The sequence below is a fragment of the Chiloscyllium punctatum genome, chromosome 24 (genome assembly GCF_047496795.1).
Source record: "Chiloscyllium punctatum isolate Juve2018m chromosome 24, sChiPun1.3, whole genome shotgun sequence".
In the NCBI taxonomy this organism is placed as follows: Eukaryota; Metazoa; Chordata; class Chondrichthyes; order Orectolobiformes; family Hemiscylliidae; genus Chiloscyllium; species Chiloscyllium punctatum.
This window is the reverse complement of record NC_092762.1, coordinates 84,398,975-84,505,476: the sequence shown is the minus strand read 5'-3', so window position 1 is coordinate 84,505,476 and position 106,502 is coordinate 84,398,975. Positions and strand designations below refer to the sequence as shown.

General features: G+C 41.7%; 3 protein-coding genes and 1 long non-coding RNA gene across 9 annotated transcripts; 2 read left to right on the top strand and 2 right to left on the bottom strand.

The window, feature by feature from the left end:
* The first annotated feature begins 759 nt into the window (after positions 1-759).
* On the top strand, positions 760-39,095 carry armc6 (armadillo repeat containing 6). 4 transcript variants are annotated; one of them, XM_072594358.1, is made up of 8 exons: positions 760-773; positions 14,392-14,537; positions 15,134-15,213; positions 16,617-17,187; positions 26,897-27,042; positions 32,833-32,964; positions 33,791-33,928; positions 36,671-39,095. In XM_072594358.1, the coding sequence occupies exons 2-8, from the start codon at positions 14,417-14,419 to the stop codon at positions 36,881-36,883; spliced, it is 1,401 nt and encodes a 466-aa protein (XP_072450459.1). In that variant the 5' UTR covers positions 760-773; positions 14,392-14,416; the 3' UTR covers positions 36,884-39,095. The 4 variants fall into 4 exon arrangements, with proteins under 4 accessions (XP_072450459.1, XP_072450455.1, XP_072450456.1 ...); XM_072594354.1 differs by lacking the exon at positions 760-773 and adding an exon at positions 13,460-13,550; XM_072594355.1 differs by lacking the exon at positions 760-773 and adding an exon at positions 13,550-13,567.
* Positions 6,575-7,387, bottom strand: LOC140494775 (testis-specific serine/threonine-protein kinase 6-like). Its single transcript, XM_072594359.1, has one exon. It carries the CDS (start codon positions 7,385-7,387, stop codon positions 6,575-6,577), a length of 813 nt encoding a protein of 270 aa, XP_072450460.1.
* LOC140494777 (uncharacterized) lies at positions 32,958-52,557 on the bottom strand. The gene is made up of 3 exons (XR_011964043.1): positions 51,016-52,557; positions 45,109-46,965; positions 32,958-33,030 (listed from the first exon to the last, which is right to left on the bottom strand). It is a non-coding gene; the product is annotated as an uncharacterized lncRNA (long non-coding RNA).
* A 1,082-nt stretch (positions 52,558-53,639) lies between these two features.
* Positions 53,640-96,550, top strand: slc25a42 (solute carrier family 25 member 42). Of its 3 annotated transcripts, none has more exons than XM_072594351.1 (8): positions 53,640-54,430; positions 80,790-80,875; positions 82,985-83,096; positions 83,366-83,391; positions 88,819-88,985; positions 91,016-91,132; positions 93,169-93,320; positions 95,990-96,550. In XM_072594351.1, exons 2-8 carry the CDS (start codon positions 80,831-80,833, stop codon positions 96,313-96,315), a joined length of 945 nt encoding a protein of 314 aa, XP_072450452.1. In that variant the 5' UTR covers positions 53,640-54,430; positions 80,790-80,830; the 3' UTR covers positions 96,316-96,550. The 3 variants fall into 3 exon arrangements, with proteins under 3 accessions (XP_072450452.1, XP_072450453.1, XP_072450454.1); XM_072594352.1 differs by lacking the exon at positions 53,640-54,430 and adding an exon at positions 57,034-57,127; XM_072594353.1 differs by lacking the exon at positions 53,640-54,430 and adding an exon at positions 79,987-80,005.
* The last annotated feature ends 9,952 nt before the right edge of the window (positions 96,551-106,502 follow it).

The window sequence follows — 106,502 nt, the reverse complement described above, 5'->3', positions numbered from 1 at the left end:
GCTCTTACATTAGTTGTCTTTGATAGGCCAATGTGATATTAATTATTATTAATCAGCCTCTTCAGACATGAGAAGACACAATTCTGTATGTGTGTGTGAGACAATATTGTCAGCTAACACACTTTTGAGTTTGGATCCTTGGAAATGAATGTTTATAATTTACAATGTGCAGTGGTGTAATTACTAATTCACCCTATTATCAGTGGTATGTAGGTGTGTAATGATGTATATGACCTAAATCTGATCACTGTGTCTTTACCATGTACAATTCTTCAATCTTTGCTACGACAGATCAAATTAATATTCCAGGAGACTTGTTTAGAATTGGTCTCTTGTTTTATTAATAATAACATGCAGAGCAATAGTCACAATCGCGTTCACTTGCTTTAAATAATACAATTTATCTCTTGCACGTGAACAGTGGCTAGATGGTCCTTATGGGCTCTAAAATGTATTGAGACGTTCCTAAATCATGAAAGGCACTATACAAATGCAAGTTCTTTCTTTGTTGCCATTTGACAGAAAAGTAATGGAGCTGTTATGCTGCCTCAGTTGGCCATTTTGATTTGTTAACAATGGATTCCTCTGTGCATGGCCCAGAGCAGAAGTTCTTCCTGATCACTGTCCCTGTCTGTTCTGAGCCTGTCACTGATCCAATAGCTGTAGAAAGTCCTGTTTGCAAAAGTCAGACTTGCCAGATGTTTCTGTGGTTCTTAAGTAACAGCTTCACAGAGAGACTGGGATCAAGGAGTTTCCATTGCTATAGGTAACAGGTATGTTTCTGATTATCCAGACTAACATGTATTTGTCTCCATGTGCTGCTTCTGTGCTAAACTCAGAATGAAATCACGCATGCTTTTTGGAGTGCAGCCCTTTCGTCAGGTGCAGTGGGCTTGTGTGATTTCAAATAAACCTGTTGGACTATAACCTGGTGTTGTGTGACTTCTAATTTTGTCCATCCCAGTCCAACACCAGCACCTCTCAGAATGAAATACACATTGCCCTTTAAATCCCAGGCTTTCTTTTACAGGAAATAATTTCAATTGTTTACTTTGGAAAGTGATTCAAAAGAAAATCCCCAAATTATGGCCTATCTCCTCTGCCTTCAAAAAATAAGTCACCATAGGACAGCTCTCTCATTTGGGGGTTTTAACCTGAGGGTCAGCACGCCTCAGGTGAGGGGTGAGGTTGCAAAGAAGATTCCTTCATGGTAATCTCAGCCAGAGTGGGAACTGAACCCACACTGTTGGCATCACTCTGTGCTGTAAACCAGCTGAATAAAAAAACAAAAGAACTGCAGATACTGTAAATCAGAAACAAAAACAGAAATTGCTGGAAAAGCTCAGCAGGTCTGGCAGCAATCTGCGAAGAGAAATCAGAGTTAACATTTCAGGTCCAGTGACCCGTTCTGAGAGGAGGGGGTCTCCTTGTGGATGAGCTTGCTAGCAAAGCTTAGGCATTCCGGTTCACAGTCAATTTACTAATATTGGCATAACTTACAAGCTCATATTGCCATTATGCCGTTCACTCCCTTGTAATCTGAGTTGCTCCTTGTCTCAATTTTCTCCAGTTGTCATCATTCAGATTCTGGTGGAGAAGTGTGGAATTGGAGGGGGGTGGGGGGGTGGGTAGCCTTAGGAATGTCCAGATGCAGCTTAGCGCAGAAAGGGCCCCTGGAACTCTCTACTGTAAACTACCCGTTGAGACAGGAATTCAATTCAAAAACTTGAAAGTGATGGTACATTTTTTGTTCAGTAAAGGTTCCAGAGCCAAGGGGAACAGAAACAGTCAGATCAGAAAACAGGCCAAGCTAACGGGCTGAATGGCCACTTCCTGTTCTTCCATCCTGAGTTTTCAATTAATTCTTTTCCCCTCTAAATTGTCTGCTTCCCCATTGGCTGCCAAATGAAAGCATAACAAACTCTGATTTGAGTAATGTTCATCATTGTCATTTCTATTAAATTTATTGTTACATTAAAAGCTTTTCAAATCACTCTAATCTCAAGAATATTACATATCCCTGGAATATTGTATATGGTTTTGTTCCTCCTGCATAAGGAAGAATGTACTTGCCTTAGAGATGGTGCAATGGAGGCTCACTAAACCTGATTTGGGGATAAAAGGATTGCACTATAAGGAGAGATTAAGTAGAATTCAAATTTATTTGAATTTTGGAGAATGAGAGGTGTTAGAGTCATAGAGATGTACAGCATGGAAACAGACCCTTCGGTCCAACCCGTCCATGCCGACCAGATATCCCAACTCAATCTAGTCCCACCTGCCAGTACCCAGCCCATATCCCTCCAAACCCTTCATATTCATATACCCATCCAAATGCCTCTTAAATGTTGCAATTGTACCAGTCTCCACCACATCCTCTGGCAGCTCATTCCATACACGTACCACCCTCTGTGTGAAAAAGTTGCCCCTTAGGTCTCTTTTATATCTTTCCCCTCTCACCCTAAACCTATGCCCTCCAGTTCTGGACTCCCCGACCCCAGGGAAAAGACTTTGTCTATTTATCCTATCCATGCCCCTCAATTTTGTAAACCTCTATACGGTCACCCCTCAGCCTCCGATGCTCCAGGGAAAACAGCCCCAGCCTGTTCAGCCTCTCCCTATAGCTCAAATCCTCCAACCCTGGCAATATCTTTGTAAATCGTTTCTGAACCCTTTCAAATTTCACAACATCTTTCCGATAGGAAGGAGACCAGAATTGTATGCAATATTCCAAAAGTAGCCTAACCAATGTCCTGTACAGCTGCAACATGACCTCCCAATTCTCCTTGAAATGTACAAAATTAGCAGAGGACTTGATATGATAGACACTGGGAGATTGTTTCTCCCTGGGGCTGGAGAATCTGTTTCAATACTGATACAAAATAAATCCCTTCACTCCCAGGGTTTGTGAATGTCAACGTCAAGGAACTATGGATGGTTTATCATGAAGTGTTTTCCAGATAGTATTTTAGTTCATGCTTGGGATGTGGGCATCACTGTCAGACCCAGCATTTATTAGAATCAAAGAGTACCTACAGTGTGAAGCAGGCCATTAGACCCATTGAGCTCTCACAGATTCTCTGAAGAGCATCTCATCCTGAAACATCCCATTACCCTGTCTCTGTAACCCTGCATTTCCCATGGCTACTCCACCTAACCTACACATGTCTAGACATTATGGGGCAATTTAGCATAGTCAATCCACCCTAACCTGGGCAATGGGAGGAAACTGGAGCACCCAGAGAAAACCCACGCGGTGGGGGGGGAGGGAAATGTGCAAACTCCACATGGACAGTCCCTGGCTCTGTGAGGCAACAGTGCTCACCACTGAGCCACTGTGTTGCCCAATTTATTACCCCTCCCTAATTCTTTTTGAGAAGCTGATGGGGAATTGCCCTCTTGAACCACTGCAGTCGATGTGCTGTAGGGACCCACACAATGATCTGATGGAGAACGCTCCAGAAACAAAACCAGAAATTGCTGAAAAAGCCCAGTAGGTCTGGCAGCATCTATGGAGAGAAATCAGAGTTAACATTTCTGCTGCAGTGACCCTTCCTCAGAACTGATGGTAACTAGGAAAACATTGTTTTTTATGTAGAAGACAGGGTGGAGACAGAGATAAGATTCCAGGATTTTGACACAGCAGCATTGAAGGAACAGCAGAACAGGGGAAGTGGTGGCATTTTGGTAATGTCACTGGACTTATCCAGATCCCTAGGTTCTGAGTAAAAAAAACAAACAGATTGCTGGAAAAGCTCAGCAGGTCTGGCAGCATCTATGGAGAGAAATCAGAGTTAACATTTTGGTTCCACTGACCCTTCCTTGGAAGGGCCAATTCTATTTTAGGCTCTGATTTACAGCATCAGCAGTTCTTTCAGTTTTTATTTAATGTTCTGAATACATTGGTTCAAATTCCACCTTGGCAGATGGTAACATTTTAACTCGATTAAAAATCCAACTCTATGTTAACCTTGTAATGAGTATCAACTGTTGTAAAAATCTATCAGGTTAACTAATGTTCTTTAGGGCGAAACATCTGGCATCCTTACTTGGTCTGGGCCTATATGTGACTCAACTCTTAACTGCCCTCTGGGCAATTAGAGATGGCAATAAATGCTGGCTTGGCTGGTTGGATGCCCACATTCCACAATTCAAATTTAAGAAAAATTATTTCTATATCAGTATAATGTGTGTTTTGCAGGGGGTGGTGTTCCCATGCATCTGCTGCCCTTGTCCGCCTAGATGGAAGTGGTTTTGGGTTTGGAAGGTACTGTCTAAGGATCTTCAGTGAACTTCTGCAATGCATCTTGTAGATGGTACACACTGTTGCTACTGAGAATTGGTGGTGGAGGGAGTAGGTGTTTTTGCATGTTGTGCTTATCAAGCAGGTTGCTTTGTTGTCCAGCTTCTTGGGTGTTGTTGGAGCTGTAATGATCAATAGATTTTTTAAACAAAAGGGAAGTTAAGGGATTTGTGGATCAGGTGGAAATCAAGCATTAGTACAGAATATCAGTCATGGTTGTACTGAATGGCAGGAGAGATTTGAGTTGCAAAATGACCAGCTCCTAATCTTTTTCTTTTATGATCTTATGTATTTCAGTGCTGCATAGTGCATTTACCAACTTCCAAGTCTATATTCTTGGGTTCATTTTAATCTGCTGCACTCCCCACTCAGTGGGAACCGTTCACAGGTATTTTATGAGAATTAATTTATTTCTCCACATACAGACTGAGTTAACACAAAATGAAGAGAGGAGCCTGGCTTTAATTTTTAAACTTAGTTCTAGTTATCTGTGTAACAACAGAAAAAAACAACAATGATGTGCTACTGCACATTGGCATTTCACAAGAAAGAAATTCACCTTCACTACATTCTGACATACCATCAAGATCAGGACCATACTCTCTGCAGATTCCTATTTTTCAAAATGCTTTTTTGGCTTTTCTGTGTCAGCAGAGTTTTCTCATTGCAAACTCCAGGAAACTGTATCTCTTAGAATTATCACAGGCTTCACAAGGAAAGGATTTTCAAACCCAGTTGGTGAACGATGGCTTTCTGGTGACCTAGACTACATGAATGAGATTGTCTGGTTTAATGAATTTTAGAGGAAGGCTTCAGGAGTTGAATGGCCAATATCTGTTACTATGCTTTTGCTTATGTTAGTTAAATTGTCTATGAATTAGTTGTTGGCAAAATCAGTTTGTATTTGACATATCTCTTGTGCTCCTGTTACATTTAAATGAAAGTTGTGACTATACAAATACCAACAAAAAAAAATTCTGAAATCTTTTCAGAAGAAAGATGGTACAATCCAAAGGTGTACAGGTTAGGGTGGAATGGCCATGCTAAATTGCCCATAGTGTTCAGGGATGTGTAGGTTAGGTGCATTAGTCAGGGGAAATGTAGGATAATAGGGTAGGGGAATGGGTCTGCGTGGGTTAATCTTTGGAGGGTCGGTGTGGACTTGCTGGATCAATGGGCCTGTTTCCACGCTGTAGGGATTCTATGAAAGCATCTTGGGTGTTGCCTTTAGGTTATTGGATTGTCAATTCCTAATGGAGGTGAGAGATTGTCAGGACCATTTTATTTGATACACTTTGATCAGCAAATACATAGCCATTTAATTCAGGGCAAGTTTTAATTTTCAGTTCTTCCAATATGAAATTAAGGATAGAGTTAACAGTCTATCCATCACCTTCAATATTCAGTCCTTCTGCCATTGGCACACATTAGCAGCAATGTGTACCTTCTACAAGATGTATTGAGTAACTTGTTAAGACTCCTTCAACAGTACTTTCCAAATCCACAACTTGTACCATCTCAAAGGGCAAGGCCTGCATATAAGAAGTCCAAGATATTCACCATTTTGGACCCATACCGCTATTGCTTCATTGCCAGTGAAGTCTTGCAACTCCCTTTCTGACAGCATTGTGGGTATTTCTACACTGCAGCCATTCAAGAAGGCAACTTGTCACCACCTTCTCAGGCACAACAAGGGGTGGTCAATAAATATTAGCCAATTATACTCAACACTCCCAAGTTTCATCTGTTTTTAAAGATCCTTTTCTCCCTTTCTCTCTCAGCTTTGTCGAGATTCTCTTGAAATATATCTAAACTATTCACTTCAAGCACTCCCTGCAGTGGTGGGTTCTCCTTTCACACCACTGTCTGGGTAAACAGGTCTCTCCTGAACTCTAGATTAGATTTGTTAATATATTTATGACCCCTAATTCTGGACTCACTCAAAAATGGAAAGTCATCTGCACTGTCAAATTCCTTTATAATCTTCCGGTACAGATTTCTAATCACTAATAAGTTTGCTTTTTCAAAGCTGCCAAGTACCTCAGTGATGATGGCAGTAATATGTATGTGACAACAGCCAAACTGGTTTCCCTTCGGCTACGGTTCACTGGGTAGAATCTCCTTCCACTCAAAAGCTCCGACAGTGACTGAAAAAGAAAGCTTGTGCATTTTCAAAGCTTTAATTGCAAGTGGTTTTAGAAACGTCGTTACACTCATTATGGTAACACTATGAAGAAACTAATGTTCATGCCCATAGGGTTTTGGGTCACACTACTTGTTGTCTCTAAGCCATACGTGCTTGACAATCTGGTTGGCAGCTGGTCGTCCTGAAGGGCAAAACTGTAACAGCTCCCTAATCAAAGTTTGGCATTTGTCCTCCAGTTGGATGCTATCTGGGTAGACCACTCCTTTCTGCTGGCTCTTGGGTAACTTGCTGATGTTCGAATCATCAAAAGGCATGCACCCAGTCACTATCACATAAAGAATGATGCCCAGGCTCCAAATGTCGTACTTTTTGGGGTCATAGGGGACCCCCATGAGGACTTCAGGAGGGGCATAGGCAGCAGAACCGCAGTAGGTGCTGCTGAGGTCAGGATAGCCATGAATCTTCTTGCCAAATCCAAAGTCGGTGATCTTTACCTGCATTTCTTCGGTCAACAGGATGTTTTCACATTTGAGGTCTCGGTGGACAATGTCGTGCTCGTGAAGGTACTTGACAGCGCAGGCGATCTGGGTAAAGAAATGACGGGCTTCATTGCATGGGATGTGGCCCCTGTGCTGTATCAACTGAAGGAGATCTGTTGCTGCCTGTTCCATAACAATGTAAAGTTTCCCATTGCAAACCTCAATGAATTCATACACCTGAACAATGTGAGGGTGTTTGATTCCTCTCAAGATGGCCAACTCCCTTGGCAGAAACTTATTGACAAAGTCTGGTGGAGCCTTCTTCCTGTCTACTACCTTTATGGCAACATTCTCCCTGTATTTCTTGGAACTCCCTACTTTCACTTTAGAATAACTGCCTTCACCGATTGTTTTCCCTAGTTTATAACCTAACTCTGTAAGAAATGTGTCTCCGGACATGGTGCATGGCCATGTTTTTTTTAAGCCAATTTTTTTGAGGTATTAGCCTTATGAGTAAACCAGTTCACACTTGTGCTGTAATAATTTGCAATTATGAAGTTTCTGCAGGCATCATGTACCTGGTGGCCATTTATAGACATGGCCTTGGAAGAAATGTTTGAAAATGTTGGCAAAAGTCCTGCCTTTTTGATTCTGTGAATGCCCCCAAAAAGATTGGAGTGCAGGAGAACAGCACTACAGTGATGGGGAATTACACAGTAAAGAGTTGAGTGGTATTGCAAAGTTTTATGGCTACATCATCTTGCGAGTCCAGGTCCACCCCAGGTTCAGTAACATTTCCATATTCAGCTTGGAGATCTATCTCAGTCTTGGAGATCATTCCATGTGCAAATTAGCGCCTAATTTCCACATAATTTGTGTTTTTACAATCCAGTTTGCTTGATTGTAGTCTATTTGCTTTTGGACAGAGTGGTGATCCACTGTAACGAGGTCGAACAACATTATCTTGATCGTGCCATGGATGACAGCAGGTGACCTTTGAACTTGCTTGTCGAGGGGAGAGGTCAAACATACACTCTGACTTCTATGACATCACAAGTTAGACAAGCAAAGGAGGATTGAGTGACCTCATCAGCACAGCAGGCTAATGATGGGCTAAAGGCAACTCCATTCACTGAGATGCGAATGCCATTTTGATGAGGAAACATGGGGTAGAGAGATGTAGGCCTGGCCCATGAGGAAGCCACATCTCCTGATTGCTTACCTTATAGCACAGGTAACTCTGGTACATTCAATAAATGAAAAGAAACCTTTCTGCTTTCTCTGACATGAACTGCAAAGAGGGGTCCTGGGGTGTACATATTATTTTTGTGGAATAATCATTCACATTTACAGGGCTCTGGGGAAAGAGCAGGGGAGTTAGATCAGTCAGATGGCTTGACAAAGAACCAGCACTAGATGAGTGGGACAAGTAGTCACTTCCTGGGCTTTATCATTTCACGGTTGTATGAGATGTGCAAACTAAGTTGTATGACTTAATAACTATAAAACCAACTGGAGAAATGTTTGCAATGAAAATTAACATGAGAAATGTATCATAGAATCATAATGGTCAGAAGGATTATATAGAGCGAGGAGTATAGTGCATGGAACTGTGTAAATGTTTGACAAGGAAGGCAATTAGTCAAGGAATTATAATAGAGGATATAATGTTGGGCCAATGATTTGAATATTTTGCTTGATGTCACCTGGAGGTTTAAATGGAAACCTTTCAGAACTCTGTTTGAGGGAACTCTGGATAAGATAGAATTCAGCCTATTGTTCATTGGTTTTAAAAGACTGGAAGTTGATTGAATGAACAGATTTTTTAAAAACTCTTTCTCACGTTTTAATGTCCTTTGGGAAGCTCTTGCTTCTAAGGTTGAAGGTAGTGGCTTTATGCCATTTTCCTCAGTTGTGCACAGAGTCCAGTCAGCAGTGATAACTGAGTGGAATATAATGGGGACAGCGGAGTCTTGGACAATTTGAAATCGATCAAAGGTGAAGGGGGATGTGGACCATTGGAATATCAGACCAACAGGGACCAAAGTCATCAATCAGAGATTCAGTTGATGACCTGAAGCAGAGAGTGGAGAAAGATATATAACAGAGATGGGACTGGGGGTCCTTTATAAAGGAGGTGAGAATATGAGGTTGAAAGTTCAAGGTCAGCATGAACAAACAGTCTCATTTGGCCTGAGGAAGTGGCGAAGGAAGAGGAATGGAATTGTTGAAGAGAGTAAGGAGTTTGGCAGGGACCAAAGACAACATCCTCCCCCCTGCTCCAATATTGATTATAATCAGCTGCTTTCCCTGCTTCCCCCGCCCCCCCTTTTCCCTGCTTCCCCCCCTTTTCCCTGCTTCCCCCCCTTTTCCCCGCTTCCCCCCCTTTCCCTGCTTTCCCCCCTTTTCCCTGCTTTCCCTCCTTTCCCCCCTTTTCCCTGCTTTCTCCCCATATTCATTCTTTCATTTAGCTCCAAGTGCTATATCCACCTCCTTGAAATCACAGAATGTCTTGGCCTTCACTGTTTTCTGTGGTCATGAATTCCACAGGCTCACTCCCCTCTGAGTGAAGAAGCTTCTCCTTATCTCCATCCTAAATAGTTTATGTTGTATCCTTAGACTGACCCCTAGTTCTGGGTTCCCCCACAATCAGCAATATCTTTCCTGCTAGGCAAAAGTGAGTACTTCAGGTAGAGTCATAGAGATGTACAGCATGGAAACAGACCCTTCAGTCCAACCTGTCCATGCCGACCAGATATCCCAACCAATCTAGTCCCACCTGCCAGCACTCGGCCCATATCCCTCCAAACCCTTCCTATTCATATACCCACCAGATGCCTTTTAAATGTTGCAATTGTACCAGCCTCCACCACATCCCCTGGCAGCTCATTCCATACACGTACCACCCTCTGTGTGAAAAAGTTGCCCCATAGGTCTCTTTTATATCTTTCCCCTCTCACCCTAAACCTATGCCCTCTAGTTCTGGACTCCCTGACCCCAAGGAACCAGAGTCTAGATTAAGGTGGTGCTGGAAAAGCACAGCAGGTCAGGCAGCATCCAAGAAGCAGGAAAATTGATGTTTCAGGCAAAAGCCCTTCAGGAATGGATGCACTTTAATCTAATATCTTTCCTGCATCTATCCTATGTGGTCCTGTTAGAATTTTATAGGTTTATTTGAGATTCCCTTCCTTCTGAACTCTGACATATATAAAGGTCTAATTGATTCAGCCTCTCTTCATGTCAGCCTTTCCATCCTGGAATCAGTCTGGTCAACTTTTGCTGCATTCCGTCAGCCGTAAGAACATCCTCCCTCCGATAAGGAGACCAAAACTGCACACAATATTCCAGGGGTTGTCTCACCAAAGCATTGTGTAATTGCAGCAAGACGTTTTTGCTCCAGTACTCGAATCCTCTTGTTATGAAGGCTAAAGGTGATTTGCTGCCTTGACTGTCTCCTGCATGTGCATGCTAACATTGAGCAACTGGTGTCTGAGGACACTCTGGACTCATCGCACGTTCCCTTCTCTCAATTTGTAGCCATTCAGAAAATTTCCTGCCTTGTTTTGACTATTTATGCAAATTAGACTGCATCTGCCATGTATTTACCCACTCACTCAGCCTGTTCAAATCACACTGAAGCATCTGTGCAACCTCCCCACAGCTCATCCTTCCACTTGTAGATTTGAAGACATTACATTGAGGTACCTGACATACCTCTTGGGTTAGTAAATTTGTGGATGACACTAAGGTCGGTACAGTTGTGGATGATGCTGTAGGTTACAGAGGAACATAGTAAAAACAATGACTGCAGATGCTGAAAACCAAATACTGGATTAGTGATGCTGGAAGAGCACAGCAGTTCAGGCAGCAGCTGCTCGTTGGATGCTGCCTGAACTGCTGTGCTCCTCCAGCACCACTAATCCAGTACAGAGGAACATAGATAAGCTGCTGGGTTGAGAGGTGGCAAATGGAGTTTAATGCAGAAAAGTGTGAGATGATTCACTTTGGAAGGAGTAATAGGAATGCAGAGTACTGGGCAAATGGTAAGATTCTTGGTAGTGTAGATGATCAGAGAGATCTTGGTGTCCATGTGCATAGATCCCTCAAAATTGCCACCTACGTTGATAGGGTTGTTAAGAAGGCATATGATGTGTTAGCTTTTATTAGAGGGATCAGTTTTCGAAACCATGAAGTCGTGCTGCAGCTGTACAAAACTCTGCGTGCAGTTCTGGTCACCGCTTTATAGGAAGGATGTGGAAGCTTTGGAATAGGTTCTAGCAAATCTCCTGATTTACTCGAATGTTGCCTGGTATGGCAGGAAAGTCTTACGAGGAAAGGTTGTGGGACTTGAGGCTGTTTTTGTTAGACAGAAGGTTGAGAAGTGACTTAATTAAGACACGTAAGATAATCAGAGGGTTAGATTGGGTGGACAGGTTAGCCTTTTTCCTCTGATGATGACAGCTAGCTTAACGGGGCATAGTTTCAAATTGAGGGGTGATCGATGTAGAACAGATGTCAGACATGGTTTCTTTACTCAGAGTAGTAGGGGCATGGAATGCACTGTTTGCAACAGTTGTAGACTTGCCAACTTCACAGGCATTTAAATAGTCATTAGATAGACATATGGACAAGAATGAAATAGTGTCAGTTAGTTGGGCTTCGGATTGGATTCACAGGGCAGTACAACATCAAGGGCCTGTACTGCGCTGTATTGTTTTATGTCACTTGCCTTTGTCACTCAGACCATTTAGTTGAGGAGTTGGGATGTCATGTTGTGATTGTACAGGACACTAATGAGACTTTTTCTGGAGTATTGTGGGCAGTTTCCGGTTGCCTGTTATAGGAAGGATATTATTAAATTTGAGAGGGTTCAGAAAAGATTTACCAGGATGTTGCCAGGAGTGGAAGATTTGAGTTATAAAGAGAGGCTGGATTGACTGGGACGTTTTTCACTGGAATGTAGGAGGTTGAAGGATAATTTTATTGGGATGCTTGGTCAGCACAGAGGAATTAGACTGAAGGATCTGTTTCCATGCTATACAACTTTGAATTCTCCAGTCCCTGCTTCTATGGAATCATAAAGTTGGAGATTTCTCCAGCAGTAGAAAGTTGCAACTGATGTGTTCATTCTTTCTTCCAGTTCTCATCCAGCTCTCAAAACCTATACTGTTTCAGCTGCACATCTATTTTGACTCTGGAATTTTTTTTGTACAGTGATGGGTAGGAGGGGCTTCCACTCATCAAGTCATAGAGTCATACAGCCGGAAATAGACCTTTCGGCCCAATGCATCCATGCAGGCCAGGTTTCCTAAACTGAACTAGTCCCCCTTTGCCAATGTTTGAGCCATATCCCTCTTAACATTTCCTATCCATGTCCTTGTCCTCATTATACTCAGGGCTGGGTCAGATTACCCTGCACAATTACATTCTTTCAAGATCATTAAAAATCCATCACAGTAAAACTTCAAATTCTATGGAAATTCTGCCACTGGCTGGGACTTCCCAGCAGCCAATATCTTGGTGCCATATTTAAAAGACATTGGAGAGTAATCAATCCCTGCAACCCAAAAGTGTCATTCAATGGCCTACATGTGACTCCAGACTCACAGCAATGTGGTTCACTCTGAACTGCTCTCTGGGTAATTAGGGATGGGCTATAAATGCTGCCTAGCCAGTGATGCCCTCATCCTGTGAATGAATAAAGAAAAAAAGTTTCTGAACACACAAGTTTCCCAGCTTTTGACGAACAAAATTGCACCTGTGAACATAACCCCAGCAGGCTGAGGTTTAGAGAGCACTCATGACGTAAAGATCATATTCCTGATCAATCTGTGATTTACATTCCAGTAACAGTACCATCATGCTAATCTCATCATGCATTAAGGCAGTAGGCCTTGTGTGAACTCTTCCCTGTGAATATTCAAAACATTCACCCACCTTGTGACTCAGTTGAAAGGTTCTGGGAACTAAATTGCAGAACTATAATCGATCATTGGATGGTGATAAAAATTCAATTGCCCAATTAACCTTCCCCTACCTGTGCTTCTAAAAACTTCAGGCCGTAACTTTAATGGGTTCTGTGTCTAAACAAAAAAACTACATTTGAGGACATGTTGCAAAACATGTAGGATTGACCCCCCAATAGAAAAAACAGTGAAACTTGTGACTGATCCACACTGGTCTGACTTGTATACCTCAGAACAGAGCTCCAGCATGTTCATTTCCGAATATTACTGGTCTTTTTATTGTATTTCTTTCCCTCTGAGGATGCAAATACTTATAATCTACAGTTATAAATTTGTTTTACAGGAGTTTCTGCACAACTTACGTTTATTTAATAAAAATGAAAAGAATAGTTGGTGGGTATTTAAAGGAAAACCAGGTTACTTGCTGTGTCGCCAACAATTACGTTTGACAAGCGTTTAAATGAAATAAAATGTAAACCCTCCCTTCCTCTTCATCGTAGAGGGAAAGAAATTCATAAAACAGAAGATTAACTGGAATGTGCGCGGGTAAAACTCTTCCGTCTCTGTTTCCATGTGGATAGGAACGAATCCTCTCCGCTGCCATAGTAACGGGGGATTTATCATGGTGTGAGACACCGAGGAACTGCAGGGTCGAGGTAGGCGGGAGGGGAGAGTAAGCTTGATATTTATGATTATAATTATACTTAAATGTAGATGCTGTTAGCACGCCAATTTGATTTTTAAAATCGTTAACTGCATGAGCAATCTGTTAAATAATTTAATGTGTTGGTTATAAGAGATCCCTTTTTGTTTTGGTTTAAAAGGTGGGTATCTAAGGATGTTCCTGCTGTTCCACCCAGACACCAGGCAGGGCTTTCCCTTCTTGGCCCGATTTTACTGGGTGTGGCAACGTGTGATACTCTATTCAGTTACCTTTTGTCAGGGAGCAGGCTAACTTCAAACATAGAGAAGGAAGAGCAGCAATTGTCAAATTGGGACAATCCTTCCATTAGGGGGGCTCAGCCTCCTGAATCACATATACTCTTGGGAGAGGCAAGAAATAAGATTTGGGCTGAATTTATCAATTGTTAGAATAGTTTAAAACCATTATGCCCCCAGGGTGACCATGCAGCACACAAACATTCCTTGCTTTATTTCATCACATCAGCATAATCCTTCTTTATCAGGCTTTCCCTAAAATACTACAATATTTGTTTCAAACAGCTCCATATTCTTCTGCCAGAGGGCAGAATGTTCTACCTGAATTACCTGTTTGTTTTATGAGTGTCTATCATATATTCAGTTTCAACCACAAGAGGAAACATCTCAATGTTAACCCTAGTGTAATTTTAAATATCTCTATCACATCACACATCAGCTTCTCTTTTCTGGAGAAAACCAATCAAAAATCTAATTTTTCTGAACACTCTAACCTTTGAGAGACAAGAATAGCCCCAAGTCCATGTAATTCAAGTTAACCTGCAACTTATTTCTTAGAAAGAGAAGTTAAGTTTACAGAAGAATGGCGAGCAGGCGGATTACTCAGGAGACTTTTGATTCTGTGGTGCAAGAAAATATAACTGAGTTTCAAATGGACCCAGAAGAGGCTCTGAGTGAAGCGATACAACAGTTTGAGTCACAAGGTGGGTGAAGTTTTGAATATTCACAGGGAAGAGTTCACACAAGGCATACTGCATTAATGCATGATGAGATTAGCATGATGGTACTGTTACTGGAATGTAAATCACAGATTTGATCAGGGACATATGTTCAAATCCTACCTTAAAATCTGACAGAACTTAAATCCAATAACTCTGAACTAAAATGCTGATTTATTTTGCAAACATGAATCTGCTGGATTGTTGTAAAAATCCACATTTCTATACCCACTAATGTCCTTCAGGGAGGAAATCTGTCAGTCTGGCCTGCATGTGATTAGAGATGTACAACAATGCTGTTGACCCTTAACTTGTAGATGACTTAGTAAGACTTTCAATTGTATTAAGCTAGTACAGAAAGTGTTGTGTGTGTACTTGCACCAAGTGGATAGCAGAAGGTTTGCCATCACCTTGCCAAGGGCAATTAGGAATGGGCAACATGCTCTTGCCTGAAATGCTCATGTCCCAAGAATGGCTAAAAAGAAGCGTTGGGTCCTGTTGCACTAACATGATTGAGTAAAGCAACTAACAGAACTGGAAATGTTTAATTTCCATTTGGATCTGTTTCACTTTCTCTGTAGGTGTTGATCTCATCAACATAGTGAAGGCTGTCCGGAATGCAACTACAGAAGCCAGTGATCAGAAGCACATTGTTCTGCAGGTGATAGCAATGTATGGGAGGCTGTATGGCTGTGATGTAGTTTTTCAAAATCTCTGTTTGTAATTCTTCTTAAAATGAAGCGCTCAATTAGTAAACATGTTTCTGTGATGTCTATCTTTTAAGACTTAATTACACTTGTTTGGAAACTTCACCTCATCAGATGATGCATCTATGTTCTTAGTCCCCTTTAAACTAAAGATCTGACCACCAGCCAATATCTTTTGCTGAAATTATCGGCAACTCCATTCCCACAGATACTATTTACCTCCCCTCCAAAAATGATGTTTTCACCCCACCTAAAAGCTCCACCTTTAGCACTTCCTAATTACTGCTTTATCTCTAATTTTTGCTTCTTGAGTCCTTGACAACTCCCCTCTTTCTCCAGTTTATGGACAAGTCTTTTTAGGTCTACTTCTACTCTGGTCATTGCTCTAAGACTGTTGTGTTCCAAGTCACCAATGCCATTCTTGTGACAGTGACTGGGTACCTAATTCCTCCTTGTCCTCCATGATGTTCCATGTATTCTTTAGCACATTTCATTTTCTTTCACTGCTTGTTTTCTGTTACACTGACCTTGTTTACTTCTACTTCCACACTATCACATTGTAATCAGTGATCTGCTATATTTTCTGTTTTCCTCCCTGCATCAATTTCTTGGGCATGCTCATAGGTTCCTCTCCTATTTCTCATCCATATATTGTCCACTTGACAACAACTTTCTCAGCCTGCTGTCCATATACGAACAAACCAAATTTGCCAGTCAAATGTTTATCTAGCATCAACTTGCATTTCTATGAATTTTCAATCATAATCCTGTCTTGCTGGAAGCAGACAATAGGAAATTCTGTACAGTATGTCTGCTCCTTTGCCTTAATACTGTCCCACGCCCAGTTACATTGTGATACAAAGTCTAGTTCAAGTTGTCACTTTTTTGGTTGGCTGGTGATATTTTGATACATGTCCCCCAGAGGGGGAGGGAGACATAAGATGGGAGTAGCAAAATAATTCATACCTTGAATCCCATCAGTCCACCAAGTTGCTTAATTTCCTGTACTTTTGACATGGATTTTCAGCAACAGCCATCCAAAGAGGCTGAGACATTGAGCGAAATATTTTTGAAATGTAATTTGAAATGTCAGGGTGGACATAGCTCTCATTGAGCCTCATTCATGTGTCTGTCCTGTACTCGCTATGTGCACATCAACTTTAGCTCACAGTTGAACAATACCTTAATCATGGTTTTAAGATTTTTTTACTATCCTTGGCCTTGTATATTGCCGTAATCCCCTACAACTCCACAACTGTTTGAGATCTCTGCCCCTGCAAAGCATTTTTGGATGGTTTACCACCCACTATGTAAACACAAGTTATTGGCACAGCAAATGATTTACTTATCTTTTTAGGCCCTTGATGAGCTTCGTAGCGCCCTGGATCTCATGGCTGTGGATGAAATGGGGGATCACCTGACTAACTTCAGTGAGCAATGCAGCCTCGACTTTGCTCACCGTCATCTGGCAGCTGAAAAGTCGGCCTATCCCACAGTCCTTTCTTCCTGTAGACAGCTGATGTCCAATGTACCCTATCTGCTGAAGGGAGTCCAGGCCTTGGGCAATCTGTTGGACGGACAACCGGACCTCCTCGACCAGGAGGGCCAGCAGCTCCTCCTAGAGATCTTGCGGCAGCACCGGGACCATGCAGCCCTGAACGCAATGACCATTCGCACCATCCGTCACAGCTGTCTGAAACATGAGCAGAATCGCCAAGACCTGGTGCAACTTGGGGTCTTGACATTGCTGACTGGTGCTATTGTGAACCATGGTAATCAGGCAGATGTGATCAGAGAGGCGGGGAGAGCCCTGAGGGTCATGACCTATGATGACGATATCCGAGTGCCCTTTGGGCGTGCTCACGATCACGCCAAACTGATAGTTATGGAGAACGATGGACTTCGGATAATCATTGAAGCTGCAAAAGGTAAGGGACAGAACTGTGTTGGGGAGTTCTATCCTAATGTGGTAATATTGTTGATGACACATGCAAAAGTTGAAAGATTACAACCATCAGCAAAGGTTGAACTGACTGGGGCTTTTTTCCCAAAGAAAGCAAAGTTTGAGTGGTGGCCTCATACATGTCTTTAAAATGATGGAAGGAGATTATGGGATAAGATCATGATAGGTTGTTTCCAGTTGTTGGGGAGACCAGAATTGGTGTACTGTAATTAAATACAAACAGAACTTTGGGAGAAAAGTCTTTATCTAGAGAGTGGTAAGGTTTTTTTAGATTAGATTACTTAGATTACTTACAGTGTGGAAACAGGCCCTTCAGCCCAACAAGTCCACACCGCCCCGCCGAAGCGTACCCACCCATACCCCTACATCTACCCCTTACCTGACACTACGGGCAATTTAGCATAGCCAATTCACCTGACCTGCACATCTTTGGACTGTGGGAGGAAACCGGAGCACCCGGAGGAAACCCACGCAGACACGGGGAGAACATGCAAACTCCACACAGTCAGTCGCCTGAGGCGGGAATTGAACCCGGGTCTCCGGCGCTGTGAGGCAACAGTGCTAACCACTGTGCCACCGTGCCGCCCAAACTTATACAGTCATAATGTCATAATGGGGAACTTATACAGTCATAATGTCATAGAGATGTACAGCATGGAAACAGACCCTTCGGTCCAACCTGTCCATGCCGACCATATATCATAACCCAATCTAGTCCCACCTGCCAGCACCCGGCCCATATCCCTCCAAACCCTTCCTATTCATATACCCATCCAAATGCCTCTTAAAAGTTGAAATTGTACCAGCCTCCACCACTTCCTCTGGCAGCTTATTCCATACATGTACCACCCTCTGTGTGAAAAAGTTGCCCCTTAGGTCTCTTTTATATCTTTTCCCTCTCACCCTAAACCTATGCCCTCTAGTTCTGGACTCCCCGACCCCAGGGAAGAGACCTTGCTTATTTATCCTATCCATGCCCCTCATAATTTTGTAAACCTTTTATAAGGTCACCCCTCAGAATCCGACGCTTCAGGGAAAACAGCCCCAGCCTGTTCAGCCTCTCCCTGTAGCTCAAATCCTCCAACCCTGGCAACATCCTTGTAAATCTTTTTTGAACCCTTTCAAGTTTCACAACATCCTTCCGATAGGTAGGAGACCAGAATTGCACGCAATATTCCAACAGTGGCCTAACCAATGTCCTGTACAGTCGCAACATGACCTCCCAACTCCTGCGCTCAATACGCTGACGAATGCAGGAAAGCATACCAAATGCCTCCTTCACTATCCTATCTACCTTCGACTCCACTTTCAAGGAGCTATGAAACTGCACTCTAAGGTCTGTTTGTTCAGCAACGCTCCCTAAGACCTTACCATTAAGTGTATAAGTCCTGCTAAGATTTGCCTTCCCAAAATGCAGCACCTTGCATTTATCTGAATTAAACTCCATCTGCCACTTCTCAGCCCATTGGCCCATCTGGTCTAGATCCTGTTGTAATCTGAGGTAACCCTCTTCGCTGTCCACTACACCTCCAATTTTGGTTTCATCTGCAAACTTACTAACTGTACCTCTTATGCTCGCATCCAAATCATTTATGTAAATGACAAAAAGTAGAGGACCCAGCACCGATCCTTGTGGCACTCCACTGGTCACAGGCCTCCAGTCTGAAAAACAACCCTCCACCACCACCCTCTGTCTTCTACCTTTGAGCCAGTTCTGTTTCCAAATGGCTAGTTCTCCCTGTATTCCATGAGATCTAACCTTGCTAATCAGTCTCCAATGGGGAACATTGTCGAATGCCTTACTGAAGTCCATATAGATCACATCTACTGCTCTGCCCTCATCAATCTTCTTTGTTATTTCTTCAAAAAACTCAACCAAGTTTGTGAGACATGATTTCCCACGCACAAAGCCATGTTGACTATCCGCAATCAGACCTTGCCTTTCCGAATACATGTACATCCTGTCCCTCAGGATTCCCTTCAACAACTTGCCCACCACTGAGGTCAGGCTCACCGGTCTATAGTTCCCTGGCTTGTCTTTACTGCCCTTCTTAAAAAGTGGCACCACGTTTGCCAACTTCCAGTCTTCCGGCACCTCACCTATGACTATCGATGAATCAAATATCTCAGCAAGAGCCCCAGCAATCACTTCTCTAACTTCCCACAGAGTTCTTGGGTACACCTGATCAGGTCCTGGGGATTTATCCACCTTTAACCATTTCAAGACATCCAGCACTTCCTCCTCTACTATCTAGACATTTTGCAAGATGTCACCATCTATTTCCCTACAGTCTACATCTTCCATATCCTTTTCCACAGTAAATACTGATGCAAAATATTCATTTAGTATCTCCCCCATTTTCTGTGGCTCCAGATAAAGGCCGCCTTGCTAATCTTTGAGGGGCCCGATTCTCTCCCTAGTGACCCTTTTGTCCTTAATATATTTGTAAAAATCCTTTGGATTCTCCTTAATCTATTTGCCAACGCTATCTCATGTCCCCATTTTGCCCTCCTGATTTCCTCTTAAGTATACTCCTACTTCCTTTATACCCTTCTAAGGATTCACTCTATCTATCCTGTCTGTACCTGACATATGCTTCCCTCTTTTTCTTAACCAAACCCTCAATTTCTTTAGTCATCCAGTATTCCCTATACCTACCAGCCTTCCCTTTCACCCTGACAGGAATATACTTTCTCTGGATTCTTGTTGGCTCATTTCTGAAGGCTTCCCATTTTCCAGCCGTCCCTTTACCTGCGAACATCTGCCTCCACTCAGCTTTTGAAAGTTCTTGCCTAATACCGTCAAAATTGGCCTTTCTCCAATTTAGAACTTCAATTTTTGATCTGGTTTACCCTTTTCCATCACTATTTTAAAATGAATAGAATTATGGTCGCTAGCCTCAAAGTGCTCCCCCACTGACACCTCAGTCACCTGCCCTGCCTTATTTCCCAAGAGTAGGTCAGGTTTTGCACCTTCTCTAGTAGGTACATCCACATTCTGAATCAGAAAATTGTCTGGTACACACTTAAGACATACCTCTCCATCTAAACCTTTAACACTATGGCAGTGCCAGTCAATGTTTGGAAAGTTAAAATCCCATACCATAACTACCCTATTATTCTTACAGATAGCTGAGATCTCCTTACAAGTTTATTTCTCAATTTCCCTCTGACTATTGGGGGGGGTCTATATAATACAATCCTAATAAGGTGATCATCCCTTTCTTATTTCTCAGTTTCACCCAACTAACTTCCCTGGATGTATTTCCGGGAATAATCTCCCTCAGCACAGCTGTAATGCTATCCCTTATCAAAAATGCCACTCCTCCTCCTCTCTTGCCTCCCTTTCTATCCTTCCTGTAAGCATTTATATCCTGGAACATTAAGCTGCCAGTCCTGTCTATCCCTGAGCCATGTTTCTGTAATTGCTATGATATCCCAGTCCCATGTTCCTAACCATGCCCTGAGTTCATCTGCCTTCCCTGTTAGGCCCCTTGCATTGAAATAAATGCAGTTTAGTTTATTAGTCCTACATTGTCCCTGCCTGCCCTGACTGTTTGACTCACTTCTGTTCTCAGCTGTACCCGTCTCCGATTGATCTCTTTCCTCACTATCTCCCTGGGTCCCACCCCCCCACCTTACGAGTTTAAATCCTCCCAAGCAGTTCTCGCAAATTTCCCTGCCAGTATATTAGTCCCCTTCCAATTTAGGTGCAATCCGTCCTTCTTGTACAGGTCACTTCTACCCCAAAAGAGTTGCTACAGATTAGAGTGTGGCAGGGAATAACTTTAATAATTTTTAAATAACTTTCTTTTTAATAACTTTTTAATTCTTTAATAACTTTAATAATTTAATAACTTTAATGCATTTCAGAAAAAGCTTGATAAACACAGAAAGGAAATCAAGACTATGCTGTAAGGGTTATGTAAAGTAGCACAAAAAAAAGACTCAAATGGAACATAAATGGACCAGTTGGGCTGAAGGGCCTGTTTCCTATCTGTAATTTCTATATGATTTTAACATTACAATCATATTGTCATTTTATGGAGATTGGACAGGTTGGCTTTATTAAGGTTGGAGAATTGAATCTGTATCCACGTTTTGCTCTGAATATTTGTGAAATAGAAAAACTGTATACTACATAGAGCTCCAGTAGTGCCTTGTTAAGAGTCCTCCTCAGTTTGGTTATTGTACCTAGGGAATGTTTCTTGGATAGGCTGGACGTTTTTCACTGGAGTGTAGGAGATTGAGAGGTGAGTTTATGTCTTGGATCATGGGGGGAGAGCAGCCCAAGTCGTTGTCCACATAGGCACCAACGATGTAGGTAGGAATTGGGCTGGGGATTTAAGACAGAACTTCAGGGAACTAGAGTGGAAGTTTAGTCAGAGAACAAACAGACTTGTTATCTCTGGTTTGTTGCCTGTGCCATATGCTAGCATGGCAATGAATAGAGAGTAGTTGAACATGTGGCTACAGGGATGGTGCAGGAGGGAAGGTTTCCGATACCTGCATAATTGGGGCTCATTCTGGTGTAGGTAAGGTTTCTACAAACAGGATGGTCTCCACCTGAACCAGAGGAGTACCAATATCCTGTGGGGGAGATTTGCTAATGCTCATCGGGAGGGTTTAAACTCATTCGGCAGTTGGATGGGGAACTTAAATTGTAGTTCCACTGTCTGGGAGGTTTAGAGTTGTGAGGTCAGAAGTGAGGTTTCGAGGTTGCAAGAGTTCACCAGCAAGCAGCAAGGTGGTTTGAAGTGTGTTTACTTCAAGGGCAGGAGCATCTGGAATAAGGTGGCTGATCTTGCAGCATGGGTTGGTACCTGGGATTTCGGCATTGTGGCCATTTCGGTGACATGGATAGAACAGGGACAGGAATGTTTGTTGCAGGTTCCAGGGTTTAGTTGGTTTAGTAAGAACAGAGAAGATGGTAAAGTTGGGGGGGGGGGGCGCAGGTTGGCATTGTTAGTCAAGAACAGTCTTACGGTGGCAGAAAGGACATTTGAGGACTCTCCTACTGAGGTTAGAAACAGGAAAGGAGAGGTCACCCTGTTGGGAGTTTTCTCTAGGCCTCTGAATAGTTCCAGAGAAGTAGAGGAAAGAATTCTCGTTCGGAGCAGGAGTAACAGGGGAGTTGATATGGGGGACTTTAACTTTCCAAATACTGACTGGAAATACTCTAGTTTGAGTACTTTAGATGGGTCAGTTTTTATCCAATGTGGGCTGGATGGTTTCCTGACACTATATGTAGACAAGCCAAAAAGCTACATTAGATTTAGTACTGGGTAATGAACCTGGCCAGGCATAAGATTTGGAGGTAGGTGAGCACTTTGGTAATAGTGACCACAATTCGGTTATGTTTACTTTAGCAATGGAAAAGGATACATTTATACCACAGGGCAAGAGTTATTGCTGGGGGAAAGGCAATTATGATGCGATTAGGCAAGATTTAGGATGCATAGGATGGGGAAGGAAACTGCAGGTGATGGGCACAATTGAAACGTGGAGCTTATTCAAGGAACTGCTGCTGCGTTGATAAGTATGTACCTGTTCAGGCAGGGAGGAAGTGGTTGAGTGAGGGAGACATGGTTTACTACAGAAGTTGAATCTCTTCTCAAGAGGAAGGAGGTGGCTTATGTTAAGATGAGACATGAAGTTGGGGCGCTTGAGAGTTACAAGTTAGCTAGGAAAGACCTAAAGAGAGAGCTAAGAAGAGCCAAGAGGGTATATGAGAAGTTGTTGGCAGATAGAATCAAGGAGACCCCCAAAGCTTTCTACAGGTATATCAAGAATAAAGAATGACAAGAGAAAGATTAGGGCCAATCAAGGATAATAGTGGGAAGTTGTGTGTGGAGTCTGAGGAGATAGGAAAAGCGCTAACTGAATTTTTTTTTGTCCATATTCCCACTGGAAAAAGACAATGTTGTTGAGGAGAATACTGAGATACAGGCTACCAGACTGTACAGGATTGAGATTCACAACGAGGAGGTATTAGCAATTCTGCAAAGTGTGAAAATAGTTAAGTCCCCTGGGCTGCATGGGATTTATCCTAGGATTCTCTGGGAAGCCAGGGAGGAGATTGCAGAGCTTTTGGCTTTGATCTTTGTTGTCATTGTCTCCAGGAATAGTGCCAGAAATCTGGAGGATAGCAAATGTTCCCTCGTTCAAGAAGGGGAGTAGAGACAGCCCTGGTAATTATAGACCTGTGTACCTTACTTCAGTTGTGGTTAAAGTGTCTGAAAAGGTTGTAAGAGATGGAATTTATCATCATCTAGAGAGGAATAAGTTGATTAGGGATAGTCATCATGGTTTTGTGAAGGGTAGGTTGTACCTCCCAAACCTTATTGAGTCCTTTGAGAAGGTGACCAAACGGGTGGAAAAGGGTAAAGCTGTTGATGTGTATATGGATTTCAGTAAGGCATTTGATAAGGTTCCCCACGGTAGGCTATTGCACAAAATACAGAGGCCTGGGCTTAAGGTTGATTTAGTGGTTAGGATCAGAAATTGGCTAGCTGAAAGAAGACAGGGTGGTGGTTGATGGGAAATATTCATCCTGGAGTTCAGTTACGAGTGGTGTACCGCAAGGATCTGTTTTGGTCCACTGTTGTTTGTCATTTTTAGTTTGGGATTATGTTCAGCAGAGACTGGTTAGACGAAAAGCTCTGTTTCTGTGCCGTATGATTCTATGTGCAAAGCCTGCCCTGGGAAACTTTGTGATCTGTGTGTGTGTGTGTGTGTGTGTCATTGCTTGAATATGTGCATATGTTAGATTGTCATCTATATTTGGAATATATCTTATTTAAGATTTGTGTCTGTGTCAGATTTGTCTCCTTCTGACTATACCTGTTGTCTTTCAGACAAATGGCTATTCAAGAATCAGTATAAGTAGTGAGATCTAGCAAATCTTCTGCATTGAGAAACAGGTGCTGTTTCAATCCTGACCTTGTCTGAGACCAGTTGTAGGCAGCCCAACCATCACACCCCTCCCATAATCAGCATAATCTAAGGCTTGCTCATTGATAATGGAATCACTGCCTGAGCCTTCATAACAGTCTGTAGAGAGTTTTAAGCTACAGGACAAGATGTGAATGAAGGAAATTATTCTTTTTCCACTCTCATGATAGAATAACATCTTTCCAACCAGTTGAATGCAGAGCTAGATTTATATGCCACAAACTGAACAAGTATTTAACAATGTTTGGATTTACTGCTTTTGCCTTGTCTCTTTCAGCTGAATAGGTATACCTCTCCTGAATCAGAACATTGTGGGCTTAAAGACTTGAGTTCAAAATCTATGTTCATGCTCAAAGTGTTGTACATCAGAGGTGCCTTTTTTCATGTGAGGCAATGGCCTAGTGGTATTATCGTTGGACTGTTAATACAGACTGTTATAGGTCAGACCAAACTACCTCAAAACATATTAAGAAGATAGTCTAGACCCTAACATTTTCTTGTTTTAAAGGTAAGTTTAAGGCGTTGTGCTCCAGATGCAATTTGATTGGTCAAACTATCAGGCTTGAAACAAAACACACTTTATTCAGATATTATAATTAAAATACAAACAAAATGAAATTAAAAGAATTAACTAACTCTATCAAAATGCTTAAGATCGTAAGACATAGCAGAAATTAGGCCTTTCTCCCATATCCCTTAATCCCCTTGACAATGAAGAACCAATCTATCTTTGTCTTAAAATATACTCAATGACCTGGCCTCCATAGCCTTCTGTAGCAATGAATTCCATAGATTCCCCACGCTCTGGCTGAAGAATTTTCTCCTTCTGTCTGTTCAAAAAGGTCTTCCCTTTACTCTGAGGCTGTGTCCTCAGGCCCTAATCTCTCCTACCAATGGAAACATCTTCCCAACATCCCCTCTGTCCAAACCACTCCGTGTTCTGTATGTTTCAGTTAGATCCCCCCAATCCTTCTAAACTCCATTGGGTATAGTTCCCAGAGTCCTCAAATGTTCCTGATATGTTAAGCTTTTCAGTCCTGGGACCATTCTTGTGAAACTCCTCTGAATCCACATCCTTCCTGACATATGGGGCCCAAACCTGTGCATAAAATTTCAAACGTGGGCTGACCAGAACCTTACAGAGCTTCAGAAGTACATCCCTGCTTTTATATTCAAGTCCTCTTAAAATAAATGCCAAAATTGCATTTGCCTTCCTAACAAAAAGCAAAATAATACACATATTAACTGCTAGTAATTAACTGTTCCAATAAAGTAACGTCCCATAAACTCAACCTTGGCAAAGGCAAATGCAGTAGAATAAATCTTCTGATTTGCAATTCTCGCATCAGGAAGAGAACCCCAGCTTTTAGCTATAACAGAGAGAGAAATAAGAGCTTCCACATTCCAGTTTCAAGATCCCTGCAACTGCTGCTGAAGGCTAAAACTAAAAAAAACCTGGTTCTGTGGGAGCTAAACTCCTTCTATTCCAACCTTATAAAACCAAAACTACTAGGCCTCAAAAGCTGCTTACTTTATTGACTTTGAAGCAGACTGCTCAGCATCTCTGTCCCAACCTTTCTTCATTAAACAAACAGGACAAAATACAACTGTTAGAGCCATAGTATTGTCACAAGTGACTCAGGAAATATTCTGGATACCCAGGTTTGAATCCTGCCACAGATGATGATGGAAATTGAGTTCAACAAAAATCTGGAATTAAGATCACCAATCTATTGTTAATTGTCAGAACAACCCATCTGGCTCTCTGTCCTTTAGAGAGGGAATCTGCCATTCTTATCTGGTAGGGCCGACATGTGACTTCAGACCCTTAGCAATATGGTTAACTCTTGACTGCCCTCTGGGCAATTAGGGATTGGCAGTAAACGGTGGTCTCACTAGCGATGTCCTCATGAATGAATTTTAAAAATTAGGTTGTCTACCCTCTCCAGTGACGATAAAACATTTCACAGTCACCATATTGGAGAAGAGAAAATGAGTTCTCACTATTGACCTGCTTAATATTTATTCCTCAACTAACATATTAAAACAGACTGCCTAGCCATTTATCTAATTATGGTGTACAATTTGGTTGCCACATTGCAACAGTGACTACAACTTCGATAGTGCTTATTTGACTGTAAAGTACCATAGAGTCATACAGCATGGAAACAGACCCTTCTATTCTACTAGTACATGCTGACCAAAGTAAACTAGTCCAGTCTGCCTATAATTGGCCATATCCCTCCAAACATTTCCTATTTGTGTACTTATCCAAATGTTGTAGCTGTATATGCATCCACCACTTCCTCTGGCTGTATGTTCCACACACAAATCATTCTCTGGGTAAAAAAAAAGTTGCCCCTCAATCCTTTTTAAAATTTTGTGTCTCACCTTCTTAAAAAAAAAGCCCCCTCTAGTTTTGAACTCATTCACCCCCACACCAGGGAAAAGACCCTTGCTATTCATCCTATCTATGCCCCTTCATGATTTTATAAACTTCTTAGGTCACCCCTCAATCTCATACACTCCAGTGAAAAAAGTCCCAGCCTATCCAGTGTATTTTTATTAATCAAACTCTGCATTCCTGGCAATATCCTTCCTATAGCGGTTTGACCAGAACTGCACACTGTACTCTGGATGAGGCCTCACCAACATCCTGTACAACTGTCATCTTCTTGAAAAACTCTGTTTAAATGTAAATTCTTTCCTTTCTCATTCAGCTTTCACAGACAACCCATCAGTACTGAGTGAACTGTGCTCCACACTGTCTCGTCTTGCTGTTAGGAATGAGTTCTGCCAGGACATCGTGGATCTAGGAGGTCTCACCTTCATGGTAGCCCTGTTGGCAGACTGCATTGAACATCAGGTGCAAAACAGATCCTTTCATTTTCTCTAGAAAAAAGGTTGAGGGGTGATCTGATGTAAATCATTAGAATTATAAAGAAATTCACGAGGGTAAGTGTGGAGAAGATGTCTTTAGTTGTAGAAAAAACCAACATCAAGGGCCAAAGATGTAAGATAATCACTGATATATCCAACAGAGAATTTAGGAGAAATTTCTTTCCCCTGGAGAGTGGTGAGAACTACCACGTGGAGTAATTGAGGAGAAGAGTTTGATCATACTTAGAGTCATAGAGATGTACAGCATGGAAACAGACCCTTCGGTCCAACCTGTCCACGCTGACCAGATATCCCAACCCAATCTTGTCCCACTTGCCAGCAACTGGCCCATATCCCTCCAAATCCTTCCTATTCATATACCCATCCAAATGCCTCTTAAATGTTGCAATTGTACCAGCCTCCACCACGTCCTCTTGCAGCTCATTCCATACACATACCACCCTCTGCGTGAAAATGTTGCCCCTTAGGTCTCTTTTATATCTTTCCCCTCTCATCCTAAACCTATGCCCTCTAGTTCTGGACTCCCTGATCCCAGGGAAAAGATTTTGTCTATTTACCCTATCCATGCCCCTCATAATTCTGTAAACCTCTATAAGGTCATCCCTCAGCTTCCAACGCTCCAGGGAAAACAGCCCCAGCCTGTTCAGCCTCTCCCTATAGCTCAAATCCTCCAACCCTGGCAACATCCTTGTAAATCTTTTCTGAACCCTTTCAAGTTTCACAACATCTTTCTGACAGGAAGGAGACCAGAATTGCACACAATATTCCAACAGTGGCCGAACCAATGTCCTGTACAGTCGCAACATCAACTCCAAACTCCTGTACTCAATACTCTGGCCATAAAGGAAAGCATACCAAATGTCTTCACTATCCTATCTACCTGCGACTCCACTTTCAAGGAGCTATGAACCTGCACTCCAAGGTATCTTTGTTCAGCAATACTCCCTAGGACTTTACCATTAAGTGTATAAATCCTGCTATGATTTACTTTCCCAAAATGCAGCACTTTGCATTTATCGGAATTAAACTCCATCTGCCACTTCTCAGCCCATTGGCTCATCTGGTCCAGATCCTCTTCGCTGTCCACTACACCTCCAATTTTGGTGTCATCTGCAAACTTACTAAATGTATCTCCTTTGCTTGCATCCAAATCATTTACGTAAATGACAGAGGACCCAGCTCCGATCCTTGTGGCATTGCACTGGTCACAGACCTCCAGTCTGAAAAAGAACCCTCCTCCACCACCCTCTGTCTTCTACCTTTGAGCCATTTCTGTATCCAAATTGCTAGTTCTCCCTGTATTCCATGAGATCTAACCTTGCTAATCAGTCTCCCATGGGGAACCTTGTCAAACACCTTACTGAAATCCATATAGATCACATCGTCTGCTCTGCCCTCATCAATCCTCTTTGTTACATCTTCAAAAAACTCAATCAAGTTTGTGAGACATGATTTCCCACACACAAAGCCATGTTGACTATCCGTAATCAGTCCTTGCCTTTCCAAAAACATGTACATCCTGTCCCTCAGGATTCCCTCCAACAACTTGCCCACCACGGAGGTCAGGCTGACCGGTCTATAGTTCCCTGGCTTGTCTTCACCGCCCTTCTTAAACAGTGGCACCACATTTGCCAATCTCCAGTCTTCCGGCACCTCACCTATGACTATCGATGACACAAATATCTCGGCAAGAGCCCCAGCAATCACTTCTCTAACTTCCCACAGAGTTCTTGGGTACACCTGATCAGGTCCTGGGAATTTATCCACCTTTAACCATTTCAAGACATCCAGCACTTCCTCCTCTGTAATCTGGACATTTCACAAGATGTCACCATCTATTTCCCTACAGTCTACATCTTCCATATCCTTTTCCACAGTAAATATTGATGCAAAATATTCATTTAGTATCTCCCCCATTTTCTGTGGCTCCACACAAAGGCCGCCTTGCTGATCTTTGAGGGGCCCTATTCTCTCCCTAGTGACCCTTTTGTCCTTAATATATTTGTCAAAACCCTTTGGATTCTCCTTAATTCTATTTGCCAACGCTATCTCATGTCCCCTTTTTGCCCTCCTGCTTTCCCTGTTAAGTATACTCCTACTTCCTTTATACCCTTCTAAGGATTCACTCGATCTATCCTGTCTGTACCTTACATATGCTTCCTTCTTTTTCTTAACCAAACCCTCAATTTCTTTAGTCATCCAGCATTCCCTACACCTAGTGAAAGCAATAGAAGGATACTTTGTTGGATATCAATTAAGGCACAAAAACGTTGTGTTGAAGATTAACAGTTTCTATGACGTAAATATTAAGTAATTCCTTTTAAAAGATTTTTTCTTTAGCTCTGCTACTTATAACTTCACTCTACTTTCCTTTGTGTTAATTTAGTATCTTGACATCTTATGTAGGAGTAGGAAGCCCATAACCATTATACATTACCCGTAAAATTGTGTTAGTTTATGCAAAGAGCTGACTTTTCTACTTAACTGAAAACCTTGTATTTACAATTATATTTTCACCCAATGCGTACCTTGAATGTGTAGCAGAGAGGTCTTCGAGAGTTACTGAAAGGTTGATTTGTACGTACAACATTACAGTTCAGTACAGGCCCTTCAGCCCTTGATGTTGCGCCAACCTGTGAAATCAATCTGAAGCCTGTCTCACCTACACTATTCCATTCTCGTCCCTACTACCGCTCTGACTAGAGAAACTACCTCTAACTTCTGTCCTATATCTATCACCCCTCAATTTAAAATTATGTCCCCCGTGCTAGCCATTGTCATCCAAGGAAAAGGTCTCTCACTGTCCACCCTATCTAACCCTCTGATTTATCTTATATGACTCAATTAAGGCACCTCCCAACCTCTTCCTCTCTAACAAAAACAGTCTCAATTTCCTTAGCCTTTCCTCATAAGACCTTCCCTCCATAACAGTCAACATTCTAGTAAATCTCTTCTGAACCCTTTCCAAAGCTTTAACATCCTTCCTATAATGCAGTGACCAGAACTGTACGCAATACTCCAAATGTGGCCGTACCAGAGTTTAGTACAGCTGCAGCATGACCTCATGACACACCGTATGCTGCCTTAACAACCCTATCAACCTGGGTGGCAACTTTCAGAGATCTGTGTGCATAGACACCTAGATCTTTCTGCTCATCTACACTTCCAAGAATCTTACCATTAGCCCAGTACTCTGCATTCCTGTTACTCCTTCCAAAAACGATTCACCTCATACTTTCCATTAAACTCCATTTGCCACCTCTCAGCCGAATTCTGCAGCTTATCAATATCACTTTGTAACATGAAGATCAAAGCAAAATGCTCTGCAATCTCTTCCTTGGTTTCCCAGAAAATCCTAGGATAAATCCCATCTGGGCTGGGGACTTATCTAACCTTATATTTTTCAAAATTTTCAGCACATCTTCCTAACATCAACCTGTTTGAGCATATCAGCTTGTTTCACGCTATCCACAGAAATGTCAAGGTCCCTGTCAATTGTGAATACTGAAGCAATATATTCATTAAGGATCTCCACTACCTACCTCTGACTCCAGGCACAAGTTCCCTCCACTGTCCCTAATCGGCCCTATCCTCACTCTAGCCATCCTTTTGTTCCTCATGTAAGTGTAGAATACCTTTGGGTTTTCCTTAATCCTACCTGCTAAAGCTTCTTAATGCCCCCTTCTGGCTCCCTAAGTCCATTCTTCAGTTCCTTCCTGGCTACCTTGTAACCCTCTAAAGCCCTGTCTGATACTTGCCTCCTCAACTTTAAGTAAGCTTCTTCTTCCTCTTGACTAGATGTTCCACATCCCTTGTCACCCAAGGTTCTTTCACCCTACCATCCGTCAGTGGGACAACACTATCAGCAAGTGCTTCCTAAACAACCACATTTATGATGTGCATTTCCCTGAGAACATCTGTTCCCAATTTAGGCACCCCAGTTCCTGCCTAATAGCATTGTAATTCCCCCTTCCCCCATTAAATACTTCCCCATACTGTCTGCTCCTATCCCTCTCCATGACTGTAGCAAAGGTTGTGATCACTGTCACTGAAATGCCCTCCCACCGAGAGATCGGACACCTGCCCTGGTTCATTGTCAAGCACCAAATCCAATATGGCCTCCCTTCTAGTCGGCCTATCTATATATTGATTCATGAATCCTTCCTGGAGACCCTTGACAAAAACAGCTCCATCCAAACTATTGGATCTAAGGCGATTCCAATTAATAGTTAAAGTCACCCAGGACAACCTTATTACTTCTGCACCTTTCCAAAATCTGCCTCCTAATCTGCTCCTCTGTATCGTTGTTGCTATTGGGGGGGGGCTGTAGAATACTCCCAAAAAAGTGACTTTTCCTTTCCTGTTTCTGACTTTTACCCGTACTGACTCTGTAGGCAAACCCTCCTCGACAACCTTACCCTCCTCGACAACCTTCCCCTCCTCAACAACCTCCCTTTCTGCAGCTGTGATACTATCCTTGATTAGCAATGCCACTCCCTCACCTCTTTCACCTCTTCCCCTACGCCTTTTGAACTATCTAAACCCTGGATCATCTAACAACAATGAATGCTAGGCTGAAGATTATTATAAAAGATTTTGAAGATGAACGCTTCTAAGGTGTGTTGGATGAGCTGTTAGCAGTGGGCTAACTGAATGCAGTTGGTATGATAGTCTTTTTGTGGGGCAAGATCTGGCTCCATGTTCAGAGTCAAGAGGCTGACTGAGTTCCGGGATAGGAGTCAGTGACACCATGGATAATTATCTGAATTGGTGCACATTAATTGTGGTTGCAACTTGATCACATGGTCTCTCACTGCAAGTGGCAATGTACTTTATGACTGACCAATACAGCCCCGTAACTTCACTTACACCACCGTATACAGGAGATGCTGTGCTGTGGTGTTGATATCACTGGACTAGTAATTCAGATTCTTATTATCACTGGGCTTCTGGATTTGAATCAGATAGTGAAATTGAATTCAATATTACAAGATCTGGAAAGTTAAAAAAAATCCTGGTAATGTGGTGACAACGTAATCATTGTTTGTCGTAAAAACCCATCTGTTCATTAATAGCCTTGTGGTGCAGTGGTAGTGCCCATACCCCTAAATCCAGAGACCTGCGTTCAAGTCCCACCTGCACCAAAGATGTGTAATAACATCTTTGAACAGGTTGATTAGAAAAGTAGGAAATTTGTCATCCTTACCTGATCTGACTTACAGGTCTGAGGGTGGCAAGGTAGCTCAGTGGTTAGCACTGCTGCCTCACGTGGGTTCGATTCCTGCCTTGGGTGACTGTGTGGAGTTTGCACATTCTCCCCTGTCTGTGCTGGTTTCCACCGGGTGCTCCGGTTTCCTCCCACAATCTAAAGATGTGCAGGTCAGATGAATTGGCCATGCTAAATTGCCTGTAATGTTAGGTGCATTAGTCAGGGGCAAACTATAGGGTAGGGGAATAGATGTGAGAGGGTTACTTTTCAGAGGGTCGGCGTGGACTTGTTGGGCCGAAGGACCTGTTTCCATACTGTAGGGAATCTATTCTAACATGTTGTTCCATTTCCACAGTAATGTGGTTGACTGCCTTCAAAAATGGCCAAGCAAGCCATTCATTTCAAGGGTACTTAAGAATCAGCAGTAAATGCTGGTCTAGCCAATGATGCCCACTCCCATGAAAGACTTTTTAAAAAAACTGTCGATATACCAATGTTGAGGAAGTACTTAACGCCTAATTTTTTTCTTGTCCTGTTAAATTACAGGAAGTGGTGAAGCAGGTACTGGGTGCCTTCCGAGCAATCGCAGGTAATGATGAAGTAAAGGACGCAATCATCAATGCTGGTGGAACAGACCTGATTGTATTAGCCATGAACCGACACTTGGGAACACCACAGGTACACAGCTTTGAAACCTACAAGAGTCATTGGAAGTGGAATAACAACAGGAAGTGCCAAGTAGATCTGTGAAGAACAAAAACAAAGTTAATGTTTTATGTTAACACTGTGGGTGGCAAGGTGGCTTAGCATTAATGCCTTGCAGCTCCAGGGACCAGGTTCAATCCCAGCCTTGGGTGACTGACTGACTGTGTGATGTTTGAACCGCCCCCCCCTGCCCAACCGTGTCTACATGGATTTCCTGCAGTCCAGAGATGTACAGGTCAGATGGATTAGCCATGGTAAACGTGGGGTCTTGGAGATAGAGTGGGGACGCTGGGGCTGGGTGGGAGACTCTTTGGAAAGTTGGTTCAGACTTGATGGGCCAAATGGCCTCTCTTGACTTGATGGGCCAAAAGGCCTCTCTTTCTGCAGTACACAGATTTTGATTCCCTACATTATGAAAACGAGCCCTTCAGCTCAACAAGTCTGCACTGACTCTCTAAAGAGTAACCCAACCAGACCCATTCCTCTACCCTATATTTACCCCTGACTAGTGCACCTATTACTATGGGCAATTTAGCATGGAGACTCACGCAGACACTGGGAGAATATGCAAACTCCACACAGATGGTTGCCCGAGGTGGGAATCAAACCAGTAATTAATCTGTAGTTTCCAGCTTATTCTTATAGTTCTTTTAGAAGTCCAAAATCCTTCAAAATGAATAGTGAAGATTTTTGTCAAAGTCATAGTAAGACCAGTTTTGCTTGTTCCTACAATGTTCCATAATTGTCCCAGAGGCTGATTCTGGGATTTCACCACTGACTCTGTTATCTGTTGGTTCAGATCTGTGAACAGGGATGTGCTGCCTTGGGGATGTTTGCCTTACGGAAACCGGAAAACTGTCGTGTGATCATGGAGGGTGGCGGAGCACTGATTGCGCTGCAGGCAATGAAGGCACATCCAGCTGAGGTGAACGTACAGGTGAGATGGATGGGTTAAAAGTAAGTGGGGATGGGATTTGAGAAAATTAATGAGGGAGTTAGTAAGGAAGTGGAGAGTGTGGAAACATGGGATAGTTGAAGAAGGCGATGGGGACTTGTGGAAGTGGCAGGACAATGAGGAAGATATAAGGGAGAGGAAATGCATGTACGAGGATGGGGGTGTAGGCATGTATTAAAGAGCATACTACCAGTTCATTGTCAAAGAACTAAATACTATTTCCACACTTAGGAGCTTTTACTCACAGTATGATGTATTACAAGTATGCAAATCTAAAACCCAACAAATATAGCTTCAGTTTGCTCCTATTTATATCTCTTTTGTGAACCCAACTGCCCCATTTGAAAATAAAACTGAGTAAATTGTGTCCGCAGATTCCAAATTAGTTGGTGAGATTGAAACAAAACATGCACATCTTTTGTGAAGTGATTTTATTAACTTTCTCAGTCTTACCCTGAACCATGTGACAGCTGCTCCCTATTTATGTGCTCAGACAATTAACAGCTGTCACCTGTTTCTCTTAGTCTTGAATAAAGATTTAACAAATTTTAATGTCATTAACCAGACACTAACAAATTGGACTTATTGTAAAGGAATGGGAGGTAATCTCATTGAGATATACAAGATTCTGAAGAGGCTTGATAGAGCAAAGAATCTCATAGGATCTGCTCTATTTGGGGGGGGGATCTAAAACATGGGGGCACATATGTTGAGGTAAGGGGCTGATTATATAGGAATGGTACGAGGAGCAATGACCTCACTCAAAGGATTGTGTCTCTTTGAAATTCTCTACTGAGAGAATTGTGGATTTTTCATTGCTGAATACATTTAAGACTGTCACAGAAAATAGTAGAAGGTGTAAGCCATTCAGCCCTTCAAGCCTGCTCTGCCAATATAATGATACTCGATCATCCAACTCATAACCCTTTGATCCTCTAGTCCTAACAAATATCTAATTCTTCCTTGAAAACATTCAGTGTTTTGGTCTCAACCACTTTCTGTGACAGAATTCCACCGGCTCACCACCTTTTGGATGAAGAAGTTTCTTCTCACCTCAGTTCGAAATGGCCTTTTATTTATCCTTGGACAATACCCCCTCCCGTTTCTGGACTGTCCAGTTATCGGGACCATCCTTCCTATGTTTACCTTAAGGCTGAGATGCACAGAATTGTGGTCTTTCAGGAAATTGAACAATATGGGGAATGATGTGAAGTCCTTGCTCAGCCTTGGTTGTATTGAATGGTGGAACAAGGTTGGTGAGCCATACCATCAACTCCTCTTATTTCCTGTGTTGTTGTGAGAGGCACCACTAATCCAGAAACAAATCAAAACTTTAAAAGGAAACAATAACTGAACCTTAAAAGTCTAATATTGAGTTTCTGCTCCTAGATGTGGAAGAATGAATGAATCCTCAGTAAATACCTACGACCTGAATAGTATTAAACACTCTACTAATATACAGCCACCACTTCAACTAGTGTAGTGGTACTGACTCTTACCTGTGGACCAAGAGGCCCACGTTATCTCCTACCAGCTCCACAAGGTGTAATAGCATCTCTGAACAAGTTGATTAGAAAAATAGATTAAAATTTTAAATAAATACAGCTAGCACTTTGGTTGTTGTGGTGCATTGAGGCATGAGGTCAAGACCCACCTGTCCCAGAGATGTGCCGCAATGTCTTTGAACAGCTTGACTAGAAAATATCTCAATTCATGCACTAAAAAAAATACATAGCTTACACTTGGGCTCTTGTGGTAGTATTCCTACCTCTAAGCCAGGAAGCTTGGGTTCATGAGTATGTTGCTGGGAAAGCCCAGCAGGTCAGGCAGCATCCAAGGAGCAGGAGAATCAACATTCCAGGCATAAGCCCTCAATCAGGAATGAGGCTTGTGGCCAGGGGCTGAGAGATAAATTGGAGGGGCGTGGGTTTGGGGGAAGGTAGCTAAGAAAGTGTTAGGTGGATGACGGTGAGGGAGGTGATAGGTCAAAGGGGGGAGTGATAGCCAGGTCAGGAGGGCAGTGCCGAGTTGGAGGCTTGGGACTGAGATAATGTTGGAGGAGTGGAAATGAGGAAGCTGTCAAAATTCACATTAATCCCGTGTGGTTGCAGGGTTACAAGGCGGAATAGGAGGCTTTGTTCCTCCAGGTATCGGGTGGTAATGGCTTGATGGTGGAGTTGAAGTGTTCGGCTTCCTCGTTTCCCCTCCCCAAGCCTCCAACTCGGCACTGCCCTCCTGATCTGTCCATCACTCCCTGCCACCCTCCACCCTCCATCTCCTTCTCCCTCCCCTTCATCCATCTATCGCTTTCTCAGCTACCTTCCCACCCCCCTTCCCATTTATCTCTCAGCCCCTGGCCCACAAGCCTCATTTCCTGATGAAGGGCTTATGCCCGAAACATCAAATCTCCTGCTCCTCAGATGTTGCCTGACCTACTGTGCTTTCTCAGCAATACACTCCAGACTCTGATCTCCAGCATCTGCTGTCCTCACTTTCTCCAAGCCTCGGTTCAAGTCCCCTCTGCTCAGGGTGTGTCCTAATGTCTCGGAATAGCTTAATTTTTAAAAAAGCTAAGACTCTGAGGTTTTTGTGGTGCAGTGAAAGTGACCCTGCCCTTGAGTCAGCAGGTCCAGGTCCAATTCCCACCTGCCCCAGAGATGTTATGACACCTTTGAATGGATTGATTTCGAAATAGATATGAAGCTAACACTGTTCTCATTACAGAAGCAGGCCTGCATGTTACTTCGTAACCTGGTGGCCCGCAATCCTGACTTCTCCCAGCTGATCCTGGAGATGGGAGCAGAGGTGCTCATCCTGCAGGCAAAGACTACACACCAAGACTGTGAGGACTTGGCAAAAGCTGCCCTGCGGGATCTTGGCTGCAAAGTGGAGCTTCAGGAGCTCTGGACAGGGCAGAAAGCTGGAATTTCCCATTAACTGCCATCTTGCGACAAGACTAGGAGATGGACCTCGAAAGCACACGTCATGTTTGGTTGCACATTTCTGGATTGTTCTCATATTTAACCCCTCTGTGATCATCTGAGACGTTGTAAAAGCGACCAGAGAACCTCTGAGGTGTCTGATTCAGCTGCAGTGAGTTGAGGATCTACAAGATGCCACCACTCTCACCTCCACTTCAATAAATGGGACTTCCCACAATGCACATTGGTACAGGGAGCAGGCTGTTGATTGATGATCACTACCAAACTCACAAGGATCCTTCCACTAAGAATGGCCATCTCTGAACTTTCTTGCACTTTGACAGGTAATTGGCTTCTGGAAATTCCATTGTTATGTTACCCAGAGTTATTTTTCTTGCCAAAATATCAGCAGCAGAATGGAAAGTGTTTTTTAGACAAGCGGTTTGAATATTGTTCTGTCACATTACTCATAACGTGCCACAAGAGGATATTAAAGTGTTTAACACCAAACTTGATAGATTTTGTATCTTGAAGCAGGTTGTGAATCTGAAATTAAACATGCCCCATCCCATCCCATCAGTTAATAATTTAATCACCACCTCATGACACAATACAGGCTGTGTATTTTCCTTTTTGTCTGTTTCATCTTTTTTAAAAAAAACCTGTTTTACAGTGCCATAGCACTCACAGGGTCTGTAAATGAAATGAAGCATGCATTACAAACAATTAATTTTAGATGCAGTGATTTCTTCTGAGTTGATGACACACAGAATATTACAAAATATCCAAAAGGACATTTGTCTGATCAATAGGAATGACACCATTGTTTCAATATTCCCACAATGAGATCTTTATTAGCAATGAAGAGGAGATTCTCCCCATCCTTGTTTGATGATAGAATTGATGCTGAAAAAGAGCCTATCCAACACTACTTTACAACCCAACAACTAGAGTTTCCTCTCATCACCTTTTAAAACAATATTTTACACATTTTATTCAGTGCACGTGCACAAGCAAACACCTCCCCATGCACCTAAGGCTCAAACAACTGAGGAAATCCTTATGTGTAATAGAGATCACAGCTAGATAGTTGAGATTTGGTTGTGACTCTGCGTTAGTCATGTCCTGTGCAAATCATGAAAGCATGTCAGCAGATCTGGCAAATCATGAAAGCATGTCAGCAGATCTGGCAAATCCCCTGCGCTTCTGTTAGACTATTGGACCCTGGATTTGAAATTCAATCAATATTATTGTCTTGCATTGGAAGCAATGTCTGTCTCGAGTGAGGTTGTCCCTCCTGTTCTGCTGCAGTGAGTCAGAGGTTGACTGTTATAGTCCCACTGTACACATCAGCAATGTTATGTAACCCTAAAATGCATCACTCTGAAAGCACTGACATGAACATTACTCTGAGGTCATAAACCTATTGTATATTTCCATAAATGTATTGTTTTATCTTGTCAGTCAAGCCCAGATGTTTTTGATGTATTAAAAGTGTTGTGTGCATGCAATTCTTTTAAAATGGAAACGTTTATGTAAGAATACCACATGGTAATTACAATCTTCCAGCAAGGGGGCCACTGTAGTGCCACCTGCAAACTGGGGCAGAGGTTTCCCATTTTCACTTTACTGGTGAAATTTATTTTCCTGAAGAGACCTTCCATTAGAAGATGGGGGGAGGAAGGTTTCTTGATGCCACATCTCAGCAAGAATTAGTTAGTCTTGTAGAGTTCCAGAACAGATTGACCAGAATAGTATAGAAGCTAAAGGGTTAAATTATGAGGACAATATTATAGATCAGGTTGCATTATCCTAACAATGCAAAATTAAGGGGGGGATCAAGTTGAGGTGTTTAAGATGGTTAAAGGAGTTGATATGGTTAAGAGAGATGGGGGGAGGGGAAGGAAGGTGGCGAGTGTAGTACAAGGGAGGGAAAAACAAAATTCGAGCCAATTCACTTGGGGTTGATGTTAAGAAGCACTTCCTCATACAAAGGGATATAGAAATCCTGGGACTCTCCAAAAAGGTTGTTTAGGTTAAGCATAATTTCACAATTTAATAAGAGAATTAAGGGCAACTGTTATACAGCAAAACATTTTCAGACAGCAACTGGTTCAGATCCGGAATGCACAGCCGAGAGTGAGATGGAGACAGGTTCAATGGAGATATTCAAAAGGGAAGTCAGTTGTTACTTGAAAAGGAAAAATGTGAAAAATTTCAAGAGAAGACTATGATTTGCACTCATTCAAAGAGCTGGTGCAGACAAGATAGGCAGAAATGTCTCCTTGGTCTTCTGTGATTCACAGATGGGATATAAATAAAGATCTTTCCATGACAAAGGGGCTGAAAGGCCTCCTGTTCCAATACCAATAATTTCTGCACTACACCTGCCTCTCTTGGTCAATACTGAAGGATGGAGTGTTATAACAGGAGATGTAATATGACTAAAAATAGAAACAGAAGGTGTTTCACTGCAGTGCTGGGAAGAACTGGAAGCATTAACTCTGAACCAAACATTAGTGCGTTGTCAACATGACCAGCAAAAATAACTAAGGAGCAAAGTCTTATCTATCTCTGTTAACTGAGGTGGGTGGAGTGGGCAAATGTTAGACTTGCAGATAATGTAATAGCTGGTAAATATTATTTTCTTTTGCAGTAACATTGTCATTCTGATCCATGAGCTACAGCAAGACTGGATCAACTGTAAAATTAGAGAGAGACTGTTCAGGAGTGGTATCGCAAAGTAGTTGTTCACTCAAAGGGGAATAAAGATCTGGAACTCTCTTCCCCCAACAACTGTTGAGGCTGGAAATAAAATGCAAAATTTCATAACTAATTTGGTAGATGTTTGGTTAGTCAGGTTTACAGGACTAAGGCAGGCAATGGAGTTCAGGTCTGATTAACGGCTCCATTTCGAAATGGCAGGCAGTGACCAGTGGGGTACCGCAGGGATCCGTGCTGGGACCGCAGCTTTTTACAATATATGTAAATGATATAGAAGATGGTATCAGCAATAACATTAGCAAATTTGCTGATGACACAAAGCTAGGTGGTAGGGTGAAATGTGATGAGGATGTTAGGGGATTACAGGGTGACCTGGACAAGTTAGGTGAGTGGGCAGATGCATGGCAGATGCAGTTTAATGTGGATAAATGTCTGGTTATCCACTTTGGTGGCAAGAACAGGAAGGCAGATTACTACCTCAATGGTATCAAATTAGGTAAAGGGGCTGTTCAGAGAGATCTGGGTGTTCTTGTCCACCAGTCAATGAAGGCAAGCATGCAGGTACAGCAGGTCGTGAAGAAGGCTAATAGCATGCTGGCCTTCATAACAAGAGGGATTGAGTATAGAAGCAAAGAGGTGCTTCTGCAGCTGTACAGGGCCCTGGTGAGACCACACCTGGAGTACTGTGTACAGTTCTGGTCTCCAAATTTGAGGAAAGACATTCTGGCTATTGAGGGAGTGCAGCGTAGGTTCACGAGGTCAATTCCTGGAATGGCAGGATTGCCTTACACGGAAAGACTGAAGCGACTGGGCTTGTATACCCTTGAGTTTAGAAGACTGAGAGGGGATCTGATTGAAACATATAGGCTTATGAAAGGACTGGACACTCTGGCAGGAGGGAACATATTTCCGTTGATGGGGGAGTGCCGAACCAGAGGACACAACTTAAAAATACGGGGTAGACCATTTAGGACAGAGATGAGGAGAAACTACTTCACCCAGAGAGTGGTGGCTGTGTGGAATGCTCTGCCCCAGAGGGCAGTGGAGGCCCAGTCTCTGGATTCTTTTAAGAAAGAATTGGATAGAGCTCTTAAAGATAGTGGAGTCAAGGGGTATGGAGATAAGGCTGGAACAGGATACTGATTAGGAATGATCAGCCATGATCATATTGAATGGCGGTGCAGGCTCGAAGGGCAGAATGGCCTACTCCTGCATCTATTGTCTATTGAATGGTTGCCTTCTATTGCATACAGAAAACAAAGACAGGATATTAAAGGCAAAGAGTAGAAGTGCAATTAATGCTGTTCTTGAACAGCTTCAGTTCTCCAGTTTTCAAAAGAAGTCTTCCAATCTGCAAAACAGTTTCAGATTTTGATTGTACTTGTAACTGCCTCTGACCCTACACTGCTACACACCTATCCGGCTTTCACAGAAAAATATGCATCAGCATCCATCAGGGAATTCCACTGTAGCGAGAGAGAGTCAGGGTATGACAGGACGTAAGCCCCGTTTTTACAGCACTAGCTGACATGTGGTAGGTTTAAAGGTCTACTTCGAATGTTAGTGAATGCATGGATGAGTGAACGGGCGATGTGGGCCAACTAGTCAGGGGTTCGTTGGGAAAGTAATAGGATTGGAGGGATAGTCAACTATAGGGTGGGTAGTTGGATTGTCAGGTTGTGTGGGGATTCACGTCAAGAGGATGGTTTAATCTGACCAGGGGTTATATTAAAGTCGGATTAGTCGGCAGCAGTAGTCTGGGTCGGGGAGTTAGGTTTTGGAGGTAAGTTGTGTCGTTACCTAGATGTTGAACTAGTTTTCACAATATTTCATGGATGACTACCCAGCTATTCACAATGTATATATTAATGATTACTGATGAAGGTACAGAATGTAATATTTCCAAATTTGCAGATGACACAAAGCTGGTAGGTGAGCTGTGAGGAAATTGCAGATTCTTAAGAGTGATTTGGACAAGCTGAATGAGTGGGCAAGTGCATGGCAGATGTCGTATAATGTAGGTAAATGTGAGGTTTTCCACTTTAGGACCAGGGGTATCAGTCTGAAGATAAGGGGCAGACTATTTTGTAGAATTTTGTTTTCACAGAGAGTGGTGAACTCGTAGAATTAGCCACCATAGAAAACAGTCCAGGCCAAAGTATGATTTCAAGAGGGAGTTGGATACAGCAACTGGGGCTAAAGGGATCAAAGGATAGGAGGGAAATGCAGGCTCAGGAGTTGAATGCTCAGCTGTGACCATAATGAATGGCCTACTTCTGCTTACATTTTGTGTGTTTTTATGTTTTACCTAAATAAAACTCAAACTATTTGAAGTCTCCAATTATCAGGATTTCTTCATGAGACTATTATTATCTTCTCTTACCCACGCCAAAAATTTTGAAAATTTATCAATTTGACTTGCACAATGTATTTTTATTCAGCGGCAGTATTAGGAAAGTTGAGTACTTCGAGTTGAACTGTTGAGATACACCTCTGAGTGTAAAGTTTCTAACCCTCCTAGATTTGGATGATCATAATGAATGGTGGTGCTGGCTCAAAGGGCAGAATGGCCTACTCCTGCACCTATTGTCTACTGTTATCTAGGTGTGTCTCACACTGAAGCGGCAGCATCATTCTGGCCTCTTGGTGTATTCTGTTTAGATGCCAAGAATCTGATTGGAGTAATAGATACATGGAAAACAGGGGTAGGAGGCAGCCATTCGGCCCCTCAAATCTGTTTCGCCATTCACCATCATCAAGTAACAGTGGGAGTGATTGACAGTGTCAGTTCCAGGAAGCCAGTTTGTTATTGGGAACGACTTAGCAGGGTCCACTATATAGAGTCATAGAGATGTACAGCATGGAAACAGACCCTTTGGTCCAACCCGTCCATGCCAAACAGATATCCTAACCCAATCCAGTCCCACCTGCCAGCACCCAGCCCAGATCCCTCCAAACCCTTCCTATTAATATACCCATCCAAATGCCTCAATGTTGCAATTGTACCAGCCTCCACCACATCCTCTGGCAGCTCATTCCGTACACGTACCACCCTCTGCATGAAAATGTTGCTCCTTTGGTCTCTTTTATATCTTTCCCCTTTCACCCTAAACCTATGCCCTCTAGTTCTGGACTCCCTGAACCCAGAGAAAAGACTTTGCCTATTTATCCGATCCATGCCCCTCATAATTTTGTAAACCTCTATAAGGTCACCCCTCAGCCTCCAACGCTCCAAAGAAAACAGCCCCAGCCTGTTCAGCCTCTCCCTGTAGCTCAGATCCTCCAACCCTGGCAACATCCTTGTAAATCTTTTCTGAACCCTTTCAAGTTTCACAACATCTTTCCGATAGGAAGAAGAGCAGAATTGCACGCAATATTCCAACAGTGGCCTAACCAATGCCCTGTACAGCTGCAACATGACCTCCCAACTCGTGTACTCAATACTCTGACCAATAAAGGAAAGCATACCAAACGCCTTCTTCACTATCCTATCTATCTGCGATTCCACTTTCAAGGAGTTATGAACCTGCACTCCAATGCTTGGGAGCCTCCTGTGAAGCACTTCTGTGATGTTTCCTCTAGCATTTAGAGTGGTTTACCTCTGCTGCTTCTGGTTGTCAGTTCCAGCTGTCTGCTGCAGTGGCCTGGTATATTGGGTCCAGGTCGATGTGTTTGTTGATAGAATCTGTGGATGAGTGCCCAAACTCTGGGTAGATGACACCTTTGTAATCATTAAAAACACAGAAATAGAAAACACACACCGGATCATAAACGCCACACTCACAGGAATCCGATTCACTAGAGAGGAAGAAAAGGACAACCAACTCCCATTCCTAGATGTGATGGTACAGAGAACACCGAACGGAGAATTCACCACAAAGGTATACAGGAAAACCACACACACAGACCAAGTCCTGAACTACGAAAGCAACCACTCCAACACACACACACGAAGTTGCATCAAGACACTGTTCAAAAGGGCCACAACACACTGCAGCACACCAGAACTGCAAAAAAAAAAAAAAAGAGGAAGGAGAACACCTCTACAATGTATTCGCCAAAAATGGATACCCCCACAATTTCATCAACAAATGCCTAAGGGAAAGACAACAGAATGAGGACATGCCACAACCCAAAGGACTAGCCACGTTACCATACATTAAGAACATTTCTGAACTGACAGCCAGACTACTACGATGAGAGCACACAAACCAACAGCAACTCTCAGACCACTCACCAGGACAAAGGACCCGATACCCAGCATGAGCAAAACCAATGTAGTGTACAAAATCCCATGCAAGGACTGCACAAAACACTACGTAGGACAAACAGGAAGACAGCTAATGATCCATATCCACGAACACCAACTAGCCACGAAACGACACGACCAGCTATCCTTAGTAGCCACACACACAGATGACAAGCAACATGAGTTCGACTGGGACAACACTACTATTATAGGACAAGCCAAACAGAGAACAGCCAGGGGAATTCCTAGAGGCATAGCACTCATCCACAGATTCTATCAACAAACACATCGACCTGGTCCCAATATACCGGCCAATGCAGCAGACAGCTGGAACTGACAAGCGAAAGCAGCAGAGACAAACCACTATAAATGCCGGAGGAAACATCACAGAAGCGCTTCACAGGAGGCTCCCAAGCACTGAGGATGTCACAGAGACAGGGGACGAAACATCTGCAACACAAATTCCCAGCTCGGCGAACAGAACCACAACAATGAGCACCCGAGCTACAAATCTTCTCACAAACTCTGCACTCCAAGGTCTCTTTGTTCAGCAACACTCCCTAGGAACTTACCATTAAGTGTATAAGTCCTGCTAAGATTTGCTTTCCCAAAATGCAGCACCTCGCATTTATCTGAATTATACTCCATCTGCCACATCTCAGCCCATTGGCCCATCTGGTCCAGATCCTGAGGGAAAGATTGAATAGGCTAATTTTGTTTTTAGGGAATTTTTTTTCCCCTGGAGTGTTGGAAGCTGAGGGTGACCTTATAGAGGTTTATAAAACCATGAGAGGCATGGATAGGATAAATAGACAAAGTCTTTTCCCTGGGGTGGGGGAATCCAGAACTAGGGAGCACAGCTTTCAGGTGAGAGAGGAAAGAAATAAAAGCGATGTAAGGGGCAACTTTTTCACGAAGAGGGTGGTACGTGTATGGAATGAGCTACCAGAGGAAGTTTTGGAGGCTGGTACAATTACAACATTTAAAAGGCATCGAGATGGGTATATGAATAGGAAGGGTTTGGAGGGACATGGGCCAGGTGCTGGCAGGTGGGACTAGATTGGGTTGGGATATCTGGTCAGCATGAACAAGTTGGACCGAAGGGTCTGTTTCCGTGCTGTACATCTCTATGACTCTAATGATTAGCTCAGTCAGAAACAATTATTCAAGGTGCCAAGCAGCAGTGCAATCACTCATCAGAAACTAAAATTTACCAAGCAATCTCACATAGCTTTGTGCATTAGGACATCCACAAGGTCCTGACTTACATTTTCAGTTCTATGTTCAGTGTCTGATGATGTGGAGACTGGAGGATTTGGTCCATTTTCTATTGCAATTATTCCATGGTTCAAATCATCCGCTTTTAAAGAAGTCAACCTCTTGGTGGTAATGTTACTGCTAGTTTGCTGCCTACATTTAAAACATGAAAAGGACAACCAGTGACTAGAGAGTTTTAAACCAGATTTAGGGAATTTTCCCATATTAAAGTGTGGAGACAAAAGAAAAGGACATCTAGAGGTTGAAAATATAATATCCCTCTTCTCTGTTTCTGCCAATGCAGTAAGGTTTAGAAGAGTATATTGTGACAAGTTGGCTGTGTTCACTGAGTACAAGATAAAGGGATGATCTGATTGAGATGATTAAAACAATTGTATAGCGTAACTTATTTTATATCTGTTCTTGAGATGTGGCTCGGTCATAGTTTCTTGCCTATCCCTGATTACTCTGAGGACAAATTTGGTCTATGTTGGATTAGTTTTCTTGCTTCTTACACATTTGATGCAACTGCAATATGCCAACTTCTATGAACAGTCAAAATTTATTAAGGAACGGGTTTTGAGAAGATTTGTAACTGAGGATGAGGTTCTGGATGTGGGTTTGAAACCAAAACTTACAGCTTAGTGAACAAACCTACATCCATTTATTAAGCAAGTACAAGCATTGGAGAGACCCTTAACACTCTTCACAATGCTTGCAAAGCTGTGTCGAGGGATTTCCCTGAACAAAGGAACCAGTTCTTCCTTCATACAAAATCTCACATCACAGTCAGTAATGCCCACAAGACAACTCCCAGCCACTCCCTCAAAGACACAATGCAGTGACCTGATCATCTCCAGAAACAATGTAATGTAAATCATCCCTTAATGGCAAGATCTGATGTAAACCATTTTTTAACTACAGATGTAGTTAGAATTTTAACTGCAATGTTCTTGTTAATTCTCTGAATAGGAGATGATAATGTAAATGTTTTTACTCTGAATAATAGATGATGAAGATGTAGGTTTTTTTACATTGTACCTGCACAACAGAGAAACATACCACCCTAACCCAAAGCATCCAATGTCTTACAGGTCAGCAGAGCAAATTAACCCCTTAACATCTCATTCCCTCTTTTTATCATTCCATGATAACCACCTAAAAGGCACTACCAGCTTATTCATAAGAATCTGACAGCCAGTATTTAAGCAAGCTATTGACACACAGCATGCAATGATTATAACAATAATAATTTCTCGCCTATGCAGTAGATAGGTCTTTCCATGTAGGAAAAAAGTGTTCACCAGTAAAGTTCTTAAATCCACAGTCCTTAATGACCACTTCATCCTCTCCAATTTGAGTGGAAACGAGCCAGTTATCCAAAATCTCCTTCAGTAAACTCCAACCTAAAAGCAAAATCTTGTCTGTCCTTGCACTTCACTCCATGGAAAGATCTGAATTCTTGGATAAGGGCAATTATATACTTAACAAAACTGACGAGACTTCCATCCTTGCGGATATGCTTCAGATGGAGGATACTTGTGCATCTGTAGCAGCAGGTAGAGGAACGTAGCATTCTTTGCTGCTCCCACTCTGGTATCAAATGTAACAAAGCCAACTAGCTGTTTTAATGTTAGCTTGATCAATGAACCTTCATATCCCTTAAACGATCAAAAGAGAAGGTAAAGCTCATTTGGTTTAATATCCATAGGAAGGTCATTGACAAAAAGCGTACGGACCTCTCTTCACCATTGTTAGCTTCTTCATTTTTCGTGCTCATGACTGAGGAGCTGATTTGAATCCATTGGATTAGGTTGTGGAGGGGCAGGTGGTGGTCCGAAGGTGTGCTTTACCTGTGAATGGAGAAACTGTAGATACGGTGTTTCACTACTTATGTCATTACCAAGTTTTAGACCATCCATAAACTTCTAAATTGTACTGCCTAAACAATTCAGTCAGTTATAAACAACAATCAGTGGTCCTAAATTCAAACCCTTGGGGGACCCCATTCAGATTATTCAAAATTAATTTCCTTTGACTTGGCTAACATGAAAGCTGTCACGAAAAGTATTTCAAAAACCTGGAACAGCAAGATAACAATAAAATGTTTTCCTGTGCTTTCGCCACTGAAAAGGCAGAACCAGTTCAGATTTAAACCTCAAATATTCGTGGGAAACAAATGCAGAATATATTAATATATATTTTCCAAACGAAAACTCTCTAATTTCTGTTAAAGCAAACAATAACCCACTGCTACGTACGTACGTACATATTAAATCTAACTTCAGACATAGATTTAGGCCTGACATTAATGACAAAAAAAGTCCTTTTTTTGCCATAATCAGTGTTTTTAATTAGAATGTGTGATTGCTGACAAACTGATATCGTAAATTTAACTTCCCAAATAAAACAGTCGGAATTACAGTGGTTACAGACCAGTAACTATACAACTTTGGTGTAGATCAACAATCTTTGATTTTGCAATATGAAGGGGACCTATGACGTCTTAACAATAATTAACAGAACTTAAACAGCTCAGCCGCAAGTTCTAATGTTCTCTAAAATCTTAACAAAATATCAAAATTAAAATGCAGTCTTCTTTTTGTGAACACACTGCATTAAAAAGCAATGATATTTTGATACAATACTCTGATCTGGCTAAAATATTACCACTGACACAATTGTTGTTTGAAACCGGCATTGTAGAATTTCAAACAAATCAGAGGCTCAACGCCCTCAATTTGTTTTAAGGTTGCATGTTTGATCATTTTAAATGGACGTAATGTTGTATAATATGTAAAATCAAAATCTACACTTACATAGCCCACAAAACATATTGAATTGAGATCCTAATTCAGGTAAGGCAAAATAGTTAAAGGGATTTTGGGTTTCACTCCCACACTCCCTACAAATAAAACCAGTTACCAGTAATTACAAATATTGTCCCAATTCACTCCTTATTCCCTGAATAAAGACAATGCTTTATTGTATCAGATAATCATTCTTCTTGGGTTTTAAAAAGTACTGGAAGTCATTAGCATGGCTTTCCCTTACATTTTTCAATAGTTTCAACCCTTGCAAGTTTGACTGGTGTTATAAGCATCTTCAAGTTTTGACCATACACAATGAACACAGACAACTAAACTTAAGCCAGCAAAGAGGTATCACTTAGTACTTCAGGAACAAATCTGGGTCTTGATTGACCCATTATGATTTAATCATCAACCTTTTCCATGTGAATTTCCTAACTACTGTCACATACCAATAGTTTATTGTTTAAGCTACAATAACAAAGTTCATCAAGAGTTCTGACTAGACTTATGCAAATAAAAGACTGTTGCATTTAAAACCTGTAATAGGAATGCTTGTCCCACTTTTAAAGTCTCAACTTCCTAACTTATCTCTATATACTAATTCAGTGTATTCAGTCTCCACATCCACTTCAGGATCCTGATATTTGTGTGGGGAATTTTCCCCTCTTACCAACTGTCTAAGGCAAGGTGATTGAGACAGACAGTACAGTAGTTATCTTTTTTTCTTATGCACTGTGCTATGGAGCCTTAAACCTTACTATTAGAGGACTCTAACCTCCCTTCCCAGTGAACTTATGATTCCAAGGACTCAAACCTCCCTTTGCAGTGAACTTACGGTTGTGGAAGTGAACTCACTGGTGTACAAGTGCATCATTTACCTCAGATTCCGTCACCACAGAATCCCAGGGGATGAGGGGTCAACTGAGTGAGAGGTTAAGGAGAGAGATCAAGGTAAATCTTACCATCAGTTTCATGCAACCAATACTCAGATGATCACTTATTCAGTCCACCTAGAAGCCCCATATATATTGAATCCCACCACTGCCACCAAATGTTGGGTTCTTTTTCTTAAGATTCTTACTTTTTATGCAACTGCAATATGCCAACTTATGTGAACAGTCAGTCAAAATTTATTAAGCAAGTACAAGCTTTGGAGGGACCCTTAACACCCTTCACAGTGCTTGCAAAGCTGTGTCAAGGGATCTCCCTGAACAAAGAAACCAGTTCTTCCTTTATACAAAATCTCACATCACAGTCCATAATGCCCACAAGACAGCCCCCAGCCACTCTCCCAATGTCACATGCCATCCAAGACACAATGCAATGACCTGATCATCTCCAGAAACACTAATGTAAATCATCCCTTAATGGCAAGAGCTGATGTAAATCATTTTTTTAACTACAGGATGTGGTCAGAGTTTTAATTGCAATGTTCTTATTGATTCTGAACAGGAGATGATAATGTAATTTTTTTTACTTTGAATAATAGGAGATGATGTAATTTTTTTTTGCTTTGTACCTGCACAACAGAGAAACATACCAACCTACCCCCAGAGCATCCAATTTCTTACAGGCCAGCAGAGCAAATTAACCCCTTAACATCTCATCTGGAGTTATTCCTGGTAAGGACAACAACTGCCTTGCTTAAACGGCTTTAGTGAAACAGGTTTACACAAGTCAACAGGGGTTATGTGAGAGTCAAACTCTAGTCCCCAGGATGTGAGCCTACAGTTCTGGATTACTAGTCCAGTGACGTTATCACTATGACACCACGACCTTAAAAAAAGAAACAGTTTTCTTTGATGGGAATTATAATAACATAAAATCATCTTAAACCATTCCATTCAGTAGTACAATTAGGAAACATCCCTTCACAGAGTAATAGTCACAGAGTTGTACATCATGGAAACAGACCTTCGATCCAACTCATCCATGCCAACCAGATATCCTAAATTAATCTAGTTCCACTTGCCAGCATTTGGCCCAAATCCCTTTAAACCCTTCCTATTCATGTACCCGTCCAGATGCCTGTTAAATGCTCTATTTGTATCAGCAGCCACCACTTCCTCTAGAAGTTCATTCAATATATGCACCAGCCTCTTCGTGAAAAGGTTACTCCTTAGGTCCCTTTTAAATCATTTTCCCCTCACCTTAAATTTATACCCTCTAGACTTCCCTACTCGGGAGAAAAGACCTTGACTATTCACCCTCTTCATACCCCTAATAATTTTATAAACCTTTAAAAATCACCCCTCAGCCTCCGATGCTCCAGGGAAAACAGCCCCAGCCTCTCCCTATAGCTCAAACCCTCCAATCACATGGCAATATCTTTGTAAATCTTTTCTACACCCTTTCAAGTTTAACACCACCTTTTCTATGGCAGGGAGACCAAAACTGAATGCAGTATTCCAAAAGCAGCCTAACCAATGTTCTGTACAGCCACAATATGACCTCCCAACCCCTATACTCAACGCACTGACCAATAAAAGCAAGCTTCCCAAATGCCTTCTTCATTTTCCCATCTACCTGTGACTCTACCTTCAAGGAGCTATGAACCCTGCATCCCAAGTTCTCTCTGTTTGACAACATACTCCAGGTAGAGGAAATTAAGAATTCTCCCCCAAATAAGTTGGGAACATTGACTGTTAGTTTTGAGATGAGTAGATTGGTGTTAAGCAAAGATATATAGTGATTTGCAGCAAAGGGTGTAGCTGGATTTGAGTCACAGATCAATTGTGATCTGTGGAGCATTAACTCTAACTTATCATGCTAGTTCTTTGTTCATGGAGTTAATATACCTAATGCAGACTTGTTCAAGCTTTGTCTCCATTGGTGAATGAACTTCAGGCCTCCTTGGCAAGTTCCTGTTATTACGTTTAAATGTTGAATTATACAACTTTGACCAACCTTCCCTCAGCCAAAAACTTAAAATAGGTCTGATGCAATTGCATTGAAAAATGTGGAATATGGGTAAAAACAAATTATCCATGACTGCATGATGTAATAATACTTACACCCAAGGTGCATTTTATCCCTTATCCTAAAGAATATTTATTGAAATTGAATTACTGTAATGTTGGCAAATACAGTAACAATTTTACCCACCTCAAAGTCCAACATACCACAGTTGCATAACTGACCAGCTCATCTATTTATGGTGAATACTTGCAGTGATATTTCAGTCAGATCTGAAAGCAGATTTTCCTCCTCTTCAAATCATGCTAGAAAACTTTTGTAATCACCTGTATCAGCAGGACATCCTTGTACACCTTTAATTTAGCACCTCAGCTGAAGGATAAAACGTTCAACAATATAGGGATTCCTAACAACTGATCAACCAATATTGCCTGTTTCACCTGAACATATGAATGAGGAAGAGAATAACCACTCTAGCCTGCTCCAACATTTAGTGAGATCATAGCTAATCTGAATCTGACTTCAACTTCACATTCCTGCCTACCCTGATAACAAGTGAGTCAAAAGTTAAGAATTTATCGATCTCCACCTGAAAAGTAATCTGACCAGATTGCTACAACTATATGGGGAAAAAAAAAGAGTTCCAGACTCAAGTTTTGGAGGAAAAAAAAGTCCTCATCTCAGTCACAAATGGGAGACTTTTTATTTTTAAACTGTGACCCGTAGTTCTAGTCTTCCCAACAAGGAGAAACATCCTTTCAGAATCCACCTTATCAAGCTCCCTCGCCCTTTGTTTCAATAAAATAACCTCTCATTCTTCTGAACTCCAACGGGCAGAAGTTGACCCTTTCCAACATTTCCAAATGATATTCACCCCTGCACCCCCAAACGCAGGTTTAGTGGAGTGAACATTCTCATATTATGAGATTATGTGGCCATGACCTTTTGTCATGAAAACAAAACTTTTTTTGTTTTTCCTAGTTAAAAAATGTTGAATATTTACAGATTAATGGAAAGAGTGCATGAAATGACTGGTATGGAACTGAGCCACAGCAGGATTATTACAAATGGTCTGATTGTCAACTATGGCTCAGTATTGGTACCTTGAAATCCTATTCCAAAGGATCAGGTCTGTAATCCAGGCTGACATTGCTCATGAAGTCTGAGAAATGCCAGCCTGTGATAGATTTTCTAAGTAGCTTGTTGGGGGATGCTACGACTCACCTCTGGAGCAAGTGGGACTTGAAGCTGGGTTTTTCTGGCTCAGAGGTAAGGACACTACCACTGAGCCACAAGAGTGTGAGAATGGAGTTGAATACTTTGTTGTGAAGCCGCTGCAGTCGAATAGCTTGGGGGTGGGAGAGGTGTTTGGCACACCGCCTTCAGCGGCTAACACTCGGAGTAAGAGTGGGGCACTGAGGAGGACAATAACATTAACATCCACTCACTTCAAAGTCTGTGGCCGTTCTGAAGCCACTGCTGGACCTCGTGCCAACCAAACCGCCCCGTGGCCCAACATTTCAACTCCCCCTCCCACTCTGCCGAGGACGTGGAGGTCCTGGGCCTCCTTCACCGCCGCTCCCTCACCACCAGACGCCTGGAGGAAGAACGCCTCATCTTCCGCCTCGGAACACTTCAACCCCAGGGCATCAATGTGGACTTCACCAGCTTCCTCATTTCCCCTTCCCCCACCTCATCCTAGTTCCAAGCTTCCAGCTCAGTAACTGTCCCCATGACTTGTCCGACCTGCCTATCTCCTTTTCCACCTATCCACTCCACCCTCTCCTCCTTGACCTACCACCTTCATCTCCTCCCCCACTCACCCATTGTACTCTATGCTACTCTCTCCCCACCCCCACCCCCACCCTCCTCTAGCTTATCTCTCCATGCTTCAGGCTCACTGCCTTTATTCCTGATGAAGGGCTTTTGCCCGAAACGTCGATTTCGAAGCTCCTTGGATGCTGCCTGAACTGCTGTGCTCTTCCAGCACCACTAATCCAGAACCTCGTGCCCATCTCCCCCACCCCCCACCAATCCAGAACCAATCTCCTATTGGTAACTCCCGCTGTCAATCAGGCCAGGGCATCGACCCGCCCCTAACGGCAGGACTGATAGCCTGAGGTAAAATGACTGAAATTTACTCTGCATCGGAGTCAAAGTCAAAACATTTAAAACATTTTCTTATATATTTCTGTCATAACCTTTTCTGTCACTTTGTTTGACGTGAATGAAATTACTCACAAATGGTGAACAGTCTCCTAAAACGGCATTCGCACCAATAATCCCACCCTAAGCCTTCCTTGATTGGTCTAGTTTATATCCCGGATATATTGAGCGCTGATTGGGTTTAAGACGCGTCCATCATACTGCCAACACAAACGGCATTAAGCCATACCGGTAATGTTCCATTGGTGGAGGATTGTGCCAATCACCTTGACATCACCAGCGATTGTGGGTAAAACGACGGCGTCAGCTGCACGCCCTACTCGCACGATTAGCCAATCGGATCCAGGTCGATGGGCGGGGCTTGGTCTCGCGCTGTCGGTTGTCCGTCTGCGGGGCGCGAGGTTTACCAGCGGCGGTGGTGGCGGTTCCTCCAGTATCCCGGCATTCTCTTCCCCAGCAGCACCACCACACACACCCCCTTCCCACCGGCTCAAAGTTTACAGTCACTGGAGAGGACAGCTGATGAGGAGAGGGTCAGTGTTAGGGAGGATAGGGGCTGAGGGTGCTGAGGGAGGGGCAGGTGCTGAGGGAGGGGAAGGCAGGTGCTTGGGGGAGGTGAGGTGAGGCGAGGCAAGGCAGGGTGGGGAAGGGCAGGGTCTGAGGGGGAGGAACGAAAGGTCAATACTGAGGAACGAAGGGAGAGGGAAGATAGGAGCTGAGGAACGGGAGCTAGGACTGAGGGAGGAGAGACAACGGCTGAAGGAAGGGGAGGTTAGGAGCTCAGAGGAGGCAGGAGCTGAAGGAGGGGCGGTAGGGCTAAGAGGAGGGAGGGGACATCGGGCAGAAGGACAAGAGCCAGGTCTGTGAGGAGACGAGCTGAGGGAAGGGAGACAGGGCAGGACTAAGGGAGCCTGGACTTCAGGTTAGATCAAGGTAGAGAGGATGAGGGAGTCTGTGTTAAGCAGCCAACGAAGGCAACACTGAAAGTGGGCCAGGCAGTCGGGACTCAGAGGGAATGAGGGGGGGAGGGCCAGGCAACTCATGGACAGAGTAATTGAGGCAGTGCCACAACGGGGTAAAATGGAGGGACCCTTGGTCAGTTCACCCTGAAGGAAGGAGTGGCCAGGCTAAGGGTTTTCTCGAATAAAACAGGCAGAGACAGTGAGGGTAAGTGCAGTACAAAGCACAGAGTGAGGGGCAAAGTGACAGATAAGAGTAGACTGCAGAGAGTAAGAGGCAAGGGTTGAGGGATAAGTAGCAGGCCAGAGTTATTGAAGGAGCTTGGTAGAACAGAACGCTGGGCATGCAAGTGTTGAGGATCAGAATGGTAGACTGAGCCAGGAAAGCTGAGATATATACTGGCACAAGCAGGGCTGAACGGGGACAGCAGAGAGTCTGGTTTGCAAAAAAAAGACTGCCAGAGATCACGTAGACCAAGGTAATTACAGTGAAAGTCTGTCCACTATAATCTGTAGTCTGTTTAAAAATGTCATACTATATCCTCTGCATTCAGCTTAATATTTAATGGTTTGAATAAATATATTTAATGAGTGGAGGACATTCTCTTGGAGGGGTTGCTGTGGAAGATTACTGAAAAGCCTTTAATTTTTTTCTTCCAGTTGACGAATCTATACAGGTTACAGTATTTTCTGCAGCTGGGGGATTTTGTTTGATTAAGATATGTTGCAAAATATTGCCCTTTTACAGGCAACATCTAGCTTGTAGCTGTCATTCAGATTTTCTTTGAGAATATTTTAAAATAGTTGAAATTAAATAAATTGCCTTTTAAAATTTCATTTGGTTTCAAAGACTAGACAATAAAATAAGAAAAGGCTATATTTAACAAACATATGAAATCATAATGAACATCTGAAAAGATGGCGTGATTTCCTGAAATTTTGATTAGGCCTGTTAGTAGTCCTTTTCAGATTTCAGTATTGGTTGTTTTCGTAATTGTAGGCATTTGCTTTCCTTTCAAAGTAGCAATCATGATCTCTCCTTTTTGGAGGTATGGTGCTTTTTGATTAGACACAGCAAACCATACAGCACAGAAACAGGCCCTTTGGTCCAACTGGTCTGTGATGACCAGACAACCCAATCTGACCTTATTGTATTTGCCAGCATTTGGCCCTCATCCCTTTAAAACCCTTCCTATTCGTGTACCCATCTTGTTACCTTAAAATGTTGTAATTATACCAGCCTCCACTATTTCTTCTGTCAGTTCATTCCATATATACACCAAGCTCTGTGAAAACGTTACCCCTCAAGTCCTTTTTAAATCTTTCCCCTCACACCTTAAACCTATGCCCTTTTTTAGACTCTCACACTCTAGGAAAAAGGCCGTGGTTGTTCACCTTATCTATGCCACTCATAATTTTATAAACTTCTATAAAGTCACCATTCGAGGGAAAATAGCCCCAGCTTATTCAGTCTCCCTGTATAGCTCAAACCCTCCAATCCTAGCAATATCCTCATTAATCTTTTCTGCACCCTTTTAAGTTTAACAGCATCTTTCCTATAGCAGGGAGACCAGAATTGAACACAGTATTCCAAAAGTGGCCTATCCGATGTTCTGTAATGCTGCAATAAGACCTCCCAACTCCAATACCCAGTGTACTGATCAGCAAAGGCAAGCTAACCGAATGCCTTCCTGTCTACCTGTGACTCTATCTTCAAGAAATCGTGAACCTGCACCCCAAGGTCTCTTTGTTTAGCAATATTCTCAGGACCAAACCATTAAGTATGTAAGTTCTAATTTATCTTATCAAAATGCAGCATTTCATAGATATCTAAATTAAACTCCATCTGCCACTCCTCAGCCAATCGGCTCATCTGATCAAGGTCCTGACGTAACCTTTTTCATTATCTACTACACCACCAACTTTGGTGTAGTCTACAAACTTACTAAGCATTCCTCCTACATTCACATCCAAATAATTAAATGATGAAAAACAGTGGACCCAGCACTGAACCTTATGACACACTGCTGGCCACAGCCCTCCAGTCTGAAAAGCAATTCTCCTCCATCACCACCCTCTGTCCCTACATTCAAGTCAATTTTCTACCCAAATGGCTAGCTGTCCATGTATTTCATGTGATCTAACCTTGCTAACTAGTCTACCATGTGGAACCAAATTGAACACCTTACTGAAGTCCATATGGATAATGTCCACCACTCTGCCTTCTTCAATCTTCTTTGTCACTTCTCAAAAAATTCAGAGCTGAAAATGTGTTGCTGGAAAAGCGCAGCAGGTCAGGCAGCAGCCAAGGAACAGGAGAATCGACGTTTTAGGCATAAGCCCAAAGAAGGGCTTATGCCCAAAGAAGGGCTTATGCCCAAAACGTTGATTCTCCTGTTCCTTGGATGCTGCCTGACCTGCTGCACTTTTCCAGCAACACATTTTCAGCTCTGATCTCCAGCATCTGCAGTCCTCACTTTCTTCTCTCAAAAAATTCAATCAAGTTAGAGAGAGAGAGACAATGTCCTGTGCACAAAGACATGTTGACCATCCCTAATCAGTCCTTGCCTTTCCAAATACAGGTAAATCCTGTCCCTCAGAATCTCCTCCAACAATTTGCCCACAACTTTGTTATTTTCTCCATATAAGATCCTCGAAAGAAGGCTTCCTGTTGTGGGACAATCTGGATCTAGAAGTCACTGGTTAAAAATAATGGATCGCCAATTTGAAACATGAGGCAATTATTTTTTCTGACATTCTTGACTCTTTGGTACTTTTACAAAGGGGGTGGAATCAAAGTCTGTGAATATTTTTAAAACAGTAGATTCTTGAGAACCAAAGAGGTAAAAGGTTTCAGGAGTAGACGTGAATGTGGTGAAATCAGATAAGTCTGATCTTATTCAACGGAGGAGCCAGTTCCAAGAGCTGCTCCTAATTTGTTTGTTTGTATGAAGGGGGTGGGGTAAAGTTTGGCTTGTGACAGAATATGATAATTTTAAAAATGCTTAGGCTGCAAAAGAGTCTGAACTGAAATAAAATCAACAATTGAGACTTGAACGTTGAGCAGTGAAGTCCATTTTAAATAAGTGTATTGTCTTTGCTGAGCTTCCATGTAAGGAGAATCCTGTAGATTTTAGCTATCCTGCTCTCAACCTACACTTGTGAACCTGCTAATAGTAAGTGTACTTTGTTTAATCTGTATGTAGTTTTAAATCCAGTGTCCCTGTTACTGGTTCTGTTGTTTTTTTAATTCTGTCATCTTTTGAATGGAGTTTCATTCTTGTTTAAGATTGACCTGAGGAGAGATTGAGTTAGGATTATATTCACTGGACCTTAGAATGAGGGAGAATCTCATAGAAACATGTAAAAGTCTAATAGAACTAGACAGGTTAGATTCAGGAAAGATGTCCCTGATGACTGATGAGTCCAGGACCAAGGGTTATAGTTTAAAGAGAAGGGATTAACCTTTTAGAACTGAGATGGGGAGAACTTTCTTCCCCAGAGAGTGTTGAACCTGTGTAATTTACTACCCAGAAAGTAGCTGAGGTCAAAATATTATATTTTCAAGGACATCGATACAGCTCAAGTGGCTCAAAGGATATGAGGGGATGGCAGAATTAAGGTGTTGAGCTTGATGATCAGTCGTCATATTAAATGGTGGAACAGGGCTCAAGGAGGCCTACTCCTCTTATTTTAATGTTTCCAACTAAGTAGATTATTTGAGGTTGGTGTAGGAACATTTTGAAGTGCCAAAGTAAAAGTGGGTAACAGTTTGGTAACAACTTGACCTTTCGCCCAGTTATTCCAGGTGAGGGACAAATGATGGAAGTTTTGACTTGACATTCACTGGTAATTCTTGGTAGCTGTTTAGTGCTAAGGATAGGTTGCAGTGAATGGCCTCAGCTGGAGGATTGTCTGGCCAGCCAGTTGAAGAATGAGATACATTTATTAGAAAACACATGCTGCAAGAAGGCCGAGGAAGCAGCTGTCGCTGACTGTATGTCCAGAAATTCATTGTACCACGTCTTAGGATGTGATGGTGGTTAGACTGAATGGAGGTAAAGAGCTTGCATTTTTATAAAGCCAGTTGTAATCACTGGATATCTTAAAGTGCTTTACGACCAACAAAATACTTTTGAAATGTGACCATTCTTGCAAAGTTTAGGAAGCATAACAGAGTTTATACACAGACAGCATGTTGTCGTAATAAAGAATGAGATACAACTATTTTTTCTGTATGTATGTATGTATTTTAAGTCAATTATACTTGATTTCTTGCATGGGTTTGTTGATTCAAAGCTTGCTTTGGGTTTAGGTAGTTAGTTTAACATGTGGAATGAAGGTTGTGAATTCGAGTCCTCATTACACAGTTGTAAAAGTTGTCAATAAATCTTGTGATTACTAGCAGGCATCAAGGGAGAAAATTCACTCTTCAGAGAAGAGAACCTGCCCTCTCCCTAATAGTGTATGGTAAATTTAATTCCTGCTGATATTGCTTAGCAATCCACTGATTTGTAAAGGCAACCATGTTGTACAAGACAAGTTCCACACAGCTGCATGAGGAATGGGTACATAGCAGTATAGCACTGTGTTTTGCTCCATTTTACTGTCTACCAGAATATGGGTAGCTGGAGCAAGCACCTAATGTCTTGTTCATGTGTTTTATAGGGAGTATAATAATATTAAGGGGAGTTGGATCAACAACTGGTTGGCGATGCAGAGTGGCGTCAACAATACAGGTTCAATTCCCATACCATGAAGATTCTGCCATCTCAACTTTGCCTGATTTGTGGTGGTCCTCAGGCTAAATTTAGCACCAGCCACGTCGTTTTGCTGCTCTAATGAGAGAGCCACCCTATGGATCTTCTGGGACTTCGGCGACTACTAGTGATATTTATTAGAATTATTATCACATGTATTCAATTTTAGGAATACAGGAGTACAGTGAAATGTGTACAGAGTCACCATTCTCCAGTTCCATCTTGGTTACAAAAAAACAGAATTGTAAAAACAGAAATAAAACAAACACGCCTACAAGAAAGAAAAATGTCCAGATAGAGTCATAAGTCATAGAGATGTACAGCATGGAAACAGACCCTTCGCTCCAACCCATCCATGCCAACCAAATATCCTAACCCAATCTAGTCGCACCTGCCAGCACCCGGCCCATATCCCTCCAAACTCTTCCTATTCATATACCCATTCAAATGCCTCTTAAATGTTGCAATTGTACCAGCCTCCACCACTTCCTCTGGCAGCTCATTCCATACATGTACCATCCTCTGTATGAAAACGTTGCCCCTGAGCTCTCTCTTACATCTTCCCCCTCTCGGCCTAAACCTATGCCCTCTAGCTCTGGACTCCCTGACCCCAGGGAAAAAACTGTCTATTTACCCTATCCATGCCACTCATAATTTTGTAAACCTCTAGAAGGTCACCCCTCAGCCTCCAACGCTCCAGGGAAAACAGCCCCAGCCTATAGTTCAATTCCTCCGACCTTGGCAACATCCTTGTAAATCTTTTGTTAAAGTCCCACCTCAGTAAAGATGTATAGAATGCTCATCCTCTGATGCAGGCATACGGGCCTTGCCGTGGCCTGTAATCCTTAGCTGCTGCTGCTGATCATAGGGAGGAGCTTGGCCACTGCAACCCCAATTGCCAAAAGGAAGTGTGAGTATGCTGCCGATTCCAATCCGGGTCTAGAATCCCAATGGTGTGGCAGCAGGTCGTTTGGCCCATTGAGTCCATGCCAACCCTCCAAAGAACATCCCATTCAATCGCACACAATCCCAACAACCCTGCACATTCTGGACACTATAATGCAATTAAGCATGGCCAATCCATTTATTCTGCCCATCTTTGGAGTGTGGGCAGAAACCAGAGCACCCAGAGGAAACCCATGCAGATATGGGGAGAATGTGGGAACTCCACATAGACATTGCCTGAGAGTTCAATTCCATCCGGTTCGCTGGTGCTTTGAGGCAGCAGTGCTAACCACAGCCACTGTGCCAGTACGTTTGGGTTTTGACGAGGGATAATTCATACATTCTTTTCTTGGTGGGTCAAAGGCTCCGACAGATTCAATAGTGTGAGGGTGTTGAATTGCAGCAAAAATCCTTGCTGAGATTTGGGATATAACATTATCTCCAAAGGAATGGAATGTTCCTTTATCAGCAAGGTAATTAGTTTTGGCATGAGACGATATTCTGCAACTTCCTTCACTGAGCAAATACAGTGACAGTTGCAGTCTAAGTATTTTTATTATTACTTGCATTGAGATTAACACTGAAACACAATTCTACTTGTTGGTTATACCCAGTTGAGCATACCCTGAATCACTTATTGTGGGATTGTCCCTTGAACCATTGCAGCCTTTGTGGTGCTTACCCAGTGTCATCCAAGGTATAGTGAGAATCATAAGCATTCTGTCTCAAGACTTGAGCACAATTTGGTTGACGCTTTCAATGTATTACTGTGATTGCTGCACTGTTGGAGGATGAGATATCAAGCTGCAGTTCTGTTTATTCCTCTTAAGTGCATGTAAGAGATACCAGACCATTATTTGAAGAAAGTTGAGTCCTCTCCGGTGTTCTGGTAATATTTAAATTTTAACTAAGGCCATTTATCTGGTCTTTTTCTCACCCTGGTTGCCGACTATACTGTTCTATAAACCTTGCTGTCAGAGTTCTTGCAAAGCAAAATTTCCCATATTTCGCAAGAACTTAATGGACTGAAAAATTTATTTGGACTTACTGAGGTTGTAAATGTTGCTACAAAAATGAAGGTCTTTCTTGAGTAGCCATATAGAGAATTTCAAGACATTAACCCAACAATGACTTACTGTTTTAAAAAAAAAACAATTTTGTGGTGTAGTGGTTGTATCCTTACCTGGAGAAGATGCAGCTTGAAGTTCAATTTCGGGATATGGTGGACATGGAGATGTGTCAAAATGCAGCCAAGTAGGTTGATTTTAAGAAATTTAAATGCCGGTGACTGGCATCTGAGATGGAAGCATGTCTGCAGGGCAAAGTAACAGAAATCCATTGCGTTTGATCCATTGGAGTCCATCATTCTGGATCTAATTGATCCAGTTGAGGTTGGATATTAAGATATTAATTGATCACATTCAAATTATCATCATTTCCGTTAGTCACTCCTATTTTTTGTCTTCAGATTGGGAGGCTGATGCCAGAATTACTAGTGTGTGTCTGTTATAAGGAGGTTGTTTTTCTTCAATTTATTTGTGGCTACAATTGTCTAACTTTAAATCTGTTTGAACTTCTCATCTCAGCTTTCTGAAATTTTGCTACTTATTTATCATATTTCAAAATTACTTCGTAGCTTTATGATAGTTATATTATAGCTATTAGTGAATCTAGACTGATATGAAATCCAGTTTTTAAAATATTTGCAAAGCATCATTAATCCTTTTACGCTATATTTAAACTTTAGTGCAGAGGCCAGGAAGCTAGTGCAACTTTGTTGTCTATGCAGGTCTCTATGTCTGTTGTCATATTTCAATCTGTGATATCTTGAAGCCAGAATTCTGTTAATACTCTACCTCATTCTCCATGTGATTGGAGTAAAATTTAATGATGACACACGCAAAGAGATTGAACTCTGATTCTGGCAAAACTGAAGTGAGTAAACCAGTTTGGAGGAGTGAATAAGAAGCAGCAGTGGATAAAATTTGAGCTTGAGCAATAGTTCAGCCTGAGTACACTTGAATGCTCCAGAGCAATGTTGAAGAGGTGCTGTGTTTTCAGTGCTCCATTAAATCTTGCCCCCTTGTCTTTATCTGTTTTTCAATGCTCTGCTGTTAGTGGCTTTTGACATGAGATGTCTGGGTTTGAAACTCTCCAAATCCATTTTCAAGGAGAAAGTGAGGACTGTACATGCTGGAGAGACAGAGTCGAAATGTATGGCGCTGGAAAAGCACAGCAGGTCGGGCAGCATCCGAGGAGCAGAAAAGTCAATGTTTCGGGCATAAGTCCATCTTAAAGTCTACTAGGCTTATCTACTTCAGCCATTCTGTGACCAAAAGATATTTCACAATATTGAAGGTGCTACATCAATACAAGTTGTTGTTGAGACACCCTCCTTACGATAAGCTGCTAAACTAAAATATTGTTTGCGGATCCTGGGATTGTATTCATTGGAGTTTAGAAGATTAAGGGGAGATCTAATAGAAACTTACAAGGTAATACATGGCTTGGAAAGGGTGGACACTAGGAAATTGTTTCCATTAGTCTAGGAGATTAGGACCTGTGGACACAGCCTTAGAATTAGAGGGGGTAAATTCAGAACAGAAATGCGGAGACATTTCTTCAGCCAGAGAGTGGTGGGCCTGTGGAATTCATTGCCGCAGATTGCAGTGGAGGCCGGGACGTTAAATGTGTTCAAGGCAGAGATTGATAAATTCTTGATGTCACAAGAAATTAAGGGCTATGGGGAGAATGCGGGTAAGTGGAGTTGAAATGCCCATCAGCCATGATTGAATAGCGGAGTGACTCGATGGGCCGAATGGCCTTACTTCCACTCCTATGTCTTATGGTCTTATGGTTTATGTGACCCTATGCGCAGAAGGACAGGGAGTTCCAATGTCTGCTAATCAACAAGTTAAACAAAGTATTTTTTAAAACTTTATTTGCTGTAACCATTTGATTACAGTTTCCCTATGTAAATGCAATTCATTAATATCTCTTAGATATGAAATAATTGGAAACTTAGTTGTAATAAAAATGACATACGTATTAATATTTCTGATTCTGATCTGTGTTTCCAGTGCTGGGATCAGTGACACAAAGTCCAGTGTGGTTTGATTTGTTCAAATTTGCTATGTGCCCTATAAGCATTCCCATCTCAGTATTCATCCTCCAATATTTAACAGCCCAATCAGTCATGCTTGTTTTAGTTGAGATATCCAGATTCTGTACAGAGTCCAGAATGGCATGTGTGTCATATTGATTGTTATTATCAGAATGGTATGAAACTTTGGGTTGTGTAATTCTTAGCTAGTGGTAGTATGAGGATTCAAATCCTTATATTTGTTTCATGAGTTGAGCTGGCCGTTTTTTAAAAAAAGACTAATCTGGCGGGACAGTCTCTTCACTTTTCGGCTGTGATTTCAACACTGTGTAAAAACACTACATGAAAAAGCAGAAATTATACCACTTGGCTAATTGAGTTTTTATCACCGTTCAGTGAGATCCCAGCTAGTCTGATGATGCTCAACTCTATTCTCCTGCCTTCTCCCACAACCCTTGATTCCCTTAATGATTTCAATAAAACATGTGTCTATTTCAGCCTTGAATATAAGCAACAATTCAGCTTTGATAGACCTCTGCAGTAAAGAATTCCACAGATTTCTCAGGCAAGAAATTGCTCATTTCTGCCTTAAAGGAGCAACCAATTACTCTGAGATTGTGTCCTCTGGCTATAAGATATAGGAGCAGAATTAGGCCATTTTGCCCATGGAGTCTGCTCTGCCATTTTATAGTGGCTAATATGTTTCTCAACCCCATTCTCCTGCCTTCTTCCATAAAACCCTTGATCCCCTTACTCTGGCCTTAGCCTTTTCTATCCGTGAAAACAACTTGTCTGCATCTGCCATGTTAATACCCTCTAAAAATATTGTATGTTTCAATAAGGTCACTTCTCATTCTTGTAAACCCATGCACAGGCATAACCTACTGAATCTTTCCTCATAAAGAAATACCTCCAAACCCAGAATCATTCTAGTTAACCCCTCTCAACTGCTTCCAGTGCTCATATATCTTTCCTTAGAAAAGGGAGCCAAAAGTTTATTTTATTCTCTCATGGAATATTAGTGGTGTTGCTGGCTGGGAAGCATTTATTGCCTGTTTCTAGTTGCCCTTGAGAAGGTGGTGTTGAGCTGCCGCCTTCAGCTGCTGCAGTTCATGTGCTGTAGATAGATTCCCAATGCCATTAGGGGCATTGCAGGATTTTGATCCAGTGACTCTGGAAGGACAGCAATATACTTGTCAGGGTGATAAATGGCTTGGAGGGGAACTTGCAAGTGGTGGTGTTCCCATGTGTCTGCTGTCCTTGACTTTCTGGATGGAAATGGCCGTGACTTTGGAAGATGCTGTCTAAGGATCTTTGAATTTCTGTGGCACATCTTGTAAATGCTGCTGGTAATGTGCATTGGTGGCGGAGGGAGTGTTTGTAAATGTGCACTCATGCTTGCTGTTTTGTCCTGCATGTTATAAAGCTTCAAGTGTTGTTGGAGCTGCACTTGTCCAGGAAAGTGGGGAGTATTCCATGACACTTCTAACTTGTAGACGGTGGGCCAGCTTTGGGGCGTTGAGACATGTGTTGCACACTGCAGCATTCCTAACCTCTGACCTGCTCTTGTAACCACTGTATTTATTTGGTGAGTCCAGTTGAGTTTCTGGTTAATGTTACCTCTCAGGATGTTGATAATGGGCAATTCTGTGATGGTAATGCTGTTGGATATAAGGGCTGGTGGTTAGATTATCCCTTATTGGAGATGGTCATTGCCTGGCATTTTTCTGGCTCAAATATTACTTACCACTTTTCAACCCAAGCGTGGATATTATGAAGGTCTTGTTGCATGTGAACTTGAACTGCTTCAATATTTGAGGAGTCATGAATGGTGCCAAACATTGTGCAATTGTCAGTGAATGTCCCCATATCTGACCTTGCAATGGAAGGAAGATTATGCTGAAGATAATTGGGCCTAGGACACTACTCTGAGGAACCCCTACAATTCCACTATTTCTGATACTTCTTCCTCACTAGGATGCAGCTTTGCTGTGAGTCATGAATTATTTTCTTAAATGTCTGCCAGTTTCTTCAGCTGTCTTTTCTGCTAAATTTGCTATCATCCTTATTCCATCTTATACCAACAAAGCTACCCACCACCCTTCCCTTGCATGCTTTTTTAAAAAGTCACACATCCCTGAATGTTTAATTCCTGGCTTCAATCCCATTGTAACAATGGCTCTGTATGGCTATAAGCTAATACCCATTAATCTTATTTATGCTTTTAATTTATTTTAAGTTTTGAATATTATGTCCATTTAAGAATCATTAATTTTGCCTTTTTACCATTTTCTGCCCCTTTTGAACATTTTGCTATTTTTCTGATTTTGATCTTCCTGTCCAACTCTGGGTGTCATTATTTAAATAGTGGCTGTGCATTGCCACCATATCCTTTTGCTTTGTAAGCCCATGTATTCCCCTCCTGCTGTTGCCATCCTTTGCCTTCTACTAATTTTAAAGCCTCTTTTTAAAAGCTTATGCAGTGTTGTCAAACTAAGACTTGTTTGACTCTTGTAAAAGATTCCTTAGTACCATTTTGAGAAGGAATAAAAGGGGAATTCCTTCTGATGTCCATGCTTATAGTTATCCCTTAAACATTTATCTCTTAATAAAATACTTTATCTTATGAATATCATGTTGCCAATTTGGGGGTCTTTCTTTTCCATAAATAAACTGCTGTGTATTTTAGATTACAATAAGTATATAATTGTGAAAGGTGTAATGAGTGTTTTGTCACTTATTCTCCAACTGTGCAATACTCCTGCTTAACTTCGCTGGGGTGTTAATGGTTTGGACTGATGACACGTGCAGTGTTGCATCTTTTTTTGAGGGTATGACTCTTTGAAAGAGAAATTAAGTCTCTATCTATTCCAGGGTTCAGCTGAAAATTACAGATCTATGCAATTGTGCTTTATGGAATCTTAGTGCTCAAAGGGCTGTTGCATTCACCCGGACAAGAGATTATATAATTTGCAGATTTCAAGTGTTTAACAGAAACAAATATGCAGGTGCGTAAAAACACGTGAAAATTTAGGCAATGGGTATCTGTATATCTGCATCCGTGGGTTGTGACTGAAATTATAATTCTCATTCTCCATTAGTGTTCACAGCTCAAATTGCTACCTTTGTCGCTGAACATTATTTAACTATTGCATTTGTGATCTAAAAGATGCAAAGTCCTTATCTTAATGATTTTTTTCCCATATAACATTTCAAAACCAACTTCAATTCTTTGGATATATAATCTTTTAAATTTTCTTTGCAAGTTAATTCTTTCTTTCTTTCTTGTACTCCACTTTCCACACAACATAGTTTGTTTAACTTTGCCTTTTCTTTTAATTTCCCTCTTCTTCCTTTCCACCTCTTTCAATGACTCCCAACCTCCCCTGCTCTACAATTCTCTTCACTCATTCTTTTAAAGCTGTCTTTAAATCTCCCTCTTTGTCCAAGTCTTCAATTTCATTCTACTTCCTCGAGTAGCTCCGTGCTATGTATTTTTGATAATGATCTTTTGGAGTGCCTTAGGATGTTGTTACCATGTTTGAGGTGCTCGAAAAGCCAGTTATTATCTAACTTGGCGTTCTTTAAGGCTGGTGGTGCATGTCCATTTCTACTGTGCAGCGTGCAGTTTTTCTGCTACTGAGACATACCTGAACCCGTAGATTAGGTCCAACCTGCTGCTGTAGCAAAGCAATGCAAGACTCTTGGGCTTGGACATCTGTTTTAAGTTCCACTGGTGTATTATTGTTAGAAACCTGAAACTGATTCACATTGCTCTTAAACTTCCAGAGCCTACCCCTTGAGATTGTTTGCTGAGGGAGTTGTCTTTGCAGCAATAGTACTCCAAGGATTTTGGTTTTTATTTAATCTGATTAAAATGAAGATGGTCAATTTGCAATTAATCAAACTAGATTAGTTTAGGATTTGAAATCTTTGCTAATGCTAAAATATATTGCCCATGAGGGCACAGAGCCACACATACCAGTAAATTCCTAAAGTCAATCTCTTATTTCTTCTGAATAAGTTGTTTTTGAGAATTACGACCTTGGCCTGAGGTTGTAAGAATTTAAAAGTCCACTTATGTTCTCCACCAATAATTGTCCTGAAATGTTCACTGCTTCTTTTTCCACATGTGCAGCTTGATCCACTGAATATTTTCAGCATTTTCTGATCTTTCCCCTCATCCAATGATCCTTGAAAAATGTCTGAAATTTGACACATTGTTCCCAATAACCGATTTGTAATCTCCCGGCCTATCATACCTCCCACTCTCTGATGTGAGGACCACAAACATGATGTATTGCTAGCTTTGCTTCTCCACTCTTAATTTCTCTTTTGAACAATTTCTCAGGCCATGTGAGCTTACAATGCTGCCTCTATCTCAAGCAGCAGGTGTCTAAATGAGAGGAAAGATGGGTAAACTTGAGATTGTTCTCCTTGAAACAGAGAAAGCTAAAGGAAGATCTAGCAAATGTATTCACTTTTTAAGTAGGATTTTGATGAAGCAAGTAAGGATAAATTTGTTTTGTTTACCAAGTGGACCAGTGACATGGGAAAAACGTTTTTACAAAGTGAGTCATTTAATCTGCTGTGTACTACCTGAGAAGGAGGTTGTGGCAGATTTGATTGTGGCCTTCAAGGAAAATTAGATAATTGTCTGAGCAGGAAAAGTTTGCATGACCTCAAAAGATGGGAAGATTGAATTAGTTTATGTACATGCTAGCTCTGTGGAAAAACTAATTGGATGAGTGGCCTCATTCTGTGTTATACCCAATCCGTGCTTATATAACTTTGAAATGATTTGCAAAAGAACTAAATGGCGAATTAGGAAAATTTCTTCAACAAGAGTTTGTTAAAGTTTGGAATTAACTCCTGAAAAGGATTTCATAGTAACTTTCAAATAGCATTTGTGCATGTACTTGAGAAATAATTTTCAGAATTATGATAAGGCTGAAGTATGAAAATGAATTGGAAAGCTCTTTTAATAAACCATCATTGGCATGACATATTGAATAGTAACCATCTTTGCATTATATAAGTAACCTTAATGGGAGTAATTGAGACTAATTTTAACTGTTGAGCTGAGGGTTTGGATTTGTTAAGTAATGTATGTTATTAGGGAGAGGATACCTTCTATTTTAGGCATTTGATATAGAACATAGAAAAGTACAGCACAGAACCAGCCCTTTGGCCCATGATGTTGTGCTGAGATTTAATCCTAATGTAAAATATAGTAACTTAACCTACACTGTCCTCAACTCACTGCTATCCATGTGCATGTGTTAAACATTTCAGTCTGTATTTTAAACTTAATTGTTTTTTATTTGTATGTATAGTTTTATTATTTCTCCTCTCTCCCTCCTCCCTCACCATTAAATGATTAATGCACGGTATCTTATTTGATCACTGTATGCATGCAGTTGTTGGGTATGAAAGTTTAAACTTTATACAAATTTAACTTAGTTTGTGGTTGGCATTAAACTAAAATCTACAGTTCAAGTTCTGTAGTTGCCAGCCTTAAGCAGGCTTTTTTTCCTCTAAGGGTTCCAGGCAAAGAGCAATTTAATTCAGAACTGGTTAAAACTGGATCCTTATCAATGGAGTCAGATAGACCTTTGTGTTTGGAGCGAATTAACCTAGCAAGCTTGGTGTGACATGCACTTACAATAGTGTGCTAGAGTTCATTTATTTGAGGAGTTAAGCAGAAGAAGAGAAAATGGTGTTCTTTGCTGTTGCCTAAACCATTTTAGCCTCCATGAATTGATGCTTTTGCTCCAGGAGAATAATCTGGTTAATAGATGAGTATCTGGAAACTGATTAATCTTTATTTTATTTCTAAGGAATAAAGTAATACAGCAGGTGGTGGTAAGGTTAATAATATAGACAATAGGTGCAGGAGTAGGCCATGCGGCCCTTCGAGCCAGCGCTACCATTCATTATGATCGTCCACAATAGTATCCTGTTCCTGCCTTATCCCAGTAACCCTTGATTCCACTATCTTTAAGAGCTCTACCCATCTCTTTCTTGAAAATATCCAGAGACTTGGCCTCCACTGCCTTCTGGGGCAGAGCATTCCATATATCCACCACTCTCTGGGTGAAGACGTTTCTCCTCAACTCTGTTCTAAATGGCCTACCCCTTATTTTTAAACCGTCCTCTGGTCCTGGACTCACCCATCAGCAGAAACATGCTTCCTGCCTCCAGAGTGTCCAATCCTTTAATAATCTTCTACGTCTCAATACATCATTTAATGCATCCATCTCATCCTTCTAAACTCAAGTGTATACAAGCCCAGTTGCTCCAATCTTTCAACATATGGTAGTTCCACCATTCTAGGAATTGACCTTGTGAACCTACACTGCACTCTCTTAATAGCCAGAATGTCCTTCTTAAATTTGGAGACCAAAACTGCACACAATTCTCCAGGTGCGGTCTCACCAGGGCCCTGTACATCTGCAGAAGGACGTCTTTGCTTCTATACTCCATTCCTCTTGTTATGAAGGCCAGCATGCCATTAGTTTTCTTCACTGCCTACTGTACTTGCATGCTTGCTTTCATTGACTGATGTACAAGAGCACCTAGATCTCGTTGTACTTCCCTTTACCTAACTTGACTCCATTTAGATAACAATCTGCCTTCCTGCTCTTGCCACCAAAGTGGGTAACGACCCATTTATCCACATTAAAGTGCATCTGCCATGCATCTGTCCACTCACTTAGCCTGTCCAAGTCACCTTGTATTCTCATAACATCCTCCTCACATTTCACCCTGCCACCCAGCTTTGTGTCATCAGCAAATTTGTTAATATTACTCTTAATACCTTCATCTATATCATTAATGTATATTGTAAACAGCTGCAGTCCCAGCACCAAACCTTATGATACACCACTGGTCACCGCCTGCCATTCCGAAAGGGATCTGTTTGTCACTACTCTTTGCTTTCTGTCAGCCAGCCAATTTTCAGTCCATGTCAGTATTTTGCCCCCAATACTATGTGCCCTAATTTTGCTCATTAACCTCCTATGTGGAACTTTATCAAAGGCTTTCTGAAAGTCCAGATACACTACATCCACTGGCTCTCCCTTGTCCACCTTCATAGTTACATCCTCAAAAACGTCCAGAAGATTAGTCAAGCACAATTTCCCCTTCGTAAATCCATGCTGACTCTGACCTTTCTTTTACTGCTATCTAAATGAGTCATAATTTTATCTTTTATAATTGACCCCAACATCTTTTCAGCCACTGACGTCAAGCTAACCAGTCTATAATTCCTTGTTTTCTGTCTCCCTCATTTCTTGAAAAGTGGGGCAACATTAGCCACCCTCCAATCTGCAGGAACTGATCCGGAACTGATTGGTAATCATTTTCCAATGTTCTAATGTGGGCACGATTTCTACAGCCACCTCCTTCAGTACCCTGGGATGCAGACTATCAGGTTCCGGGGACTTACTAGCCTTCAGACCTAACAATCTATCCAACATCATTTTCTGCCTAATATAAATTCCTTTCAGTTCATCCATTACCCTAGGTCCTTCAACCATTATTACATCTGGGAGATTGCTCGTATCTTCCTCAGTGAAGACAGAGCCAAAGTGCCTATTCTACTCTTCTGCCACTTCCTTGTTCCCCATAATAAATTCACCTATTTCTGTCTTCAAGGGCCCAATTTTAGTCTCAATCTTTTTTTTAAACTTTTCACATACCTACAAAAACGTTTACTATCCTCCTTTATATTTTTGGGCAGTTTGCCTTCGTACCTCTTTTTTTTTCTCCGCGTATTACCTTTTTAGAATCTATGGAATCATTTTCCGCGGCCCGAACATATTATAGAGAACCTTCTGGAACCAGGGACCAGGAGGCTGCCGGGAAGGTACATTTCCCAGTTAAGTGAATGGGTTCGTTCCTATCTGTGGTTTCAGGCTTCTGTGGTAGATTGTGGAACATATTCCCAGGGGTGGAGGTGGAGGTGGGGGGAGGGGGGAGCGAGGTGCGAGGGAGGTAGTGGACTACTATTCTTAAAAGAACAAAAATTCCTGGAAGTCAAAGTGCACAGCTCAGATGAAGTGAACATGTAGCACATATTATAAAATCCCCAAGACACACAATAAAATAAAACACAAGCAAAGGTGGTTGTATGCATTATAAACAATATAGTTACTATGTTAGAATTAATTCTGATTGTCCCGAGAAATCTTCTATGCTTTATGATGTCTTAGATCCATTTGCTTCTATATTAGGATAGAAAATATCCCACAGTCCCCTGAAAACTAATTTTCCTCAGTCTGGCAATTTTCAGATGGAATATGTTCCTGTTTTTCACTCTCAGACACGGTCCCTTGTTCTGGTTGCCCTTTTAAAATTTCTAAGCCAATCTGTGAGGTGCTTTTCTTTTACCACAAGGCTCACTGTATCACTCGAGATTCTTCCAATTTCAGTTCCCTCACCAAACATTCAACTTGAGAATAAGCCTCACCAATATTCCATGTTGGTAATTATAAAGTTAGCTTTTTGTCTGCTTACCATACAAACCTAACTGTCATTTAATGTGACTGTCTTCCGAGTGAGCAGCACTCACCAACTTCAAGCTGTAACTAACTCACAGCAAATATCCTGAAAACTGAAACCAGAGAATCTCCCTCAGCTCCAATTGTGAACAATAGCAACACCAGCATCCTCAGGGATGACCTAGAACAGATCTTTAAGTGAAGCACTCCCTCATAAAATTCCTCCTTTGATTGACAGCAAATGGATTTTACAATTCTACAGGATTTACCAAATGCTTTCGAACTAATTTAACTCAAATTCCCAAAGCGAAAAGATATCTGTGCACAGACCTTACATAAAAGACTCAATGTATCATGCTTATAATGTTTTAGCGAAGTCCACTTCCAATTTATGACCACATCTTTATGAATGTTAACCTCTTAAGTCAGCATAGCCCCAATCCTTTAGACCATAAGACATAGGAGCAATTTTATACAACTAAATGTAAAGTTTAATAAAATAATTAAGTAGTTTCTAAGACCCCATTAAGGATGGAAAGACAGGTGATGTGTCACAGATGCAGCATATTAGAGTTCCTGAATACCAATTTGGTTCAGAACAAGAGTTTGAAGGTTGAGTGTCTTTGCTCAATGTTCAAGCTGGATGCTGAACTACAGACACTGCCACACATCAGGGAAGGGAAAAGTTACATTGATTTCTTTTTAGCAGGCAGCAGTCATACTTTAATTTGGTCAGTTTTTGGAAACTGTAGAATGAAAGATCGTGAGCGAGGCAGGTAGAGGAACCCAGAGGGCAGGAACAACTGTTCAACATGTTTGAGGTTCCTTCAGCTTGTCCGGATGAGAATAAAGGCTGACAGGTGTGAATGAGCTAACTGACTATGGAAGCATGGTATAGGAAGCCATTTGACTGGGGCTTAAGACGGAATGTAATGGTAGCAGATGACAGTCCGAGAAAGGGAGTTAATACTTTCTTCTAAGCCCAGAGCATGAATCCAAATGGCTGTGTTACCTGGATTCAAGATGTAGAGAAACTTGGAGTGGGAACGGAAGATTCAGTCATAGTGTTCCATGTCAGTACCAATGACATACACAGAACAAAGAAGGAGATTCTGTGCATTTAGGAAGCTAGATGCCAAATTAAGAAGGATGTTAGTAGCAAAGCTTATAATCTCTGCATTATTAACTGAGGTTTGTGTAAATTGCTATTGGTCAAATTAGATTAGAGAGAGACGAATGCCTGGCTCAAAGACTGGTATGGGAAACGTGGATTCTGACTCATGGGGCACTGGCAGCAATGCTGGGGGAAGTGGGATCCATACCAGTAGGGTGACTTCCACCCTTGGGGGTGGGGGGTTGTGTGTGAGGTCATTCCTTGCAACTGCAAACTGATGGAATAGAAAAGTCATCCAACTGTATGGTGGGGCAAGGCTCCTAATTTGGACAGATGTAATAAATCAAAAGTAGAATCAAGGCCGAAGAGCAAATATTAAAATGGCAAACCAATCATGACAAGGTATAGTGTCTAAAGTTTAAGAATCAATCAACAAATGAGATGAGAATTTATAAAGTGAGTAATAGGATAAAGTTAAAGACTATGTACCCAAATGCATATAACATGCAAAACAAAGCAGATGAACTTAATATGCAAACTGAAATGAGCAAGTGTGATCTGGTAGCTGACAGATATACCTGCAGAATGGCATGCATAGGGATCTGAATCATAAAGGAATCAAAACTTTATAAATGACAAAAGTCAAAAATTTGGAGGAATGGCTGTTAGCTAATGGTATTTGCACAGCATAGAGAGTTGAACTGCATTTAGAGAACAGTTTGGGGAGAAATGGTAAGGGTATGAAGTCAGTTGTGGGAATCGTGTACAGATCACGTAGGGTGGGGACATAAAGCATGGAAAAATGGTAACTTGTCAGAAAGACATCTGGACAAGCTGAAAGAACCTCAAACGTGTTGAACAGTTGTTCATGCCCTCTGAGTCCCTCTACCTGCCTCACTCTCAGTCAGTCATTCTACAGTTTCCAAATCATAGGAGATTTTAATCTACATATTGACTGAAAAAGTTGAATGGGCAAAAGTAGCCTAGATGAATTCGTTGAATGTTATCAGATCAGTTTCTCAGAATAGCACATTCTAAATCTTGTGTTGTGCAGTGAGCTACACTAATGAATGATTTCTTAGTGAAGGTGCCCTTAGGTAGCAGTGACCATTATATAATTGAATTTTTCATTCAGTTTGAGAGAGAGAGAAGTGGGTCTGACACTATTTTTACGTAAAAATTAAATAAGGGAAATTGGGAAATCTCAATAGCAGAAAACTACAGACTAGTTACCTTAAAATCTCTGATGGGGAGGATGTTAGCTATTATTCAAGAAGGGCACTATAGATAAGTTTGCAGATAATCAGACAGAGTTAACATGATTTTGTGAAAGGGAAATCATGTTTGATCAATCTACTGGAGATATTTGCGAAGGTGATACATGATGTGGATCAGAGTAAATTGTGGGGTGTACTGTAATTAGATTTCCAATTGGCAATTGATAAGAGTCCACATCAAAAGTTATTGCAAAACAATGAAAGCACATGATAGAGGCAGCACTCTGGCATGAAAAGCAGTGACTGACTAACAGGAAGCAGAGGGAGGGTGTAAGTGGGTATTTTCAATCTGTCAAAATGTAATGAATGGTGTGCCACAGATCTCAATGCTTGGCCTTCAAAGATTATAATTTATCTAAATAGGTTGGGTGAAAAGATGGAATTGAATGTTTTAGGCTGAGGTTTATGAAATCATGAGAGACATGGATGGGGTGAATAGACAAGGTTTTTACACTGGCGTGGGGGAGTCAAAATCACAGGGCATAGGTTTAAGATGAGAGGGGGAAGATTTAAAAGGGACCAAAGGGGCAACGTTTTCAGAGGGAGGTGCATGTATGAAAAAAACTGCCAGAATAAATGGTGGAGGCTGGTACAATTACAACATTTAAAAGGCACCTGAATGAGTGTATGATTAGGAAGGATTTAGAGGCATGTGGGCCAAATGCTGGGGCTGGATTAATTTATGATATTTGGTAATCATGGATGAGTTGGTCTAAAGGGTCTGTTTCCATGCTTTAAGCTCTATGACTCAATATAGTTGTCAAATTTTTTAATGGCATAAAATAGGTAGAAAAATATATTATAAAGAGGACATGAGGTTTTAAAAAAGTAGTGGTGAAGTGAATTGTTAAAGAAGAGGCAAAAGGAATATTGTGGGAAAATGTGAAATTGTCTTCCAATTATAGGGAGAATAACAGCATGTTTCTAAATCAAGAGAGATTGTAGAGTTTTAAGTTTTAAGAGAGACATTGGTGTCTTTATCCGAGAATCATGAAAGGTTAGTGTACAGGTACAGGAGGAAGTAATTATGAAAGCTAATGGATCGTTATGAGTTATTGTGACTGAAATTGAATGCCAAAGTAGGGAGGTTCTGATTCAATTATTCAGGGTGCTGGTGAGCTGGAGTACTGTGTACAGCATTGCTCACTGTATTCATGGAAGGATGTAAATGCATTGGAGACAGTTAAGAGAAGGGTTACTCGTTCACTACCTGAAATGGGTGCATTGTCTTGTGAGAAAAGAAGATTAAACATATTAGGCTAGATTGTCAAGGTAGGTGACATGGGGATTTCAAGTTACTGTAAGATCAGCAATGATCCTATTTTGGAGCATCCCTGAGAGGTTGAATGGCCTACTGATTTTGTATATTTTTTTTAGATTAGATTAGATTACTTACAGTGTGGAAACAGGCCCTTCGGCCTAACAAGTCCACACCGCCCTGCCGAAGCGTAACCCACCCATACCCCCACATCTACATTTACCCCTTACCTAACACTATGGGCAATTTAGAATGGCCAATTCACCTGGCCTGCACATCTTTGGACTGTGGGAGGAAACCGGAGCACCCGGAGGAAACCCACGCAGACACGGGGAGAATGTGCAAACTCCACACAGTCAGTCGCCTGAGGCGGGAATTGAACCCGGGTCTCAGGCGCTGAGAGGCAGCAGTGCTAACCACTGTGCCACCGTGCATATTGCAGTTTGTGGGAGCTTGCTGTAGGTAGACTGTGGTCTTATGTGTATATTGCATTACACTTCATTAGCTTCACAAGAATGTGTCAACGAAATGTTTCTGTTTCATGCATTAGTTATTATCTGCATCTCTGCTTGTGATTGCCATTAACAGCATGTTGCATTTATATGGCTCCTTCAATATAATCAAAGGGCCCAACATGCTTGATAGGTGCATTGTAAAACAAAGTATGCCACTAAGCTAGAGAAGGAATATTGGATCAGGTAACCAAAAGCTTGGTCAAAAACGGTAAGTTTGGAGGAGTGTCTCAAAAGAGAAAAGTGACATAAATGTGAGTCGAGCTATATGCAGGGAATTCCAGATCTTGGAATCTGATGGCACAACCCCTATTGTGGGGTGATTAAAATTGGGGATGCTTAAGAAGTCAGAGTTAGTGGAACACAGATACATAGTTTAGTATCGTTAGTTAATGTTTCATATTGTAAGCCAAGTATCACTAGCAGTTGGGGTAAAAGTGCTTGAACTGATTTCATACTGTATTCTTGCAGTCAGCAAAGCAGAGATCTTTACCCTGCACCTTGACTGGATTTGTGCCTGGTGTAGAAAGGTCAGTCCTTAATTCACTTCCACTGATCTTTTCCTTTTTGAAAACTTAGTTTCCTACATTACAAAAGCAAGTGCAGTTCAACAATTCCAAATTGTCTGTCCAGAGGTTGTGCAGGATGCTACATTGATACCTCACTGATTCTTCATCTCTGCCTGCATTTGCCAGAAGTTCTCTTGTCTCCATCTATCCTTACCTTGCTGGCCTGTTTCCCATCTTTTTTTTTCTCTGGCCCCCTTTCTTCCCACCTGGCCTTCTATCTCTATAACTGTCTATCTCTGTTTCTCTTCCTGCATTTTTTTTTGCTTTTTTTGGGGGGATTATGTTGATAACACAGTGAGGGAATGCAGTGTTAGATTTTAGTCATTAGAGGCAAGGCTGGATTTTGCTGGAGCAGTTGCTGATATGTGTGAGACTGTGCACAGGCCAGACACACAGGGTGATTCAACATGAATCATTTCAAAATACTCCGTAACTGAGCACATTGCACTTGCAACATTGGCCAGCTGCTGAGAAACATTGACAGCACTGACCCTTAATACAAGTTGGATTGCTTACAAGAATATGTTTGCTTCGAAAGAGGTCAAATTATCAAGCATTACTGGAGCTAAGGTGAAAAGAGCGATGAATGCTTAAAATTTGAAATAAAAAGCAGAAATTCAAGTTCTATAATCAGTACTGTGATTGATGTCTTTTACAGTTTGAACACTTTATTTCAAATTTTTAAAAATTAATTGGATGAGGGCCTCACTGGCTAGGTCAGCATTTATTGCCCATTCCTAATTAGCCAGAGGGTAGTTGAGAGTCATCTACATTACAGTGTGTCTGAAATTGCATGTAGGCCAGACCATGTAAGAATGACAGTTTCCTTCTCTACAGGACGTTAGTGAACCAGATAAGTTTTTTTGGACAATCAACAATGATTCATGGTTACGCTTAGACTCTAAATTGCAGATTTTTATTAAATTCAAATTCCACACACCTGTGGTGGGTTTCTGGGTCCCTGGAATATTACTGGGTCTCTGGATTAACAAGGAGAAAGTGAGGACTGCAGATGCTGGAGATCAGAGCTTAAAAATGTGTTGCTGGAAAAGCGCAGCAGGTCAGGCAGCATCCAAGGAACAAGAGAATCGACGTTTCGGGCATAAGTCCTTCAGGAATGAGGAGGGTGCGCCAAATAGGCTAAGATAAAAGGTAGGGAGGAGGGACTTGGGGCAGGGGCCCTGGGAATGCGATAGGTGGAAGGAGGTTAAGATGAGGGTGATAGGCCGGAGAGGGGGTGGGGGCGGAGAGGTCGGGAAGAAGATTGCAGGTCAAGAAGGCGGTGCTAAGTCTGAGGGTTGGGACTGAGAAAAAGTGGGGGAAGGGGAAATGAGAAAGCTAGAGAAATCTGCATTCATCCCTTGTGGTTGGAGGGTTCCTAGGTGGAAGATGAGGCGCTCTTCTGCCATGTTGTCATGGTCTGGCGATAGAGGAGGCCAAGGACCTGCATGTCCTTGGCAGAGTGGGAGGGGGAGTTAGTGTTCAGCCACAGGGCGGTTGGGTTGGTTGGTGCGGGTGTCCCAGAGGTGTTCTCTGAAACGTTCCGCAAGTAGGCAGCCTGTCTCCCCAATGTATAAGAAGCCACATCGGGTGCAGCGGATGTAGTAAATGATGTGTGTGGAGGTGCAGGTGAATTTCTGACCGATATGGAAGGATCCCTTGGGGCTTGGAGGGAAGTGAGGGGGGAGTTGTGGGTGCAAGTTTTGCATTTCTTGCGGTTGCAGGGGAAGGAGCCGGGAGTGGAGGTTGGGTTGGTGGGGGTTGTAGATCTGACGAGGGAGTCGCGAAGGGAGTGGTCTTTCCGGAACGCTGATAGGGGTGGGGAGGGAAATATATCCTTGATGGTGGGGTCTGTTTGGAGGTGGCAGAAATGACGAAGGGTGATACGATGTACCTGGAGATTGGTGGGGTGGTAGGTGAGGACCAGTGGGGTTCTGTCCTGGTGGCGATTGGAGGGGCGGGGCTCAAGGACAGAGGAGCGGGAAGTGGAGGAGATGCGGTGGAGAGCATCGTCAACCACGTCTGAGGGGAAATTGCGGTCTTTGAAGAAGGAGGCCGTCTGGGTTGTTCGGTATTGGAATTGGTCCTCCTGGGAGCAGATGTGGCGAAGGCGAAGGAATTGGGAATATGGGATGGCGTTTTTACAGGGGGCAGGGTGGGAGGAGGTGTAATCATTACACTATCAGCGTTCCGGAAAGACCACTCCCTTCGCGACTCCCTTGTCAGATCCACACCCCCCACCAATCCAACCTCCACTCCCGGCACCTTCCCCTGCAACCGCAAGAAATGCAAAACTTGCGCGCACACACACCTCTCCCCTCACTTCCCTCCAAGGCCCCAAGGGATCCATCCATATCGGTCAGAAATTCACCTGCACCTCCACACACATCATTTGCTGTATCTGATGTGGCCTCCTAGTCATTGGGGAGACAGGCTACCTACTTGCAGAACGTTTCAGGGAACACCTCTGGGACACCCGCACCAACCAACCCAACCACCCTGTGGCTGAACACTTTAACTTCCCCCTCCCACTCCGCCAATGACATGCAGGTCCTTGGCCTCCTCCATCGCCAGACCATGGCAACACGACGCCTGGAGGAAGAGCGCCTCATCTTCCACCTAGGAACCCTCCAACCACAAGGGATGAATGCAGATTTCTCCAGCTTTCTCATTTCCCCTCCCCCCACCCTCAGTCCCAACCCTCAGACTCAGCACCGCCTTCTTGACCTGCAATCTTCTTCCCAACCTCTCCGGCCTATCACCCTCATCTTAACCTCCTTCCACCTATTGTATTCCCAGGGCCCCTCCCCCAAGTCCCTCCTCCCTACCTTTTATCTTAGCCTGCTTGGCACACCCTCCTCATTCCTGAAGAAGGCCTTATGCCCGAAACGTCGATTTTCCTGTTTCTTTGATGCTGCCTGACCTGCTGCACTTTTCCAGCAACACATTTTTAATCTCTGGATTAACAGTCTAGTGGTAATGCCACTAGGCCAACACCTCCCTCCCTATTTAAATTGCTATTTAGTTTTCTGGTCTGCAATGCTTCCTTCCTTTCTTGCTTTGTTACCTCAGCTAGTTTTCCCTCTCCTCTGCTGAAGCTGCTGGCCATTTCTGCTTTACATTGCATTTCCAGAAGAACTGGCAGTCCCTGTCTGGTATTCCATTAAAGTGACATCATGTTTATGACTACAGAGGAGTGTTTGAGTTCCATTTTTTCTGACATGCAGGAACCCATCCTCATTTCATCTACCCCTGCTGTTCTCTGACCTACATATCTAATGTTTTGGAGAAGTTCCAAACAAAAAGGTTCACCCCTCTTTTTGAATTCCTCCCACAATCCAGCATCCTTCATGATTCCACCCTGCAAACAATCTGTTGCACTGGCAAGATACTCTTTATGCATCCCCTCCTTTTACACCAATGATCATTCACTTGAGCTGTTGAGGTCTATTTTGTGGAATTCTCTCCTGAAACTTATCAGAGGCTCCTCTTTAAACCTACATTTGGCAACGTTTTTGATCAGCTGTTTCCAATTATCCCTCTGCTGTGCAGTGTATGAGTCTCTGTCAAATCTGAAGTGCTGGAGATAAGTATCTGGAATCTGTTTTGAGCTCCCCTGAGTGTATGTTTAAAACCAGTAATGGACAATGATACAATAACTCTTTTAAATCTCAAAGTACTGCTTATGCTGCTAAAGCTAAACTCAGCACCAGAAATTGAAACAAAAACAGAAATTGCCAGAGAAATTCAGCATCTGTGGAAGAAAAAGAGTTAATGTTTTGAGACCAGTGACCCTTTGTCAGAACAGAAACTGAATCTGATACAAAAATCCTTGAAAGCCTGTTCTGGAAAGAGAAGAAACGTATCAAAATTCAAGAGCAAGGCCAACGTATTTTGATGAGTGCTGGTGACAGATTTAGAACCTTACGTTTGCTGCCTGCCTGCTTTGGATTTTTGCATCACTTATGCCATAGTTTACTAGGCTGAAAGGCAGACTACTGATGACAGTGATGTGAGTGAGCTGCTGTAATGGAGGCTGTCATTATCAACAATGCACCTTCAACTCATTCACCTTTAAAAGTAAAAGGGTAGAGTGTATAAAATCACCCACCGATGGCATGTGAATCAAATATAAGACTATACATGTTTCAGTGGGAAATTTGAAACAAGTAGTTTGTGAAAAGGTTGATACATTAGCAAAGTCAGAAAGTGAATGATTATGATTGTCGAGAATTTGCTGAAAGTAAAGCTATTATGAGCTAGGCTGATCTTGCACATCTCAAGGGTATTTGGTTAAAAGTCTGAATGTTCTGCTTGTGAATCGCTTTATTGATGAAGCTGAAAGCAAAATAATCGGTTGCAAGCTCTGAGCACTTTACATTTTAAAAATCTTAATATTTGCGTAGAGTTCACAGACTGTCTCCTTGAAACTTTGTTCTCGAAGATGCTTCAAGGATGCTGGGAAAAGAATGAGAGGTGTGGATGGCCCAGTTACAAGCAAGATATTGGATTACACTGAATAAAAGTTACCATGGCTCCAAGATTTTGATATTTCTTTTATTAGAAGAAAATGCTTCATCTTTATGAAGATTTTAAAAAATGACTGCTGTTTCTTTCAGTCATATTTCCAGTGCATTTGCAAGCACATCTGCAGACCAATTTGACTTTAAAACATAGCTGAGAGTGCGGAACAAATGTATATAATTAAACTATTCAATACAAAAATGAAGTTTGTATGAGTTTCATTGACTTAATGGAAGCGATAAATCAGTATTGATCATTTTTTTCTTTTGCAGGAGTCCTGTGATCTTCACACCATCCTGTGACGGGGATTGGTATGGAGAATGTTGCGAAGAAAACTCTTGACACTGCTCCCACTCAGGTAAAAGTTAAAATGGAGAACGTAGTAGATGATTTAAAGCATCACACAGAGACCCCAATGAATAAACTGGCAGGTGTACACTTAACTCAGAATGGTAATGTTGGATGCCAAGGAAAACTATGATTGTGCAAAGATTAGCAAGCTGTGTACATTCTCAGTTCTTCGAAACCAAAAGATCCACTTAATGACCCAGTGGGAAAAGGCAGCTCCTGGCATATCATTAACTCACCTAAACTTAAGGATGTTTATGTTTCCCAGTTAGTGTTGCGCACATTGATCTCAGTTAAATTTGAAGTGGGTGTGTGGTGGTACAGATATGTCACTGTTACACTGGAGTGTTACTGACTGGACATAGTGTTATACGCAGCAGACCTATTACTGATGGATACAGATTTGTGCTACTAGGGAGGAAATTGTGCAACTAACATTCTACTGTATTGTCTGATTCCCTAACCTGTGCATTGACAGCTGACGTTAATTCAGGATATTACAATTGGCTTCAGTGGGCAAGGGAGAGGGACATCATCTTGTGTGAGCATTAGGCAAGAATAGAACTGCATTTGCTGTAATTTTTGTCTTGCTGAAAGTCTTCTGGCACTCATCATGAATCCTCTCAAGTTAAGAATGAGCAATTCCATGAACATATCTTAGAAGAGAAATAAAAAGTGCTTTGAACCGCAACATTATGATTTTTTTTCCAGAAAAGGAGTTTAGTAAATTGGGATAGAAAATGACATGCTTTTTTTTCTTCACACCAGGATGGTGTGAAGATTACAGGACTCCTGACTATGCTAAATAAGCCTAGTTACAAAAGTGCATACAAAAATGCCTCATCTGTATTACAGTTCATTCTGTTTCATATGATTCTAGCCACTCTGAGACCATTTTATATCTGTTTCAGAGCATTTTCAATTTGCTCACGTATATTTTGAAAATCAAGTAACTTTTTTCTAAGCAATGAACACTTTAAACAGTAAATATATTTGCTTATCATAATGTCACAATCTGATACTCATCATGGATTTAACCCAGGCACAAAAGCGACTGGCCATGTGTTTGGAGAAGTTCTTTGCAGAAAATTCTATTGCCAATTTACACTTGAAACTGGTACCGATCTTCCTTGTTGTATATTGGGCAGTGTAATGACTTCCTTAGTGTTTGCACCATAAGAACCCAGATTAACTGGCCGTTGTCACTTTGCTCTTTGTGGTATATTGCCAGCTGCTGTATTTCTTCCATTGCATGCATGATTACATTTCAAAAGTACAATTCATGGAACATGCAATATAAAAGCAAATCTTTTGCTGGCTTTTTTTTTGCTTTCACTCATATCAATAAACTCTCATCTGCAGCCTTGTGCTTTGTTGCTAATGTTGAGCATCCTAGTTTATTTTGCATACTTGATATACAGGCATCCCTTGGTCAGGGTAAGCAGTCTTGCTGTTTGGCTGTCCTCTGCTATTTGGCTACAGTGTACACAATCTACAGAATTCCTTAAATCTTATTATACAGCTTCTTGCACACCCACCTCTGCACCCTAAAGAAGGACAAGGGCAGCAGATGTATGAGAGGACTATCACCTCCAGATTCACCTCTTAAGTTGCACACCACTCTTTGTTCATTATTGTGTAAAGTCTTGGAGCTTCTTCCCTAACAGGAATGCCTTCACCGTGGGGACTACAATGATTCAAAAATTAACTCGCTACCATACTCACAAAGGTGATGAGTGATGGACTTTAATTCCTGGTTGAGATAATGTTGTTCCAATGAATGGAAAAAGAAAAGCTTTAAGAATGTTTAGCAGTACTAAGGAAGATTTCCATTGTCTAACCAGTAATGTACATAACTTGGAAATATCTGAATAGGCGAGTGGGCAGGGAACCAAACTCAGTGTCAAGCCAATGTTGTATGTCCCTTGTGAGTAGTTTGGTGGGATGGAAGTAGTTTTATTTTGCAAATAACCCACGCTGTGCATGGTGCCTAAATTGGAAACTTTCCTTCTCAAGGTTAAACATTCCTGACTTTGTGGAATGCAAAAGTTTGCAAATTTATTTAAAAAATAAAGATTATTTTGACCTGATGGAGGTATTTTTTGTCTGACTTTCCTAGGATGTGAGAGGGAAGCGACATATCATTAATTCCCTCATCTCGGGAGCAATTGCTGGAGCTGTCGCAAAGACGGTGGTAGCACCGCTGGATAGAACCAAAATTATATTTCAAGGTAGGAGGAGATGGCCAGAGTGGAATTCCTTGTTTATTCTGGCTGTGCTCTATATTTCTAACAAAGTAAAAGAGAATATCACAGTGCTGCCTGACCTGCTGTGCTTTTCCAACACCACTCTAATCTTGACTGTAATCTCCAGCATTTGCAGTACCCACTTCTACCTAAGAATACTTGATGCCTGCATGGCTGTGCATTTGTGTTGGTGGGGTAGCTATTGCAACTTTGTCAAGTCTAATTGATTATTTTTTGTTTCCCTGCATTCACAGTATCTTCAAGAGGATTCTCAGCTAAGGTGAGGTTATTTCTTTTCTTATTTAACTGCGTATGCTCTCTGTGCCTCCCCCACTTGACCATCTATCTGTATATTGCGCATTATTTGTGCCTTGGTGCTTAGAAGAGAAATAAAGTAAGCCGATCATCTGTTGGTTTCTTCTGAACCCCTCAAAGACCTGAAATGTGTATCAGAACAATCCGTCTCCAGTCAACTAGGAACAGGATGGGCTTTAGACTTTAGATTATACCCAGCGTTATGAATAGAACAATAATAACACATCACCAGACAGTATGAGTTGTCTCACAAGAATATGCATGAAGTTGATAGTTTTTCATAAAAACAAATAGAGCAATGAAACTTTATAAAATTTGTCTGGTTAGGCCTCAGTTGGAACATTCTGTCCATTCCATTACTTCAGTAAAGATGTCAAAGCCCTGGGACAGGTTGCACAGGAGGTTTATTGATTCCAAAGGTTGAGTTGGTTGATCTTGTATTGAGAGATTGGAGAACCTGAGATTGTTCTCAGAACAGGGAAGGTTAAGAAGAGATTCAGTGGAAGTGTTCAAGCTTATGAAGGATTTTGATGATTGGGAGAAGAGATGAGAAAGTTGCTTTTTTCCCAGTTAGGGCAAATTTTAAGCTATTACTAAATATCTAGAAATAGTGAGGAACATTTTTTACGCAGAGAGTTACAGACTTCCTGTAAGGCAGCTGGGTACACTTTTAATAGAAAATTTACTTTTTTTGAAAAAAAGAAAATTAAGAATAAGCAAGTAACTGTCTGGGGAATGGTCTTAGCACTGATCTGATTTTTTCCAAAATACCAAAAAGTTCCTGTTTTAAATGTTCAGTCCCATAATTGCGGATTCTTGCATATTGATGGCACTTTTTTGCCAGTATTTTGTAAAACACATTTAAAAATTGATACTGTTTGTAAAGCAAATATCAGGGTTTGCAGTATTGAAGATTGTAAATGAAACATTTCTAATTTAACTAGATTTCATCATTACAGTTGCTACATTTTAAAAATAATGTTTTAAACATTTCCATAAATTCGAGGAATTCCTGAGCTCATGTAAAGCACTGTGTATAAATGCAAATTCTTTTCATTGTGTACCTGTGTGCTGTATGTCTTTCTACTTTGACTGGAAGAAGTTTTTTTTAGCTCTGTTGGTGTGAAGTTAATCTTAAAAGAAAGTTTGTTTATATCATTTGGAACAGAACTACCAACATAAATGAAATAGGGAATCCTTGTTTTCTTGTTTGTCGACTAAATATCCATTTATTTCTAATAAAAGTTTGAGAAATTTTGTTTGAAAACAAGCAATTTCCTGGAAAGCATTTTCCCCAAATGTGTATTTTTGAAGAGCGCTAATTTGAAGGATAATGAGAATTGTTAGGCCACTGTTGGAATATTGCATGCAATTCTGGTCTCTTTCCTGTCAGAAAGATGTTGCGAAACTTGAAAGGGTTCAGAAAAGATTTACAAGGAGGATTTGAGCTATAGAGAGAGGCTGAACAGGCTGGGGCTGTTTTCCCTGAAGTGTCGGAGGCTGAGGGGTGACCTTCTAGAGGTTTGTAAAGTCATGAGGGGCATGGATAGGATAAATAGGCAAAGTCTTTTCCCTGGGTTCAGGGAGTCCAGAAGTAGAGGGCATAGGTTTAGGGTGAAAGGGGAAAAATATAAAAGAGACCTAAGGGGCAACTTTTTCACACAGGGTGGTATGTGTATGGAATGAGCTGCCAGAGGAAGTGGTGGAGGCTGGTACAATTGCAACATTTAAGAGGCATTTGGATGGGTATAGGAATAGGAAGGGTTTGGAGGGATATGGGCCGGGTGCTGGTAGGTGGGACTAGATTGGGTTGGGGTATCTGGTCGGCATGGATGGGTTGTTTCCATGCTGTATCTCTCTATGACTCTAAGTGCATTGGGATTTGGGATTAAAGTTCTTTCAAAAAGTTGGCATACGTGTGAATGACTAAATTTCTGCCTTCTATACCACAAAGTATTATGGTTAATGGATCTTCAAGCATGAAAATGATTTATAATTTTAGGATGAATATCATCCTGCTCTCTTCCATTGCATCCCTCTGTAGTTTGTCCAAGGGAAGTAACAAGTGAGCTATAAGTTCTTTGATCTAGCTTTAGCTACTTGCATCATCTGACAATCTCTGTGCCCTCTGCTATCGGATGCTCTGAAAGTTAGTTGGGCTCTAATAGTACTTGTGAATAACTAGCAGTTCAAAAGTTGGCTATGTAGCACTGTGTAAGGACGAGTTAAAGTTTATGTATTTCTGCTTCATATTTCAGATGGCTAGTTTGAGATGCGCTTGCCTGAGTTAACACAAAAGGTGGTCTTGCATTTGAGTAACAGCTTTGACTTCAGGATGTTCCAAAGTCAAAAAGTATTTTATGAATTGTAATCACTGTTGTAATGCAGGAAACCTGCCCACCAATTTGTGCCAAGAAAGCTCCTATAAGTAATATTTCGATAAGACTCTAATATTTACAGCACAGGAGGAGGCCATCTGTCCCGTGGTGTTCACATGGCCTTTAGCAGGAGAAATGGCCTTGCACTCCCAGAGATCTCACTCTGGGTTTATGGAGCAATGTGAACCAATGCCATGGCAGGGGTGAAATGTTTCAGAAGTTGCTGGCACCCAGAAGCTGTAACATGAGCTGCACTGTTAATAGTATTCTCCACTCAACACTTCAGTTGGCATGTTTGGTTATAAGTTTGTACTGTCTTGTCTTTGACTAGAAACACTGCTACTACACAAACACATGATGGCATACACTAATAGCCTATGTTAAAATAGCACTAGTGCCTTACATTATTTTAAGATACCTCACCAAATCTTTTTCAAACAGAATTTGACACTCAGCCATACAGTTGTTTGGGCAGACAATCAAAAATTTAATTAAGGACATTGGATTTGCAAAGTATTTTAAAGTAGAAAATGATCGGAATATGTAGGAAGCAAGTTCTTGAGCTAAGTTTTTAACATTTTGATTGGTTTGGATTGCACCAAATATTGGAACAAGCAAAAGCCACAATTGAAGGAGTCTGCTCAGTGTATTAGCCAACAGTCCACCTTCACTAAAACACCAGAAAAGAATAACTGTTCATTTATCACTTTGCTGCCTTTGGGAGTTTGTTGTGTGCAAATTGTTTTGTTTTGTCTGCAGAGCAGTGGCTGCAATTCAGAAGTAATTTGTTGTCTGTGCAGCACTTTGGCATGCCCTGAGGAAGATCAAAAGAGCTTTACCAATGCTCATCAGTTCATTCTTCATACAGCACCATTGCTTTGAATGCCCCAAGAGGCTTGGCAAAGCAAATGCAGTTGCTGAATCGTGACAGAGGAGAATGTCTAAGAGCTTGATCCAAGAAATTTGTTCAGAGTGAATAGATTTTGAGACAGGTTTGCAAAAAATTGAACTGTGGCACTTTGAAAGCTATGCCATGGGTGAAATGAGAGGCAGGAGATGTCTGGGATTGGAGGAAGAAGTCTGTCTTACTCTTGTGGTGGTGAAATGGATTGGCATGCTTTGAGATATTTTAAAATGCTATTCAATCCAGTGGCATAGCCATTATCAGAAGCCGTTGCTTCCTGCAGCATAAGGGAACATAAATATTAACTAGATTGTGCTCTGGTGCTAGGGGTTAGAGTGTCCAATTATAACGAAAAATTGGCTTAACTTCCAATGAATAAACTATAACATTTACAAAAGTCCTTTCATGGCCTCAGAATATCCCATGAAAGTTAAGTGTAGTCACTGTTGTAATATAGGAAACATAGGCTAATTTACATATACCATGATTTCTGCACAGCAACTTATAGGTAATATTTTGCTGGTTGAGCAATAAATATTGACCAGGATTTCAGGAAGAACTCCTCAGTTCATTTTCGATGTTGTGGTTATGAATTCCTTTATATCCACCTAAGAGGATAGATGGGTCCTGGTTTAACATTTTACAGGAAAGACCCGCACCTCCTGCAGAACAACAATCTCCCATAAGTGTAAACCTGGGTTATGTGCTCAAGTTTGTGGATGATCTAATTGATGTGTCTAAAACAATGAAAGGAGTAGAGAAAGAGAATCTATTTCTCACAGAGGAATAACAACCAAATGACACACCATCATAAAATTAGGGCTAGACTATTCAGAAGCAAATTCAGAAGAAAATTCTTTTCCAGACATTTGTGCATGTTTGAATATTTTTGAGAATTTTCAAGTCAATTTCAATAGATTTTTATTGGCCATAGATGATGGTGCCACAGTTATTCCCATGTGGTGAGATGGAGCAAAATTCATGTGTGCCATTGACTGGGGAAGAAACCTCCATGCACATCTGCATCAGAGGTTGATAGGTCACATGCCAGCTTTGTGTATATGATCCAGACAAACTCTGGTTAGTTCTCAGTGATGGAGTGTAGCAATGTCCTAAGGCTTTGCATTTCAGATGAAACATTCAAACAGATCCCAAGGCACTTTTTGGGCAATCGCGTAGCTCTTGCAGGTGTCCTGACTAAACTTTACTTTTTTGACTGATGTCACTAGAATATTTGCATGTTGACCTCCCTTATTGTTAATGGGAATTGATGTGCACAAGTTGCTATATTGTGCACTTCAAAAATTATTCAATTGGTTACGAAACATTTGTGATGTTCTGAGGTTGTAGAAGGAAATGTTTGAAATGTGACTCCTTTCCATTCTGTTTCTTTAACCCCCTTGATAATCTTTTCCATAGCTGTTTGATCACGCCCTCCCTCTAATCCTCCAGCTTAGCCATGGATGCACCTTCTCAGAAAAATTATGTCACCAAATGAGATTGTTCAGCCCATCATGTCTCTGCCAGCCCGCTGCGTAAACAATTCGTCTCATGCCACTCCTTTACCTTTTTCCTGTAGTCCTGAGAGGCGACCTTATAGAAATGTATAACATAATGAGGTATTGATCAGGTAAATGGTAGTTGTCTTTTCCCTGGGGTGGGTGATTTCAAGGCAATGGGACACATTTTTAAGGTGAGAGGAGAGAGATCTAAAAAAGACATGAGGGGCAAATATTTTACAGAGTGGTTCATGTGTGAAGTGAACTTGAAGGAAGTGGTGGGTGTGGTACAATTACAGCATTTAAAAGACATTTGGATAAGTACATGAATAGGAAAGATTTGGAAACATATGGGCCAGAAGCAGGCAGGTGGGACTAGTTTAGCTTGAGATTATGTTTGGCATGTACTGGTTGGACCAAAGGGTCTGTTTCTGTGCTATGTGACTCTTCATGCCCTGCATATTTTTTCTGAGCACCTGTATTCCATACCCTTCCTTCCCTTTCCTCGAGTGTGCCTTCTCTACCCCATAAACTTTCTCTGTCTTCCCAAGTTGATTGAAATGTTTGTTTCATACCAAAGAATAATTATTTTGTCTTCACATTTGCTGTAGGAAGTTGTGAAGCTGATTTACCAAACCTACCGGATGGATGGTTTCTTCAGCCTCTGGCGGGGTAACTCTGCCACCATGGTCCGAGTTGTTCCTTATGCTGCACTTCAGTTCTGCTCTCATGAACAGTACAAACAGATTCTGGGATCCTATTGTGGGACTCATGGAAGGTCAGTATACAGGAGCAACATTTGGATCATCCCATTCAGACCAGCTCACAAAGTAGGCCATTCCCTTATCTCCAACTCCTTCCCTTTTCTCTAAACTCTATGAATTTAACTGCCGCAGACAGTAGAAACTGTTTCTGCTTGGGATACACGACTGTGGATTTATGGCCTTGTCTGGAGTTAATGTTGGAAAATGGAGATTATTTTGTGCAAATGTCATAATCTTTGCTTTGAAGCCCCACTTGTCTGACTTTCTAATGAATTAATTGTGCCACCATATGCTTGGATTTACTAAATAATATTTGAGTGGTAACTGACCCTTCTGATTTCAGTTTAGGATCCCACTGCTAATTTTTAAGCTTGGTGTATCCCAGCAAGGTAGACTTGGTAGAGAGAATAGATTTAATAGCTGCAGTGACTTGGAGTTGCGGGAGGAGAAACGTTATTTAAATGATGCGATACTTGAAGAGATGGGAAAAGGCTTGTTGAATTGTGAGAATTCAGTGAGAAATGGTTTTGCTAGATAACCAAAACAAAGGTGTAGAGATTTGACCGTTTTCCTCTAAACAAAATACTACTGAAGATGGAGATCTGAAATAAAAATAAAATGTTGGAGGAACTCTGGTTTGGCAGCACGTATAGAGACAAAACAGCAAGAGTTATTGGGCTCAGAGTTAACTGTTTCTCTGTCCTCAGTTGATGTCGTTCCCATTGGGTTCCTCCAGCACTTTGTTTTATTGGCTGTTTATTTGTTTTGCTTCTGCTTCTGGTTGGAGATTTCTTGAAGACTAACCAGTATCTATACGTTTAATAGCCTTTTATTGTCTCCTATACCTGTCAACAAATCTGACTTCCCAATGTTTCTGTTTGTGTACCTCTCTTGACCATTATAAATTGCCATGTAAACATCTTCAGTTTTGCTAAGCCACTTGTGACAGTGTAGTTACACATTATGGTCATGTGGTGGTGACATTCCCCACTTTCCTCTTGCCAACCCTACCATCATGGTACAGCTTTCCCATCATCGAAAGTGCAGACCACAGCTTAGGTTACTATGTTATGCGAAGGGCATCAATGATATCCCTTCAGTAGTGTATTGGAACATCAGCCTTGAATAACACACTCGAGGGCAAGTTTGGGGTTTGAATAGCTGTCTTGGCTTATAGGTTTTACTTTCTGAATTATTATTATTATTTTGCTAACCAATTTCTTTCGAGTAATGAGTGCTCCAGAGTGCCCTCACATCATCAATTTACTCTCACTTTAAAATCAGTTTCTTCAAATGTTTTAGAGAAAAGACCACAATTCCCCACTCTTTTTTAAAAAACAAAATTATTTCAGAACACAAAATCTTGAATGCAGAATGACCACCAATTATACAAGATACTTGTTAGGCCTCAGCTGGAATCTGTACACAGTTGTGAGTGCTACACTATAGAAGGATGTACACAAATTGGAAAGTGTAGAAGAGGTTTACAAAATGGTTCCAAAGATGGGAAACTTAAGTTGAGAGTAAATTGGGGAAATTGAGACTCCTCTCCAAGAGAAAGTGACTAAGAGAAGATTTGATAGATGTTTCCAAAATAGTGAAGGTCTGGATAGAGTAGATTGGGAGAAACTGTTCTTGTAAAAGGATCAAGGTCGACAAGGCATAAATTTAGTGATTTACAAATGTAGCAAAAATGAAGTGACAAAAGCCTTTTCCATACAGCTCATGGTTTGGGTGTGGAATGAACTGCCTGGAAGTATCGTGGAGACATAGGCAGTTTGAAGCATTCGAGAAAGCAGTAGATGATTACATAACTAGAAACAATTTAATAGGGTATGAGGAAAAGATGAAGTTAAGAATAAGTCATAGTGCTTATTTGAGATGGTTCAGACAAGATGGAACAAATGGCAGCCTCCTGTGTTGTTGGTCTGCACATCCTTTTCTCAAGTCCAGCTGTGTGTGGAGCACCCACCCATTGTTATGATTGGTTTTTGTTTTTCTCTCTGCAGAACTTTTTCACTATGGTTGTCTCTCTCTTTGCCAGACCTTTGCCACCCCTCCCACGGCTGCTTGCTGGCTCAATGGCTGGTATTACAGCCACCACGCTGACATATCCACTAGACTTGGTGCGAGCACGAATGGCTGTAACTCCAAAGGAAATGTAAGTATTCAAAGCAGCATCATCAACAGTGTTTGAGTAAAGCAATCCTCCATATATTGGACTGAAACTGCTCCCCAGTCAGTCCACTTACATCTTCTGTGAAGGTGAGCTCATTCAAAACTCTGCTAGTCACCTCATCTGCACCAGGTCTTACCCCTGTATATTGTCTGTGCTCAGTGCTGAGATCGTTCCCTCACAGATGTGTACATAAGAAACCATGCAGCAGCTTAACATAAACTGGAGTTCAAAACATTCAATTTGATGGGAATGGGGGTGGGGATGCGGGTGAGAATTCCAAGATTTAACTATTGCACATGTGCTACTCAGATAAAACAAAACATTAAAGGGCCAACATCCAAATACTGAAAGAAATTAAAAAGAGAACATGGTACAAATGCTGGGGTATGTTTTTTGGAGAGGCCATCGTTGACCTTTAGTATTCCTACCCCCAGAGAATTGTAAGGTCTCGATCGTTGAATATATTTAAGGCTGGGATAATTGGATTTTTGGTGTCTGTAGGATTTGAAGAGTGTCAGGAAATTGGAGTTGAAACCCAAGGTCAGCCATGATTTTCCAGCCATTTTGGAGACATGGTTGCAAGGCAGTCAAGGTTGGGCAAGAGATACTCAGTTGTATGTGACCTTTTTGAAAGGTCAAGCAGGAAGAACAAAGTGTTGTGATAACTTTGTTAGTATGAGATGGGGTAAGAACAGTAGCAAGAAATGATCTTGGACTGAATTATATGGAATCCATGCATGGAGTTAAGAAAAACAAAAAGACACTATGGAAGTAGTCTCTAACAGTATCTGTAATGTAGGACAGAGAATAAATCAGAAGATGGTGAGGACATCATTGAAAAAACGTCATTACATTAATCATGACTATCTTTAATCTTCTTGTAGATTGGCGACATCAGATTTACAAAGGAAGAATTCATAGTGTGTTTGTGACAGTTTCCTAGAACAATATGTTGTTGATGCAACCAAGAATCCAGTCAGTTTTAGACCTGGTGATGCGTCATGAAGCAAGTTTATTAAATTATCCCCTAGAGATAATATATGGTAGAATTTAGCATTCAGTTTCAATGAGAGAAACTTGGGTTGGAAACTTTGAGGTTTAACTGGGCAGATGTAGATAGTTCCCCTTGTGGGAGAGTCTAGAACTAGAGGGCATTATCTTAACCACTTACTCAGGTTGAGCTGAGGAGGAACTTGTTTAGCGGGTCGTGAATCTGTGGAATCCTTCACTACGAAGGGCTGTCGAGGGTGGGTCATTAAGGATATTAAAGGTTAAGATAGGCAGATGTTTAATTAAAAGGGAAGCCAGTTACGAGAAAAAGGCAGGAGTGTGGGGATGAGGATCATCAGATCTCATTGAATGATGAAGCAGACTCAATGGACCATATAGCTCAATTCTGCTTCTGTGTCTTGTTTTATAATGGATGACTTAGCAGTCTGTCTTTAACCTGGATAGTGTTAAGCTTCTTGAACGCTGAAGGCTCCAATATTTGTTGTTTTTATTCTAAGAACTGAGTTTGAAATGCATAGAAGGCAATTAATTTTCTGCTGGATACATTTTGCAATGGTACATTTATGTATACATTGAAGTATACGCAGAAGCATGATTTCTTTGGTCACTTGTGTGTGTTGGAGAAAAGTAGAGTTGCACAGCACAGAAGGAGAGTACCTTGCCATTATTTCTGTTTTGACTCTGGGATAGAGAAATCAAATTAATCAGAACCCACTGCACTTTTCCCACAGCTCTGTTTCTTTCCTTCAGGTGTTGCCTTGCATGTCCTTGCAGGTAGTTATGAGTTTGGAAAATATCACTGAATGCTATTAACCCTGCTTCTTTTATGTTTTCAGATAGTGTATTTTAAATTCTTCACGTTACTCTAGTTCTCATTGCTTTAAATCTGCAGACTCTGGTTGCCAACCCTTCTGCTACTAGAAGTGATTGCTTATTTATTCCATGGAGATATTTTGAGTGCACTTCTTGCTTATGATGGTGTATTACATATTTTTTTTTGCTATTAGGTACAGTAATATTTTGCATGTCTTTATCCGGATAACTCGAGATGAAGGAATCAAGACCTTGTACAGTGGATTCACACCCACTATCCTTGGAGTGATTCCATATGCCGGGCTCAGCTTCTTCACTTACGAAACACTGAAGAAATTACATGCAGGTACGGCAGTAGCTGTTAGTATGGTGATCCCTGGAGGAAGTGTCCAGATCACGTCTTGTTAATCAGGCTGTTGAGCCAGGTTTGTGTTCATTCCAAACTCCATTTCCAATCAGCAAATGGGATTTCACACTATTTACATTATCATTATAGCTGAAGGAGGCCACTTGGCCTATCCTGGTTCGTGTTCCAGAAAGGTCTCAATGCCCTCTTACCCTTTGTGAGAGGCATAATTTTGATTATTTTCCTTGTTATTTCATGTACAAGTTAATTCTATGCATTTTTCACTTGACAGTTTTTTTTTGTTGTCTGTTCTAGCATTACCTTTGATTATGATGGTTGGGCTGAAGGGTCTCTTTCCCTACTGTATGACTCTGACTCTATGATGACAATGCAAGATGCTGAAAACTTTTGGCACAATAGGCAACTGAGGACATCAGATTCCTTTCTCTAGAGGAATATTAATGAGACAAATAATTTTTTTATGACAATTGACAATGGCTTCATGGTCATCATTAGACTTTTAGTTGCAACTTGTTAAAACTCAAATTCCACCATCTGGATTTGAATCTGGATCCTGAGGGTATTACCTGGGTCTCTACTAGTCCAGTAACAATACGACTGTGCCATTACTTCCCCAGAAATATTCACTTTCTCCACCACTGAAGCTCAGTAGCAGCAGTGTGTACCATCTGCAAGATACAGTGCAGAAATATGCCAAGGCTCTCTAGATGGTATGTTTGAAACCAATGGCCGCTACCATCTAGAAAGTCAAGGACAGTTGATTAGTGGGAAGCCACTCCCGATCCTGATTTAGAAGTAGATTGCCATTTTTGTAGTGTCAGTCGTCAAAATCCTAGAACTTCCCCTCCAAGTATGTGGCTCTATCTACAGCACATGGACCGCATCTGTTCAAGAATGCAGCTCACCATCACCCTAAGGGCAACTCGGGATGGACACCCACATCCCATTAATTAATTTCTTTAAAAACTAAATGTTTCAGGTTACCAAGTCTATCCTCAGAGCTCCAATGTAGAGTCATAGCATAATAGAACATGGTAACAGACCGTTAGCCCCCAACTTGTCCATGCTGATCACGTTTCCTAAACTGAACTAGTACCATTTGCCTGTGTTTGGCCCATATCCCTCTAAACCTTTTCTATCCACTCACCTGTCCAAATATCTTTTAAACATTATAATTGTATTTGCCTCTACCATTTATGTGGCAGCTTGTTCTATATACGTGCCATCCTCAGGTCCCTTTTAAGTCTTTCTCCTCTCACATTAAACTTATGCCTTCTAGTTTTGGACTCCTCTTTCCTGGGGAAAAGACCTTAGCTATTCATCTTATTTGTGCCCCTTGTGATTTTATAAACCTTTAGAAAGTCACCTCTCAGCCTCCTGTATGCCAGGGGACAAGTCCCAGCCTATCTATCCTCATAGCTCAAACCCTCCAGTCTTGGTAACATCCTAGTAAATCTTTTTTGCACCCTTTCCAGTTTAATAACATCCTGCCTAAAGTAGGGCAATTAGAATTGTATACAGTACTCCAAACGTAGCCTTACCAGTGTATTGTACAGCTGTAACATGATGTTAATCAATGCTCTGATGATGAAGGCAAGCATGCCAAACGTCACCTTCACCATCCTATCTACCTGTGATACCGTTATGTATGTGCACCCCTAGGTGTCTCTGTTCTTCCCAGGGCCCTACCATTAACTGTGTAAGCCCTTTTCTCGTTGATCTTACCAAAACACAATACCTTGCATTTATCTGAATTAAACCCGCTGCCAATCCTCAGCTCACTGGCCCAGTTAATCAAAATCCCACTGTACCTGTAGATAACCACCTTCACTGTGCATTATACCATGTGGAGATTAATTTATAATCCATTTCTTTATAACAAGAATAATTCTAGGTTAATATGTTTAATAATGCGTATTTAAGTGCAATCCATGATATTTGTGGGGTTTTTTTGTATCGAAAGAAGAAAACCGTAAAAAGAAATACAGAAGGTAGTTACTACTTGACTGCATCATCTAATGAGAGAACAAGAGTGAAAGAGTAACCCCAGAAATCAAATTAAAGTTCTCAAAAAAAAAAGCAATACCCTGAGTCCGGTGATAAAATAGAGGCCATGCAGCCATCCTTCCTGTGCCAGCTCTCTGATGGAGTCATCCCTGCAAACCATTCCCCTTCGATTATTTTCAATGTGCCTTTTGAAAGAACTTATTGAATCTGCTTCCACTGTCTTTCAAGCAGTACTTACCAGCTCATGACCACTGTTTTAAAAAATTGCCATTTCAGTTCTCATTCATTTGCAAACTATTTTAAATATTTACCCTTTGGTTCCTTCTGTCTCATTTTACCTCTGTTTCTTTCTCTAATTTCTCTTAAATCTGTCTTTTCTGGTTATTAATCTTCCGACCGGTGAAAGCATTATCTCCAACTGAACCCTTCATAATTCTGAATGTAGATTAAACATCCTTTACCCCTCTATGCTCAAAGCAGAATGATTTCAGCTTCTCCAGTCTCTGTCACTGAAGTCCTGCATGAGTTAATTAAAATGGGCTGAAAGGTGTTCCTCATTCATAAGTGTCTTTTGGGGTAATCATTAGGAAATAATGTGTTTTAGTCAGCATGTACCTCTAATGCATGTGACTTGGTTTCAGAGTTAACAGAGAGAGCCTATCCATACCCCCATGAGCGGCTACTTTTTGGGGCATGTGCTGGCTTAATAGGCCAGTCAGCTTCCTACCCACTGGATGTAGTACGACGACGGATGCAGACGGCAGGAGTGCAGTGCCGCAAGTACACAAGCATTTTAGAGACAATGCGTCAGATCATTGTGGAAGAGGGTGGAATTGGTGGCCTGTACAAAGGCCTGAGCATGAATTGGATCAAGGGCCCTATTGCCGTGGGGACCAGCTTCACCACCTTCGACCTCATGCAGATTCTCCTCCGGAAAATTCAGGACTACAGTACCTTACAAAGGTAGTAACTACAAGGACGGGTGATCTGGAACCTGACGTCTAAACGAATGGAACAAAATTGCATCTCACTAATAAGTGTCCAGGATGGGAATTGACAGTTGCTGGACAAGTATTTACAAGCTGGAATAATAGTGTGACACAGAGGTTAATCGTGCCATAATAGCAGTTGAAACTCTGGCGCCTCACATTCTCTCTGAAGCTGTTTAAATAATTTAATTAAATATTAATTTTGTTGATCTTTTTAAGTTGTCTGCTTTTCAACATAAAGTTGAAATGGGTCTACACTACTCTGGAGTGCTGTCCATGTCCCGTATGGCTTCTTGTGTCAGTGTACATGAATAACGTTCCCTTCAGCAACAGAGAGAATGCAACTGAGACACGCATGTTGGAATGTACCAATCTTGTTCCCACAATTAGCCCCTCCATTGAAGAATGTGGAGGCACATGGTGGTGGGGGAAGCACACAACCTTCCTGATTGGTGCCCAGCAGGGTCACTAAATTGACAGACCAAGAGAGAGCAGGAGCAGGCTCAGGTGGACTGGAATCCCCCCTCCCACCCCACATTCAGGTTGCTGCATGCATCGGTACAGAAGGTCTGAAGTTATGCTGCCTCACCTTTGAAGATTAGTCGCTTGAGCAGACCCACGGATCAGGTTGTATTGAGCTGGAACTGATTCCTTTGGGAGAATGTTATACAAACAAAGTTTGGGTCATATTCACAATCTGAGATTTGTCCGGATGAAAATTGCTGGTTGGAAGTCCCCAGCTGCATGTATTCAGGTTTTAAAATAATCGCTTGTAAAAAATATTCAGGTTCCCCCTGCGCTCTGAAATTGTGACATTACATTCGATGTTTTAACCCATTACTGTTTGGAGTGGTCATGTGCTAACTAGTAGCTGTTACTTTTTTTTAATCTCTTTTGCAAAGGGGTCCCTTTTAGTTTTTGTTGCCAAGCCTTTAGTTGTCTCATTTGAATGATTTGAAATATCTCACAAGTAAGTATTAACATTTTTATAAAGGGAGAGTTATTAATACAAGATTTAGATTTTGCAAAACACAGAAGCTCCTGATCTCCACCTGATTCCCTGTTTAGCTGGCCAGAATCTCTGAGGCAGTGATGTCCTTTTAAGGAATATACATCTTCCCTTCCCAAACCCTGTGCTGTCCCTGTCCTGGGAGTATTTGATAGAAGCGTTGTAGAGGGAGCTTTACTTTATATTTAGCTCTATGCTTTACCTGTCCTGAGAATATTTGGAGACACTGGGGAGCTTTACTCTTTATATAACTGATCTACCTTGTCTGGAACTTCTTAGCTGATATAGATGTCTGAATAGTTTGGTTCCTTACAGGGAAAACTGAAAGCCAAATTGAAGTTGAGCTCCTAGTTTGTAAGAACTCAGATGAAGTGTAAATTGGGAACATTCAACTATGTCCAAACAGACCAGGAAAGCTTAGAAATCAGGGAGAGGTGTTTATACCAAAAACAAAGAAAATGATTGCTCGCTCTTCCTATAACATATTTCCATTTTAATTACATTATTAAAGGTGTGGTTTCAAAAGTGGTCTAGCACAAACCTCCAGAGAGAAAGGGATATCTCCTGGAGGTCCCATGAGAGATGAAGAACTTTGGAGCAAATTGATTTTCTCCCCTGCCCCTTTTCCCATCCCACCCATTGTGTCTTGACCACAGCCTTTTCAAAAAGAATGTCTTCTGCCATACCTCAGCCTACTTTAAATAACACTCTCTAGTCCAGCTCATTCAATATTGTAGTAATTCTATTTTGTTAAAACCTTATGAAATTTATAATTTGTTTCCTATAACATTATCCTGCTACTCCAGGTCACCATGCACAATAGGGAATGGACCTCAGCTATAGGGGTTCATTGAGAACTCTGGGGTTTTGTCCATTTTAACCAAACATACAAGTATAAATCACTGTGTCCAGCGGCTGTAGCACACTAGATACCTGGTGTGGCTGTACACAGTATATGAGGGGAGAAAAAGGATGATGGAGTGAAGGTCTACTCAGTCACGTTTGCCATCCTTCACAGGCCAGATTCCAATATGCATTGAGACCTGATGTGGCCCTCGGAATTGCCTTTTCTTGCAAGTGACTTTCATTGAAAGATGTTGAACTGTAGTCTGTTATTTGAGTAAATCTGTTAATGAAAAATAAAATTATTTAAGTTTTAATGAAAGAAAAGGACTGTCATTTGTTTTGGAGTCCCAAGAATTGTGGAGGAAGTTGAAACCTTTGTGTTCCTAACCAATTCCACCTCCTTTCCTGGAGCCATTCGACCAATGTCAGTCAACTGTCCTCTCAGGAGTGTCATCCTACATAGGGAGCACCTGCCAGATGTGACCAGCTAGACCCCATCATCTTGCATCATCTGCTCATTAACCTTCCTGACGTTGAATTCTGTTTTCTAAAAATTCTGCAGTAATTATGTTTGACGGCAGGTGGTGCTGTATCACAGACGATAGTTTGAAGAGTTGACTGAAGTGGTTTTTGTGAAGATACTACAATCATGAGGGGAGAGTGTGAAAGAATTGGTATATGTGCAGGAAACGGCACAATAATTCATTACTGTCGCAACTTTCTTTTGTGGGTGAACTGCTTTAGTTGCAAACTTCAAAATATTTCAACATGAAGTGATGGCACTGCTCTCTGCTCCATTGTAGGCTTGTGCTTCCCACATTAACTTGTTTTCCTCTGAACTTGCTGCACTGTATTCCCTCAGCTCCTTGTTACTTTGACTTTGTTATCAAACTTTCCAATAAAGGTGGTTTTGGTGGCTGATGCCTACCTGACAGAGAATGAATGCCAACTCTCGGGCACTTTGTCCTATCTCCCCCTGGATTATGGATTATTATTGAACATGGAGCTGTATTTTCCAGGACTGTCACTAAATTTATCTCCTCTGGAGATGTCTCCTTCACAACATCCTATCTCCACAGTTCGCAGCCCTGCAAATTTCAGCAAGGTAAGGGTTGCCACAGAAGTCAACAAGAACTTCATCGATTTATTGGTTTAGAATTTTTTTTGTAATTTAAATGAGTAATTAATAGAAATGACCATTAAGAAATGCCAAGCAGCAAAACTTAATAAAGCCAATTTTCTTAAGAAGCAAAACAAGAGTGAGAAAAACAGCCCTAATTCATGATCACTTGGGAAAGGGCAGGTGACATGCGCTGAGGAAAGGAGTTAGGTTTAATGAACACTAATCTTAATGGAGCAAGCTGACAGCTAACCTCAGTAATATTCACATGAAAGTGAGTATCAGAAGTGAGCTGACTTTCAGCTTGTGGTTTATCCTTCTGGTCAATGCACCTCACTCTCTTCTCCAACCCAGTCTCTGTTTACTCCTACCATTTTCTCTCCCCTCCCTCCTTTCTATCTCAACTTTTCTCAACCACCACCTCCTTTCTCTGTCTCTCTTCTGAGCTGGAATTCCCAGTCTGCCATAAGTATGGGAGGAGAGTTTAAACTGAACATTGTTTAATTGGCGATTCCATGGCTGTTTGCGGGCCAAAAAGGAATACTGTCAGGTTGACCAATCAAGGCAGTGAAATAGTAATCAGTACCAGTAGTTGGGAAAGAGAGATTAGCAGGAGACCCCTGATGCCCTGACTATATGCCCTTTGCCTCTCTTAATCGCCATCATAGTCCGACTCTCATTTTCCATCCACCATCTGACTGTCATTGCTTTCTCCCTGTGATGCAACTCTCATTTCCTACCTGTTCCTCCAACCCACACCCAGCTCAGTACCCTCTTCCTGCTTTCTCCCCACTCCCTTTGATCCCTTTGGACCCCTAAGAACTTTATCCAACTCCTTGAGAACATACAATGTTTTGGCTTCAACTGCTTTGTGGTAGAGAATTCCACAGGTCATCCATTCTCTGGGTGAAGATATTTCTCCTCATCTCAGTCCTAAAAGCCTCCCCCCATATCCTTAGACTGTGACATCTAGATCTAGAATCCTTGGTCATTGGGAACAGTTGGGAATGTTTCCTAGTTATCAACTCTGTTTCCTGTTCCTGCTAACAGGCTGAAAATAAATCAGTCTGCGAGCATTCTTGATGAATGAAGCTTCTGACCAGCATTCATAGCATTATGAAGGCCCCACTCCTGGCACCCTCCCTTGCCACGCATCTCCCTACTTACCAGCATCCAGCGCCCATACCCCTCTACTTACCATCATCCAAGGCTCCAAACGATCCTTCCACATCCAACAGAGATTTACCTGTACTTCCACGCATCTACTCTGTTGCTGTTAGTGTGGTCTCCTCTACATTGGGGAGATGGAATGCCAACTTGCAGAATGTTTCAGAGAACATCACTAGGACACATGCACTAAACAACCCCACCACCCTGTGGCTGAAGACTTCAACTCCCCCTCCCATTCCACCAAGGACATGCAAGTCCTGGGCCGCCTCCACTGCCAACTCTCACCACCTGATGCCTGGAGGAGGAACTCCTCATCTTCCACCTTGGAATCTCCAACCACATGGGATCAATGTAGATTTCATCAGTTTCTTCATTTTCCCACTTCCCACCTTATCCCAGAGCCAACCTTCTAACTCAGCACCGCCCCCTTGAACTGTCCTCCCTGTCCATCTTCCTTCCCACTCATCCGCTCCACCCTCCTTTCTGACCTATCACCATCATGCCCCACCTTCATCTACCTAACACATTCCCAGCAACCCCCTCCACAATTTATCTCTCAACCCCCTTGGGCCACTCCCTCATCCTGATGAAGAGGTTATGAAGAAACTTCAATTCTCCTGTTCCTCGGCTGCTGCCAGACCTGCTGTGTTTTTCCAGCACCACACTCTTTGACTCTGATCTCCAGCATCTGCAGTGCTCACTTTCTCCTAGCATTATGAAGGCTGCCTAGGTTGCCTATTTCCAGTTCTGCAACATTTCTCATCTTCACCCTTCTCTCAGCTCATCTACCTCATTCTTGGCTTTATTAATTCTTCTTTACTACTCCAGTGCACTGACTGGCTGGTCTTCCTCATTCTCCCCTCTCTAAACTATGTGCCATCTAAAACCTTCTCCAACAAGTCCTTCTCACCTATCAGCCTTGTTAGATTATTACATTCTCTCCAGTGTGGTAACAGGCCTTTCGGCCCAACAAGTCCACACAGACCCTCCAAAGATTAACCCACCCAGACCCATTTCCCCCTCATTAATGCACCTAACACTGGGCAATTTGTGTGTACAATCTATTTAATATGCACATCTTTTGGATTGTGGGAGGAAACCCACGCAGACATGGGGAGAATGCGCAAATTCCACACAGACTGAGGCCAGAATCAAACCTGGGTCCCTGGCGCTGTGAGGCAGCAGTGCTAATCACTGAGCCATCATGCCACCTGTGTGCTGATGATTGATTTTAAAATTATTAACCTTGTATTAAAATCTCTTCATAGCCCTATCTCTGGCTGGCTCTATAATTCTGGTCATTGAGCAGCCTTAGTTTTAAGTGCTTCACCACTGGTGGTTTTGCATTTACCTTCCTAGCTTCTAAACTAATTAATTCCCACCCTGGAACTCCCTATCTCTCGCCCTTGAAGAGACTCCTTAAAGGTGCTACATAAATCTAAGTTGTCATTGAGTTATGATCTCAGTGCATTGTTGCTGACCAAGTGAAGAACTGTTGCTCACTAATTTTCGACTGCTGTGATTCTGAGTGATTGAGACCAGAAATCCCACTCGCCAGTAGCCATTTCTGCTGCTCATTGATTCCTGTGAGGTAGATGTCTGCAACAAGAAATGAAAATTGACATAATCTATGCTAATAGTAAAACTGACTCTTTTTAAAACAAAACAAAATAAACTGTGTTCATGGTTCTAAACTGAGGAGAATCTATTCTCTTGAAATAGTTGCAAGTTAATAGAGGTGTATAGAAGAGGCACATGAATGATGAATTAGTAGTAGTAAAATATTGAATATCTCAATATATTAAACATTTTATGTCTCTGCACTTCCTGCTCTCAATTTTTTTATAGTCTTTCATTTCCATTATAAATTACCACATTATCTATGTTACAATGGACATCTTCCATGTAAACATGCCAAGCTGTCATTACTCCCTCCCACCAGTGGTGGTTCTACATGACTTCAGTGCTGCTTCTCCTTCCTGCATTATGTAAGGGACTGCTCCTGTTTCACTGACCTAATGCATACACTGCTACAAAGAGAATGCCTGCTACACCTGCAAAGTGTACACAGTCCCTTAAACCTACTCTCTCAAGTAATGCGATCATGGTTGATCTGTAGTCTAACTCCATATTCCTCTCTTTGTCACATATCCCTTCATAACTTTACTTACCAAAAATTTATTTTGGATTTAAAACTAACAACTGATCTGGCATCCACTGCCATTTGTGGAAGAGAGTTCCAAACATCTGCTACCCTTTGTGTGCAGAAGTCCATCCCGACATTTCTCCTGAATGATCTGTCCTTAATTCTCAGATTATGTCCCCAGTTCCAGAATCACCAACCAATGATGGGAATGTTTTAACTCCCCCTCTGCCACTACTGCCAGTGATGTAATTCCATCCTGTTCACATATTTACTGTGCTTATTTGGGGACTACTATGCTCTTTCCTAGCAGAGCATTTCACAAATGCAGAACTTCCTGCAATATGAACCTGTGTCAGGAGGTGCAGCACACTACACAATAAAAGTATTTGTATGATTAAAAACTGAGTTGTGCCTTTATGCATTGACTGAGCTACCTCCCTCCCACAACACGACTTTCTTCACTTGTGGTCTTGCAACATGTCGAAAGCTTGACTAGTTATGATTAGATTAGATTACTTACAGTGTGGAAACAGTCCCTTCAGCCCAACAAGTCCACACTGACCTGCCAAAGCGCAACCCACCCATACCGCTACACCTAACACTACGGGCAATTTAGCATAGGCAATTTAGCATAGCCAATTCACCTGACCTTCACATCTTTGGACTGTGGGAGGAAACCGGAGGAAACCCATGCAGACACAAGGAGAGTGTGCAAACTCCACCCAGTCAGTTGCCTGAGGCAGGAATTGAACCTGGGTCTCTGGTGCTGTGAGGCAGCAGTGCTAACTGTTGTGCCATTGTGCTGCCCACAGTTATATCGGAAATGTACTTTGGGGGAAAATATTGCTTTGGTCTCATGCTACAAGTGATTGAGAATTTCTAAATAAGTCCCAGTGATCTGTTGTTGTGGTTTTGTTCGCCAAGCTGGGAATTTGTGTTGCAGATGTTTCATCCCCTGTCTAGGTGATATCCTCGGTGCTTGGGAGCCTCCTGTGAAGCGCTTCTGTGATCTTTCCTCTGGCATTTGTAGTGGTTTGAATCTGCCGCCTCCGGTTGTCAGTTCCAGCTGTCCGTTGCAGTGGTCGGTATATTGGGTCCAGGTCGATGTGCTTATTGATTGAATCTGTGGATGAGTGCCATGCCTCTAGGCTGTTCTCTGTTTAGAGAACCCGAGGCGGCAGATTCAAACCACTACAAATGCCGAAGGAAAGATCACAGAAATACTTCACAGGAGGCTCCCAAGCACTGAGGATGTCACCTAGACAGGGGACGAAACATCTACAACACAAATTCCCAGCTTGGCGAACAGAATCACAACAACGAGCACCCGAGCCACAAATCTTCTCCAAACTTTGAATCCCAGTGATCTGCGTATCATCCTTGCTGTAAAGACTTTTTGTCAGTTCTTAGAAGAGCCACTGAATGGCATAATTCTCATTCAAATAGAGCACACAGTTTGGTAATAGACTGTTCAGCCCAGTTGACCTTTAAATGTTTGATCCATGCCAGCCTCTTTAAAACCCACTTTATTTCAGCCTATCAGCACAAAATTATTTATTTCTCCCTGGTATATATCCAACTTTCCTTAAACACTTCTGTGTTGTTTTCCTTGTGCACTCCCTGTGGTACTATGCAGTCACCAACCTCTGTCTCATGAAGGTTCTCCTGGGTTCCCTACTGTTTGAAGCAGCCTTCTGTCTTTGATGGTTTGTTCTGCAGGGGTCAGCTCTGTGATAAGTGTCACCTGAAGTGATTCAGGAGTCTCACTCTGGGATGACCATCTCTTTGGCATTGGCACAGAGGGAGGGAATGGGAAACAGAGGGAAAAGCTACACAACTCAATGACCTCAGTTTTCTCTGAGTCCTTTTCTCAGCTAGATGGGGTTTTCATTTCTGCTTGCCTCTTCTTAAATTCCTGTGGGCAGTCAGCCTTCAGAAGTTATGGCTGTCAGTGACTGTCTCTTGGTTGTCAGTTTTGATGTCTGCCATATTCAGATCTCTCAAGTATCCTTGTAGTGGAGACTTGGGGGGGGGGGCTATTGTGATGCTATGGGAGTGTCCCTAGCTGTGGGCCAGGGGGCATGGGGTTAAGTCCCACCAGTTCCAGAAATCTGTAATAATATCTCTGAACAGGTTGGTTGGGAAAACATCTATCTAGCAGAGGCATAGGTATCCAGGAGGTTATGTCCTAATGGTAAGTACTTTATCTAGAAGATTCTACGATAAATGTCTGTCAGCTGTCTGATGATCACGGCTGATCCAGCACAACAGTTGAGTGCTGATGGAATTAGCACGATCCAGGACTGATCTAAATAGAGACTATTTTACATTTGTAGGTTATAGTTCTAGTCTCCACTCAAGTTTAAAAAAAAACTCTCACTATTGTTTAAAGCACATTTCATAATTTTTTAGATCTCCATGAGACTTCTGACATTCTCTTGTCTGGAGAAAAGAAACCCAGTTAGTTCAGTCCGTCCTGACAGTTTTGCCATCTCAGACATGGTATTATCCTAGTCCATCTCAGAGGGCCAACTGTTGAGAAGGAGTATTGGAAGGCAGGAGCTCATGGTGGGCCAAAGGGCCTGTTCCTGTGCTATACTGTTCTTTATTTGTGTCAACATATAACCCCAGTTATGCTCTTTTTCACCCTCTTCCATCGGGCAGAAGATATCAAAGTTTGAAAAAACGCACAAATGCATTCAAGAGCAGCTTCTTTTCTGCTTTATCAGACTTTTGGACAGACCTCTCAAATGTTAATTCTGATCTCTCTCTCTGCACCTTCTCTGCAGCTGTAACATTGTACTCTGCATTCTGTTCTGCTACCCTGAAGTACTTTGTATGGTTCAATTTGCCTATACAGTATGCAAAGCAACACTTTTCACTGTGTCTGTGTACATTTATTGATAAATTGATTTATTGTTGTCATGTGTGCAACGCTTGGATAAAGGGAAAATACTTCGGACGCTGGAAATCTAAAATGTACAGAATACTTGAGGAACTCAGTGGATCTGGCAGCATCTGCGGAGAGAGAAACAGTTAACGTTTCAAGTTGGAGCTGAATGCACTGTATTCCGTACCGTCAAGTTAACGGCCAGCAAATGAGGTCAAGCCACCAGACTGATGCAAGAATGAGTCATATTGATTTAATATGTCCAAAAATATGCCGCATGTGGATTTTTGTGTTTTTACTTTGTGAATACAGTCTAGTCAGTGACTTTATGTAATTTAACTAGTTAATGGGGATCTAACAACTGGGGTTGTCCTTCTTTGCAATTGCTATTTAAATATTGTCGCATATAATCAGATTCACTGGGTTATGACAGTCTCTGGTGCGATATCCGTGTGATGAGGTCCCATTCACTAATTGTGAGAAGCACGAATTGCCGTGGAAAATGGCACTCTCTGATCAAGAATTTTTCTACAATGGAGATGAAGCGTTTTGAGTTCATGCATTGAGTTGTAATTATGCTTCGATGAGAATATCTGGAATTGTAATGTAACCCTTCTTTTAGTTTTTCCAGACAGTGTATAATTCATTGTGTTATACCCCAAGGGATACTGTCTGGGATGTCTGTTAAAAATGTCTGCTGCCACTACCCTCGGCCTACACCCTAGCAACCGTTGCTATGATGAAGGCCTAACTAGGCCCAAAAACAGATGCACCGTTTAACCTTGGTGTAGTAACAGACCTGGTATCCTAGCATTTCATTAACTTAAACACTGAGTTTTTTTAATGTGGGAGGCTAGACAGAGGAAGTATGTTCTTTTTAACCCTTTGAGTGTTGAACAGAGGTGGTCTACGGTTGCTGACTGGGACTGTCCTGTAGTCAACCTCCGTTAAAAATGAATCTGCTGAACAGAGCTGTGAACAAAG

Excerpts from the sequence above, each read along its gene's own strand:
- LOC140494775 (XM_072594359.1), bottom strand. The coding sequence starts at position 7,387 with ATGTCCGGAGACACATTTCTTACAGAGTTAGGTTATAAACTAGGGAAA.
- armc6 (XM_072594358.1), top strand. The coding sequence starts at position 14,417 with ATGGCGAGCAGGCGGATTACTCAGGAGACTTTTGATTCTGTGGTGCAA. Across the intron at positions 14,538-15,133 it reads ACAACAGTTTGAGTCACAAG|GTGTTGATCTCATCAACATA; the intron begins GTGGGTGAAGTT and ends CTTTCTCTGTAG. Across the intron at positions 17,188-26,896 it reads AATCATTGAAGCTGCAAAAG|CTTTCACAGACAACCCATCA; the intron begins GTAAGGGACAGA and ends TTTCTCATTCAG.
- slc25a42 (XM_072594351.1), top strand. The coding sequence starts at position 80,831 with ATGGAGAATGTTGCGAAGAAAACTCTTGACACTGCTCCCACTCAG. Across the intron at positions 80,876-82,984 it reads TTGACACTGCTCCCACTCAG|GATGTGAGAGGGAAGCGACA; the intron begins GTAAAAGTTAAA and ends TGACTTTCCTAG. Across the intron at positions 88,986-91,015 it reads TATTGTGGGACTCATGGAAG|ACCTTTGCCACCCCTCCCAC; the intron begins GTCAGTATACAG and ends TCTCTTTGCCAG.